Source organism: Coregonus clupeaformis, chromosome 40 (assembly GCF_020615455.1).
Source record: "Coregonus clupeaformis isolate EN_2021a chromosome 40, ASM2061545v1, whole genome shotgun sequence".
In the NCBI taxonomy this organism is placed as follows: domain Eukaryota; kingdom Metazoa; phylum Chordata; class Actinopteri; order Salmoniformes; family Salmonidae; genus Coregonus; species Coregonus clupeaformis.
In genome coordinates this window covers 31,953,153-32,097,331 of record NC_059231.1, presented here as the reverse complement: position 1 = coordinate 32,097,331, position 144,179 = coordinate 31,953,153, and the positions used below count along the sequence as shown (strand labels likewise).

The window sequence follows — 144,179 nt, the reverse complement described above, 5'->3', positions numbered from 1 at the left end:
TAACTGCAAATTAACTTGTCATATACTGTATATCTCCTATGTACTGAAACACACATTTTGAAAAGGATTGTGATGTAAATGTCGACATGTTTTTCTTTAACTGCAAATGAACTTAATTGTGTTATATACTGTATATCTATGTATTGAAATACAAATTTTGAAAAGGATTGCGATGTTGTAAATGCTCTTACCAAAATCAAAAGGATTGGAAGCAGTTGCTTGCAAACATATATTTAATAGTTCCATCAGTGCCATGACACATAAGCACATAACATGGTTAATAGTTGGATATTTTTACAATATATCACATTAGGTTCATTAATAGCTATGAAAAAGTTATTACCCTTAACAAAAACATACAGTATAACATTAGATCAATTAAATTACCAACAAAGTTAATTCATATTTACATTTTTTTGTACATACAATACAGTAATATACAAGTACTTCTATTTACAGCCCATCTAGCTTACTCAGGAAATATACAACTTCCAGTTGACAAAAACATCAGACTGGTTTGTCTCCTTTAATGTCAAGAGGTCCCTGATAGTTCGACATGAGGCAGCAGATGGCCCACAGCTGATTCACTGAACCCACTGTGGAAAGAGGAACAAGCCCATCCCAGATATGGTACTCCTTCACCCTCCGTATGGCCCTCTCGACTAAAATCCTCAGCCGGGCGATGGCCTGGGTCTTAAGAGTGTCCTCCCTGCTGAGCTGAGGAGATTTTTACGGGAAGATACGGGAATTTCTGTTTGTTGTTTGAACAAAATGGTACACTGCAATAGCATCTTCTCGAAGATTGTGCCATGCTTCGGTGTTGGATGGGATACTGTTGCGATACAGACACCGGGAGAAAAGAAACAGCTAAATTAACATTCAGCTTTGACCAGGAATCAATATTTATCTAGCTATCATGCACAACAGTATTTGAATAGGTGAGTTACTATACATTCATGAATAAACTAACTGCCTAACAAAGGGTTAGATAGCTAGCTAAGTAAACTTGTTACATTACAGCCAGGCAGCAATGTAACGCTACCTTTTAACGTTATCGGTATCTGGTACTAAGTTGTTGTTAGCTAACGTTAGCCCACTTTTAAGTAACTAAGGCAGTGAACAATTATGAATTAACAATAACGTTAGCAAGTTACAAACCATTGCATATACGTAAACATTATTACTCTTAACTTTACTAATTTAACTTAAACGTACCTCAGAAGAGAAGTCTCAGGTTACGGGCGAACGGAAGTGAAGTTAACCTGCTACGCGGAAAGGCGGAAGTTAGATGACGTCATCGTGAAAAGGGCCTATTGGCTACATGTAATGACAAAATGCACGTACACACACAGGTCTTGTCATATACTGTACTGTACTGTACTGTACTGTCAGAAGGTGGTGGGGTCCTAATTTACACATTCAGCTGGTGGTTCTCTCACATCTCCCTTGAAAACTGGGATGATTCTTGTTCTGGAGGCAGAGCAAAGTCAAAATTGTCTATATATATATATATATATATATAATGTGTTTGTGTGTGTGTGTGTATGTGTGTATATATATATATATATATATATATATATATATATATATATATATATATATATATATATATATATATAACTCAGCAAAAAAGTTACATCTCTTTTTCAGGACCCTGTCTTTCAAAGATAATTAGTTAAAATCCAAATAACTTCACAGATCTTCATTGTAAAGGGTTTAAACACTGTTTCCCATGCTTGTTCAATTAACCATAAACAATTAATGAGCATGCACCTGTGGAACGGTCGTTAAGACACTAACAGCTTACAGACAGTAGTCAATTAAGGTCACAGTTATGAACATTTAGGACACTAAAGAGGCCTTTCTACTGACTCTGAAAAACACCAAAAGAAAGATGCCCAGGGTCCCTGCTCATCTGCGTGAACGTGCCTTAGGCATGCTGCAAGGAGGCATGAAGACTGCAGATGTGGCCAGGGAAAATAAATTGCAATGACAGCGCTACAGGGAGACAGGATGACAGCTGATCGTCCTCGCAGTGGCAGACCACGTGTAACAACACCTGCACATCCGAACATCACACCTGCGGGACAGGTACAGGATGGCAACAACAACTGCCCGAGTTACACCAGGAACGCACAATCCCTCCATCAGTGCTCAGACTGTCCGCAATAGGCTGAGAGAGGCTGGACTGAGGGATTGTAGGCTTGTTGTAATGCAGGTCCTCACCATACATCACCGGCAACAACGTCGTCTATGGGCACAAACCCACGGTCGCTCGACCAGACAGGACTGGCAAATAGTGCTCTTCACTGACGAGTCGCGGTTTTGTCTCACCAGGGGTGATGGTCGGATTCGCGTTTATCGTCAAAGGAATGAGCGTTACACCGAGGCCTGTACTCTGGAGCAGGATCGATTTGGAGGTGGAGGGTCCGTCATGGTCTGGGGCGGTGTGTCACAGCATCATCGGACTGAGCTTGCTGTCATTGAAGGCAATCTCAACGCTGTGCGTTACAGGGTAGACATCATCCTCCCTCATGTGGTACCCTTCCTGCAGGCTCATCCTGACATGACCCTCCAGCATGACAATGCCACCAGCCATACTGCTCGTTATGTGTGTGATTTCCTGCAAGACAGGAATGTCAGTGTTCTGCCATGGCCAGCGAAGAGCCCGGATCTCAATCCCATTGAGCACGTCTGGGACCTGTTGGATCGGAGGGTGAGGGCTAGGGCCATTCCCCCCTGAAATATCCGGGAACTTGCAGGTGCCTTGGTGGAAGAGTGGGGTAACATCTCACAGCAAGAACTGGCAAATCTGGTGCAGTCCATGAAGAGGAGATGCACTGCAGTACTTAATGCAGCTGGTGGCCACACCAGATACTGACTGTTACTTTTGATTTTGACCCCCCCTTTGTTCAGGGACACATTATTCAATTTCTGTTAGTCACATATCTGTGGAACTTGTTCAGTTTATGTCTCAGTTGTTGAATCTTGTAATGTTCATACAAATATTTACACATGTTAAGTTTGCTGAAAATATACGCAGTTGACAGTGAGAGGACGTTTCTTTTTTTTTGCTGAGTATATATATTATACCGTTCAAAAGTTTGGGGTCACTTAGAAATGTCCTTGTTTTCGAAAGAAAAGCAATTTTTTTGTCCATTAAAATAACATCAAATTGATCAGAAATACAGTGTAGACATTGTTAATGTTGTAAATGGCTATTGTAGCTGGAAACTGCTGATTTTTAATGGAATATCTACATAGGCATACAGAGGCCCATTATCAGCAACCATCAGTCCTGTGTTCCAATGGCACGTTGTGTTTGCTAATCCAAGTTTATCATTTTAAAAGGCTAATTATGTTAGCACGGCTGAAAACTGTTGTGCTGATTAAAGAAGCAATAAAACTGGCCTTCTTGAGACTAGTTGAGTATCTGGAGCATCAGCAATTGTGGGTTCCATTACAGTCTCAAAATGGCCAGAAACAAATAACTTTCTTCTGAAACTAGACAGTCTATTCTTGTTCTGAGAAATTAAAGACTATTCCATGTGAGAAATTGCCAAGAAACTGAAGATCTCGTACAACGCTGTGTACGACTCCCTTCACAGAACAGTGCAAACTGGCTCTAACCAGAATAGAAAGAGGAGTGGGAGGCCCCGGTGCACAACGGATGAAACTGTGAATTTTGGCCCATTCCTCCTGACAGAGCTGGTGTAACTGAGTCAGGTTTGTAGGCCTCCTTGCTCGCACAGGCTTTTTCAGTTCTGCCCACACATTTTCTATAGGATTGAGGTCAGGGCTTTGTGATGGCCACTCCAATACCTTGACCTTTTTGTCCCTAAGCCATTTTGCCACAACTTTGGAAGTATGCTTGGGGTCATTGTCCATTTGGAAGACCCATTTGTGACCAAGCTTGAACTTCCTGACTGATGTCTTGAGATGTTGCTTCAATATATCCACATAATTTTACTTCCTCATGATGCCATCTATTTTGTGAAGTGCACCAGTCCCTCCTGCAGCAAAGCACTCCCACAGCATGATGCTGCCACCCCCGTGCTTCACGGTTGAGATGTTTTTTCCCAGCTTGCAAGCACCCCCTTTTTCCTCCAAACATAACGATGGTCATATGGCCAAACAGTTCTATTTTTGTTTCATCAGACCAGAGGACATTTCTCCAAAAAGTACGACCTTTGTCCCCATGTGCAGTTGCAAACCGTAGTCTGGCTTTTTTATGGCGGTTTTGGAGCAGTGGCTTCTTCCTTGCGGAGCGGCCTTTCATGTTATGTCGATATAGGACTCGTTTTACTGTGGATATAGATACTTTTGTACCTGTTTCCTCCAGCATCTTCACAAGGTCCTTTGCTGTTGTTCTGGGATTGATTTGCACTTTTTGCACCAAAGTAGGAGACAGAACGTGTCTCCTTCCTGAGCGGTATGATGGCTGCGTGGTCCCATGGTGTTTATACTTGCGTACTATTGTTTGTACTGATGAACGTGGTACCTTCAGGCTTTTGGAAATTGCTCCCAAGGATGAACCATACTTGTGGAGGTCTACAATTTCTTTTCTGAGGTCTTGGCTGATTTCTTTTGATTTTCCCATGATGTCAAGCAAAGAGGCACTGAGTTTGAAGGTAGGCCTTGAAATACATCCACAGGTACACCTCCAATTGACTCAAATGATGTCAATTAGCCTATCAGAAGCTTCTAAAGCCATGACATAATTTTCTGAAAATTTCCAAGCTCTTTAAAGGCACAGTCAACGTAGTGTATGTAAACTTCTGACCAACTGGAATTGTGATACAGTGAATTATAAGTGAAATAATCTGTCTGTAAACAATTGTTGGAAAAATTACTTGTGTCATGCACAAAGTAGATGTCCTAACCGACTTGCCAAAACTATAGTTTGTTAACAATACATTTGGGGAGTGGTTGAAAAACGAGTTTTAATGACTCCAACCTAAGTGTATGTAAACTTCCGACTTCAACTGTATGTATGTATGTATGTATGTATGTGTGTGTGTGTGTCTGTGTGTGTGTGTGTGTGTGTGTGTGTGTGTGTGTGTATATATATATATATATATATATATATATATATATATATATATATATATATATATATATGTGTACAAATTTATGAAAACCATTTAATATTAGGTATAAGGTTAGCAGTATTTTTAGGGTTAGGTTTAAAATCAGATTTTACGACTGTGGCTGTCACCTAGTGACTACCCTGTAGAGTTGTCCCAATAGATGCCAACCTGATAAAGTATTCTTTCATCTGTCATGCACATGTTCAAGTTTGTTGTTCTTATCCATTGAAGAGAGCCACAAATGGATCAGGTACCTACAGCCCTGTGATGTTCCTATACAGTGCATCATCCTCTAGAGAAAAGCATCCTGCAGTTTATAATATCTCAACAGATCCTTATTGATTTTACAGATAAGATGTTACTATCCTATATAATGGGATGATTAACTAAATCCAGCACAATCTTTCAAGTATTTAATCTTTCATTGACTGATTAACTAATAATGCTTTGAATACAGTGGGCTAATATAGTCCCATTACGTGACCAAACAATGTGATTTTGTGATAAAAGGATATTATGTAAACTACAATCTAATCTGTCAATTTAAATGAAACTTGAATAGAATATCTGCCCATTCCAAAGATTCGAAAGACATTTTTTCACTTACTAACTATTAAGTCCAAGTAGGTGTAAAATGTCCCACCTAGTCTCATTTGTACCATAAGATGTAATAGTTTTCTCTCTTTGTTTGGCAAAAGGGAAGTGGAGAGGACAATGTGATTTAAGATTTCCTGTTTTTTGTGGAGGTGGGGTGGGGGGGGTAGAATGATTACTTTTATACTATCCCAGATATTGCTTAAAGAGGTAGGGTTTCAAGATGTAGGCTTAAGGTTTTCTCCTTTTGTTTGTGAACAGGGAAGTGGTGAAGAAAATGGAACAATGAAGTACGTGCAGAATTACATTCGGGAAACTGTAGGTGCTTTAAGACATTGGTTACGAAATATCAGAGTTTAAAAATTAACACTGTATACACTGAGTACACCAAACATTAGGAACACCTTCCTAATATTGAGTTTCAATCCCTCCCCATGTTGGCTCCAATGCTTCCCACAGTTTTTTTGTCAAGTTGGCTGGATGTCCTTTGGGTGGTGAACCATTCTTAATACACATGGGAAACTGTTGAGCGTTAAAACCCCAGCAGTGTTGCAGTTCTTGGCACAAACCGGTGTGCCTGGCACCTAATACCATACCCCTTTCAAAGGCTTTAAAAATTTTTCTTGCCCATTCACACTCTGAATTGCACACACACGATCCATGTCTGAATTGTCTCATTGCTTAAAAATCCTTCTTTAACCTGTCTCCTCCCCTTCATCTACATTGATTAAAGTTGATTTATCAAGTGACATCAATAAGGGATCATAGCTTTCACCTGGATTCACCTGGTTAGGCTATGTCATGGAAAGAGCAGGTGTTCCTAATGTTTTGTACATTCAGTGTAGTACCGTAATGTCTATCTAAGCCAACTCATAGTAGTAAGTGTTTAGCACTGATATCTATTCAGAAATAGCCAATCTCTGTTTTACTTTGAGTGTCACCCCTTTTAACCTTCCGAGAGAGTTGTCAGGGAATATCGCCACGGCTGTGTACATCCCGCTCCAAACCGACACCAAAAATGCTCAAAGATCTTCATTGGACCCTGAACAATCTGCAGATGGATTTACTATTATATTACTATCAACACATTAACTGTCCAACTCGTGGAGATTTTACGCTGGACCGCTGATACATGCCTTTTCGACACGGGTATAAGGCCATCTCCCATCCTCCTTTCAGCAAATCTGACCATGACTCCATTTTGCTCCTTCCTGCTACAAACAAAGCCTCAAGAGGGAAGTTCCGATGGTCAGGTCTGTACAACGCTGGTCTGACCAATCAGAATCCATACTCCAAGACTGTTTTGATCACGTGGACTGGAATATGTTTCGGGTCTCCTCTGGGGATAACATCAATGAATACGTCGACTCAGTCACCAGATTCATAAAAAAATGCATAGATGATGTGGTACCGATAGTGTCTTTCAAAACTTATCCAAATCAAAAACCGTGGATTAATGGCAGCCTTGTCGGGAAACTGAAGGAGAGAGATGCTGCTCATAAACACAGCAAGGTGACCAGGGACAATTGTATGGTTAAACAGTACAAATACATCCTATGCAAATCGCTCAACATGGTGAGACACAATTATAGGGACAAAGTGAAGGAGCGATTCAGCGGGTCGGATACGAGGCGTATGTGGCAGGGGCTTCTAACAATCACGGATTACAAAAGGAAATCCAGTCACGTCTCGGATGTCTATGCCGCCATACCGGACGAGCTAAACACCTTTTTCTCACATTTCGTGCAAAACAACTCTGAGCTGCCGAGGAGAGCCCCTGACGACAACGAGGGCTACGAGCTTACGGTCTCCAGAGTCAATGTATGTAAGTCATTCAAACGTGTTAACCCTCGCAAAGCTGTCAGACGAAATATCTAGCCACGCCCTCGGAGCGTGTGCGGACCAGCTAGTTGTTGTGTTTTTTGACATCTCTCTCTAGCTCAGGCCGTTATCCCCACCTGCTTCAAGATGTCCACTGTCATCCCTGTGCCCAAGAAAGGGAAGGTAACTTAACTGAATGACTACCGATCTGTAGCACTCACTTTTGTCATCATGAAGTACTTCAAGAGGCTAATCAAAGGCTACATCAGCTCCTCCCTCCAAGACACACACAACCCTCTCCAATTTGCCTACCGCCCCGCTACCGGATGACACAATCGCCATTGCACTGCACACTGCCCTCACCCACCTGGACAAGATACATGCCTATGTGAGGATGCTGTTCATCGACTACAGCTTGGCCTTCAATACCATAGTGCCCTTTTAAGCTCACCACAAAGCTCACAGCCCTGGGACTGAACTCCTCCGTATAAAACTGTGTCCTGGACTTCCTGACGGGCCGCCCCCAGGTGGTGAAGCTAGGCAACATTACCTCCTCCACACTGATCCTCAACACATGGGCCCCATAAGGGTGCATGCTCAGGCCCCTCCTGTACTCCGTGTATACCCACGACTGCGTGGCCTCACACAGTTCCAACTCCATCATCAAGTTCGCTGACGACACGACAGTATTAGGCCTGATTACCAACAACGATGAGACGTACAGGGAGGAGGTAGGCCCTCTGACGGTGTGGTGCCAGGTAAACAACCTCTCCCTCAATGTCAGCAAAACAAAGGAGTTGATGGGGACTTCAGGAGGAACCAGGCTGGGCACGCCTCCATCCTCATCAACGAGGCCATCGTGGGGAAGATCAATAACTTCAAGTTCCTCGGCGTACACATCTCAGAAAAGCTGAAATGGTCAAACCACATGGACACCGTATTGAAGAAGGCAAGACAGCGACGCTTTAACCTCAGGAGGCTGAAGAAATTCGGCCTGTCCCAGAGGGCCCTCCTGTTTTACAGGAGCACCATCGAGAGCATACTGCCGGGCTGCATCACAGCCTGGTACGGCAACTCCCCTGTCGCTGACCGCAAGGCATTACAGATAGTGGTACGCTAAGCTGAACGCAACAATAGGATCACACTTCCTGCCCTCCAGGACACCTACAACACCAGGTGTTGCAGGAAGGCCAAGAAGATCATCAGGGACCTCAGCCATCCAAGCCACTGCCTGTGTTCCCCGCTTCCATCACACAGACGTGGGCAGTACAGGAGCGTCATGGCTAAAACTAACAGACTGGCCAATAGAGTCTACCCCCAGACCATCAAGCTGCTGAATAGCCATCACTAGTCAGCTACTTGCTCCCCTTGTCCCCGAACCTGCCCCCCCCCGGACTAGAAATTAGCTATAACTGGGCTAATAACTCACTATCTAGCAAAGAATATGAACACAGGTGTCTACATGCAGCTCTCGCTTTGATATCCAACCAAGCGAATCTACTCGCGACCGCTCATGCTATAAACAGTCCAGATCAAAGTGAATGGGTTCCTGAGAATGGGTTCCTGAGTTTACAAATAACACAAATTATACTTATTTTATTTATTTAATTTACAAAGTTATGCTCACCCAATCCCCCTGTGTGAAAAAGTAATTGCCCCCTTACACTCAGTAATTGGTTGTGCTACCTTTAGCTGCAATGACTCCAACCAAACGCTTCCTGTAGTTGTTGATCAGTCTCTCACATCGCTGTGGAGGAATTTTGGCCCATTCTTCCATGCAGAACTGCTTTAATTCAGCGACATTTATGCGTTTTCAAGCATGAACTGCTTGTTTCAAGTCCTGCCACAATATTTCAATTGGGATTAGGTCTGGACATTGACTAGGCCATTCCAAAACTTCCATTTATTTTGCCTTTTAGTCATTTCCATGTAGACTTGATTGTGTTTTGGATCATTGTCTTGCTGCATGACCCAGCTGCGCTTCAGCTTCAGCTCACAGACGGATGGCCTGACATTCTCCTGTATAATTATCTGATACAGAGCAGAATTCATGGTTCCTTCTATTAAGGCAAGTCATCCAGGTCCTGAGGCAGCAAAGCATTCCCAAACCATCACGCTGCCACCACTATGCTTGACCGTTGGTATGAGGTTTTTACTGTGGAATGCAGTGTTTGGTTTTCGCCAGACATAATGGGACCCATCTCGTCCAAAATGGCCACCAACCAGACTTCATGGGGCCAGATTAAGAGTGGTTTCACATGGCCAAAACTATATAAATAATAGGTATAAAGCCTAATTATGTCTTAATGCTTAAGGTAGTGTGGAAGACCAAATAAAATGAAACAGGTATGCTATTCATAGATTTTTTTGTTTTTTTTTATATGACCAAGCATGTTAAATAAATGTGCCAAAATGGGGATCTGAATGACCAATTTTTAAAAAGTTTTTTTTTCATATTTGGAACTTTCACATTAACACATCACAGTTCCTCCCCGTCAAAATATTTAATTAAATCTGTGGATTTGAATTATATAAAATACTTCTCAAAACAGTGCTTTGATATTTAGCAATATGGTAAGTATTTCTCCCATACTGTATATTTCATTCAAATCAACATGGATACCTACAGTGCCTTCAGAAAGTATTCATACCTCTTGACTTATTCCACATTTTGTTGTGTTACAGTCTGAATTCAAAATGGATTACATCGATTTTTCTCTCTCACCCATCTACACACAATAACCCATAATGACAAAGTGAAATGTTTTTAGAAATAAACAAATTAAACGAAATACAAAAATATCTCATTTACATAAGTATTCATACCCCTGAGTCAATACATGTTAAAATCACCTTTGGCAGCAATTACACCTGCAAGTGTTTCTGGGTAAGTCTCTAAGAGCTTTGCACACCTGGATTGTATGATATTTGCACATTCTTCTTCTTAAAATTCTTCAAGCTCTGTCAAATTGGTTCTTGATCATTGCTAGACAGCCATTTTCAAGTCTTGCCATAGATTTTCAAGCCAATTTAAAACTATAACTTGGCCACTCAGGAACATTCAATGCCGTCTTGGTAAGCAACTCCATTGTAGATTTGGCCTTGTGCAAAACTCCCCAGTATTTGCCGACGTCAAGCATACCCATACCATACAGGTGCAGCTCAATAAATTAGAATATTGTGGAAAAGTTAAGTCATTTCAATAATTCAATTGACAAAGTGAAACTCATATCGTGGATTAATTACACAAAAAGTGAAATAGTTCAAGGCTGTATTTGTTTTAATCTTGATGATTACGGCTTACAGCTCATGAAAACCCCAAATTTAGTATCTCAGAAAATTAGAATATTGTGAAAAAGTTCAATAATGTAGACTCACTCTAATCAGCTAACTCAAAACACTAACTCAAAACACCTGCAAAGGTTTCCTGAGCCTTTAAATGGTCTCTCAGTCCAGTTCAGTAGGCTTCACAATCATGGGGAAGACTGCTGACTTGACAGTTGTGCAGAAGACAGTCATCAACACCCTCCACAAGGAGGGAAAGCCTCAAAAGATCATTGCTAAAGAAGCTGGCTGTTCACAGAGTGCTGTATCCAAGAATTTTCATGGAAAGTCGAGTGGAAGGAAGAAGTGTGGTAGGAAAAGGTGCACAAGCAACAGGGATAACCGGAGCCTTGAGAGGATTATCAAGCAAAGGCCATTCAAAAATGTGGGGGAGCTTCACAAGGAGTGGACTGAGGCAGGAGTCAGTGCATCAAGAGCCACCACGCACAGACGTATCCAGGAAATGGGCTACAACTGTCGCATTCCTCGTGACAAGACACTCCTGAACCAGAGGCAACGTCAGAAGCATCTTACCTGGGCTAAGGAGAAAAATAACTGGTCTGTCGCTCAGTGGTCCGAAGTCCTCTTTTCAGATGAAAGTACATTTAGCATTTTATTTGGCAATCAAGGTCCAAGAGTCTGGAGGAAGAGTGGAGAGGCACAGAATCCAAGTTGCTTGAAGTCCTGTGTGAAGTTTCCACAGTCAGTGATGATTTGGGGAGCCATGTCATCTTCCAGGAGGACTTAGCACCTGCCCACAATGCCAAAGGTACCAATACCTGGTTCAATGACCATGGGATTACTATGCTTGATTGGCCAGCAAACTCGCCTGATCTGAACCCCATAGAGAATTTATGGGGTATTGTCAAGAGGAAGATGAGAGACACGAGGCCCAACAATGCAGACGAGCTGAAGGCCGCTATCGAAGCAACCTGGGCTTCCATAACACCTCAGCAGTGCCACAGGCTGATCGACTCCATGCCACGCCGCATAGATGCAGTGATTCATGCAAAAGGAGCCCCAACCAAGTACTGACTGCATGTACAAGAACATACTTTTCATGTCTGTATTAAATGTCATTTTTTCACTGGTCTTATGTCATATTCTAATTTTCTGAGATACTACATTTGGGGTTTTAATGAGCTGTAAGCCTTAATCATCAAGATTAAAACAAATACAGGCTTGAACTATTTCACTTTTTGTGTAATTAATCCACGATATATATGAGTTTCACTTTGTCAATTGAATTGTTGAAATTACTTAACTTTTCCACAATATTCTAATTTATTCAGCTGCACCTGTATATCCTGCATGGTTGGCCCTGTCCAAGGGTATCGTCAGATGGGGCCACGGTGTCTCCCCCCCCCCTCCAGTATCTATGCTGCAATAGTCTATGTGCCTGGGGGCTAGGGTCAGTCTGTTATATCTGGCGTTATTCTCCTGTCTTATCCGGTGTCCTGTGTGAATTTAAGTATACTCCCTCTAATTCTCTCTCTCTCCCTCTCTCCCTCCCATCCCGGAGGACCTGAGCCCTAGGACCATGCCTCAGGACTACCTGGCCTGATGACTCCTTGCTGTCCCCAGTCCACCTGGTCGTGTTGCTGCTCCAGTTTCCACTCTTCTGCCTGCGGCTATGGATCCCTGACCTGTTCACCGGACGTGCTACCTTGTCCCAGACCTGCTGTTTTTAACTCTCTCTCTCTACCGCACCTGCGATTTCAACCTCTAAATGCCCGGCTATGAAAAGCCAAGTGACATTTACTCCTGATGTACTGACCTGTTGCAACCTCTACAACCACTGATTATTATTTGACCCTGCTGGTCATCTATGAACGTTTGAACATCTTGGAGAAAAATCTGGCCTTAATGGCCATGTACTGTTATAATCTCCACCCGGCACAGTCAGAAGGAGACTGGCCACTCCTCAGAGCCTGGTTCCTCTCTAGGTTTCTGCCTTTCTAGGGAGTTTTTCCTAGCCACCGTGCTTCTACATCTGCATTGCTTGCTGTTTGTGGTTTTAGGCTGGGTTTCTGTATAGCACTTTGTGACATCTGCTGATGTAAAAAGGGCGTTATGAATACAATTTGATTGATGATGCAGCCACCACCATGCTTGAAAATAAGGAGGCAGTTACTCAGTGATGTGTTGTGTTGGATTTTCCCCAAACATAAGGCTTTGCATTTGGGCAAAAAGTGTATTCCTTTGCAGTTTTGTTGTTTCAATATTACTTTATTGCCTTGTTGCATACAATATAGATGTTTTGGAATGTTTTTATTCTGTATATTTGTATTCTTATTTTCACTCTGTCATTTAGTTCATTATTGTGGAGTCACTACAATGTGGTTGATCCATCCTCAGTTTTCTCCCATCACAGCCATTGAACTCTGTAGCTGTTTTAAAATCACCAATGGCCTCATGGTAACATCCCTGAGCATTTAATTCCTGTCTTGCAGTTCAGTTAATCAGAAAGATGACTGTATCTTTGTGTCTGGGTGGTTTAATACATAATCCACAACATAATTATTAACTTGACCATGCTTAAAGAGATATTACATTTCTAATTTGTTATTGTTACCAATCTACCATTCACTGCCCTTATTTATGAGGCTCCCTGGTCTTTGTAGTTGAATCTGTGCTTGAAATTAAATCATTGACAGAGACCTTTCAGATGTATGTACGGGGGACAGAGGAAGGGTTAGTCATTCAAAAATCATGTTTACCCCTATTATTTCACACAGAGCGAGTCCATGTAACTTATTATGTGATTTGTTAAGCCACATTTTATTCCTGAACTAATTTAGGCTTGCCTAAACAAAGGGGCTGAATATTTATGCAACAACTATATTTTAGTTATGAATTTTGTATTCATCTTTAAAAAATAAATCTTCTACTTTGACATTACAGAGTATTTTGTGTAGATTGTTGACAAAAAAGGCATTAATTCTTGAAGAATACAACTTTTAAATGCCTCGTGTTTAATTCAAATGTAGTATCCCATCAGAACCCCAAATATAAGCTTGTTTTACTCGATTGTTTTTAAGCAATGTAATTGTAAACAAACACTGTATAGCCTCAAAACATGGTTACAACTATCATTTTTATACAGTATGATGGATGGTCAGTCCTTGCATCCATAGCTCTATATGAATTTTACTGGTAACATTTCTCCAGCCCCATCCCTCAGCTGCTTACAGTGGAGGGGAGTCCGCTTTGTTATTGTTTGAACTGCATATTGCCCCTTTAATGTGACTGAGGGGTCAAAATATATATTTTTATATCTGTGATGTATGGTCATATTAAAAAAAAATGTCTATAAATAGCATAGCTGTTTCATTTTATTTGGTCTTCCACACCATCTCAAGCATTAAGACATCACATTTTGGTTTTTTCCCTAGCACTACACAGCTGATTCCAACTCATCATCAAGCTTTGATTATTTGAATCAGCTGTGTAGTGCTAGGCCAAAAAACTAAACATCCAACCGAGTTTGGGAAACACTGCCCTACAGTGTAATAGGGTAAATCTGCAATGAGACTAAAACTGGACATCTTTATTTAGACATATCCTGGCTTTTTGTAAAAGGTTTGTGGTCTCAGCATATTTTGTTAAAATGGGTTACCTCTCTCCCTGATGGATATAATATATAGTGCCTTCGGAAAGTATTCAGACCCCTTGACTTTTTCCACATTTTGTTACGTTACAATAAAAAAAAATCCTCAGCAATCTACACACAATAACCCATAATGACAAAAAGAAAAAAGGTTTTCAGAAATGTTTGCACATTTATTACAAATAAAAAACACAAATACATTATTCAGACCCTTTGCTATGTGACTCGAAATTGAGCTCAGGTGCATCCTTGATGTTTCTACAACTTGATTGGAGTCCACCTGTGGTAAATTCAATTGATTGGACACGATTTGGAAATGCCTGTCTATATAAGGTCCCACAGTTGACAGTGCATGTCAGTGCAAAAACAAAGCCATGAGGTCGAAGGAATTGTCCGTAGAGTTCTGAGACAGGATTGTGTCGAGGCACAGATCTGGGGAAGGGTACCAAAAAAATTCTGCAGCATTGAATGTCCCCAAGAACACAGTGGCCTCCATCATTCTTAAATGGAAGAAGTTTGGAACCACCAAGACTCTTCCTAGAGCTGGCCGCCCGACCAAACTGAGCAATAGGGGGACAAGGGCCTTGGTCAGGGAGGTGACCAAGAACCCGATGGTCACTCTGACAGAGCTCCAGAGTTCCTCTGTGGTGATGTGAGAACCTTCCAGAAGGACAACCATCTCTGCAGCACTCCACCAATCAGGCCTTTATGGTAGAGTGGCCAGACGGAAGCCACTCCTCTGTAAAAGGCGCATTAGAGCCCGCTTGGAGTTTGCCAAAAGGCACTTAAAGACTCTCAGACCATGATATGATATGATGATATATGATATGATATGCCATTTAGCAGACACTTTTATCCAAAGCGACTTTCAGTCATGTATGCATACATTTTTACGTATGGGTGATCCCGGGGATCGAACCCACTACCCTGGCGTTACAAGCGCCATGCTCTACCATTGAGCTACAGAGGACCACAACCATGACAAACAAGATTCTCTGGTCTGATGAAACCACGATTGAACTCTTTGGCCTGAATGCCAAGCGTCATGTCTGGAGGAAACCTGGCACCATCCATACGGTGAAGCATGTTGGTGGCAGCATCATGCTGTGGGGATGTTTTTCAGTTGCAGGGAGACTAGTCAGGATAGAGGGAAAGATGAACGGAGCAAAGTAAAGAGAGATCCTTGATGAAAACCTGCTCCAGAGCACTTAGGACCTCAGACTGGGGCGAAGGTTCACCTTCCAACAGGACAATGATCCTAAGCACACAGCCAAGACAATGCAGGAGTGGCTTCGGGACAAGTCTTTGAATGTCCTTGAGTGGCCCAGCCAGAGCCCGAACTTGAACTCGATCTAACATCTCTGGAGAGACCTGAAAATAGCTGTGCAGCGACACTCCCTATCCAACCTGACAGAGCTTGAGAGGATCTACAGAGAAGAATGCGGGTGTGCCAAGCTTATAGCGTCATACCCAAGAAGACTCAAGGCTGTAATCGCTGCCAAAGGTGTTTCAACAAAGTACTGAGTAAAGGTTCTGAATACTTATGTAAATGTGATATTTCAGTAGTTTTTTTTATAAATGTGCAAACATTTCTAAAAACCTGTTTTTGCTTTGTCATTATGGGGTATTGTGTGTAGATTGATGAGGGGAAAAAACAATTTAATCAATTTTAGAATAAGGCTGTAACGTAATAAAATCTGGAAAAGGTCAAGGGGTCTGAATACTTTCCGAATGCACTGTATACATATGGAACAGGTTTGTTAGCACATTTCTTAAAAGTGACACAGTATATAATATCATATATATCATTAAAAACCGTAGACTTCAGGGAACACGTATCTCTTTTTAGAGTGTAAAAGTTAACCTTGTATTTAATACACCACTTTGAAAGTGAGAATATCAACATTTTACAGCGATTCCCAAAAAAATTTCATCATTGTTGCAATGATAAAGGAAAAAACAAAGGACGTGGTGTTGGTTGTTGGTTGTTGATTGAATGTGTTCCCCAAATAAATATTTTAGACATGTTCGAGTCTCTGGCAAGGGTACTTATTATAAGAGTAACATGTGACTGACTTGGTTAAGACTTTGTTAGCCTGCTGAGCTAAAGCCGAGGCATTGGTCCTGCTTGGAGGAGGTCAAAGGGGGGTGAAGTGTAACACAGGTGGTTCGGTGACCACGCTCGCATGATGAGTAACTTGTCTGAGACCTGAAAAGTTACATTGTCTGGTGCACAGGAGACCCCATTAGTCAAACTAACACATCTTCAGGTCTCAGGCAAGGTTGCTCATCACATGCATGGATCACTAAGCCACCTCTGTTGCACTCTCATTAAATGGGGTGCACAGATCCTTCTGCTTCTCTTTGCAATAGAAAATGTTGTTGTGCAGTAGGACTGATTTCGAACCCAGTCAGTTATATTGGTGCCGTGATCTCTGAGTATAAGGTCAAAGGGGGGTGAAATGTAAATGAGGTGGTTTGATTAACCACGCTCTTTTGATGAGTAACCTTGCTGGAGACTTGAAGACTTAGTTTCCTGAACTCATCCCTATGGGCTTTGCTAAGTGAGCTAACACAGTCTTGTGACATGCAGGTGACCTGGTTCGAAATCAGTCAGTCACAAGAGCAAGAATTCTACCCACACAAGTTGCTGGCCCCAGGTGGTGGGGTTGGCGGAGACGAGGCAACGAAGAGTTGCCTCCAGGTCCTGCTTAGCTTGCTCCGACTTGCCGTTAGACTGAGGGTGAAACCCGGAGGACAAGCTGGCTGATGATCCAATGAGTGTGCAGAACGCCTTCCAGAACCGGGACTAGAACTGAGGACCACTGGAAATCCATGGATCCGGAAAACGTGCTGCACCATGAGCTGGGCCGTCTCCTTGGCAGACGGTAGCTTGGGGAGGGGAATGAAATGGGTGGCTTTGGAAAACCTGTCCACCACTGTGAGGATAGTGGTGTTGCCATCAGATGGAGGGACACCAGTGACGAAGTCCAGGGATATGTGTGACCAGGGACGGTGAGGGACAGGAAGAGGTTGAAGGAGGCCAACCGGAGCTTGCCGAGGAGTCTTGTTCTGATCACAGGAGGCGACGAACGCGGAGACGTCAGAGACCATGGTGGACCACCAAAAGTGCTGTCGCACAAAGGCCAGGGTGTGACGGGAGCCAGGGTGGCAGGCAAGCCTGGAGGAATGAGCCTATTCCAGGACCGGGGAGTGGGCCACGTCTGGGACAAACATCTGTTTAGCCGGGCCCCCTCACGGACCTGGTTCTCTATTCCCCAGATGAGTGTAGCCGCCAGACACGAGGTAGGAAGGATGGTCTCGGGGTTCGAGGGTGTAGCAGCAGGGCTATAGCGGTGTGAAAGCGCATCCGGCTTAACATTCTTGGACCCCGGGTGGTAGGAGATGGTAAAGTTGAACCGGGTGAACAGCAGGGCCCATCGAGCTTGTCTGAAGTTGAGACGCTTGGCGGTGCGGAGATATTCCAGGTTCTTGTGATCCGTCCACACAATGAATGGAAGTTCCGCCCCCTCTAACCAGTGCCTCCACTCCTCCAATGCCATCTTCACCGCGAGTAGTTCTCGATTCCCCACATCATAATTCCTCTCTGTGATGATGATGGGAGAAGAAGGCGCAGGGATGCAGCTTAAGGTCCAGGGCAGAACACTGGGACAGGACAGCCCCCAAGCTGACATCCGAAGCGTCTACCTCCACCATGAACTGACGGGACGGGTCCGGATGGATTAATATGGGCGCTGTGGTGAAGCGCTGCTTAAGGTCCAGGAACGCCTGGTCAGCAGCTGGGGACCACATGAACGGTGAGTGCTGAAATGGGGGAAGCCAGGGTGATGTAACCCCGGGTAAAACGGCGATAGAAATGGGAAAATCCTAAGAAGCGTTGCAGCTGCACACTGGATGTGGGTTGGGGCCAATCCACCACCACTCTCACCTTTCCGGAGGGCGCAGGGTTTTGTCCCTCTTCTCCACAAAGAAGAACCCTGCGCCGGCGGGGGAGACAGAAGGACAGATACACCTGCAGCCAGGGAATCCTCGATATATATGTCTCCATAGCCTTGATCTACAGACCCGACAGTGAATACAGCCGTCCCCGGGGTGGTGTAGTGCCTGGGAGAAGGTCGATCCCACAGTCATAGGGTCGATGCGGAGGAAGCTAAGTGGCCCGGGCCTTGCTGAAAAACTCCCGGAGGTCCTGGTACTCCGTGGGAACGGCGGAGGGTCAGAGGCTTCTTCCGAGCCCACAGGAAGACGTCCCGGGGCAGGCTGCGCCGACTTCAGGCAATGGGTGTGGCAGAACGGGATCCAGCCCATGATAGCACCAGCAGTCCAGTTGATAAGGGCATTGTGTCGCTGGAACCAAGAAAACCCCAAAACCACGGGAACATGAGGAGACTTAATGAGCGTGAACTGCATCGACTCACTGTGGTTTCCTGACACTTGCAGGTTGATAGGAGTAGTATTGTGGGTGACCCATCCAGCACTCTAACGTCCATGGCAATGGAGAGGGGCTGAGTGGGGATGCCCAGCTCTGACACCAGGGTAGCGTCCATGAAACTCTCATCGGTCCCAGAGTCAATGAGAACCCGGAGAGATTTCGACTGGTCGCCCCACAGCAGGATGGCATGGAGAGGGGTGCGAGGAAGGGGAGAAGGGAAATTCTCCGTATTGTCTTTTAATGGACAGGTAGACACGTAATGACCGGTAGTCCCGCAATACAGACAACTCTTGATGTTAAGTCTTCGTAAATGTTCAGCTGGAGACAGCCTAGCTCTGCCGAGTTGCATCGGCTCCGGAAGAGGCGAGTCGGCAGACCTCGGAGACTCTCGGAACGTAGATGCCGGGGACTTCTGGGATTCCTCGGAGGCGAGGTGGGATCCTTGGGCGAGCAAGTGGGACCGGAATCAGACCTCCTCTACCTCCTATGTTCCCGTAGCCGCCCATCAATCCGGATGGTCAAGGCGATGAGCGAGTCGAGATCCGTAGGCAGCTCCCAGACTGCGAGCTCATCTTTAACCTCCTCCTATAATCCATGAAGGAACGCGTCGAACAGGGCTTCCGGGTTCCAGGCACTCTCAGCCGCCAACGTGCAAAAATCCATTGCGTAAGCTGCCACACTACAGGAGTCTGACGTAGTTGGAGCAGCTTACGAGCCGCCTTTCTCCTGGACAACGGAGAATCAAACACTTTACGTACCTCCGCTACGAATTCCTCCAGACTGAGGCAAACGGTGGATTGTTGCTCCCACACCGCTGCAGCCCAGGCGAGAGCCCTCCCAGACATCAGCGTTATCAAGTACGCTATCCTCGAGCGATCCGAGGGAAATTAAGAGGGCTGCAGCTCAAAGATGAGAGAACGCCCGGCAGGATCCTGGATCTCCAGCATAGTGGTCCGGAGGAGGTAAGCAGGGTTCTCGGGAAGCCGGGGTAGATTGGGAAGAGGTGCCGCTGGTAGCTGGGTAACTGACAGTCTGGGGGGTTACTGTAGTGACGGGCTGCCTAACAGACAATCTGCGGAATTGCTCCAGCAATGTATGGAAGGCCCAGTCATGGTGTTCCGCCAAGGTCTGGAATCCTTCCATAAGACCTTGAAGTAACTCCTCGTGTCTTCCAATGGTGGCTCCTTGGGAAGAGACAGCGTTGCGGAGCTGATCCGAGTCTGCTGGGTCAGTCATGGTATAAATGCACAGGTATAACTCCACAGGGAATAATGGGGAAAATTAGCAACACCTGGAGGGGTGTGGAGACAAGCACAAGACAGGTGATACAGATCAGGGTGTGACAAATACGTATTCAACACCTTTGTTATTGCAAGCCTAAGTTCAGGAATAAAAATGTGCTCAACAAGTCACATCATAAGTTGCATGGACTTTGTAACATGATTTTGTAACGACTACCTCATCTCTGTACCCCACACATACAATTATCTGTAAGGTTCCTCAGTCGAGCAGTGCATTTCAAACACAGATTCAACCACAAAGAGCAGGGAGGTTTTCCAATGCCCCTTTGTGAAGTTATTAATTACACTTTAGATGGTGTATCAATACACCCTGTCACTACAAAGACACAGGCGTCCTTCCTAACTCAGTTGCCGGAGAGGAAGGAAACCGCTCAGGGATTTCACCATGAGGCCAATGGTGACTTTAAAACAGTTACAGAGTTTAATGGCTGTGATAGGAGAAAACTGAGGATGGATAATCAACATTGTAGTTACTCCACAATACTAACCTAATTGACAGAGTGAAAAGAAGGGAGCCTGTACAGAAAAAATGAGGCAAAGCAATGAACTTTTGGTCCTGAATACAAAGTGTTATGTTTGGGGCAAATCCATTACAACACATTACTGAGAGTCACTCTCCGTATTTATATTTAGTGGTGGCTGCATCATTTTATGTGTATGCTTGTAATTGTTAAGGACTGGGGAGTTTTTCAGGATAAAAAAGAAACGGAATGGAGCTAAGCACAGGCAAAATCTTAGAGGAAAACCTGGTTCAGTCTGCTTTCCACCAGACACTGGGAGAGGAATTCACCTATCAGCAGGACAATAACCTAAAACACAAAGCCAAATCTACACTGGAGTTGCTTACCAAGAAGACAGTGAATGTTCCTGAGCGGTCGAATTCGAGTTTTTACTTCAATCTACTTGACAATCTATGGCAAGACCTGAAAATGGTTGCTAGCAATGATCAACAACCAATTTGACAGAGCTTGAACTATTTTGAAAATAATAATGGGCAAATGTTGCACAACCCGGGTATGGAAAGCTCTTAGAGACTTACCCAGAAAGACTCACAGCTGTAATCGCTGCCAAAGGTGCTTCTGCAAAGTATTGACTCAGGAGTGTGAATACTTACGTAAAAAATATATTTCTGTATTTCATTTTGTTTTATTATTCAAAGATTTCAGATTTTTTGTTTTCACTTTGTCACTATGGGGAATTTTGTGTAGATGGGTGAGGGGGAAAAAAACGATTTAATAAATGTTGAATTCAGGCTGTAACATGACAAAATGTGGAATAAGTCAAGGGGTATGAATACTTTCTGAAGGCACTGTATGAAACTTCGATAAGCTTGAAATTATAGTTTGTAAACTTGATACACAGACAATTAATGCAATATCTACTATATTTAAACTGAATATATAAATATATAAATTGAATATTCAATTAAATTAAAATACTGTATCATTTTTAAACTGATTGCAATATTCATTCAATTATGTTTCAAATCATGAAATACAAGTTACATTGATGAATTCAATGATTCTATTTGTGTATTACACATTTTAAAATATTACATTCAAATTCAATACCCTAATACAAATTCAAAATTATGGAATTCAAATACAATTTCTGTTGCCACTGAAATCGCTCCATACGTTCAGCTGGAGGACACGACGTTGTGCAACGTTCAGATAGAAATACAGCTTGTAGAACAAACACCCCTCTCTGGCATGTAGAATAAGGAATTGTATCAGCTCTATTCATGACAGTTCCACAATGTTAGCCTGCTGAACATGGCCCTGATAAAGGATTGGGCGTCATTAGTAAAAAATTCCCCAGAGTTTTCCAAATAAAAGAAAATACACCTACTGTACGGCGATATGCAGGAAAGATTTTACTGGAAAGGGATTGCTATTAACTCTATAATGACTAGGTGGAATAATGGTTTAATCTTTGATTTATTTCCTGGTCTTATTCAAAGCAGGTGGGTCAGAGTAGGGTATATAAGACCAGATACAACGGCAGTTCAGTGAATTGTCCTGTGATTCTGCCACACTCTCTCTCTCTCTCTCTGTCGCTGTCTCTCATTCAGACTGGTGAGCAGGGAGCATGGTTCCTCCAGGGTGGATTTTGGTAGCTGTCTTGCATTCTCTTGTTTCAGGTACAGTAGGTGTTCTTTGAAACTTGACTGACTAGGTTTTTTAATGCATTTTATGCATTTTTATTCTGCATTTTTATTCGGATTAACTGATTGTCCCCACAGCAAATGTATATATGGTGAAATGTGTTATTACTGTACAGAATTGTACTCCATTTTGCATATGGATAGGCTGACATATTAATATTTTGTTATTTCTAGTTCTAGGCCCAGTTGGTTCTGTTTCAACCTCTGATACCCATCAAAGTAAGTCAAGTACCTTCCTCTAAATTACATATACATAGAGGGCCAGTTTCCCAGACACAGATTAAGCCTAGGCACGGACTAAAAAGCTCTTTCATTGGAGAATCTCCACTGACAATTATTTTTTGTCTTGGACCAGACTTAATCTGTGTCTGGTCCAGGCAACTCTGCCACTTTTCAACCTCATATTCATTATCTCCAGCACCAAACCAGTGTCTACATATGTGAAGACGGAAAGTTTCTATGATCTGTGGTTAAAAAGATAGTGTAAGAAGAAAGGTCCTAAAAATGCTTCAAAGGGTAGGATTACAAGTAAGAAAAACAGTGATTTTTAAAACCTGCTGTATTTTCTTGCTTCCTGCGTCATCGTGAATCTCATAGTGTTTGAAAATCACTGTTTTTAAAACTTTAGATTGCTCATATGTTTACATATATTTAAATATATGTACATAAATATATGGACATATTACAACATTTGTTTTTCTGCTGATATATTTCAATACATGGTGTGGAAATACATTTTGACAGCATGCTGTGGTAGCTAGTAAAATATATTCCAAAATATATTTCATAAATATACAGTACCAGTCAAAGGGACACACCTACTCATTCAAGGGTTTTTCTTTATCTTTACTCTTTTCTACATTGTAGAAAGAGTAAAAGACATCAAAACCGTGAAATAACACATATGGAATCATGTAGTAACCAAAAAAGTGTTAAACAAATATATTTGATATTTTAGATTCTTCAAAGTAGCCACCCTTTGCCTTGATGACAGCTTTGCACAATCTTGACATTCTCTCAACCAGCTTCACCTGGAATGCTTTTCCAAATCAAATCAAATGTTATTTGTCACATACAAGTGTTTAGCAGATGTTATAGCGGGGTGTAGCGAAATGCTTGTGCTTCTAGCTCCGACAGTGCAGTAATATCTAACAAGTAATATCTAACAATTTCAAAACATATACCCAATACACACAAAACTAGTAAGGAATGGAATTTAAGAATATATACATATATGAACAAGCAATGACAGAGCGGCATGGACTAAGATACAGTAGAATATTATAGAATAGAATACAGTATATACATATGAGATGAGTAGTGCAAGATATGTAAACATTATTAAAGTGACTAGTGTTCCATTTCTTAAAGTGGCCAGTGATTTCAATAGGCAGCAGCAGCCTCTAATGTGCTAGTGATGGCTATTTAACAGTCTGATGGCCTTGAGATAGAAGCTTTTTTTCGTTGTCTCTGTCCCAGCTTTGATGCACCTGTACTGACCTCGCCTTCTGGATGATAGTGGGGTGAACAGGCAGTGGCTCGGGTGGTTGATGTCCTTGATTATATTTTTGGCCTTCCTGTGACATCGGGTGCTGTAGGTGTCTTGGAGGGCGGGTAGTTTGCCCCCTGTAATGCGTTCGGCAGACCGCACCACCCTCTGGAGAGCCCTGCGGTTGTGGCCGGTGCAGTTGCTGTACCAGGCGGTGATACAGCCCGACAGGATGCTCTCAATTGTGCATCTGTAAAAGTTTGTGAGGGTTTTAGGTGCCAAGCCAAATTTCTTCAGCCTCCTGAGGTTGAAGAGGCTCTGTTGTGCCTTCTTCACCACACTGTCTGCGTGGGTGGACCATTTCAGTTTGTCGGTGATGTGTATGCCAAGGAACTTGAAGCTTTCCACCTTCTCCACTGCGGTTCCGTCGATGTGCATAGGGGGGTTCTCCCTCTGCTGTTTCCTGAAGTCCACGATCATCTCCTTTATTTTGTTGACGTTGAGTGAGAGGTTATTTTCCTGGCACCACACTCCCAAAGCCCTCACCTCCTCCCTGTAGGCGGTCTCGTCATTGTTGGAAATCAAGCCTACTACTGTTGTGTCATCAGCAAACTTGATGATTGAGTTGGAGGCGTGCTTGGCCACGCAGTCATGGGTGAACAGGGAGTACAGAAGGGGGCTGAGCACACACCCTTGTGGGGCCCCAGTGTTGAAGATTAGCGAAGTGGAGATGTTGTTTCCTACCTTCACCACCTGGGGGCGGCCCGTCAGGAAGTCCAGGACCCAGTTGCACAGGGCGGGGTTCAGACCCAGGGCCTCGAGCTTAATGATGAGCTTGGAGGGTACTATGGTGTTGAATGCTGAGCTAAGACTATGAACAGCATTCGTACATATGTATTCCTCTTGTCCAGATGGGATAGGGCAGTGTGCAGTGTGATGGCGATTGCATTGTCTGTGGATCTATTGGGGCGGTAAACAAATTGAAGTGGGTCTAGGGTGACAGGTAAGGTAGAGGTGATATGATATTTGACTAATCTCTCAAAGCACTTCATGATGACAGAGGTGAGTGCTACGGGGCGATAGTCATTTAGTTCAGTTACCTTTGCTTTCTTGGGTACAGGAACAATGGTGGCCATCTTGAAGCATGTGGGAACAGCAGACTGGGAAAGGGAGAGATTGAATATGTCCGTAAACACACCAGCCAGCTGGTCTGCGCATGCTCTGAGGACGCGGCTAGGGATGCCATCTGGCCCGGCAGCCTTGCGGGGGTTAACATGCTTAAATGTCTTTCTCATGTCGGCCATGGAGAAGGAGAGGCCACAGTCCTTGGTAGTGGGCCTCGTCGGTGGCACTGTGTTATCCTCAAAGTGGGTGAAGAAGGTGTTTAGCTTGTCTGGAAGCGAGACGTCGGTGTCGGCGACGTGGCTGGTTTTCCTTTTGTAGTCCGTGATTGTCTGTAGACCCTGCCACGTACGTCTTGTGTCTGAACCGTTGAATTGCGACTCCACTTTGTCTCTATACTGATGTTTTGCCAGTTTAATTGCCTTGCGGAGTGGGTAGCTACACTGTTTGTATCCTGCCATATTCCCAGTCACCTTGCCATGGTTAAATGCGGTGGTTCGCGCTTTGAGTTTTGTGCGAATGCTGCCATCTATCCACAGTTTCTGGTTAGGGTAGGTTTTAATAGTCACAGTGGGCACAACATCACCTATACACTTCCTGATAAACTCAGTCCCCGTTTCAGTGTATTCGTCTAAATTATTTTCGCAATCTACCTGGAACATATCCCAGTCCGCGTGATCTAAACAATCTTGAAGTGTGGATTCCGATTGGTCAGACCAGCGCTGAATAGTCCTTAGCATGGATACTTCCTGTTTGAGTTTCTGCCTGTAGGAAGGGAGGAGCAAAATGGAGTCATGGTCAGATTTGTTGAAAGGAGGGCGGGGGAGGGCTTTATAAACATCCCGGAAGTTCGAATAGCAATGGTCGAGGATTTTAGCAGCGCGAGTACAACAGTTGATATGTTGATAGAACTTCGGCAGCCTAGTCCTCAAATTTGCTTTGTTAAAATCCCCGGCTACAATAAATGCAGCCTCAGGGTATGTGGTTTCCAGTTTGCATAAAGTCCAGTGAAGTTCTTTGAGGGCCGTCATGGTATCGGCTTGAGGGGAGATATACACGGCCGTGACTATAACCGAAGATAATTCTCTTGGGAGATAATACCGTCTGCATTTGATTGTGATGTATTCTAGGTCGGGTGAACTACAATTACACTATGAGTTGTTAATCACACACCTCCACCCTTCTACTTCCCGGAGAGATATTTATTCCTGTCTGCGCGATGAACTGAGAACCCATCTGGCTGGACAGATTTCGGCAGAATATCCCAAGAGAGCCATGTTTCCGTGAAACAAAGTATGTTACAGGCCTTGATGTCTCTCTGGAAATAAATTATTGCCCGGAGCTCGTCGACTTTGTTAACCAGAGACTGAACATTAGCGAGTAGTAGACTTGGAAGCGGTGGGTGGTGTGCGCGCCTCCTAAGTCGAACCAGCAGGCCGCTCCGAGTGCCTCTCCTCCGCCGGCAATGTTTTGGGTCAGCCGCTGGAATCAGTTCAGTTGCCCTGGGAAGAGCAAATAAAGGATCTGCTTCGGGAAAGTCTTATCCCTGGTTGTAATGCTGGTGAGTTACCGCCGCTCTGATATCCAATAGTTTTCCCCGGCTGTATGTAATGATACAAAACACTTTCTGAGCTAATAATGTAAAATATTATATTCTGGAACGTTTCCTAAGAGCTAGTCGCGAGACCGCCATCTTCGTCGGCGCCAGGTACTGCCCGTCGGCGCCAGGTACTGCCAACAGTCTTGAAGGAGTTCCCACATATGCTGAGCACTTGTTGGCTGCTTTTCCTTCACTCTGCGGTCCAACTCATCCCAAACCATCTCAGCTGGGTTGAGGTCAGGTGATTGTTGAGGCCAGGACATCTGATGCAGCACTCCAACACTCTCCTTCTTGGTCAAATAGCCCTTTCACAGCCTGGAGGTGTGTTGGGTCATTGTCCTGTTGAAAAACAAATGATAGTCCCACTAAGCGCAAACCAGCTGGGATGGCGTATCGCTGCAGAATGCTGTGGTAGCCATGCTGGTTAAGTGTGCCTTGAATTCTAAATAAATCACAGACAGTGTCACCAGCAAAGCACCCCCACACCATCACACCTCCTCCTCCATGCTTCATGGTGGGAATCACACTTGCGGAGATCATCCGTTCACCTACTCTGCGTCTCACAAAGACATGGCGGTTGGAACCAGAAATCTCTAATTTGGACTCATCAGACCAAAGGACAGATTTTCACCAGTCTAATGTCCATTGTTTGTGTTTCTTGGCCCAAGCAAGTCTCTTCTTCTTATTGGTGTCCTTTAGTAGTGGTTTCTTTGCAACAATTCGGCCACGAAGGCCTGATTCACGCAGACAAGATTATTTAACAATAGCTTTGGAAATTAAATTATATCTAATGCATACATGACATTAACTCTACTGAACTCTACTCAACTTTAATGTTCAAGACAATTCTTACCTTGGTCAGTCACACTGCACGTTGGTGGCACGCTAAAGACAGCGCTAGATAGCCAGCTAGGTAGCTAGCTGTGTTAGCAAGCTCGACGAAAACTCTTGTTTGCAGTTGAAGAAATTATCTGCTTCCTCTATCACCCACCAGGTAATAACATATTTTAATTCAATGTTATGAATGTCCCACTAGACAGCACGTACCGAAGCCCAGCTGGGCACTGAGGTGGAGATGGCTCTGTGCGTAACGCCCGCTCAATGTCCGCGTCCACCGCCCACACCACCGGTGCCACAATGCAGGAGGCCGGGAGTTTGGGGGTGTTATCAATGGGCCTCTCCTCTGTGTCGTACAGCCGTGACAGTGCGTCTGCCTCCACGCTCTTAGCGCCTGGTATATAGGACATGTAGACCAACACACCGCGACCAAGCATGTCCCGAAACACCTCGTTCACAAAGGACTGGAAGACTGATGGAACATTCATCAACCCGTACGGCATCACCAGGTATTCACAATGCCCCGTGGTGGTGCTAAATGCTGTCTTCCATTCGTCCTCTTCCCGGACACGCACCAGGTTGTACGCACTCCTGAGATCTAATTTCGTGAAGAAGCGCGCCCCATGCATTGATTCGATCACAGAGGAAATGAGGGGTAGAGGATAACTATAGTGAATTGTAATTTTATTAAGTGCACGGTAATCAATGCAAGGGCGCAGACCCCCGTCTTTCTTCTTCACGAAAAAGAAACTTGAGGAATTGGGTGAAGTGGAGGGACGTATGAACCCCTGACGCAGGGACTCGGAGACGTATGTTTCCATAGCCTCCGTTTCAGCCTGCGACAGGGGGTATACATGACTCCTGGGCGGTACAGCGTCTAACCGTAGGTTTATCGCGCAATCCCCCGAGCGATGGGGTGGTAATTTGTTCGCCTGCGTTTTGGAAAAGGCGTGCGCCAAATCGAGGTATTCGGGGGGAATGCGGACGATGGAGACATTGTCTGGACTTTCCACCGTGGTCGAACCAACGGAAACAGCTAGACACCTACCCTGACACTTTTGCGACCACCCCGTGAGAGCACTCTGCGGCCATGAAAAGGTGGGGTCGTGTAGTGCTAGCCAGGGAAGGCCCAACACAACAGGGAAATCAAGGGACTCAATAATATGAAACGTCATTTGCTCATTATGGGTCTCCTGCATAATCATAGTGACTGGTGCTGTAACCTCCCTAACAAAACCTGACCCTAATGGTTGATTGTCAAGTGCTTTGACGGGCAATGGAATAGACAGGGGAACCAATGTAATACGTAGACTAAGAGCCATAAAGTTCCCAGCTGCACCTGAATCTACCAACGCCTTACACTGGGGAACTACCGTTTAATCAGGGAAGTTGATGTGGATGGTTAAATGCACAGCAGAGGGCTCTGAACAAGTGTGGGTTTGTGCTACCTGGGGTGACGCGAGAGTGCCCTGTCTGTCGCCTCCAGAACCAGAAGAACTCTGACGACATCGTCCAGCAGAATGTCCTCTTATGCCACAAGAGTGACACTGGATCTGTCGTTCTCCGTTCTCCCGGAACGCTGCACCACCCAGCTCCATCGGAACGTGAGCCGGGGTGAGGGGGGGTGAAATGGGCAGGCCCCTTCCAGGATGTCCTCTCGAAGCTAGCAGGTTGTCCAACCGGATGGCCATGTCCACCAGTTGGTCGAAGGTCAGAGTGGTATCCCGGCAGGCTAGCTCCCTTCGGACGTCCACACGCAGGCTGTATTGGAAATGGTCGATGAGGGACCGCTCGTTCCACCCGGACCCAGCCGGTAGGGTTCTAAACTCCAGGGCAAAGTCTTGCGCGGTCCTTGTCCTCTGCCTCAGATGGAACAGACACTCGCCCCCCTCTCTTTCTTTGGGGGGATGATCAAAGACTGCACGGAAGAGGCGAGCGAACTCTCCGTAGTTGTCCAACACTTCTCCTCCTTCACTCCAGACCGCGTTGGCCCACTCCAGGGCTTCCCAAAGAGGCAGGAGACGAGGGCGGACACCTTCTCCCGATCCGATGGAGCAGGGCTGATGGTGTTGAAGTAGAGGTCCAGCTGCAGGAGGAAACCCTGGCAGCGGGCGGCTGTCCCGTCGTATTCCCTCGGTAGAGACAGGTGAATACCCCTGGTTGCTGGTGTGTGGGTGGCTGGATCCGGTCGCTCAGCTGGTTCCGCAGGGTCGGATCCTCTCTTCTCCAGGCGCTGGACGGCCTGGAGAACCCCATCCATCACGTCGCCCAAGCTGGCTAACATGGTGGAATACTCCCGGATCTGCTCAATGACTCCAGACATATTCCCCGCTCCTGCTGACTCCATGCTGTTTGGGTAGGGCGGAGCCAGGCGCAGGAGGTGTGAATCATAGAATAGGGTTTATTAGCCAATACAGTAGTCCGCAGCAATGCGTAAACCAAATACAGTGCGACTTAAATACGTACTGGGAAAACAAAACACACGGGTGAATATCCCGGCGATAAAAGTAACATAATGCTCAACACGAGCTAGCGACACCTCCACATGGAACAATAACACACAAAGACATGGGGGAGCAGATGTACCAGGTGTGTGTGAAAAACAAGACAAAACAAATGGAATGATGAAAAGAGGAGCGGCAGTGGCTAGAAGGCCGGTGACGAAGAACGCCGAAGCCTGCCCGAACAAGGAGATGAGGCAGCTTCGGAGGGAGTCGTGACAATTATGGGGTATTGTGTGTAGATTGATGAGGGGAAAAAAACAATGTAATCAATTTTAGAATAAGGCTGTAACGTAACAAAATGTGGAAAAAGTCAAGGGTTCTAAATACTTTCCGAAGGCACTGTATGTACCTTTATTTTATTTATTTATATATTTGATAAATACATTTTGACAATATATTTAAATATATTTATATTTTATTGAAATATATTCCAATATATGATTAACTTTTTAACGTAATAAAAATTTATTTATTTTTGTAGAAATGCTACATTTTCACATATGTAGACACTGGTTTAGTGCTGGAGATAATGAATATGAGGTTGAAAAGTGGTGGAGTTTCCCTTTAAATTCCGTTTTTTTATGTGGATTTATTACTGCAGCAGACTTCTGACTCTTCTCTGTTTGTTTCCAGATGTGTGCAAGACCTTTGGCAGTGGAGTCGTCCAGACGTTCAACGGAACGGCATTCTACGTCCGCTCCACCTGTCCGTTCACCCTGACACGTTTTACTCACAACCGGGTGGACTGTGACATCACCGTGCATCGAGGTAAAAATGGCCTACTGGACTATATCGAGATCAACGTCAACAAGATCCAGACCCGGATCCTGTACAATGGAACCATCTTCGTCGAGCAGAGAATGTTTGTGCCTTTATTTACTCTATTCTATTTGATTATATTATAGTTTTGTTCAATTCTATTTAATTATTTACTCATCAAAAACAGAATACACATAAAGGGGTAGTTGCAGAGTTCCAGATATTTTTACTTTTCATATAAAATCATGCATAACACAGTTTAGGAGTGGGTCTTTGAGATCCAGATAAAGCCAACTGTAAAGCTTGATTTAAAAGTATGTTCAGTGGATATACTGTATGTATCCTGTATTGAATGTGATTTTTAATCCAATGCGCTTAATCGTGGTCTGTGAAACTGGCAGTTACACTATTACATCAAAGCAAGTGATTACATTGAATAGTGAAGTGTCTGTCCTTGCTTGTAACTGTAATTATTGGTAATTACATTTTAACTTACATAAGCTCCTAGCTCTAGCGGAAATAATGGATGGATGAATCTGGTTACCTTCAAATGCACCAAGATGATATTACTATAGTCTCTTGCGTAATGCAGTTACATACATCATTAATCTGAGATCTCTAGCATGACCAAGTTATTAATTATATATTACACCAAATATTAGCTAAAGAGTGTCCTTCCCTTTTCTTCACACCGAGAAAATATACAGTCTAAAATTATCATTAACCTTTTTGGCATTGTAACAATTTTCTTGTAATGCCATTTAAAATGCCAATCAGTTGTGCTATAAATCACTAACAATCATGATTAATCAATGATGGGGAAGATGATGATGATGACGATTGACTATGACGTGTTTGTGACAGGGTGTCCCTTCCCTACGATCACACCTATCAACACGTGTTCCAATATGGTATCTACACCAAGCTGAGGAGCACTGTTCTACCTCTGTCTGTCATCTGGAGCAGTGTGGGCGTGGGCATCGACTCTCTCTGGGTGAGTGATCCATAAACGGCTTCAAATACATTGTTGTTACCTATTATTTGATCTCTCATGACATCCTTAACAAAGTTGATTAGGTTCCGGGTGCCGAGATGACCTATTATTTCATACATGATTGATTGACTGGTCCCTGGTCTGTCCTCTAACAGGTGAAACTGGAGCAGGAGCTAGTCCGTGGAATGACTGGACTCTGTGGACGACCAGATATACCAGGTCGATTATCTTAGAAACATATTTTTTGTACTTCTAAATATATATATAAACACTGTATATCAATTTGATGCATTTGTATTGTACATATAGATTGTCTAATTAATCTTACTTTGAAATTGACCATCGACTTGATGCATCACTATTTGAGAGGTTCAAAATGCAGTATGGAGCCAAATACAGTGAACAACCTCTTGAATATCAATTGTCTGGACGCTATCTACACTTCTTGCTGTTAGCTGTGCGCTAACTACACTTCTTGCTGTAAACTGCGCTCTAACTACACTTCAGTGTACTAACTACTCTAGATTTTCCTGCAAAATTAGATGACCGTCAGCGATTGATTGCAGAGAGTGTTCTTTCAAAGGACGGGTGCCAGACCATGGACTCCCTCCGCACTGAGAGCATGGTACTTTTGCTTAATTATGGTCTACGTCCCAAATGACACCCTATTCCCTATTCAGTGCACTTCTGTTTGACCACTATTTGGGAATAGGGTGCTATTTGGGATGTGGACTGCCATTTCAATCTGGTGGTAAGGTACTAGTATCACTTCTTGGGATCTCTGGTATTGTGTGCTTGGCCTCAAGGTTATGGCTGGTGAATAACACTAGACTTCTGGTGAATTGTAATGAATGGATTTAAGACATAGAACCCTGCAACTTTATGGCAAGTCTTGATGTTAACAGTTCTATATAGAATATGCCATATTGCTGTAACGTAGGTTATATTGTTTTGAAGTCTGCAGTAGTGTTTTACAGTATGATGTACAGTATGATGTACTGTATGTATTATGTATTATTTAATAGGTCTGCCAGAAGTTCTTCTCCAACTACATTGAATGTATGAAGGCTGACACAGGCAAATACATAAATCTTTGTAAAGAGAATATTTACGGATATGAAAAAGAGCATTATGTAGGATGTGCGTTCTACAAAGAAATTGCCCATCAGTGTCAGACCAGCTACGCTTGGAGGACCTTGACACGCTGCCGTAAGTAGATCAGTTCAGAAAAAATCTAAGTTTATAAAAGCTGTTAGTTTATTAGATAGTTTATAAATATGTTATGAACAGTTATAACACATTCTATTGACTATTAATCTTGTTGAAGTAATTTTGTTCTAAACAAATTCTTAAAGACTTGTGTGTCTGTCTGTTGTAATACAGCTGAGTTCAGTTGCCTAGGAGACCTGCTCTTTGAGGAGCAGGGTGATGCGTTTGTTTCCACCTGTTCCAACCCAGCACCTAGAACCAGTGATCAGGACATCACCAGCACCTGTGTCTGCCCCCAAGGTAGGGCTTACACTGTCATCCGGAGAAACACTGTTTCAAGTGTAGGCTAAAGTGTAAAAGGTTTCTTTAAAATATTAATTGTAACTGATTCATTGAACAGACAATGTCTTAGCAACCAGATATGCACTGCTTTTAAGATTACCGTCACATATTATGCAACCTGCCGGGAGACAATTTTGAACATTATCTTTAGTGTTACAATCACATAAGGTTGATGAGGGTTTTAAATGGCTATGTTTCAGGTCAGGTACTGAACGATCGAGCGGAGGGCCATGACTGTGTAAGTGTGACAGCCTGCCCATGTGTGTATGCCGGGAGGAACTATGCACCCAGGGAAGAACGCAGAACGAAATGCCAGACCTGGTGAGAGAATCAGAACTCAGGAGTCTCAATGACAACATATTCCCTATGTAGTGCACTACTTTGGACCAGAGCACTATCAATCAATCAATCAATTTTATTTTATATAGCCCTTCTTACATCAGCTAATATCTCGAAGTGCTGTACAGAAACCCAGCCTAAAACCCCAAACAGCTAGTAATGCAGGTGTAGAAGCACGGTGGCTAGGAAAAACTCCCTAGAAAGGCCAAAACCTAGGAAGAAACCTAGAGAGGAACCAGGCTATGAGGGGTGGCCAGTCCTCTTCTGGCTGTGCCGGGTGGAGATTATAACAGAACCATGCCAAGATGTTCAAAAATGTTCATAAGTGACAAGCATGGTCAAATAATAATCAGGAATAAATCTCAGTTGGCTTTTCATAGCCGATCATTAAGAGTTGAAAACAGCAGGTCTGGGACAGGTAGGGGTTCCATAACCGCAGGCAGAACAGTTGAAACTGGAATAGCAGCAAGGCCAGGCGGACTGGGGACAGCAAGGAGTCACCACGGCCGGTAGTCCCGACGTATGGTCCTAGGGCTCAGGTCTCTCAGTTGGCTTTTCATAGCCGATCATTAAGAGTTGAAAACAGCAGGTCTGGGACAGGTAGGGGTTTCGTAACCGCAGGCAGAACAGTTGAAACTGGAATAGCAGCAAGGCCAGGCGGACTGGGGACAGCAAGGTGTCAGCATGCCCGGTAGTCCTGACGTATGGTCCTAGGGCTCAGGTTCTCAGAGAGAAAGAGAGAACGAGAGAATTAGAGAGAGCATACTTAAATTCACACAGGACACTGGATAAGACAGGAGAAGTACTCCAGGTATAACCAACTAACCCCAGCCCCCCGACACATAAACTACTGCAGCATAAATACTATGTGGTTCTAGTCAAAAGTATTGCACTAGACTATATGTTGAAAAGGATGTCATTTGTGAACTAGCCAGACTTCTCATTGAATTTGTCAACTTATTGATTTAGATTCAGAAATACCGTAACATGATACTCATGTATTTCTCTACAGTGTGTGTCACAATGGCAAGTGGACATGCTCTCAGAATAGCTGCCCTAGAAGGTGTGTGATTGAAGGGCAGTTTGTGACCACATTCGATGGAAAACAGTATGCCCTTCCCGGTAAATGCACATACATGGCTTCTAAGGTAAATCAATAGATTTTCATCTCACAGCACTATGGTAATTTTGAGTTATTCTCATACAGTACTTTCACCCAAAGTACTAACTTCTCTTATTCTTTATGATTGAAATAAAACAGGGTTTTAATTGGACGATATCCATTCAGTTTTCTGAAAAGACGTCCTCTATCCAAAAAGTGGTTCTTCAGATTTACCAGGTACTCTAAGTCTGCTTGTAACTTTAGCTTCCCCTTTACATTCAAAGTCTATGTTTATGATAATCAACAACATCTAAAACACTTTTTTGTTTATCAATTACAGAATACCTACACATTCTCTCACAAAAGTGTACAGTTTGAGAAAGAGGAAATCCGAGACCTACATCAGTCAGACAATGCCATGGTGTTCTGGCAGTCATCCATGTATGTCCAGGTACTGACATCCTTTGGCATGAAGATCCAAGTGCAGACGTCTCCAGACCTCCAGCTTTATATCAGTCTACCACAGAGTGAAGTTGGGATGCCAGAAGGTACTTTGCTTTCATCATTATAATGGTTTTGCATCATATATTATAATTATATATGATCATTATAATTATATGTTATCATTAGCATATCAGTGTTTAAGTCACATTGACTGAATCCTGTGAATATTAAAGAAACAAACAAATTATGTATAGGTTATTACTGTGTAATTACCATTTTGTCATGTATCTGGTTATTTCTGTACTGTAAAATAAAGTGGTAACGTTTTTTTGTCTACAAACTATCCTTTTGCAAGGACTTTGTGGAAACTACAATGCCGATACCACTGATGATTTCAACACAAGCAGTGGTATCGTAGAAAATGCAGCGGAACCGTTTGCCCTGTCCTGGAGTGTAGGGGACTGTCCTGTTAACATACCTAAAGTCTGCATCAACACCGACAACGGTAAAGTCCCTCTGACTTATCATGACTTAAAAAAGAGGTTCTCACATACATTCAGTTGGTTTTCTATGAAGGAAATGAATCAGTTTGTTTTAATAACTACATGAAAATAATACATATAGTGACAGAATTACTTTTACATAGCATTATTGTTCTTTTCTGTTGGATACATTACATAGTCTATATGACTTTAAGAATGAGGGGAATGTGAATGCGTCTTGCAATACGACATAGAAATGCAAAAATCCTAATTTTGTTTTTGTGTTTCTTAATCTAACATGTGGACGATTACCTCTCAGAAATATTTGCGGATGAGAACTGCCACCCCTTGAGAGACCCCAGCGGGATTTTCGCCAAGTGCCACGATCACGTGTCCACTGACAACTACCACAAGGCAAGGATTTACTAGTACCCACACTTCTTGTGAGAACTTTTTATACATTGATTAAGGTCAAACAAAAATATATATTTTAATTGGTATTTACCTTGTATTTAACTAGGAAATGATGATGTAACAATGTTTTGTAACAATTTGTCACTTGATGTTTGCAGGCTTGTATCCAAAGAACATGTAACTGTGGGACTGGGCTGCAGCAGTGTTTGTGTGTGGCCCTGGCAAACTATGCCAAAGCCTGTGCCAACCAGGGCATCACAGTGGGTGACTGGAGAAGGGCCACCAACTGCAGTGAGTAACACCCATAGAATCAGAATAATAGAATGGACATTAACCTTCTTATGACGGTATAAAAGGTCAGCCATTTTGGTAAGGGAGTTGGTAAGTCAGTGGTCAGCCATTGCTGTGATAAGATATTGTGTAAAACAATACATTTGAATATTTTTTACACTGTATGTTTGTTAGGTGGAATGATTCCAATAATTTTTCAAATTAACGGCCAACATTCCATACGAACAATGCGGTCAATCCATAGCCATACACTGGCTGAAATCAGTTTGTGATAGGACTTAGACAAGTAAATGCAAACAAGTACTGATATTGTATCATATAATAACACTCACAGCTTTCCAAGAAAACAAACATTGAGACATTTATGGTCTGTTTACATATATTTTAGAGGCTTTTTATATATGAAAATTGGTATAAAACCTGTGTAAACTGTATTTAGATGACAATATTTTATGTTGATAATAATTATATTACACAATTTCTGATTTATCACATTACTTTTATTTTCCTGCATAAGTAAAAGCAGGAAATGCATCAACTATGCCTCTACTGCCATTCATTCCAATTAGACTGGTTTGGATTTCTCCCTGACCACAATGACTGCCATTTTCATACCATTCTGGAACTTTGAGAGTTTATTACATAGGTAAGGGTGACTAGGGTGAGCAGGTTATTAGCGATTAGAGTCACCTTGTTAATGTTTATTAACATTAATGTCATTTTGGATTTCCAGCGGTATCGTGTGAGAACAATCAGAGGTTTGACTACGAAATGCAGGCGTGCAACAGCACCTGTCTCTCCCTATCTGGGCCAGACCCCAGGTGTTGGGTGGAGGATGCACCTGTGGAGGGCTGTGGCTGTCTGGAGGGCACTCATCTGAACGGGGGGCTCACCTGTACCCCGAAGGCCCAGTGTCCTTGTCACCATCAGGGAGGAGTCACACCACCAGGACCTGTTGTCATCGATGGACGACAGTGGTGAGTTCCTCTTACATGCTACTTTATGGAGGTGCCATTACAGATGACAATGTTACCATGAATAATTTTTCTGACTCTTGCACATGTCCAAAAAACAGAGGAGATCTAGTCCTATAACGGAACATGTTACTGTTTGTTGGTATTATTATTATTACATTTATTTGAACAGGGACAATGTACAACAAAACATAAGTCTCAGTATACTTGAGAAAAGATGCGTTGTACCAGATTGATCCAACAGCTAATTTCTGTCTGCAGTCCCCGGGCAGGGTAACATACTGTACAAACATGAAAAAACATTATATACGAAAAGACAACATAATAAAAAGCCAGAGGTCAGGTCATACAGATACGTTTCCACACAGAAGTCAAGACATTGCACATAATAATCAATCATCGGAAACATTGCTATTGGACTTATGAGTTGTAAAAACACATAGTAAAAAACAGCTGTTCTTTTAACTACTTTTTGTAGTCACACATTTTACGTTTTCTGGAGGTTGGTTCCAGTGTTGAACAGCTTTTACAGAAAATGCAGATTGGGCAAAAGCTGTTCTACACACTGGAACTCTACAGTTTCCATTCACTGCTCCCCTAGTATGTGACCCTATAGATAGTCACTTGACTACTTAGGGGTTGTGGAGCAAGTCCATGTAAACATTTAAAAAGCAGCTTTACAGTTGAACATTTACAAAAACAAATAAAAACGTAACAAATTGTGTTTCTTAAACATGTTAAACAATGGTGATGAGTATTCGGTTTCTGATCAAAAACTTTTAATGCACGCTTAAACAGAAATTGCAATGGTTTGATTGTCGTTTCTCCTGCTTGTGACGAACTTGTAATGTAATAGGACATGTAAGAAAATATCATCGCATGCATATAAACCTTAGCAGCATTAGTGTTAAGACAGTTCCTTATATGTTAAGGAAGTCAAGATTTTGCTAGCCTGAGTTAAAATACCTCACGATAAGCGGCATTTGAACATATAGGTTATGGGGCGGGCCGGCGAGGTAAGTAAATGATCTTGAAACAGGTCTTGGCAGTGGTGGTCAGCTAGTGAAGAGGTCCCTACGTAATCACGTCACGTAGCCTAGGCTAGTCGTCTCCCTACTGAATTTGGAACTGAGGGAAAGCCAAATAAAAAATGAATAAGAAAAGGCAATCAACTTTTATGAAGTTTGTAAAGTCCAACAATCCTGAAAAATATGTTGAATTGAACCCGAAATGAGCCAGAGAACTGTCAGTGCCGGATGAGAGGAGTGAGAAGCAAACTGCTCCTAATGGCGAATGCCTTAGCTAGCAGCGCTGCTTAACCCGCCAGTTCAGCATCACCACCAGCACCTCCACTAGATAGTAGGCCTACTAGCGAGTCAGACTCGGCGGGAGAGGCGGACGGGGGGGCAGCTCAGTTCAAGACCAAGCAAACGTATAACCCCTGGCTTGTCAAGCAAAATTCAAAGCTGGCTGTACAACATGCAAAAAGGTAGGGAGTTTGGGCCAGGAGAAGACTGGAAGGATGAAACTAGCAAAAGAGTGGGTGGAATGTACAGTAACATCCTCTGCGTCCGATGTAAAAAAGCAACAAAGAGCCCTCAAAAAAAGGTTTTTGAACATGCCAAAACCAAGGCCCATTTAGCACAAGCAAGCATTGTTGGCAAGGCTAAAGAGGACACCTTAACACAGGTTGTAGTTAACGCTCAAAATAAAAACATAGACACTACAGCCAGTCTTCCGAACAGCTTACAAGGAGACTAAACGTCACAGACCCGCTCACAGTTTTGAGCAAGAACTTGACTGTCAGGAGATAAATGGACTTGAGATGGGGAGAATTCTCCATTCCAATGTTGCTTGCTCCAACATACAGCAACATATTTCATCTGAAATGTACGAAAACTATTTGAAAGAATAGTACAGTGCTCTCCCAAAATCAGCCTAATGCTCGATGAGGCTACTGGTTTGAATAAACAGAGGGCCTTGATTGTATACATTTTTGTTGATCTTGTGGAACTGGAGGATTTACATGCTGGGGCAATTGTCCGTAATCTGTTATCTGCATTATAGGGTGTAAAATTTACTGAGGACTTTCTCTACAAAACCCTCATTGGAATTACGTGTGATGGTGCGTCTGTCATGCTGGGACGCAAGAGCGGAGTAGCAACAAGGCTCCAGGCCCTCTTCCCTAATATAACTGTTTGGCACTGCTCGGCACACAGGCTTGAGCTTGCAGTAGGTGTTGTGGTAAAAGATGATGGGAGCTATCAATCATTTAAAAATACTTATGTACAAGCTATATGCGCTTCATAGCGTATCTAACAAAAACAGAATGGAGCTGAGGGAGTGCACAGAGAGTTTAGACATTCAGCTGTGCAAAATCGGCAGGATCTTGGACACTAGATGGGTGGCATCCAGTTTTAGAATGGTAGAGTCTGTGTGGAAAAATTACCCGGCTCTTCACAAGCATTTCACCACAGCAGCTGAGGATGCCTCCCGCGACGGCGTGACCCATCAGAACTATAGTGGCCTTGCCATGCGCATATCCTCGCATGCGTTTGTTAACAATCTAGGACTTTTGTGTGATGCACATCAAGAACTATCTGAACTGTCACTCGAGCTCCAAAAGAGAGACTGCACAATTATTACTGCACACATGGCAGTCACCAGGGAAGCGAGGGTGTTCAGTGCAATGGCAGAGCAGCCAGGCCGACACACACAACTCAGCCAGAGAGGGATTCAGGAGAACTCTTTCCAAGGCGTCAAACTGAATGGTTGAAGACCCAGCGACAGAGTCCTTAATCAGAGGGAATTTTTCGAGAGCTTGGTGAGGAACATGGAGGCTAGAATGTTCTCTCAAGGAGGACGGGCAGTGGACAATACAGGATACAGCCAGTTCATAGAGGAGCTGAAAGTGCTTTATGTGCAAAACTGGCCTGGAGGACGCAGGAGCACTGTATGGAGAAACAGAGATAGAATCTCTCTGCCAGCGGTTTGGCATTGACAGTCCACATATGGTCATACGGGCCTACAGGCAGTACAGAGACACTAATGGTAATGATAAAGGAGAAATTCCAGACTTAAAGAGCTGCTGATGGCAGTCAGCACCATCCCCATCTCCAGTGCAGAACGCAAGCGGGGATCTTCTCAAATGAATCTGATTTGCACCTCAACCCGCGCCTCTCTGCATACCTCCACCATATCAGGGCTACTCTTTCTGAACCTTGTTGGCCCACGCCTGACCAAATTCTACTCAGTCCCCTATGTGAGGTCATGGATTGATAAAGGACACAGATGTGTCACAGACACCAGGAGCAAAACAAGAAATAGGGAGGAGAAGATGCACGAGGAAATGGCTATGTTGTAGGAGGTTTTGGAAAACTAAGGTAGGAACATCTTTTTCCTTTACAAACCTGTTCTGTACTGTGAAGTTAATCTGAATATGCGCTTCATATTATCAAATAGGCAGGAGGCCTATATATTATAATATGTGTTCTGCTGTAGGCTACATTGATTTATTTTATTTGAAGTATATTCTGATATCAAATCAAATTATTGTGATATGTTTGTTCTACTGTTACATTGATGTCTTGAAAAGTATATGCAATTTGAGTCTTGTAAGCCCCACAGCGTATGTGTGCATATGCATATGGCGGGTGTTCTACAGTGACACCAAAAAATGTTGCTGTACATTTATGTCTTGAACATTTGGCTATAAGAAATTCAGACTTGTAAGCCCCACAGCTATACTAGAGGAAGTGGACATAGTATATGTTTGAGACCAACAGGTGGCCGAGGCGTGACGGTGGCTGGAGAAGCGCCCATATCTCCCTTGATTCTTTCTATGATCTCTCTCCCCTCTGCTCCATAGACATGACCCTCTCTTCTCTTAGACTCTTGCTGCCACCCATTTTGATCACTTCCTATTGTTTTACTAAAGAGAGAGAGAGTAGAGTTTTCACGAGTGCAGCCATCACCATGAGTCTCGCATCTTTATATGGAAAGCATTTTTAGGACTATAATTTCCTCCTCATAATCCCAAAACCGCCATAAAAAAGCCAGACTACGGTTTGCAACTGCACATGGGGACAAAGATCGTACTTTTTAGAGAAATGTCCTCTGGTCTGATGAAACAAAAATAGAACTGTTTGGCCATAATGACCATCGTTATGTTTGGAGGAAAAACGGGTAGGCTTGCAAGCCAAAGAACACCATCCCAACCGTGAAGCACGGGGGTGGCAGCATCATGCTGTGGGGGAGCTTTGCTGCAAGAGGGACTGGTGCACTTCACAAAAGAGATAGAATCATGAAGAAGGAAAATGATGTGGATATATTGAAGCAACATCAAGACATCAGTCAGGATGTTAAAGCTTGGTCGCAAATGGGTCTTCCAAATGGACAATGACCCCAAGCATACTTCCAAAGTTGTGGCAAAATGGCTTAAGGACAACAAATTCAAGGTATTGGAGTGGCCATCACAAAGCCCTGACCTCAATCCCATAGAAAATGTGTGGGCAGAACTGAAAAAGCGTGTGCGAGCAAGGAGGCCTACAAACCTGACTCAGTTACACATGCTCTGTCAGGAGGAATGGGCCAAAATTCACCCAACTTATTGTGGGAAGCTTGTGGAAGGCTACCCGAAACATTTGACCCAAGTTAAACAATTTAAAGGCAATGCTACCAAATACTAATTGAGTGTATGTAAACTTCTGACCCACTGGGAATGTGATGAAAGAAATAAAAGCTGAAATAAATCATTCTCTCTACTATTATTCTGACATTTCACATTCTTAAAATAAAGTGGTGATCCAAACTGACCTAAGACAGGGAATTTTTACTAGGATTAAATGTCAGGAATTGTGAAAAACTAAGTTTAAATGTATTTGGCTAAGGTGTATGTAAACTTCCGACTTCAACTGTACCTGTCAGCAACTGGTGTGACTGAAATAGCCTAATCCACTAGTTTGAAGGAGTGTCCACATACTTTTGTATATATAGTGCATCTAACCCTACCACTCCAGTAACCCTGCACATTATCGCCCCCACAATATATAGGCATCGATTGAAGCTCTGTGTTAAATTAAAATCTCCCTACCATTATATCTAAGCCAATATGACACCAATCGCGATGGAAATTGGCAAATCAACTTGATTGGAGGTACACAACACACTCCCCACCTCTCGTCCTGAGCCGTCCGGCCATGAACAGGATTGTTAGCAATTGATTTTTAAGAGTATTTCTTGCGCCTACCTAGCTCAAATTCTGATGATGGATTAAAACTAGACTATACTGTCCATAAAGTGATTATTGGACTTACAAAATGCCGGAATGACAAAATGTGTAGGTGCAACAGTTTTTGTTAAATTTATAATTTATCGCTCTCATGTGCACATTTCCGCCCATTAAGAAACAACAATGTGCTTCCTTTTTGTAGCATTACTGACAATGCTAACATATTTTTTCAGCAGAATCTCAGAGTTCTAACACCAGGTTGGTTGCTCGGCAACAACACAGCTGCTTGCACCATGCTGCCAGTCATAAGAAGTGTATGCAAACAAACCTAGGCTTCTGTATATAGCTAGCTATATGGTGGTATTCAGGCTGAGGTTAATCAATAAATGCAAACAGATATTTTGATTGTACAAGCAAGCTAACGTTAGCTATGTAACATTAGCTACCTAGCCAAAGTCCAGCAGCTGGCCTACAGTGGGGAAAAAAAGTATTTAGTCAGCCACCAATTGTGCAAGTTCTCCCACTCAAAAAGATGAGAGAGGCCTGTATTTTTTATTATAGGTACACGTCAACTATGACAGACAAAATGAGAAAAAAATATCCAGAAAATCACATTGTAAGATTTTTAATGAATTTATTTGCAAATTATGGTGGAAAATAAGTATTTGGTCGATAACAAAAGTTTTTCAATACTTTGTTATATACCCTTTCTTGGCAATGACACAGGTCAAACGTTTTCTGTAAGTCTTCACAAGGTTTTCACACACTGTTGCTGGTATTTTGGCCCATTCCTCCATGCAGATCTCCTCTAGAGCAGTGATGTTTTGGGGCTGTCGCTGGGCAACACGGACTTTCAACTCCCTCCAAAGATTTTCTATGGGGTTGAGATCTGGAGAATGGCTAGGCCACTCCAGGACCTTGAAATGCTTCTTACGAAGCCACTCCTTCGTTGCCCGGGCGGTGTGTTTGGGACATTGTCATGCTGAAAGACCCAGCCACGTTTCATCTTCAATGCCCTTGCTGATGGAAGGAGGTTTTCACTCAAAATCTCACGATACATGGCCCCATTCATTCTTTCCTTTACACGGATCAGTCGTCCTGGTCCCTTTGCAGAAAAACAGCCCCAAAGCATGATGTTTCCACCCCCATGCTTCACAGTAGGTATGGTGTTCTTTAGATGCAACTCAGCATTCTTTGTCCTCCAAACACGACGAGTTGAGTTTTTACCAAAAAGTTCTATTTTGGTATCATCTGACCATATGACATTCTCCCAATCCTCTTCTGGATCATCCAAATGCACTCTAGCAAACTTCAGATGGGCCTGGACATGTACTGGCTTAAGCAGGGGGACACGTCTGGCACTGCAGGATTTGAGTCCCTGGCGGCATAGTGTGTTACTGATGGTAGGCTTTGTTACTTTGGTCCCAGCTTTCTGCAGGTCATTCACTAGGTCCCCCCGTGTGGTTCTGGGATTTTTGCTCACCGTTCTTGTGATCATTTTGACCCCACGGGGTGAGATCTTACGTGGAGCCCCAGATCGAGGGAGATTATCAGTGGTCTTGTATGTCTTCCATTTCCTAATAATTGCTCCCACAGTTGATTTCTTCAAACCAAGCTGCTTACCTATTGCAGATTCAGTCTTCCCAGCGTGGTGCAGGTCTACAATTTTGTTTCTGGTGTCCTTTGACAGCTCTTTGGTCTTGGCCATAGTGGAGTTTGGAGTGTGACTGTTTGAGGTTGTGGACAGGTGTCTTTTATACTGATAACAAGTTCAAACAGGTGCCATTAATACAGGTAACGAGTGGAGGACAGAGGAGCCTCTTAAAAAATAAGTTACAGGTCTGTGAGAGCCAGAAATCTTGCTTGTTTGTAGGTGACCAAATACGTATTTTCCACCATAATTTGCAAATAAATTCATTAAAAATCCTACAATGTGATTTTCTGGATTTCTTTTTCTCAATTTGTCTGTCATAGTTGACGTGTACCTATGATGAAAATTACAGGCCTCTCTCATCTTTTTAAGTGGGAGAACTTGCACAATTGGTGGCTGACTAAATACTTTTTTCCCCCACTGTATGTACCTGGTTAACACCATTCAGCTGAAAGCTAGCTAGCTAACAACCAGGGAAATAAAGGTAGCAAGCCAATGAATGTGGTTTTGATTAGCTAGCTAACATAACCTTATACCAGTCAGATGAGAGCTAACGTTGGCTAGGTTGCTAACCAACAAGCGAGGAACATTTGCTAGCTATATTTAGTAAAATAAGGTTTTTCACATAAAGCTGAAGTCATCATGTTTAAACTGCTGATCTAGACACTTGCGTGTAATCGGAGAAGAAACAAATATGCACAAATAAACTAGCGAACGTCCTTGGCTGCTATGATAGCCAATTCAACTTTAGCTAACTAAGTAACCTTAGCAAACGTAAAGTTGTAACGTGTATGACCAGTTCATGCACCCCAATAGGTCATACTTTCTTACTTTCTAGTTAGTTACGTTAAGTTTAAAACCACTAAACTTTGGGAAACATTTGCATTACACAGACCAAGCTACGGTAAGATCACACAAACCATAGCCGAGATAACAAATTGTTTTGTTAAGAAACAGTAAGATAGTTGTGAACCGCAACATGGTATATGGTTGAACACCAAACGCACATGTAAACAGAACCTCAGTTGTGCATGCTAGCTATAATCAATTTACCAGACTCGACTGACAGCATCGCTGTTTCAAAAGTGTAGAAAAAATTTCAGCTCCAGCATAAACTCTTTCTCCTGCTGTCTTGTCATTCTTATAATCAAAATGTGTGCTGACTGATCAACACAGTGTCAAGTTACTTTTCAGTGTGTTCACAGAAAAAAGTCTCCATGCAAAAGTAAAAAGTAGTCAGGGGGCTGCAGATGGTACACCAGGGTAAAACAACAAAAATCACTAAGAATCACTGCTTGTGTGACATTCCATGTGCCAGCCTGGTCTCATAGACTAGATGTAACATAGTAAATTAAAGCCGGGACACAGAAATCAGTATATGTTAATTTAGATATGGTTACATAAGACAGAAGGTTACTTAAAACCATTTCCTGCAGTCAAATGACCAAATCGCCCTCTAGTGGCCTCATGGGTGGAATGTTATTAATATTTTTAATAATTTCATCATTAATACACATTTCAAAACACCCACTGAAAATCCAGTGTTTCTATGTCAAACGGTTTAGTTATATTTCAGTCTTCTGTGATATATATGCTGTAAAGTGTAATATTGGGATGCAAACTCAAAATGTATTACATTTCAACTCTATATCTGTCATGCTACAGGTGTCCTCATTTTTAAAAACCATAACCTTGTGTGAGGTGTATACTTTTGTTTCAAAGTAGATTTGTTTAAGACTACCAAGAAACACTCTGATTTAGCCCACTGTAGTAAAAGGTTTTAAGGCAAAAACAAGGGTAGTTGGTCGGGGTGGAGGGATGGGTGTATAACGCGAATGTCTAGCAACCCAAAGGTTGAGTGTTCCAATATCATCATAGACAACTTTAGCATTTTAGCTAATTACCAACTTTGCTACTTTTCAACTACATAGCATGTTAGCTAACACTTCCACTAACACTAACCTTAACCTTTTAACATAACTTCTAACCCTAACCTTAACTCTAATGCCTAGCTAACGTTAGCCACCTAGCTAACATTAAAGTTAGCCATAACAAATTGGAATTCATAACATTGTGTAATGACCTTGGGTTTATAAGCGCGGATATCAACTCTGCCACGCGAGCATGCTTTTGGGGCACAGTCGATGGCGCGCTGGACTTCGGGCTAGAAAAGGTTGAGGGTTCGAGACCTGCTCCCTGCCTGTTTCATTACATTGGTGTCAGAAGTGATCGAACCTTGCATCCACGAACGTGCGTGTGCTTGGCCGTTGAGCGCGTTCCTGTAAGACGTTGAGTTGTAAGCTAGCGCGAGGACACGCACTTTGAAAGGAGGGAGTTGTGTAACAACCCTGGGTTTATAAGCGTGGATATCGACTCTGCCACGTGAGCATGCTTTTGGGGCACAGTCGATGGCGCGCTGGACTTCGGGTTAGAAGGTTAAAGGTTCGAGACCTGCTCCCTGCCTGTTTCATTACAATATCATACGTATTGGAAATTCCTAACATATTGCACGAATTGAAATTCATAACAGATCATAGGAATTGCAATTCGTAACATATCATACAAATTGTTGTTCGTAACATATCATGTGAAATGGATGATGGACATCCACAAATTAATATATACAATACGAAATGTAACATACTTTATCATACTAAATGGAGAAACTAGGATTTACATACAGAATAATACAAAATGCTATGAGATCAGGTTGCAGCAGCTTGCAGTCAAAAGAAAACAAAATGCTTACTAACTTGGTTAACTACTTGATTAAATGAGTTTGTTTTCAACAAATCAACTGTTTTAGACTATTATATTTTAACCCAGAGAAATAAACATGCAATCACTACTGAGTAAATGAACTAAATCATTTTGGAATGAACCCTTCCAGACATTAAAATAATCTGTTGAAGTCAACCTGTTCAGAACAGGATTCTGACAAACTGAGAATCATAGATCAATAAAAACGACCTTGTCTTGAATCCATCAATAGCCTAGGCCTAGGTGTGTGGAGACACATATTGACACAATATGACACAATATGAGGAGGAAATTGTAGTCCTAAAAATGCTTTCCAGTTTCACTGACTCACCCAATGATGCGCATCTCACTCACTGGTGATGGCAGATGCACTCGTGCCAAAAGCCTATCTCTCTCTCTCTTTTGTAAAACAATATTTGGAAGTTGATCAAATATTTTGGTGGCCAACAGCATAGAGTCTAAATAAATGATTAAGTGCAACGCTTGAGAGATGAGAGTTCAGGGTCATGTCTATCGGAGCAGAGGGGGAGAGAGACATTAGAAAGTGAATCTCATTCTAGTTATGTGAGATACTGGTGCGCTTCTCACACAGCCACCGTCACGCCTCGGCCACCCGTTGGTCTCAAACATATACTATGTCCACTTCCTCTAGTATAGCTGTGGGGCTTACAAGTCTGAATTTCTTATAGCCACATTTTCAAGACATCAATGCACAGCAACATTTTTAGGTGTCACTGCAGAACACCCGCCACATGCATATGCACACTGTCACACCCTGGCAATGGGACTCTAGTTGTTGAGCCAGGGTGTGTTTGTTCTATGTGGTGTGTTTCTATGTTGGGGGTTCTGGTTTGTTGTTTTCTATGTTTGACTTAGTGACTCCCAATCAGAGGCAACGAGTGTCAGCTGTTCGTTGGTTGTCTCTGATTGGGAGCCATATTTAAACTGTCTGTTTTTCATTCGGGTTTGTGGGATTTTGTTCCGTTAAGGTTTGTGTTATGTATAACTTCAGGACGTCACGCATCGTTGTTTATTGTTTTTGTGTCGTGTTCAGTAATAATAAAGTATGTACGCTTATTACGCTGCGCCTTGGTCCGCTTCCTGTAACGATCGTGACACACACATACTCAGCTGTGGGGCTTACAAGACTCGAATTGCATATACTTTTCAAGACATCAATGTAGCAGTAGAACAAACATATCACTATCATTTGATTTGATATCAGAATATACTTCAAATAAAATAAATCAATGTAGCCTACAGCAGAACACATATTATAATATATAGGCCTCCTGCCTATTTGATAATATGAAGTGCATATTCAGATTAACTTCACAGTACAGAACAGGTTTGTAAAGGAAAAAGATGTTCCTACCTTAGTTTTCCGAAACTCCTACAACACAGCTATTTCCTCGTGCATCTTCTCCTCCCTATTTTTTGTTTTGCTCCTGGTGTCTGTGACACATCTGTGTCCTTTATCAATCCATGACCTCACATAGGGGACTGGGTAGAATTTGGTCAGGGGTGGGCCAACAAGGTTCAGAAAAAGTAGCCCTGATATGGTGGAGGTATGCAGAGAGGCGCGGGTTGAGGTGCAAATCAGATTCATTTGAGAAAATCCCCGCTCGCATTCTGCACTGGAGATGGGGATGGTGCTGACTGCCATCAGCAGCTCTTTAAGTCTGGAATGTCTCCTTTATCATTACCATTAGTGTCCCTGTACTGCCTGCAGGCCCGTATGACCATATGTGGACTGTCAATGCCAAACTGCTGGCAGAGAGACTATTTCTGTTTCTCCATACAGTGCTCCTGTGTCCTCCGGCCAGTATTGCACGTAAAGCACTTTCAGCTCCTCTATGAACTGGCTGTATCCTGTATTGTCCACCGCCCGTCCTCCTTGAGAGAACATTCTAGCCTCCATGTTCCTCGCCAAGCTCTCGAAAAACTCCCTCTGATTAAGGACTCTGCCCTGGGTCTTCCACCATTCAGTTTGACGCCTTGGAAAGAGTTCTCCTGAATCCCTCTCTGGCTGAGTTGTGTGTGTCGGCCTGGCTGCTCTGCCATTGCACTGAACACCCTCGCTTCCCTGGTGACTGCCATGTGTGCAGTAATAATTGTGCAGTCTCTCTTTTGGAGCTCGAGTGACAGTTCAGATAGTTCTTGATGTGCATCACACAAAAGTCCTAGATTGTTAACAAACGCATGCGAGGATATGCGCATGGCAAGGCCACTATAGTTCTGATGGGTCACGCCGTCACAGGAGGCATCCTCAGCTGCTGTGGTGAAATGCTTGTGAAGAGCCGGGTAATTTTCCACACAGACTCTACCGTTCTAAAACTGGATGCCACCCATCTAGTGTCCAAGATCCTGCCGATTTTGCACAGCTGAATGTCTAAACTCTGTGCACTCCCTCAGCTCCATTCGGTTTTCGTTAGATACGCTATGAAGCGCATATAGCTTGTCCATAAGTATTTTTAAATGATTGATAGCTCCCATCTCTTTTACCACATCACCTACTGCGAGCTCAAGCCTGTGTGCCGAGCAGTGCCAAACAGTTATATTAGGGAAGAGGGCCTGGAGCCTTGTTGCTACTCCGCTCTTGCGTCCCAGCATGACAGACGCACCATCACACATAATTCCAATGAGTGTTTTGGAGAGAAAGTCTTCAGTAAACTTTACACCCTCTAATGCAGATAACAGATTACGGACAATTGCCCCAGCAGATAAATCCTCCAGTTCCACAAGATCAACAAACATTTTTGCTTGTAGGTCCATATCTGCCAGCTGAAGTCTGATGTATACAATCAAGGCACTCTGTTTATTCAAACCAGTAGCCTCATCGAGCATTAGGCTGATTTTGGGAGAACACTGTACTATTCTTTCAAATAGTTTTTGCTTCATTTCGGATGAAATATGTTGCTGTATGTTGGAGCAAGCAACATTGGAATGGAGAATTCTCCCCATGTCAAGTCCATTTAACTCCTGACAGTCCATTTCTTGCTCAAAACCGTGAGCGGGTCTGTGACGTTTAGTCTCCTTGTAAGCTGTTCGGAAGACTGGCTGTAGTGTCTATGTTTTTATTTTGAGCGTTAACTACAACCTGTGTTAAGGTGTCCTCTTTAGCCTTGCCAACAATGCTTGCTTGTGCTAAATGGGCCTTGGTTTGGGCATGTTCAAAAACCTTTTTTTGAGGGCCCTTTGTTGCTTTTTTTCATCGGAGGCAGAGGATGTCACTGTACATTCCACCCACTCTTTTACTACCTTTTTGCATGTTGTACAGCCCAGCTTTGAATTTTGCTTGACAAGCCAGTGGTTCTAAGTTTGCTTGGTCTTGAACTGAGCCTACGTCCAAATTGCACCTGCTCCTGATGGCGATGCCTTAGCTATCAGAGCTGCTTAGTATTTAGGCATATATGATGTGAAGTAGGCCTCGTGAAATCATTGTCAAAAGCGCAAGAGGTACTGTTTGTTGCATGTAGGTGTAGATTATTTGTGAGTTGATCATATAGAAATATCAAAGCAATCTTTCAACGCCAAAGCAATTGCCTGTCTATGGTGCAGGAACCACTGACTCGCTACCCTTTCTCTAAAATCAAAACATGCCAAGAGTGTGCAAAGCTGTCATCAAGGCAAAGGGTGGCTATTTGAAGAATCTCAAATATAAAATATAATTTGATTTGTTTAACACTTTTTTGGTTACTACATGATTCCATATGTGTTATTTCATAGTTATGATGTCTTAACTATTATTCTACAATGTCAAAAATAGTAAAAATAAAGAAAAACCCTTGAACGAGTATCTGTGTCCACAATTTTGACTGGTAGTGTATATATATATAGGCCTATTGTAAATGTGTATTATTTTTGCATCGCCATTTTATTGCAAAAAGAAATACAAGTACAAACATAACTTTAAGCTACATATAGTTTTGACAGAGGTAATGAACTGTCCATTGATCAGTACAGCAATTGATAAAACAGCACCATGTTTTAAACACAAGTGGTTCTGAGCATAATTCAATATTACACAGGTAAGCTAACAGTTACAGAAATCAGGATTTTTTTTTTCAGCTCATGAAACATGGGACCAACACTTTACATTTTATGTTTATATTTTTGTTCAGTGTAATAAAATAAAGCATGAAAAGTTGGGTAATGGGATAATGTCTTACTGTGGTGTGTGAAGAATCCAATACTTTACCATGTATGCGGTACAAATAACATTATTGTGGGAGCACCTCCTCTAAGAGTATGAATTAGGCTGTTTGAGAAGGTTTGAATCCCAAGCAACCTGCATACACATAATTTGAAGTACAATATAGCTACTGTAATAGGTCAAAGCTGTGTGCTGGAAAACCTTGGTAGAGCATGGGTGGAATAGGCTTTGTGGTGCTCATGTGAATTTCCTTTCTTTTTCAGCTTCAGACCAATGCCTATTCTCAGTTGTTTTTAATTGTAAATATGGTATTGGCACTGACCCTGGAACTGGACCTGTATCCAGTTCTTACTTACTTTCTCATGTTCTTCTTATTTCTATTTCTGATGTGTTTTTGTTATACTTTACTTTTTTATTTATTTTCTATGGTACTACTGCATTGTTGGGAAACAGTAAGCAAGAAAGGCATTTCACTGTACTAGTGCAAGTAACAATAACAATTTGAAACTTGATACATGTATCAGGAAGGCGTCTTTTCCAACACACCAACATCTTACATCCACCTTTTTATAATCTTTTGCAGCAAATGTGAGGATGGAGAATTGCAGTGCTCTGAGGATTGTGGTAAATATAATATATATATATATATATTTTGTGGCGCTTGACATGCCTTCAAAGATAATACTGTATGTTACTGTCTGTTTCAGTTTGCACCCAGGGGAAAGTTTGTGTGCATTGCTCACAATTGTCAATAGACACAGCTCGAGAAACATGTGCCAGTCTGAGCAAACCAACAGTAAGTTCACTGTTAATATTCCAAACAAAAACAAAAAAGTTAATATTTCATGCTAGCCCAAAAGTAGAAATTAAAACTGTTAATGTTTTAGTCTGCTGTACAGTATATGCACTATGCAGGGTAACTCAGCTATCCATTCGGTCAATGAGATACTCATATTCTTTGTTCCCAGAGTGCTGTTCAGAGTTGTACAAGTGGCTGTTACTGTCCAGGGGGCCAGTTGGAAGACCATAGGGGTGTGTGTGTCACTGTGGACAACTGCACCTGTGAATACAGCGGCAGAGTGTTCAAAGCAGGACAGAGTGTCAAGACCAACTGTAGAATATGGTGAGTGAGCCACAACTGTTGCCTTGCTACTTCTGAAGTGTGTATCAATTACAGATAACATGCATAAGTGAATGTATCACAAATACGATTTGGGGATTTGTCTATTTTGAAAGACAAACACACCAGGTAGTGTATTATATCTAACGAACATCAGGAAGTGTTTGTCTGAGTCTGAGCTGAAGCAAAGATAGTGTGTTATACTCACTGTCTGAAATGGAATCCAGAATTTGAATCCTAACCTCTACTTAAGTTGATTTTTCACTTAGTTTCCTATTAACATCAATACATGACTAAGCAAATAATTCTACTTAAGTGGAAGTTAGGAATCGCCCCCTAAAAGTTTGTCTCCATTCACCTCCCAGCACCTGCCGTCAAGCCCAGTGGAGCTGTGTAGATAAACCATGCCCTGGTACATGCCTGGTGTATGGGAACGGACACTATCAAACCTTTGACTCTAAATGGTACCGCTACGATGGGAACTGTCAGTACACATTAGTGGAGGTGAGTCACAGAAGGCCATCCGATATCACCTTTTCATTGGGTTATCAAGCATTGTTGTTTATTTTGTTTTGTTTTCTATTCTATACTGCTGGGAAATGAATGGTACTGCTTCTTTATAGAACCAATTCCGCTGTTTTCTTCCTTCTCTCATAGGATGGCTGTGGTAGTGGAGCTGGGTCGTTTTCTGTCAAGGTGGAGAGTGTCCCATGCTGTGACGAGGCTCTGACCTGTTCCCGGACCATCGTGTTAGACCTGATGGTAATACACACAGCTCACTTCTCTCCTCTGTCACGCCATGCTTTTGAAGTACATTATTACATAGAACTTCCCCTCAGTTTATTTGGTGTGTTTTATCAAGTAGGACTAAGCACCACTTGGTATCACCAGTTAGATACTAATTGTATTGAATAATGTAAATAAGTATCAGAAAGTTTGCATGTATTTTTTATTTTTTACTGAATACCTCTGTTATTTGGACTGTAATATGGAGAGTTATTAACTTCATTAATGATGTGTTTGTCTTTTCTCTCAGGGTAAAGTCACTCTGACTCTGAATGAAATGAAGGTGACGAGACGGCTCCAAGGGGGATGGGCTTCTCTGGAGGCGGAGCCTCTGTACTCCACCCACACTGTGGGGCTCTACATCATCATCTCAGTGCCTACTAGAGGACTAACCCTCATCTGGGACAAACACTCCAGACTCACTGTCATACTGGACGACCATTGGAGGGTGAGTTCTCTCTGTCTAGACGTTAAAGATGTAACCTGTAAGATTTCCCTATTGCTCATTGATCATTTCAACTGCTGAAATATCATTGCAACTACTGTGATGTCATTGCAACTTCTGAAATATAATTTCATAGCTACTAAGTACTGTTTAGTATTAAGCTATGGTTTAGTTAGCACAACTGTCTTGCCTAAGTAACTCATTAATTAATTTGTTTCAAGTTAATTACCTAATTAATCAGCTGTACTTTCACAGAATCGAGTGTGTGGACTTTGCGGAAACTTCGATTCCAACGAGATGAACGACCTGCAGATAAGTGGGTCATCGGTGGTGTCCAGCCCCCTCGCCTTCGGCAATAGCTGGAAGACGGCCACACCCCCTTGCTCTGACGTGACCAATGAGGTGTTTCCGTGCCAGCGCCACTCCTACTGCTCCGCCTGGGCCGAGAGACGCTGTATGATCCTCAGGGGAGACACCTTTAAGGACTGCCACTTGAAGGTACAGTTCGCTTAAAAGGACAGTTCACCCCAAACATTAAACACCTTTAATTAAGGACTGCTACAGAGGTACGCTTAAAAGTATAGCTTACCCCAAACATCACACACCTTCAAGGACTGCCACTTAAAGGTAGGCTTAAAGAGATAGTTCACCCCAAACATGTGGGTCCTTTGTAGCTCAGTTGGTAGATTATGGTGCTTGCAATGACAGGATAGTGGGTTTGATTCCCAGGACCACCCGTACAAGATTTTTAAAAGCATCTGCTAAATGGCATATATTATATTATTATGTAACACCTTTAAATAGACATTCAGTTAAAATGTTCTGCTTTGTTCTCCAGGTGGACCCAGAGCCCTACTACCAGGCCTGTGTGTTGGAGTCATGCTCCTGTGAGTTTGAGGGGAAGTTCTTGGGTTTCTGTACAGCCGTGGCAGCCTACGCTGAGGCCTGCAGTGACCAGGACGTGTGTGTCCGCTGGAGAACGCCAGACATGTGCCGTACGTAACAGATCACAACTGACGCAAATATTCTCCTCAGTATTTCATTTAAAAGTAATGCTAACACTTTACCATTACTTACATGTGTAATGCTTTATTGTTCTTTTTTAAGTATGTATGAGTCTGCCAAGGATAGTCTTTCAATAAGATGCTAATTACATGTACAGTTGAAGTCGGAAGTTTACATACATTTAAGTTGGAGTCATTAAAAGTAGTTTTTCAACCACTCCACAAATTCCTTATTAACAAACTATAGTTTTGGCAAGTCAGTTAGGACATCTACTTTGTGCATAACACAAGTCATTTTTTCAACAATTGTTTACAGACAGATTATTTCACTTATAATTCACTGTATCACAATTCCAGTGGGTCAGAAGTTTACATACACAAAGTTGACTGTGCCTTTAAACAGCTTGGAAAATGCCAGAAAATGATGTTATGGCTTTAGAAGCTTCTGATAGGCTAATTGACATCATTTGAGTCAATTGGAGGTGTACCTGTGGATGTATTTCAAGGCCTACCTTCAAACTCTGTGCCTCTTTGCTTGACATCATGGGAAAATCAAAAGAAATCTGCCAAGACCTCAGAAAAGAAATTGTAGACCAATTACTTCACAATTGAGTGTATGTAAACTTCTGACCCACTGGGAATGTGATGAAAGAAATAAATGCTGAAATAAATAATTCTCTCTACTATTATTCTGACATTTCACATTCTTAAAATAAAGTGGTGATCCTAACTGACCTAAAACAGGGAATTTTGACTAGGATTAAATGTCAGGAATTGTGAAAAACAGAGTTTAAGTGTATTTGGCTAAGGTGTATGTAAACTTCTGACATCAACTGTATGTGTTATTAAAACACAGTGTTTAAATGAACTATTCCTCTACCTACCGATACAGCGGTGTACTGCGACTACTACAATGAGAAGGGCCACTGTAGCTGGCACTATGATCCCTGTGGACAGATCAAGACCTGTGGCAAAAACAACCTCTTCACCGGCAAGCTGGAAGGTAACTGAACTGACTCAATTCATGGAAATGGATGATCCATCTAACATGGTCCCGGATTTGTTTGTGCTGTCAAACCGATCTGTCAACAGGCTATGATCCCAGAAGATGTTTATATCTGTCATGAGAGATTCATCTGCTCCTCACAGTGATGTTGATCTTAATGCTAACTTTGACATTTTCTCTGTGTGCAGGCTGCTACCCGAAATGCACAGCAGAGGCTCCATACTATGATGAGAACACAGGGAGATGCTCCACTTTGGACAACTGCACTTGTTATTCCAACGAGACTATGGTTAAGCCTGGTACAGTTATCAGGAAACCCACTGGGAACTGGTGAGTAGCTATTTACAGTATAGCAGTGCAAGTATACTCTATGTAGGCCTATTATGCGGAAATGAGAAAGACAAAATCGATTTAACATACAGGAGAATGGTAACTGTGATCTTTTACTGTGCTCTCTGTCTACAGCACTTGTGAACAGGGGCGTATTAACTGTGGTAAGTGGATATGTTATAACTGAGTTTACGTATTTGTAAATCAGTTAAGACTTTGATCACAATTGTGACTGACTTATATTAAAGTGTTATATTATCAGAAATGCAGTATTACCACATCCATTTATGTGATGTGCCTCTTTTAGGTCCTGAACCTCCATCAACTACACCTACAACATCAACTACACCTACAACTTCAACTACACCTACAACCAGACCTAAACCACCCACTGCTACACCTGAATATACAACCACACCTAAACAACCTACTTCTACATCTGAACCTACAACCACAACTACACAATCAAATACAATGAGAACTACACCTGAACCTACAACAACTATATTGACTACTACACCTGAATATACAACCACACCGAAACAACCTACTACTACACCTGAACCTACAACCACAACTACACAATCAACTACAATGAGAACTACACCTGAACCTACAACAACTATATTGACTACTACACCTGAATATACAACCACACCGAAACAACCTACTACTACACCTGAGCCTACAACCACAACTACACAATCAACTACAATGAGAACTACACCTGAACCTACAACAACTATATTGACTACTACACCTGAATATACATCCACACCTAAACAACCTACCACTACACCTGAACCTACAACCACAACTACACAATCAACTACAATGAGAACTACACCTGAACCTACAACAACTATATTGACTACTACACCTGAATATACAACCACACCTGAACAACCTACCTCTACACCTGAACCTACAACCACAACTACACAATCAACTACAATGACAACTACACCTGAACCTACAACAACTATATTGACTACTACACCTGAATATACAACCACACCTGAACAACCTACTTCTACACCTGAACCTACAACCACAACTACACAATCAACTACAATGAGAACTACACCTGAACCTACAACAACTATATTGACTACTACACCTGAATATACATCCACACCTAAACAACATAATACTACACCTGAATCTTCAACCACACCTACACAACCGACTACAACAAGAACTACACCTGTACTTACAGAAACTATATTGACTACTACACCTGAAATTACAACCACAATTGAATCTACAACCACACCTCAACAGCCCACTACAACACCTGAACCTACAACCACACCTAAACAACCCACCACAACAAGAACTACACCTGAACTTACAACCACATTTACACACAGTTTGGAATACACAACTGGATTCCCAACGATAGTTACAGGATCTAAAACTACTCTATCTAATCCATCTGAGTTAGTAGTGTGGAATACTACAGCTGGTCAAACCACTACTGCAGAAGCAACTACAGCATACACTGAAACTACAACTAAATTAACATCTACACAACCCACAACTACATTCTCATATTCTACAACCAAATATGTAGAACCAACATCTACAACCGAACCAACTACTTCACATACTGAAATGACAACGAAACCATCAACTTCACATACTGAAATGACAACCAAACCAACTACTTTTACTGAAATGACAACCAAACCAACTACTTTTACTGAAATGACAACCAAACCAACTACTTTTACTGAAATGACAACCAAACCAACTACTTTTACTGAAATGAAAACCAAACCAACTACTTCAGATACTGACGTTACAACTGAATCAACAACTGAAGGACCATCGACTGAAGCTACAACCCTGTACATAAGTCGAACAACAACTTCCTCTACACAATCTCCCACTACCTCTGAATCAACAACATCTACGGCTCCAACAACAATGTCAACAACAATGTCTACAGAGTCTACAACCACACCTCAACAACCCACTACAACACCTGAACCTACTACCACACCTAAACAATCCACTACATCAAGAACTACACCTGAACTTACAACAACTATATTAACTACTACAACACAACCCACAACTACATTCTCATATTCTATGACCAAATATGTAGAACCAACATCTACAACCGAACCAACTAAATTATATACTGAAATGACAACCAAACCAACTACTTCACATACTGAAATGACAACCAAACCAACTACTTCACATACTGAAATGACAACAAAACCAACTACTTCACATACTGAAATGACATCCAAACCAACTACTTCACATACTGAAATGACAACCAAACCAACTACTTCAGATACTGACGTTACAACTGAATCAACAACTGAAGGACCATCGACTGAAGCTACAACCCTGTACACAAGTCGACCAACAACTTCCTCTACACAATCTCCCACTATCTCTGAATCAACCACATCTATGGGTCCAACAACGATGTCAACAGAAATATATACAGAGTCTACAACACCTACAAGTAGGCCAACATATTTAAATATATTTTTGGCAATTTTGATTGTTGATATTGGTTGATATCTCTAAAATCTACCTGACCTTACAAATATAGTATAGAAATAGATGTAGAAGTTGTTCCACTATGTTTGAGTCAAATCTACACCTTGTTTCCAGTTTGTGAGTGTAGAGACCTGAAGAGGAACCAGATATGGGCATGTGGAGAGAAGTGGACAGAAGACTGCTTCAATAAGACGTGTAACGGTGGAAAGATAGAGATGACTTCGGTCAACTGTCCGTATCCAGTTCGCCCCACCATGTGCCCCAGGGGACAGATGGTCAGAGTCTCAGACGGATGCTGTGACTACTGGAAGTGTGATTGTGAGTCTGTCTGTCTGCCTGCCTGTCTGTTCCTTTGTGTGAAGTGCTAGAGTTTGTCTATCTTTTATCTTGTTTTTGAAGAGGGTTTTACTTCCTGCACAGTCTGATGCTCTTATTATGTAGTAGTTTCGTCTTCCTTATGGGAATGCACTTATTATAAGTCAGTTCCTCTCTTATTCCCCCTCTACCCTTATTCCCCCTCTACTCTTATTCCCCATCTTCTTTTATCCCCCCTGTTCTCTTATTCCCCCTGTCCCCCAGGTCGTTGTGACCTCTATGGAGACCCTCACTACATCTCCTTCCAGGGCGTGACCTTTGACTTCCTGGATAATTGTACTTACATCCTGGTCGAGGAGAAAACGCTGCGTCACCATCTGACTGTTGCCGTGGACAACTACTTCTGTATTCCCGAGTTGGACGGCGCCTGTGCCAAAGGCATCATCCTGCAGTACCAGAACAACACGGCCACTGTCAGCATCGTACCGGACGAGTACAGGGTGAAGGTACTGCCGTTCTTCATTTATTGATTGATTGATTGGTTTAAGCATTCATTCATCCATCCATCCATTCATTAAATTATTTGTTCATTCATTCCAGTAGTCACCACATTTGATTGATTGGCTCTTGAATATATATTGCCATGATAGTGATCTTTCTGAGATCTCACTCACTCAAACCATTCTGCTCCTCTCTCTCCTAGTCTACTCTGAACCAGAAGACCGTCGAGCCTCCCTATGAGGAGAATGGTATCAGGTTTGAGACGACAGGCTATATGGTGTCTGTATACATCCCTGAGATCCGCTCACATATCTCTCTCACACCATCCAACACTGTGACTGTCACCTTGGCCATGGAGCATTTCCTGCATAACACCCAAGGACAATGCGGTTTGTATTAGACAAGGAAGTGTGTGTGTGTGTGTGGGTGTGTGTGTCTGTATGTGTGTCAGTGTGTGTGCATGCCTGCCTGTGTACATGCATGTGTGCGTTTCCAAGCTTACGTCTACATTTTGGTTATTGGCAGGTGTGTGCGGTGGGAGCTCTTGTGTGCGTAGAAGTGGGGAGACTGAAGCTGACAGCTGCTGTGATAAGACCGCCTATGACTGGATCTATGAGGACCCTCTGAAGCCTGAGTGTAGCGCTGCTCCCAGGGACGTCCCTTGCCATCCTACTCCTCCAACCACAACCACCAGCTGTCCTGGCAGCCCCCTCTGTGACCTTCTCCATCACCCGTAGGATGATTCAATTCAGTTCAATTTGATTTGATTTGTTTCACATGACGATCTCCCAAATGGTCAGAAATCTGTGGCGTTTCATTCAATGTTGATGTGACAGCTATGATAAATCATTATATTGAGATAAAACAATGCAACATAAACACTGATTTTGTTTTGTGCCAAAAACAGTGTTGTAAAAGTATTGAGAAGGTGTATTTTCCTGTATGTTGATCAGTCTGTTGGTATGTGTCATTACAGAGTTTTTGCAGATTGCAGTTGGCGGGTGGATCTGAGCCAGCTTGAGAGGAACTGTAGGTTTGATTCGTGTGAGAGGAACGACATGGCTTGTTCTCCTCTGGAGCAGGCTGTTGAGGAGTGTAAGAAAGCAGGCATCTGTGTGAACTGGAGACAACTCACCAACGGGACCTGTGGTAATGTAACTTTTTTTTTTTACGTTTCTAAAACTTCCTGATATGTGTATTGGTGCTTGGAAAATCAACTGGGACATTGATAAAAAAATTAAGAAATGTAGTTGTATTTTTATTTTTTATTTTTTTAATCATTCATCCATCATGGTGTACTGGTGCTGGGGAAATTCATTAAGACACAAGGACAAGAAGAGAGAAATAACATTTATTCCCTAAATAACTTTGTTATTTATTTCAGCTGTTGGGTGCCCAACTGGGATGGTGTACAGAGAGTGCCAAGGCCAGTTGGATGACTACTGTCACGGAGGGTAAGTGAATCCATCTCCCGTTGTCCTAACACTATTTAACACAGTACATTTTACGTGTGTCTAAAAGTTTCAATTTTTTTTATTAAAAAGTTAGTCTTCTAATTGTTCCACGTTCTTTCTGCAGAGACCGTGTTCCAGGGAGAGTACTGCAGGAAGTTAAGGCTGGATGTTTCTGTCTCAGAGGACAGTTCAGAGCTGAAGAGCACAAGTACATTTGTGTGTCGGAGTGTCCCTGTGAGTGGAGTTTGGGATTCTCTCTTGAGCCTAGGGCCAAATCCTAACTTGAGAAATCCACTTGCATAGGTTGAAGTTTAACTTGTGAACATCTTAGATATGCTAAGACAGGGTTTCCCAAACTCTGTTCTTGGGACCCCAAGGGGTGCACATTTTGGTTTTTGCCTTATCACTACACATTTGATTCAAATAAAAAACTAATCATCAAGCTTTGATAGTGTTAGGGCTAAAAATAAAACATGCACCCCTTCGGGTCCCGAGGACCGAGTTTGTGAAATGCTGTTCTAAGAGTATCCCAAATCAGGATTTAATCTGAACACATTGACTGTCATGACCTCCAGGCATGCAATTTATACATACTATCAGGGTTGGGGTTAATTTCACTAATTAGATTATAATTCAATTCCCTCTCCCTGTATATTCCATTTAATTTAATTCAAATTCCAGGTCACTTTAAATTCAGTGATACTTTAATTCCTCTCAATTCCAATGTAAGGTAAATTACATTAATTAAATTCTTACAGTGAGGGAAAAAAGTATTTGATCCCCTGCTGATTTTGTACGTTTGCCAACTGACAAAGAAATTATCAGTCTATAATTGTAATGGTAGGTTTATTTTAACAGTGAGAGACAGAATAACAACAAAGAAATCCAGAAAAAAACACATGTCAAAAATATTATAAATTGATTTGCATTTTAATGAGGGAAATAAGTATTTGACCCCCTCTCAATCAGAAAGATTTCTGGCTCCCAGGTATCTTTTATACAGGTAACGAGCTGAGATTAGGAGCACACTCTTAAAGGGAGTGCTCCTAATCTCAGTTTGTTACCTGTATAAAAGACACCTGTCCACAGAAGTAATTAATCAATCAGATTCCAAACTCTCCACCATGGCCAAGACCAAAGAGCTCTCCAATGATGTCAGGGACAAGATTGTAGACCTACACAAGGCTGGAATGGGCTACAAGATCATTGGCAAGCAGCTTGGTGAGAAGGTGACAGTTGGTTCAATTATTCGCAAATGGAAGAAACACAAAATAACTGTCAATCTCCCTCGGCCTGAGGCTCCATGCAAGATCTCACCTCGTGGAGTTGCAATGATCATGAGAATGGTGAGGAATCAGCCCAGAACTACACGGGAGGATCTTGTCAATGATCTCAAGGCAGCTGGAACCATAGTCACCAAGAAAACAATTGGTAACACACTACGCCATGAAGGACTGAAATCCTGCAGCACACGCAAGGTCCCCCTGCTCAAGAAAGCACATATACAGGCCCGTCTGAAGTTTTCCAATGAACATCTGAATGATTCAGAGGAGAACTGGGTGAAAGTGTTGTGGTCAGATGAGACCAAAATGGAGCTCTTTGGCATCAACTCAACTCGCCGTGTTTGGAGGAGGAGGAATGCTGCCTATGACCCCAAGAACACCATCCCCACCGTCAAACATGGAGGTGGAAACATTATGCTTAGGGGGTGTTTTTCTGCTAAGGGGACAGGACAACTTTACCGCATCAAAGGGACGATGGACGGGGCCATGTACCGTCAAATCTTGGGTGAGAACCTCCTTCCCTCAGCCAGGGCATTGAAAATGGGTCGTGGATGGGTATTCCAGCATGACAATGACCCAAAACACACAGCCAAGGCAACAAAGGAGTGGCTCATGAAAAAGCACATTAAGGTCCTGGAGTGGCCTAGTCAGTCTCCAGACCTTAATCCCATAGAAAATCTGTGGAGGGAGCTGAAGGTTCGAGTTGCCAAACCTCAGCCTACGAAAATGACTTGGAGAAGATTTGCAAAGAGGAGTGGGACAAAATCCCTCCTGAGATTTGTGCAAACCTGGTGGCCAACTACAAGAAACGTCTGACCTCTGTGATTGCCAACAAGGGTTTTGCCACCAAGTACTAAGTCATGTTTTGTAGAGGGGTCAAATACTTATTTCCCTCATTAAAATGCAAATCAATTCATAACATTTTTGACATGCGTTTTTCTGGATTTTTTTGTTGTTATTGTGTCTCTCACTGTTCAAATAAACCTACCATTAAAATGATAGACTGATCATGTCTTTGTCAGTGGGCAAACGTACAAAATCACCAGGGGATCAAATACTTTTTTCCCTCACTGTAATTCAACATTATCCCCAACAATTCCACACATTTGAATTCAATTCCTTCAGGCTTTCAGACTGATCATGTCACTGTTTAGACAGCCTAGCTATACTGGAAATATAGAAATACAAGTTGAAATTATTTTAAAATAAATCCTGCAGTCATTTTGTCATACTTTGTGCATTCATTTCATTAACTGGGAAATATACAAATATTAAATTCCAATTCACTTCCAAACATTTTATGTTTTTCAATTCCAATTCCAATTCAAACAGTCCAAACAGTTTAATTCCAAATAATTTCAAATTCAAGAACTTGAAGATTGTTGACATTCGAATTGAATTCAACATAAATTCTCCATTTCATGAGTGAATTCAAGAATTGAATTGGAATTTCAAATTAGATTGGAATTGGCCCCAACCCTGCATACTATACTGATGTTTTATGCGGAATAAGTTCAACCTCTTCATCATGTCTTCCAGACTGTAAGGGTCCACTGGGAGAAAACAAGCAGGTGAGAAGACCATGTGCTTTCATGGCTCCATGATTAAAACACTGTTATTACAGAGCTGATATACTGGTACTTTTTAGTATTAGTATTAATGTTCTTATGTTTTACAGCTTGGGGAGACATGGCAGTCCAACTGTCAGGTGTGTAAGTGTAACCACCTGACCAAGACAGAGGAGTGCCAACCCGAACCCCCCTCCCCCTCTCCTCTCTGCAGTCAGAACTCCGTCCTGGTCTCTGACTGCTGTGGCAAAGAGACGTGTGGTAAGATAATGGATCTGATACTGAATAATAATGATACATGTCTTTTGTATAGTGTGTTTCTAAATACACTCACCTTCTTAGTGCTCACCTTACCTCACTTTACTTTGCAGTTGTGAAGACGTGTAACTATAACGGAAGGACCTACAAAGTAAGCATCCAGATGTTTAGAAATACCAACTTTATATAGCTACTGTACCAGGAAAATAAACACATTGACAGCATTTCCATCATGGCAGCTCTCCTTATCTGATGTCTATGTGCCTGTTTGGTTAGGTGGGAGACAGATGGACAGACCTTGCCCTGCCCTGTGAGTCATATAGTTGTACCAGAGAAGGCACTCAGACAGAGAGAAGGGTGTGTCCCCATCAGAACTGCTCAGAGGTACCTGCTGCTCTTTCTCTGTATCAATCAAATGTATCAAATGTATTTAAAAAGACATTTTTACATCAACAGCTGTCACAAAGTATGGAACTATATGACATCCAATTATTTTCAGTATAACTTGTTTTGTTTCTAGGAGGACAGAGTATGGGACGAACAACATTGCTGCTACACATGTAAGCTAACTCTTATCTCCAGTCTGTTGTACGTAAATTATCATATCTGGTCACGCTGACCACTGAGAGAGAAGAGAGAGGGAGCCGGACATCTAGTGGTTGAAATGAGGTGGTTCACTTATTCAATGTGGACGTTTCCACTGCAAGAAGAGACTAGAAAATCAACAACAATAGAACGTTTCCTATTCTTTGTGTATCTATTGCTTATAGCTCCAAGGGATGATTATTTACAATGTAACTCTGAACTGTATTAAAGGGTTAGTTCACTCAAGTTGTATTTTAGTATTTTGTTTATTAGTCCACTGTTAAAACAATTGTTAAAGTTTTCAACATAGAGCACTTTAGTTCAGAGCAAAAACTGTGATGATAATGAGGTTGATGCATTCTTTCCACTCACACACTGCCATTCTCTCTACCCCAGGTAACCAGACCTGTGCTCCAAGGGTTTCTAGTGTGAACATCACTGTAGACAACTGCACAGCAACACTACAACTGCCCATATGTCAAGGCCAGTGTGGGACAGAGACAAGGTGAGACTGGTCAAAGATTATTAATGCACTTATTGTATGTTGCTCTGGATAAGAGTGTGACATAACTACAATGTGAAGGTCTTATCTTCTCTGGTCTTTTTCTCCTCCCTCTCTCTAAACCTCAGATGGGTTGTTGCTGGCAGTATTCTCCAACTGGAACAGAAGTGTGAGTGTTGCAGAGTGAGGAGTTATGAGAGGAAGTCAGTGAATCTGACCTGTACACGGGGCTCCGTTATGCACCACCTGTATGCACATGTTACCAGCTGCGAGTGCCATGACTGCAGTATATTGCGGTAAACATTGCCTTGTGTTCTGAACGTATATGCACACAAACAAAACATTTAATATTGAACTGTTATTAAGATGGTGAAAATTTGCCAAATCCATGTTTTTTCTAGATTCTGCTACCTTGCTCCTTATAATAATGTCTTGGTCTGTGTGTTGAGGGTATACAGTATGGTACGTGCAGAACAATGTCTTACATTTTCATTAGTATAATAGGTTTTTCAGCTAGTGCACATTGGTCGAAAGGCCTTTTTCTATATTGCATATACGCTGTTCCAGTGCAGGAAGTGGAACATTGTATGTAGCATATTGTTGATTGTATGTATTCCATAGATTTCACATAGGAAATATTTTACTGATCAACCCAGCACTTTTTAATCTAAATGACTGCATCTCCAATTTTAATGTGATTTTCTTATTATATTGAAATGTTTATTTTAGTTATACAAGTACTGTATGTTTGCCAATCGTTTCAAGAACTGTAACCACATTGATTTTGCTGATTTATTTTAAATAAAGTACTGAAGCGTCTACATTGAATAACCATTTACTTAACACAATCAGTTGAATTTCATTGATTAATTAGCATTAATTGAATTAGCATAAGTATTGATTAAGATTAATCTGATAAATTAACATCAGTATTGATTAGCTGAATTCAACGAAAGTTGCTAATTCAGTGCTAATCCTATCAGAGATGTATAGATGCACTATTACCTACCAATCAGGATCTGTTTCTATGGCAGTTCTATGGCTGCCAGGCATTCTCAACCTTTCCTCTCCGGGGCCTACTGTGACACCTGTCAAATCTGGAGACCACCTGTAAGAATTATATAAATATTTTCTGAGATAACATTTTAAAGAGGAAACCCCACTGAAATTAAATGGAACATTGTCACAAACACTAATCCTTTTGTCTTCATATTAAACAAGAACAACATATTCACATTGAAACAACTAACAGTGCTCTTCCATAAAATGTTTTGTTCTTGTTGCTGATGTTTTTCTATTCATGTTGGCATGTTGTTCGTTTATTATGCTTTTCCATAGACCCGTCAGAACTCTGTAAGGCCCACTAGGTGTTCTAACTCCCCTGGTTGAGAACCATTGTTCCACAGCCTCCTGTCCCATCCGCAGTTATGGGAGAGCGACATTGTTTGAAACTCTATATCAAAGACCTGGAAGACTTTGAACTGGCATGGCTACACCCTGCTTTATAAAAACATTCCTGAGTTTCATGAGGGAGGAAAATGGACCTTAATCACTGCATGTCTGTAGAAGATTAATACTTTAATTCTACACATGACAGGCTTGTAAAATACACTGTTTTTAGTAGTAGGACTCAAGAAGAGGATTTACAGTGTATCATGGAGTCTCTCATATGATGTTCTCTCCATGAGGACAGCAGTTGTGTGTGTGTGTAAATGTGTGAGCGTGTTTATGTCTATGTGTTTTGCGTCTGTGCCATAGTATTCCGTGAACCTTGTGGACTCTCTGCTCTAGGATTCCTATGATTGGGTCCTACCTCTCTCATGGACACTCATGTTTTTTTAGGGGACGACCTGCATGTTGACATGATCAAATAGTTCACATAAGTGGTGTCCTGCGGGTTACTGATTACTGTAGAATGGATGTTATAGTTTCAGCCAATCAACATCCAGGATCCAAACTCCCTGTGTTATAATGCCTCTGAGATAAAGGTTTGCTCTTCGACCAAAGTCCTGTCAGTGAAATCCTCTGCCACTCTAACACATCTCTCCATCTCCTTGTGGGACCTCTGCTGCTGCACTGGTAAAAACAGGTATTTTCGTATTTTTTTTATCAATATATTGTATTTCACAACATTCATTGTGCTAGATAGTGTGTGTTGTGCACAGTATGTTGACTGATTTGATTGATAATTGGTATAATGACTAGAGCAACAGGAGGATAGAATTATTATGTAATGCTTAACCTGCATAGCTGCAATGATTTGCTGTACCTAAGAAAATTAGGTTCTCCAGAAGGTTTTGATAATCACAGTAGTCAACCCCAGATCTTGCCATCTGTCTGTAGGTCCGCTGGTTCATTCTACATTTACCTGTGTCAACTGCGGAGGTCATCATGAGTGTTGAAACTAAGGCACCCCGGGAGCCTTGCTGCTCCAAACTGAAGGTCAGTGTTTTAATTCCTAATATCATCACCCTGACTCTCTGTGATGGTAACTAGTTGGCACTCATTTAATCTTCAGGGTTTTCTGGGTAGTAAGGACGTATGCCTCCTAGTAGATGATGTAGAGAAACAGTCAAATTAGATGTACTGAGAAAGAAACATTTGGAACTTAATAGTGGTCCAAACCGAACTTGCAAGGAGAACTTAACTGCCCACAGAATAGTTTTTCGAGGTCTAGGGAGGGTGTGAGAAGGAGGCATCCGCACGAGCTCAGCCATCCACATAAAGAGATGTGCATGCAATTATTGAACAGGGAAAATGTTCTAACTTTGTGAAACTTTACAGCATGACGTCACAATCAGAACACGATCAGAACGATTGGGAACTATTTCAAGCTGGGAAGATTTTTACATAACAGCCTGGCTTTTATATTTGCTGCCGTTGACTATTGCAAATGGGATAAAGGTGATTGTGTAAACGTAGTTAATGGATAGCCTCTGACCCAGACCTTTACCGACAGCTCTTTAATTGTGTATTCTGTTTACAGCTCAGGTTCAGTCTTTTACAAAAAACACCAATGGCAGATTGACTAATAAAAGAGCAAACAAACTCTTAACTATATCTGAAATGAAGGGACTGAAGGGAGGGAGGCCAAATAGGGAAATAGGTTAGTAAGTAGGAGGGGTGGAGAGGAGGGGGCAGATACAAGAGTTACATGTTTTGCTGTGTCATCCAACAGCCAGACCTGTAAAATGACAAAGCAGTTTTTCAACCTAAACATTTGGTTGAAACACAGCGTTTGTATTTATTCAGCCATACATACTGTATACACACATACATTCACTTATAGATGCGTACACAAATGATTCCCTAGAACTGACTGTTATGATGGTCGATAACCTTTTACTTTGTCTGTTATGACTCCATAACTCAGGCGACATGAGCACATGGCTGGATGAAAACACCTATTCCAAATGGGTCAGAGTCTGGTTTTCTGTGTCTGGGTATCACTCGTTGATTTAGGATTGTCTTGAACTACAGTAGATGTTCTGTCTGATTAAATCAAATGAAATCAAACAGTCAACTGAATGTAGGACAGCTGAAGTGATGTCAAACAAACCAAACTCATGTTTTTCTGACCCTTCAAAGTTGTTTTGTGTGCTCTGGGTAGTTTTAGGATATCAGTTTACCCTTCCCAAACCCCAATAATCTGGGAAACACAAATCTGGCCTCAGATCAACATCTAGACTGTAGGGACATTGCCTTCATCTAACTCTGCTTTGTGTTTATTTTCACAGCTGTTCCTGGTTTCCCTGTCCTTTGTGTGCTTCGCCAAAGCCTTCGGGGGAAGCTACATGAAGAGCTCTATCACCCAGATAGAGAGACGCTTCGACATCCCCAGCTCTCTCATAGGATTCATCGATGGCAGCTTTGAGATGGGTAGACCTAAATCCTAATTTCCTAAATACCTAGTCCTAAGGCCGTATTTGCCCAGTCCCCGAAATCAATAGATGATGTTTATTGTTCTTTAAGAGGACATCAACCCCTCGCCCTTAGCCCGAGATACTTGTCCTGAACATCTGAAAGTGTGTAAGCAGTACAGATACAGTGGGGGAAAAAAGTATTTAGTCAGCCACCAATTGTGCAAGTTCTCCCACTTAAAAAGATGAGAGAGGCCTGTCATTTTCATCATAGGTACACGTCAACTATGACAGACAAAATGAGAATTTTTTTTCCAGAAAATCACATTGTAGGATTTTTTATGAATTAATTTGCAAATTATGGTGGAAAATAAGTATTTGGTCAATAACAAAAGTTTCTCAATACGTTGTTATATACCCTTTGTTGGCAATGACACAGGTCAAACGTTTTCTGTAAGTCTTCACAAGGTTTTCAACACACTGTTGATGGTATTTTGGCCCATTCCTCCATGCAGATCTCCTCTAGAGCAGTGATGTTTTGGGGCTGTCGCTGGGCAACACGGACTTTCAACTCCCTCCAAAGATTTTCTATGGGGTTGAGATCTGGAGACTGGCTAGGTCACTCCAGGACCTTGAAATGCTTCTTACGAAGCCACTCCTTCGTTGCCCGGGCGGTGTGTTTGGGATCATTGTCATGCTGAAAGACCCAGCCACGTTTCATCTTCAATGCCCTTGCTGATGGAAGGAGGTTTTCACTCAAAATCTCACGATACATGGCCCCATTCATTCTTTCCTTTACACGGATCAGTCGTCCTGGTCCCTTTGCAGAAAAACAGCCCCAAAGCATGATGTTTCCACCCCCATGCTTCACAGTAGGTATGGTGTTCTTTGGATGCAACTCAGCATTCTTTGTCCTCCAAACACGACGAGTTGAGTTTTTACCAAAAAGTTCTATTTTGGTTTCATCTGACCATATGACATTCTCCCAATCCTCTTCTGGATCATCCAAATGCACTCTAGCAAACTTCAGACGTGCCTGGACATGTACTGGCTTAAGCAGGGGGACACGTCTGGCACTGCAGGATTTGAGTCCCTGGCGGCGTAGTGTGTTACTGATGGTCGGCTTTGTTACTTGGGTCCCAGCTCTCTGCAGGTCATTCACTAGGTCCCCCCGTGTGGTTGTGGGATTTTTGCTCACCGTTCTTGTGATCATTTTGACCCCACGGGGTGAGATCTTGCGTGCAGCCCCATATCGAGGGAGATTATCAGTGGTCTTGTATGTCTTCCATTTCCTAATAATTGCTCCCACAGTTGATTTATTCAAACCAAGCTGCTTACCTATTGCAGATTCAGTCTTCCCAGCCTGGTGCAGGTCTACAATTTTGTTTCTGGTGTCCTTTGACAGCTCTTTGGTCTTGGCCATAGTGGAGTTTGGAGTGTGACTGTTTGAGGTTGTGGACAGGTGTCTTTTATACTGATAACAAGTTCAAACAGGTGCCATTAATACAGGTAACGAGTGGAGGACAGAGGAGCCTCTTAAAGAAGAAGTTACAGGTCTGTGAGAGCCAGAAATCTTGCTTGTTTGTAGGTGACCAAATACTTATTTTCCACCATAATTTGCAAATAAATTCATTAATAATCCTACAATGTGATTTTCTGGATTTTTTTTTCTAAATTTGTCTGTCATAGTTGACGTGTACCTATGATGAAAATTACAGGCCTCTCTCATCTTTTTAAGTGGGAGAACTTGTACAATTGGTGGCTGACTAAATACTTTTCTTCCCCACTGTATAGGGCTCCACCTATTTTGGGTCTTTTTATGTGTGGTCTTGCTGCACAACCAAAATTCCTCTGGGACAAATAAGGTTGAAAGTTAAAGCACTGTGATGGGCTAGGTGGAATTTTCTCACAATCCTTTCAGATATATAATCAAAGAAGTATAAGGGTTTATTTGATTCTGAACAATAAAAGCCCGTGCCCTGTGAGGTTTTGCCTTTTAACTTTATCTCCATAAACATTACTCATTGATTATACCATGGTTGTCTCTTCTCTCTCCTACCAGGTAACCTGCTGGTGATAGCATTTGTGAGTTACTTTGGGGCGAAGCTCCACAGGCCCAGACTGATAGGGATTGGCTGTCTCATCATGGCTGCTGGGGCCTTCCTCACCGCTCTGCCACACTTCTTCCAGGGAAAGTAAGTCTACCTCTTATTTGGTTTATTGACTATCTATAGACTGTGTATATATGTTAATAGTATATACACTACGTTCAAAAGTTTGGGGTCACTTAGAAATGTCCTTGCAACTCTGCCTAGAAGGTCAGCATCCCGGAGTCGCCTCTTCACTGTTGACGTTGAGACTGGTTTTTTGCGTGTACTATTTAATGAAGCTGCCAGTTGAGGACCTGTGAGGCGTCTGTTTCTCAAACTAGACACTCTAATGTATTTGTCCTCTTGCTCAGTTGTGCACCGGGGCCTCCCACTCCTCTTTCTATTCTGGTTAGTGACAGTTTGCGCTGTTCCGTGAAGGGAGTAGTACACAGCGTTGTACGAGATCTTCAGTTTCTTGGCAATTTCTCGAATGAAATAGCCTTCATTTCTCGGAACAAGAATAGACTGACGAGTTTCAGAAGAAAGTTATTTGTTTCTGGCCATTTTGAGCCTTTATCGAACCCACAATTGCTGATGCTCCAGATACTCAACTAGTCTCAAGAAGGCCAGTTTTATTGCTTCTTTAATCAGCACAACAGTTTTCAGCTGTGCTAACATAATTGAAAAAGGGTTTTCTAATGATCAATTAGCCTTTTACAATGATACATTTGGATTCGCAAAAACAACATGCCATTGGAACACAGGACTGATGGTTGCTGATAATGGGCCTCTGTACGCCTATGTAGATATTCCATAAAAAATCTGCCGTTTCCAGCTACAATAGCCATTTACAACATTAACAATGTCTACACTGTATTTCATATCAATTTGATGTTATTTTAATGGACAATAAAATTGCAAGGACATTTCTAAGTGACCCAAAACTTTTGAACGGTAGTGTACATGTAAGTAAACATAAGGCATGACGATAAAGAATTGAAAGAAAATCTTAACACTTCTGAAGAAGTCGTACAAAAAACAACAAAGAAATGCTTGGGTATAAAGAAGGGATATGTGGCTTCTCAGAACTTCTCACAACTACTGTCCCACTTTATAGAGGAAAGATACATTTAATTTCTTTCCCATGCAGGTACGTATATGAAACAACCCTGTCACATATACTTGAGGAAAACACTACAGAGAGCATTCTGCCTTGTCTGGCCAACACAAGTCATCTGGTCATAAATGATCAGGCTACAGCTGCGAGTAAAGCAGGTAACGAGTCAATCACCATCACTGCAGCATCAGTCTGGCTGCATCTGGGAACCTTGTTCAATAAATGATTCCTATGAATTCAAGTGTAGATAAAGTATTACCGGCAAACCAGATGAGGCTAGTAGGAGGACGGGCTCAATGGAATAAATGGAATGGAATCAATGGAACGGTATCAAACAATGGAAAGTACGTTTGACTCCGTTCCATTAATTCCATTCCAGAAAAGTTGATCCTATCCTATCCTAGTTGTATAAGCAATTATTTTCCCAAATCCTGGTCCTAAGAACCCAAAATGTTGTACTTTTTTGTTTTTGTCCTAGCCCTAACACATCTGATTTAAATCAAAGGATTGTTGAGTGGATTAGTTGAATCAAGTGCCTTATTAATAGGGCAAAAACAAAAATGGGTCCCCAGGACCAGGATTAAGAAATGGTGTTCTAAGCAGAAATTGTGTTCCCACAGCATGTGAGAAGGAGGCAGGCTCGTCCATGTGGATCTATGTATTCCTGGGTAACATGCTGCGTGGGATTGGAGAGACGCCTGTCATGCCTTTAGGAGTATCCTATCTGGACGACTACGCCCGAAAGGAGAACACTGCCATCTACCTTGGTTAGTAAAAAAAAAACTGTCAGCTGTACCATATCAACATTGGATAGTAAATACTGTATCTCTTCAACCTCTTCCATACCACATCGCTCCCGGTTGAAGTTTCCCCAAGGCGTAGGTCTAGGATTCCCCTCCTCAATTCTAAGCTTAACCATTAGTGAGGGAAATGCAAAACTGACCCAAGATCTGCAACTTGGCAACTTCACCCAACACCTACCACATAAAAATGTGAGCTGTTGTTACTTGATTTGTATCAAACTGTATTTTAGTCTGGCAAATCATGTAAACCTTGGTTAGAAACAACCTCTTCAGGCATTCCATATCAAAATCTGCTATCTGTAATGAATACTCGGACAGAGTGGTAAGATCCAATCGCAGAATAGCGATGCTTTATTAGAGTACAGACAAGGGAATAGCTTAATCGTGGTCGGGCGGGCTGTGGTCAAAACCGGGTCAGGCAGAGACAGGCAGAGGTACCAAGGGAGCGGGCTTAGTCGTAGTCGAGGGCACAGGCACAGGATCAGAGGACGGTAATCACTGGGATAGACAAGCAGAGGATTAAGCAATTCGGGGAGTCAAACAACGAGGCACAGGTCGGGTACACGGGTAATCAAAACATCTCTCTCTCTCTCTCTCTCTCTCTCTCTCTCTCTCTCTCTCTCTCTCTCTCTCTCTCTCTCTCTCTCTCTCTCTCTCTCTCTCTCTCTCTCTCTCTCTCTCTCTCTCTCTCTCTCTCTCTCTGAACAAAACGCTTAGCAAGTCACAAAGGAACAATACCTCGCGCCAACTGAGCTTCTGAGCACACCTTAAATCCTACACTAATTACTGACAGGTGTGCTCAGAACTCAGGTGAACCAGATCGAGTCTGATGACTCCCCCTCTCTGTAGATCGGGGAAGTGTCAGACTCTGTCTAGACCCAGCCAACCCCCGATCCCTTACACTATCCTACAAATATCAGTAGCTGATTTAGATGTATCAGCTATGGCAAACCATATGGCAAACGAATGTGGCCAAACAACTGAAGTGACTTCAGTTAAATCTATTGTATTTTCTTTTGCTTGCTGCTTGAACTGTATCTGACCAACTCTCTCTGTCTCCTCTGCCTCAGCGTGTTTACAGACTGTTGGCATCCTGGGGCCCGTATTTGGCTTCATGTTTGGCTCCTTCTGTGCCAAGATCTATGTGGACATTGGCTCTGTGGATTTAGGTAACCGACCCTTGAATTAACAAATCATACATTGTCTATTTTATGTAAGCTGTGTTGTATTTATATGTGCAAATCAATATTGTATTTATGGCGGAATATGTGTTACTAATATGTGTCTTCAACAAAAATATAAACGACACACGTACAATTTCTAAGATTTTACTGAGTTACAGTTCATATAAAGAAATCAGTCAATTGAAAGAAATTCATGAGGCCCTAATCTATGGATTTCACATTACTGGGCAGGGGTGAAGCCATGGGTTGGCCTGGGAGGGCATAAGCCCACCTACTTGGCAACCAGACCCACCCACTCAGAATGAGTTTTACAGACAGAAATAATCCTCAGCAAGTGGGTGTTGCTAAATCATGTGAGAGGATAGTTGTTTGTGTATGGTCTGTTTGCAGACGGGTTGGGTCATCTCGGTTTATTGGTTGGCACCTGCTGGGTGCTGAAGGTCATTTCTAAAACAAGAAACATTTAAATCTGTTTTCATTAAGAGAGGAATTAGCCTATCTACACTACATGACCAAAAGTATGTGGACAACTGGTCGTCGAACATCTCATTCCACAATCATAGGCATTAATATGGAGTTGGTCACCCCTTTGCTGCTATAACAGCCTCCACTCTTCTGGGAAGGCTTTCCACTAGATGTTGTAACATTGCTGCGTGGACTTTCTTCCATTCAGCCACAAGAGCATTAGTGAGGTCGGGCACTGATGTTGGGCGATTAGGCCTGGCTCGAGTCTGCGTTCCAATTCATCCCAAAGGTGTTCGTCGGGGTTGAGGTCAGGACTCTGTGCAGGCCACTCAAGTTCTTCCACACCGATCTTGACAAACCATTTCTGTATGGACCTCGCTTTGTGCACGGGGCATTGCCATGCTGAAACAGGAAAGGGCCTTCCCCAAACTGTTGCCACAAAGTTGGAAGTACAGAATCGTCTAGAATGTAATTGTGTGCTGTAGCGTTAAGATTTCCTTCACTGGAACTAAGGGGCCTAACCCAAACCATGAAAAACAGCCCCAGACCATTATTCCTCCTCCATCAAACTTCACAGTTGGCACTATGCATTCGGGCAGGTAGCGTTCTTCTGTCATCCGCCACACCCAGATTCGTCCGTTGGACTGCCAGATGGAGAAGCATGATTCATCACTCCAGAGAACGCGTTTCCACCGTTCCAGAGTCCAATGGCGGTGAGCTTTACACCACTCCAGCCGACGCTTGGCATTTCGCGTGGTGATCTTAGACTTGTGTGCGGCTGCTTGGCCATGGAAACCCATGAAGCTCCCGACGAACAGTTATTGTGCTGACGTTACTTCCAGAGGCAGTTTGGAACTCGGTAGTGAGTGTTGCAACCGAGGACAGACGATTTTTACACGCTTCGCGCTTCAGCACTCGCCGGTCCCGTTCTGTGAGCTTGTGCGGCCTACCACTTCGCGGATTAGACGTTTTTGCTCCTAGATGTTTCCACTTCATAATAACAGCACTTACAGTTGAACGTCTCAGCTCTAGCAGGGCAGAAATTTGATGATCTGCTTGTTGTAAAGGTGGCATCCTATGACGGTGTCACGTTGAAAGTCACTGAGCTCTTCAGTAAGGCCATTCTACTGCCAATGTTTGTCTATGGCGATTGCATGGCTATGTGCTCGATTTTATACACCTGTCAGCAACGGGTGTGGCTGTAATAGCCGAATTTGAAGGGGTGTCCACGTGCACTTTACAGTGCCTTCGGAAAGTATTCAGAACCCTTGACTTTTTCCACATTTTGTTATGTTACAACCTTATTCTAAAATGGATTAACTAGTTATTTTTCCTAATCAATCTACTCACAATACCCCATAATGACAAACCAAAAACAGGTTTCTAGAAATGTTTCCACATTAATTAAAAATAAAAAACTGATCACATTTACAGTACCAGTCAAAAGTTTGGACACACCTACTCATTCCAGGGTTTTTCTTTATTTTTATTATTTAACACATTGTAGAATAATAGTGAACTATGAAATAACACATATGGAATCATGTAGTAACCAACATTTTTTTAACAAATCAAAATATATTTTATATTTGAGATTGCTCAAAGTAGCCACCTTTTGCATGATGACAGCTTTGCACACTCTTGGCATTCTTACAACTAGCTTCATGAGGTAATCACCTGGAATGCATTTCAATTAACAGGTGTGCCTTGTTAAAAGTTCATTTGTGGAATTTCTTTCCTTCTAAATGCGTTTTAGCCAATCAGTTGTGTTGTGACAAGGTAGGGATGGTATAGAGAAGATAGCCCTGTTTGGTAAAAGACAATATTAGTCCATATTATGGAAAGAACAGCTCAAATATATATATATTATTATTATTATTTTTTTTATTTTTATTTTTTAAATACACACAAAAAAACAAAAGAAAAAAAAGAACAGCTCAAATAAGCAAAGAGAAACGACAGTCCATAATTACTTTAAGACATGAAGGTCAGTCAATACAGAACATTTCAAGAACTTTGAAAGTTTCTTCAAGTGCAGTCGCAAAAACCATCAAGCGCTATGATGAAACTGGCTCTCGTGAGGACCACCGCATGAAAGGAATACCCAGAGTTACCTCTGCTGCAGAGGATACATTCATTAGAGTTACCAGCCTCAGAAATTGCAGCCCAAATAAATGCTTCACAGAGTCCAAGTAACAGACACATCTCAACATCAACTGTTCAGAAGAGACTGCAGGAATCAGGCCTTCATGGTCGAATTGCTGCAAAGAAACCACTACTAAAGGACACCAATAATACGAAGAGACTTGCTTGGGCCAAGAAACATGAGCAATGGACATTAGACTGAAGGAAATCGGTCCTTTGGTCTGATGAGTCCAAATTTGAGATTTTTGGTTCCAACCGCTGTGTCTTTGTGAGACGCAGAGTAGGTGAACGGATGATCTCTGCATGTGTGGTTCCCACCGTGAAGCATGGAGGAGGAGGTGTGTGGGTGCTTTGCTGGTGACACTGTCAGTGATTTTATTTAGAATTCAAGGCACACTTAACCAGCATGGCTACCAGAGCGTTCTGCAGCGATACGCCATCCCATCTGGTTTGCGCTTAGTGGGACTATCATTTGTTTTTCACAGGACAATGACCCAAAACACACCTCCAGGCTGTGTAAGGGCTATTTGACAAAGGAGAGTGATGGAGTGCTGCATCAGATGACCTAGCCTCCACAATCACCCGACCTCAACCCAATTCAGATGGTTTGGGATGAGTTGGACCGCAGTGAAGGAAAAGCAGCCAACAAGTGCTCAGCATATGTAGGAATTCCTTCAAGACTGTTGGAAAAGCATTCCTCATGAAGCTGATTGGGCGAATGCCAAGAGTGTGCAAAGCTGTCATCAAGGCAAAGGGTGGCTACTTTTAAGAATCTAAAATATCAAATATATTTGGATTTGTTTAACACTTTTTTGGTTACTACATGATTCCATATGTGTTATTTCATAGTTTTGATGTCTTCACTATTATTCTACAATGTAGAAAATAGTAAAAATAAAGAAAAACCCTTGAATGACTAGGTGTGTCCAAACTTTTGACTGGTACTGTACATAAGTATTCAGACCCTTCACTCAGTACTTTGTTGAAGCACCTTTGGTAGTGATTACAGCCTCAAGTATTCTTGGGTATGACGCTACAAGATTGCCACACCTGTATTTGAGGAGTTTCTCCCATTCTTCTCTACAGATCCTCTCAAGATCTGTCAGGTTGGATGTGGAGCGTCTCTGCACAGCTATTTTCGGGTCTCTCAAGAGATGTTCGATCGGGTTAAAGTCTGGGCTCTGGCTGGGCCACTCATGGACATTCAGAGACTTATCCCGAAGCCACTCCTGCGTTGTCTTGGCTGTGTGCTTACGGTTGTTGTCCTGTTGGAAGGTGAACCTTTTCCCCCAGTCTTAGGTCCTCATCAAGGATCTCTCTGTACTTTGCTCCGTTCATCTTTCCCTCGATCCTGACTAGTCTCCCAGTCCCTTCCGCTGAAAAACATCCCCACGGCATGATGCTGCCACCACCATGCTTCACTGTAGGGATGGTGCCAGGTTTCCTCCAGACGTGACGCTTAGCATTCAGGCCAAAGAGTTCAATCTTGGTTTCATCAGCCCAGAGAATCTTGTTTCTTATGGTCTGAGAGTCCTTTAGGTGCCTTTTGGCAAATTCCAAGTGGGCTGTCATTTGCCTTATACTGAAGAGTGGCTTCTGTCTGGCCACTCTACCATAAAGGCCTGATTGGTGGAGTGCTGCAAAGATGATTGTCTTTCTGGAAGGTTCTCCCATCTCTGCAGAAGAACTCTGGAGCTCTGTCAGAGTGACCATCGGGTTCTTGGTCACCTCCTTGACCATGGCCTTTCTCCCCCGATTGCTCAGTTTGGCCATGCGGCCAGCTTTAGGTGGTTTTTTTGGTGGTTCCAAAAGTCTTCCATTTAAGAATGATTGAGGCCGCTGTGTTCTTCGGGACCTTCCATGCTGCAGACATTTTTTGGTACACTTCCCCAGATCTGTGCCTCGACACTATCCTGTCTCGGAGCTCTACGGACAATTCCTTCGACCTCACGGCTTGGTGTTTGCTCTGACATGCAGTGTCAACTGTGGGACCTTTATATAGACAGGTGTGTGCCTTTCCAAATCATGTCCAATCAATTGAATTTACCACAGGTGGAGTCCAATCAAGTTGTAAAAACATCTCAAGGATGATCAATTGAAACCGGATGCACCTGAACTCAATTTCGAGTCTCATAGCAAAGGGTCTGAATACTTATGTAAGGCAAAATGTGACCGACCGGCTCAAATCGGTGTTATGTATACAAATTTGAAATTGTGTTTTTTACATTGGATAAAAGTAGAGACTCAGAGCTACAAAATGGTATATCATACACTACAGTTGAGGAACAATGAGAAAGTAATTTTTCTTTGAAAGATGATAAACTTGTAAACTCACGTTTGAGAAAATGGCCTTTGAATCTTTTGGTACTACTACTGGAGAGCCCTTCTTTGTCAACACCCATTCAACATCGTTCACACCCTCTTAAGCTTTAGCCCCACCCATCTCTTTAAGGGTTGATCCGAGCATTCTGTACTAACAACAGAAGTCAAGCGCCCAAGCTAACTTGCTAGCTACTTCCAGACACAAATGACAGAACAGCTCACTGAACATTATTCGCCCTAGCAGAGCTGGTTAGGATGTTATGTTATCCAGAGCGTTGGTGACTGCAACTGTGCTGTCAGATTGTCAGTTCGTAAATTCAAAACGTGTCGCTCTCGGAGCGTTTAGAGCGCACACCGGACGCTCTGGCCGATGAGTAGGTTTGATCCGAACATTCTGACCTCACAATGGCATTCTGGCTAACATTGGCTAGCTTGCTAGCTACTTCCAGAAACATAATGAGAGAACACCCCACTCTGACCATTTTACTCAACCTAGCAGAGCTGGTTAGGCTGTTTTCATGTTATTTACATTTTACATTTTAGTCATTTAGCAGACGCTCTTATCCAGAGCGACTTACAGTTAGTGAGTGCATAATATATTTTTTTTATCCAGAGTGTTGTTGACTGTAACTGTGCTGTTGGCAACAATTTAATTACACTTTTGCTGACGTTTACTGACACCGGTCATATTCAACGGGTGTTGAGCATTCGTAAATTCATCAGTTATTCTGCGCTCTGGCACACTCAGACGAGAGTGCTCTGATATCGGAGTAATGGCCAGACTGAATTTACGAACACACCTGAAATGGTTACTTGCATAGTGGAGTCTTTTGTTAAGACATGTAGCTAGCTAGCTAGGTTAACAATTAACCATAATCACAACTCATGACGTTACTACCCTGCATGAATCTGCAGGTAGCTAACCAACCAGGTTCAATGTTAGCTAACATTAGCTATAGCTAGCTAAGCAAATGTCTCTGAGGTACGAATAATAAGGTCATACACGTAACGTTAGCTAGCGAGCCAGCCAGCTGACATTAGTTAGCTAGCTAGGTAAACAATGAACCATTGTCAGAACTCATGACATTACTACCCTGCATGAATCTGCAGGTAGCTAACCAACCAGGTTCAATGTTAGCTAGCTAACATTAGACTATAGCTAGCCAAGCAAATTGCTCTTTCTGTCAAAATTAGAAATCTGTCAGATACAAGGTTGCCCTTAGTTTGAAGATGTAATCCGGAGGTGTTTTCTCCATCTCCTTAGCTATCATACTCGAATTCCACTGATTTCAAAACTCGGTCCTCCAGAAAGTGGAGAGTAACACTTATGCAGTTTTAATACACAATAAAAAATAATTAAAGCCGCATTAGACCGGATTACCTAGACATACTGACCAGCTCAAATAGACAGAAGCGTGATATATGGCAGACCAATCCAAACACATCTCTTGGCATGTCCAGCCCACTCATTATCTCAGCCAATCATGGCTAGCGGGAGATTTGCTGTCTTTTTCTTTGGCTAAACCAACTAGGCTCGTAATTTAACAATTGTAATTGTATTTACAGATGCCATACAAGTTTGTTATTAAGGCACATGAAAGTTCACATGTTCGAGAAGGGATTTCTGCCAAAAAACTCATTTTGATGTAAAAACATTTTTTACATTCAAACGGCTCTCCTGCGAATTAGTGACCCGCGACATATGCCTTGTTTCCTGAAACGGGTCACAAATGTGGAAAAAGGGAAGGGGTCTGAATAGTTTCTGAATGCACTGTATATACAAAAGTATCTGGAACAGTATGAAACTTAATATTATGAAGGCGTTCTTAATGTTTTGTACACTCAGTGTGTGTATTGTATTGTCTTAAAGAATTACATTTTAATTAAAAAATATTTACTTAGGATCTCACTTGGTGAAGGCCACAGGATTGAAAATGAATAATAATAATAATAATAATATGCCATTTAGCAGACGCTTTTATCCAAAGCGACTTACAGTCATGCGTGCATACATTTTTGTGTATGGGTGGTCCCGGGGATCGAACCCACTACCTTGGCGTTACAAGCGCCATGCTCTACCAGCTGAGCTACAGAATGAATGTAACAACCATGTCTCTGTCACTAACAAATACAGTCATCGGTGATAACTCTACAATTAAATCAAAAGGCACACTGGGAAACATACAAATAAGGCTTTACACTAAGCAAATTTAACACTGAAATTGTGGACCCGTATAGACACTGGAACAGTGTTAAATGTAACACAGAGTTTATTCAACTGGAGAATTTGTTGTGTACAAACATTAGTAATGATGTTCCTTAGAGAGATAAGATTACCAGGGATTTCTGTAGAGCTGATTGAGCCATATAACTGATTCTACACATTTTTATCATTACTTGATAACATTGATATTATTGATTTTATTTGAGATTATAATGGAATATGCACTATAAATTCAGCAGCCCAGTTAGTTATTTTAAGGGAATGTCTGATCAATTGACCATGTTCACCCTCATATTCACCCACATCTTTATCTCTCTCCCACCCACAGAGAGCATCTCCATCAACCACAAGGACTCTCGCTGGGTGGGGGCCTGGTGGTTAGGCTTCCTGGTATCTGGCTTCCTGATGCTCCTGGCTGGGATTCCATTTTGGTTCCTCCCCAATACTCTGCCTAAACAGGGCAAGAGCCCCAGCAAAAAGAAACAGAAGGATGACATACAGGCCAAGAGCTCATCTGACACCCCAGAGGAGGAGCAGGAGCAGGGCAGTTTCCTACCAGAGGACAATACTGAGGAGGATGCACCAAAGCCTGTCACCATGGCTGCCATGGCTAAAGGTATTGTGGGATTGGTTCCATTTAGATTCCTAGCCCTTTCACCTAGCTTCAGAGAGGGTAGGATAGGTGTTGGAAATAGTAATGGCTCCACTTTGCCCAAAGTTGAGTTTCTGCTAACCAACCTTCATCTGTCCAATACGTTCAAATCTGTGATCACAGAGTTGTTAGGTGCTGGGGAAAGAGGCTAGTGACTAATGGAACTGGGGATGTAGAATTCTTGCAGTGTCCTCAATCATTGATGAACATTTCAGCCTTGACAGACCTGACCCAGAGTCTGGCCACTGACCCTTAACAGACCCCCAACCCCTGACCCCATTTCAGCACTAATATAGGACCAAGCGTTGCTCAAGACAGACACCTTAGTGCTGGTCACTTATACTTTGGCTACTACTTGCGACAGTACAGACTCTGACTGCAGCCAAATTATTACAAATACCACATTCCATTGGCCACATTTCATTTATATGGTGGATACCTTATCTATGAAATTATCCTAGAGTGGTCAATGTATTGTTAAAGCATGATACACCCAAAAAACATTAGATTTTCCTGCCAACTATTTTGACGCTATTGAATATTAGAATATGCCTTTCTGGATGCTTTCTGAATTGTATTATTTCTTGTTATTTCCAGATTTTGGGCCGTCCCTGAAAAGACTGTTCAGCAACAAAGTTTACCTGCTGATCATCCTGACATCTGTGGTGGCATTTAACGGCTTCATAGGGATGATCACCTTCAAACCCAAGTTCATGGAGCAGGTCTACGGGCAGTCTCCCTCCAGGGCAATCTTCTTGATTGGTAGGCTACAGTGCAGGAGGCACACACGTACACTTTCTCTCTCCTTCTCTCTCCTTCACTCAGAAGAAAGCCGAAGCAATGTTGTCATTGAAAGAACATGTGACTGAGGTATACATGACTACAAGTGTGTGTGTTTGTGTGTGTGCGCGTGTGCGGGTGGCAACTTTAAACTGAAAGAGCACTCTGAACTGTTATTAGATAGTACAGTAGCTAGCCTGATTACTCACCACCACGAGTATCTCGTTCATACTGTACATGACTGTCATGCAACACCTTTCCCACACAACTTATACTCTCAGCAGTAACATTAGTGTGTTTACAATACTCTGCTATGCATTAGTTGTACACATGCTAGACATTATAAATCATGCTGATACACATGTATCCATCAATGCTTCCTAACTGAATATATTCTACTACTTTCCTGACAGTCATTACAAATCTTTCAATTTAGCCTTTTGTGTTTAATGTTTGTAATGTATGTGGTTGTAAAATGTGATGCATGGCAAATGCACTACAAACTTGACTTGTCTGTCTCTGGCCAGGTTCGATGAACCTGCCTGCGGTGGCAATTGGGATCATCGTGGGAGGCTATGTGATGAAGCGGTTCAAGCTGAGTATTCTGGGAGCAGCCCGACTCTCCATCATCTCCTCCTTCCTCTCCTTCTGCCTCCTGCTCATCCAGTACTTCCTACAGTGTGACAACTCAGAGGTGGCTGGCCTCACCATGACCTATAAAGGGTAAGCACTGTAGTTCATAATATGCTAGTGCCATCAGAAAGTATTCACACCCCTTGACTTTTTCCACATTTTGTTGTGTTACAGCCTGAATTTAAAATGGATCAAATAGAGATTTTTTTGTCACTGGCCTACACACAATACCCTATATTGTCAAAGTGGAATTATGTTTTTCAAAATGTTTACAAAAAACGAAAAGCAGAAATGTCTTGAGTCAATAACTATTCTACCCCTTTTTTATGACAAGCCTAAATTTGTTCAGGAGTACAAATTTGCTTAACAAGTCAACAGAAGTTGCATGGACTCTGTGTGCAATAATAGTGTTTAAGATGATTTTTGAATGATTACCTCATCCGTGTACCCCACACATACAATTATCTGTAAGATCCCTCAGTCCAGCAGTGAATTTCAAACACAGATTCAATCACAAAGACCAGGGAGGTTTTTCCAATGCCTCGCAAAGAAGGGCACCTATTGGTAGATGGGTAAACATAAAAAAGCAGACATTGAATATCCCTTGGTGAAGTTATTAATTACACTTTGGATGGTGTATCAACACACCCAGTCACTACAAAGACCCAGGTGTTCTTCCTAACAGTTGCCGGAGAGGAAGGAAACCTCTCAGGGATTTCACCATGAGACAATTGTGACTTTAAAACAGTTACAGAATTTATGGCTGTGATAGGAGAAAACTGAGGATGGATCAACAACATCGTACCACCTCCATAATACTAACCTAATTGACAGAGTGAAAAGAAGGAAGCCTGTAGAGAATACAAATATTCAAAAACATGCATCCTGTTTGCAACAAGGCACTAAAGTAATACTGCAAAGAAATTGGCAAAGCAATTCACTCTTTGTCCTAAATATGAAGTGTTATGTTTGGGGCAAATCCAATAAAACACATCACTGAGTACCACTCTCCACATTTTCAAGCATAGTGGTGGCTGCATCATGTTATGGTTATGCTAGAAATTGTTAAGAGCTGGGGAGTTTTTCAGGATAAAAAAGAAACGGAATGGCGCTAAGCACAGGCAAAATCTTAGAGGAAAACCGGGTTCAGTCTGCTTTCCACCAGACACTGAGAGATGAATTCACCCTTCAGCAGGACAATAACCTAAAACATAAGGCCAAATCTACACTGGAGTTGCTTACCAAGAAGACAGTGAATGTTCTCGAGTGGCAAGACCCGGAAATGGTTGTCTAGCAATGATCAACAACCAATTTGAAAGAGCGTGAAAAGAATAATGGGCAAATGTTGCACAATCCAGGTGTGGAAAGCTCTTAGAGACTTACCCAGCAAGACTCACAGCTGTAATTGCTGCCAAAGAGGCATCTACAAAGTATTGACCTGGTGTGAATACTTATGTAAATTAGATATTTCATTTTCAATAAATTTGCAAGAATGTCTAAAAACATGTTTTCACTTTGTCATTATGGAGTATTGTGAGTAGAACAAATATATTTCATCCATTTTGAATTCAGGCTGTGTAACAACAAAATGTGGAATAAGTCAAGGGGTATGAATACTTTCTGAAAGCACTGTAAATACAGTAATGTTGGGTTAAGGGTTATAGTTAAGGTTAGTTCCTCTCCTTCTGCCGCCTGCTCATCCAATACTGCCTACAGTGTTGTTCTACCAAGGGTAAATACATGTACTCTAGTTCATATTGCATGAATAGAGTAAATGATTTAGTAGAAATATTGTAATAGCTAGAGACTTACTGTTTATACACTGATTCTAAGAGAAGGCCTAAAGCACAGTGTGAGTGTGCTTCATCAAATATTCTATTTTGATTGCTACAAAATTTGATTTTGCTTGACTATTGCTATTGTAATTGCTACTGAATTAGATAATATAAGATAACAAAATACAAACTTTGATCTTTGCCTTCATTGTCTTCATTATCTATGCACTGCCGTATCAACAATTAACACAATACATTTTCACGCTTTTGACTCATAGCTATATTGTTACCTTTGTCTCCCAGGGCTCCAGAGGTGTCTTACCAGCCGGAGAGCTTGCTGTCTCAGTGTAACATGGGCTGCTCCTGTTCCCTGAAACACTGGGACCCTGTGTGTGCCAGCAATGGCATGACCTACGCCACCCCCTGTCTAGCTGGCTGCCAGACCTCCACGGGCGTAGGCAAGGAGATGGTGAGACATCTCATGACTAAATGTCTAAATGTGTTCTTAGTTACTCTCAACTCCTCCTACCTTGTTCATTTACACATACAGTACATCTCACTTTTATGACACAATACTCTCTTTAGGAACACTATGTGTTTCCATAAGGATAACATATGAGTGTTGAACTCCAGTGAACACTTCTGAATGTGATATACTATACCACACAATCAGGTGTGTTAGTACTGGGCAGGAGCAAAAACCTGCACACCCTGTGGGTCGAACCCATAACCAACTTTGATTAATTTAAAGTCACTGTTTCTCCATCTTCTCCCTCTGTTCCACAGGAGTTCCATAACTGCACATGTATGGGGGAGCTGAAGGGGCAAATGTTGGCTCTTCCAACCAACATGTCAGCCATCTTGGGCCAGTGCCCCAGGAAGAGTGACTGTGACAGGATGTTTAAGTTCTACATGGCTGTCTCTGTCCTGGGGGCCTTCGTCTCTGCCTGTGGGGGCACATCTGGATATATCGTCCTGCTCAGGTAAAACAAGACAATAGGATGGATGGAACTGTCCAGTGGTGGAAACAGTACCCAATTGTCATACTTGAGTAAAAGTAAAGATACCTTAATAGAAAATGACTCAAGTAAAAGTGAAAGTCACCCAGTAAAATATTACTTGAGTAAAAGTCTAAAAATATTTGGTTTGAAATATACTTAAGAATCAAAAGTAAATGTAATTGGTAAAATATACTTAAGTATAAAAAGTAAAAGTATAAATCATTTCAAATTCCTTATATTAAGCAAACCAGACGGCACAATATATTTTTATTATTTTATTTACAGATTTTTTTTTCAAATGAAGCATTTGTGTTTAGTGCAGTGGTGTAAAGTACTAAAGCAAAAATACTTTAAAGTACTACTTAAGTAGTTTTTGTGGTATCTGTACTTTACTTTACTATTTATATTTGAGAAATGTTACTTTTACTTCACTACATTCCTGATGAAAATAATGTACTTTTTACTCCATACATTTTCCCTGACACCCAAAAGTACTCGTTAGCAGGACAGGAAAATGGTCCAATTTACACTTATTAAGAGAACATCCCTGGTCATCCCTAGTGCCTCTGATCTGGCAGACTCACTAAACACAAATGTTTCATTTGTAAATTAAGTCTGAGTGTTGGAGTGTGCCCCTGGCGATCCGTAAATAATAATTAAAAAAATAAAATGGTGCCTTCTGGTTTGCTTAATATAAGGAATTTGAAATGATTTATACATTTACTTTTACTTTTGATACTTAAGTATATTTTCGCAATTACATTTACTCCACTGGAATGCCCACCTGTGATTGGAATCACTTTTGTATTGATTTTGTTTGCAAGCTTTGTTTACCCTCAATGTGTTGCTTTTGTTTTGTTTCAGATCTATACACCCCGATTTAAAATCACTGGCTCTTGGCATGCAGACATTGATAGTCAGAACTCTGGGTAAGTAAGATGAGTTTGTGGAGGGTATGAACAATCTTAGAACCTTGTGGAACATTCTCAAAATGTTATATTTTCCTTCAATGTCTATGGTTAAGGAACTTGAGAAAGTAAAACACTTCAGTAACTTGTGTTTGCAGGTGGAATCCCTCCCCCTATATACTTCGGAGCGTTGATTGACAGGACATGTCTGAAGTGGGGTTTAAAGCGATGTGGGGGTCAAGGAGCATGCAGACTCTACGACTCACATGCATTCAGGTACAGTCAACTGAACTCAACTGATAAATGGATGGATGGATGAATGGATTGATGGACTTTGTTATAACCTCTGTCCCTTCTCTCCCCTGTAGAATAACGTTCCTGGGTCTGATCTATGGTCTATACGGCCTGGCCTACCTGCTGTGGGGGGTGCTGTACCGGCAGCTGTCCAATCGGCAGAAGAAGTTGGTACTGCGAAGCCAGGCCAAGGCTACAGCCCTCGAGGCCAACGGGAACAACAATCCCAATGGACATGCCATGGTCAGCATCTTTAAGAACAAAGATGATCTGGACAGGGACAGTGAGAGCACTATCTGAGATACCGAAGAGGTTTCCAAACCAATGGTTTCTGATCCTGTATTGTGCCATGCCCTTGATCCACCTGAAGTGTGTTGGGGTATTTGGTGACCCACTTTTTTTTGCCATAACTCGGTACAGTCTTAAGCCAAGACCAAGTACATTGGTAGGAATTGGTCGCTATTTGGGAAACTGATTTTGCTGCTAGACCTCTTCGACCAAAGCCCTGATAGATTTACCATCCTCTTAATGTTATTAATGCAGTATTCAAAATATATGATCCCAATGAAGTATTCCTCCATATGAGTTCATTAAAAGTAGTTTGCCAACCACAGACCGCCTCTATCGCCCCCTTTCCTATCTGAAGGACCCTTGTACATACTATAAACCAAAAAACTCTTACAACTGCTTTCGAAACTCGACTTCTGTCCAATTTCGATTGCTCTCTTGTTACATACAGTGCCTTGCAAAAGTATTCAGACCCTTTATATTTCTTCACATTTTATTGTGTTACAAAGTTGGATTAAAATTGATTTAGTTTAAATGTTTTGTCAACAATCAACACAAAATACTCTAATGTCAAAGTGGAAGATGTTTATATTTTAAAATATATAAATAAAGAAAATCATAACTAAATATAGTCGTTGCATAAGTATTCAACCCCTTTGTTTAGGCAAGCCTAAATTAGTTCAGGAGTAGAATGTGGCTTAATAAATCACATAATAAATTACATGGCCTCAGTCTGTGTGAAATAATAGGGGTTGACATTATTTTTTTTACTACTAACCCTTCCTCTGTCCCCTATACGTACAACATCTGTAAGGTCCCTCAGTCAAGTATTGCATTTTGAGCACAGATTCAACTACAAAGACCAGGGAGCTTTTCAAAAGCCTCATAAAGACGGTTAGTGATTGGTAGATGGGCAACAATAACAAATCAGAAATGGAATATCTCTTTAAACATGGTCAAGTTAATAATTATGCTGTGGATTATGTATTAAACCACCCAGACACATCAAAAATAGTCGTCCTTCTGAACTGAGCTGCTGGACAGGAATTAAACTGCTCAGGGATGTTACCATGAGGCCATTGGTGATTTTAAAACAGCCACAGAGTTCAATGGCTGTGATGGGAGAAAACTGAGGATGGATCAACAACATTGTTGTGACTCCACAATAATGAGTGAAAAGAATACAAATATACAGAATATGCATATTGTATGCAACAAGGCACTAAGGTAATGCTGAAAAAACAAACAAAGGAATTACATTTTTGGCCTAAATGCAAAGCCTTATGTTTGGGGCAAATCACTGAGTAACTGCCTCCTTATTTGTAAGCATTGTGGTGGCTGCATAATTGCATGGGTATGCTTGACATCGGCAAATACTGGGGAGTTTTTCAGGATATAAATAAATGGGATGGAGCTAAGCACAGGCAAAATCCTAGAAGAAAACATGCTTCAGTCTGCTTTAAACCAGAGACCGGGAGAGGAATTCACCTTTCAGCAGGACAATAACCACAACACAAGACCAAACAACACAAGGAGTTGCTTGCCAAGAAGACAGTGAATGTTCCTGAGTGTCCAAGTTACAGTTTTGATTTAAATCTGCTTGAAAAGCAATGGCAAGACTTGAAAATTGCTGCCTACCATTATGGATAGACCACATTAATTTCACATGTGATCACGTGATTTGATGTGAAGTTAATGTGATAACATGTGCCATGTGAAGCAACATGTGATAACACAAAACTACACATGTGACAACGTGAGAACGTGAGAACATGATCTCATGTGAAATAAATGTGACAACATGGGGATGCCACATTTCAACATGTGATACCATGACACTACACGTGACAACATTTGAGCACGTGAAAACCCAGGTGTCTCAAGAATATTTTATTTTTAAATGCATAATTTACATTAATTCAATTTAAACAGTCATGGTCCCCTGCAGGTTTTGTCTAGTTTGTTCCAGAGACGTCCCAACTGGACTTTTTTAGAACGTTATGTCATGATCCCCTGGAGGTTGTTGTCTAGTTGCAGTGAAAATATGCTAAATATACAACTACTTACACCTAAATTCAGGTGTTAATGGACAGTATGCTGCTGTATGCTTATTACTTGGACTCAACCTCGCTTGGGATTTGAACTCACAACCGCTTGGTTGCTAGCTACCTGAAGTTCCTGGTGCACCACCCGGTCTGTGGATATAATGTAGATTGGCACGAATACATTTCTGCACTTTGCCTAAAGTTGCAGTAAAAATAAAGTACATATACAGTGAGGGAAAAAAGTATTTGATCCCCTGCTGATTTTGTACGTTTGCCCACTGACAAAGAAATGATCAGTCTATCATTTTAATGGTAGGTTTATTTGAACAGTGAGAGACAGAATAACAACAACAAAAATGGAAAGGGCTACAAGACCATCGCCAAGCAGCTTGGTGAGAAGGTGACAACAGTTGGTGCGATTATTCGCAAATGGAAGAAACACAAAATAACTGTCAATCTCCCTCGGCCTGGGGCTCCATGCAAGATCTCACCTCGTGGAGTTGCAATGATCATGAGAACGGTGAGGAATCAGCCCAGAACTACACGGGAGGATCTTGTCAATGATATCAAGGCAGCTGGGACCATAGTCACCAAGAAAACAATTGGTAACACACTACGCCGTGAAGGACTGAAATCCTGCAGCGCCCGCAAGGTCCCCCTGCTCAAGAAAGCACATATACAGGCCCGTTGGAAGTTTGCCAATGAACATCTGAATGATTCAGAGGAGAACTGGGTGATGTGGTCAGATGAGACAAAAATGGAGCTCTTTGGCATCAACTCAACTCGCCGTGTTTGGAGGAGGAGGAATGCTGCTTATGACCCCAAGAACACCATCCCCACCGTCAAACATGGAGGTGGAAACATTATGCTTTGGGGGTATTTTTCTGCTAAGGGGACAGGACAACTTCACCGCATCAAAGGGACGCTGGACGGGGCCATGTACTGTCAAATCTTGGGTGAGAACCTCCTTCCCTCAGCAGGGCATTGAAAATGGGTCGTGGATGGGTATTCCAGCATGACAATGACCCAAAACACACGCCCAAGGCAACAAAGGAGTGGCTCAAGAAGAAGCACATTAAGGTCCTGGAGTGGCCTAGCCAGTCTCCAGACCTTAATCCCATAGAAAATCTGTAGAGGGAGCTGAAGGTTTGAGTTGCCAAACGTCAGCCTCGAAACCTTAATGACTAGGAGAAGATCTGCAAAGAGGAGTGGGACAAAATCCCTCCTGAGATGTGTGCAAACCTGGTGGCCAACTACAAGAAACGTCTGACCTCTGTGATTGCCAACAAGGGTTTTGCCAGCAAGTACTAAGTCATGTTTTGCAGAGGGGTCAAATACTTATTTCCCTCATTAAAATGCAAATCAATTTATAACATTTTTGACATGCGTTTTTCTGGATTTTTTATTGTTATTCTGTCTCTCACTGTTCAAATAAACCTACCATTAAAATGATAGACTGATCATGTCTTTGTCAGTGGGCAAACATACAAAATCAGCAGGGGATTAAATACTTTTTTCCCTCACTGTACACTACCAGTCAAAAGTCTGGACACACCTACTCATTCAAGGGTTTTTCTTTATTTTTATGATTTTTTACAATGTAGAATAATAGTGAAGACATCCAAACTATGAAATAACACATATGGAATCATGTATTAACCAAAAAAGTGTTAAACAAATCCAAATATATATTATATTTGAGATTCTTCAAATATTCACCCTTTGCCTTAATGACAGCTTGGCATTACCTCAACCATCTTCATGAGGTAGTCACCTGGAATGTATTTCAATTAACAGGTGTGCCTTCTTAAAAGTTAATTTAGGAATTGATTTCCTTCTTAATGCGTTTGAGCCAATCAGTTGTGTTGTGACAAGGTAGGGGGGTATACAGAAGATAGCCATATTTGCTAAAAGACCAAGTCCATATTATGGCAAGAACAGCTCAAATAAGCAAAGAGAAACAACAGTCCATCATTACTTTAAGACATGAAGGTCAGTCAATACGGACAATTTCAAGAACTTTGAACGTTTCTTCAAGTGCAGTCGCAAAAACCATCAAGCACTATGATGAAATTGGCTCTCATGAGGACCGCCACAGGAATGGAAGACCCAGAGTTACCTCTGCTGCAGAGGATACGCTCATTAGAGTTACCAGCCTCAGAAATTGCAAACCAAATAAATGCTTAACAGAGTTCAAGTCACAGACACAGCATCAACTGGTCAGAGGAGACTGTGTGAATCAGGCCTTCATGGTCGAATTGCTGCAAAGAAACCACAACTAAAGGACACCAATAAGAAGAAGAGACCTGTTTGGGCCAAGAAACACGAGCAATGGACATTAGACCGGTGGAAATTTGTCAAAATTTTGATTCCAAATTTGAGACTTTTGGTTCCAACAGCCGTGTCTTTGTGAGACGCGGTGTAGGTGAACGGATGATCTCTGCATGTGTAGTTCCCACCGTAAAGCATGGAGGAGGAGGTGTTATGGTGTGGGGGTGCTTTGCTGGTGACACTTTCTGTGATTTATTTAGAATTCAAGGCACACTTAACCAGCATGGCTACCACAGCATTCTGCAGCGATACGCCATCCCATCTGGTTTGGGCTTAGTGGGACTATCATTTGTTTTTCAACAGGACAATTACCCAACACACCTCCAGGCTGTGTAAGGGCTATTTGACCAAGAAGGAGAGTGATGGAGTGCTGCATCAGATGACCTGGCCTCGACAATCCCCCGACCTCAACCCAATTGAGATGGTTTGGGATGAGTCGGACGGCAGAGTGAAGGAAAAGCAGCTAACAAGTGCTCAGCATATGTGGGAACTCCTTCAAGACTGTTGGAAAAGCATTCCAGGTGAAGCTGGTTGAGAGAATGCCAAGAGTGTGAAAAGCTGTCATCAAGGTAGCTATTTGAAGAATCTCAAATATAAAATATATTTTGATTTGTTTAACACTTGTTGAGTCCGAATGGCATGCATTTGTACCTGAACAGCCCCCCGTGTGTTATGAACGCAGTGAGATCTCGACTCTCATGTTCCAGGGGAACCTGGAGGTATCCCTGCCTCAGGTCTAGTTTGCTGAATACCGTGGACCCATAGAAATTGGTTGTGAGCTCCTCAGCTGTTGGTAGCGGGTACTTGTCGGGGATAATCGCTTTGTTCACAGCCCTGAGGTCCATGCAGATCCGGATATCACCATTTGTCTTGGGCGCAACAACCAGATTTGAGACCCATGATGAGGCGTCAATGGGCTTGATGATGTCATCCTCCAGGAGGTTGTCAAGTCCCTTATCAGTGGGCTCTCAAAGGGTCAGCAGAACCCTCCGCAATGGCTGACTGTAGGCCGATGGATGAAACCGTTGAGGTGACCTAGCTCCTCAAACAGTTGTGAGTACTCCGTAGGCACAGTGTAGGCAAGTGCTGCACATGTGCACCAGTTGAATCTGACAACTTGAACCCTAGGGCATGAAGTAAGTCCAGTCCGAGAATGTTAGCACCATTTGTTGCAACGTAGAACTGGGTGGCTGGTGTAGTTTTGTTGTTGTAACAGACTGGCAGTGAGACAGTCCCAATGATTGAGATCGGCATGTGGTTGTAGCTGTAAAGGGATACTGCTGGTCTCTGCAGTGGCACATGTGAGAAGAATGACTCATAAGTGGCTTTGTTTCAAAAGTGACACTTTTGCTCCAGTGTCAATCACCAGTGGGGTTTTAACACCATCAATGTAGCAGTCACATTGATTGAATGCAACTGAGTCATCATGTATAGAGTTAATGGAGACTGGTGAACTTCGACCTGCATCTGCTGGATGTTGTCCTGCTGCTGCTGAACGAAAACAACGGGTAAAATGATTGCATTTTGTTGCTGTTCTTGCAGCGTTGCCCCTTTGCTGGACATGTAGCATGCCCACTGGAGCCACAATTAGAACAAAGTCGCCCCACAGTGGTTTCCTGAACATTTTGCACTGGTGCCTCAGCCAGTGTGTGAAGCCCCGCCCCCTGAGATGCGCTCTGTAGTTTATGTAGGTCAGCGAGAACAACTTCCATTTGTTTTCCAGTTGTAAGTGCTTTCTCCAGTGTCAGATCATTGGTCTCTAACAATAATTTCTCCCTCAGTGGAAAACATTATGTTTTTTCAATGAGCTGATCACGTAGAAATTCGTTTTCGAGTGGTTTGAATCTGCATGGTCCCACTAGCTCTCTCAAGGAGGAGACAAACTGTGCTACGGAGGTAAGCTAAACTCGGCCATCCTCGTCACCAAATGTTACAAATGCACGGAGGCTTGTTGTGCAACTGAACGTCTTTACTTCAGCTCAGCATGTTAACAACTCGTACAAACTCACTCGTCCCCTCATCACACATCCATACACGCACAACGTGCCTGATACATTCTTAAAGCAACAGCATTCAATACTCAACTGAGCTACGACACCATATTACTGAACAGTCAACACGGTGATTTCGGGCCCATTTCCGTTTGAGACTTGGCGGACTCGGCATCGACTCGGACTCAGGGGGCTTCCCAAGTCCGGCAGAATCATATTACTCTGGGTTCTGGCTAATGGTACTCGGGCCGAGTCCACTTCAGCATATCTGGCCCGATTAACTTTCTCAGAAGTAGGGCATTATGAGGTTTTTATTTGGCAGGTGTTGGAAGAATAAAAAAACGAATTAATGTAATAATTTCACCTCGCATTTGGTAGGTCATTTGCAAGCTACAATTCGTCCCATTAGGCTATTAGATGGAGAAGGGCCGTAGAGAATCTATGCTATAAATGAATTAGATTTTACTACAGATTTTTTTTTGGAACCCCACTCACACTAATTCCATTAATTTCTGTATTTCGGCCAATCCTGGCTTAATATAATGGCATTAGTGATTTTTAGGCATATGCTGGTGGCCACGTCAATTATAGGATGACTTGGGATATATGATCCACGACAGAAAGCACATCTCAGTGTCATAGTCTATAGCCTACTTTTCTATGGTAGGCCTATCTGCAAACGCCAATACATCCTGACAAAATACACCACATGAGTGGCCTAATGTAATTTTCTGAACCTTGTAAACTGTCGAGAATAAACCCATAACTGATCCAAATGGTTGTATAATCAGGGCTTTATTTCGGCATTAAACACTAAAGGACATTTGAGCGGTCATTCAAATTGGTCTTCATCAATGCAGTTTACAGCCTAGACAATAATTGTGAACTAACAATAATAAATACCTCATTGCACTGTATTGTTGTAGCCTAGGAGGTATAATCATTTTCTTTTCTAAAAACGTACCTACATCTTCCATTTGATAATCTGCTACCTAGGCTGAAGGAGTGATGCAGCCATGCATGTTGAATTATTGCAATAGCCTATTAAATCGATACAAATGTAGTCTATAGCCTATTAAAATTGCAAAATAAATAATCACCATGACAGTTAATGGAAAAAAAATCATGGCGCTCGAAACATCATGATTGTGGGCTCCATTCCGGGGGCCACGAACGGAAAATGAATGCATGCATAACTGTTGCTTTGAATAAAAGTGTGTGCTTAATGTCACATTTATTGTTTTTGCACACCTCATATTTGTGAGACATCGAACATTTTTCTGCATGGAACTTTTGACAGTAGCTATGGGCTGCCTGCACATTCTGAGATGACAGAAGAAAATAAAACAGCGTATCTAAACTGGGTAAATGATGAACTGTATCACCAACTGTGTAACGTTGTCATAGTGTTTCTTTGTCATAACCCAAGGTTGCTATTTTTTTCTGTTATTCAAAGGAGGAGAAACACTTTCACATCCAAGGCTACAGATGGAGAGACGGAAAAGTTTGTCATAAGGTGGCTGCAGCTTGCACCAGACAGAGACGGAGGCAGAAAGGAGAGGACCGAACACAGCAAAGAAAGGGTGAATAGACCCAGGGAGACATAGATACATTTACATACACACATACAGGTTAGGGATAAACACTGATGCTTTGTACATTATCTGGAAATAATGGACGACTTGGTACTGCCCGAGTTTATTAGTTCCAGATAATGTACAGAGCGGAGGCGTTTATCCCGCTTATACCATGGTTGCCAAAGAAAACAAGCACACATTTACTGGTAAAAATGACATGTTTTCATTGAGATTTTAATTTTTTACTGTTTCGTCCTTCCACTAAACCTGGTTATAAGGTTCTATCGGTTAGGTTGCTAGAAAAGCGGACTTGTTGTTAATTCTATTTGTTTGAGTGCTATGCAGGCTGGCAATGTTCTTATCGCTTGCTAGCTAGCCAACTATGGCTAACACAGTCGCGTCAACTCTGCAGATAGAATAACATCAAAGTATCTGCGTTTGTTTAAGCTGTTTTCTAGGGACATTTATTTGGATACATCCATGCTACTGTACATACGTAGTGCCTGTTGAGGGATGACACCCGCACAAAGTCAATTTCATCTATTTAAATACAAGTTTTAAAATGAGAAAATGTCATGTATTTTTATTATGTTTATGTTGTTCATTGTTCAGTTGATGGCTACAATATTACTACCTACATTTAATATAAATATTTTTTTAGTAGGGGGGGGGGGTATAATCAAGTGAATCTGGGCCTAAAATGGCAGCTTTGGCTCAGTTCAGGGCTAAATGACTCAGGCCTAGTCTGTACTGTCATTCATATCGGACTCGGGCAGGATCCGGCAGCCAGACCTGGGCCAGAATCAGGCCAGATGTGGGCGCTACGACACCATATTACACAATTGGGAATCAGCTTTAAATGGGATTTGAACTCATAACCTCTTGGTCGTCAGCAACCTGAAATACCATGCTATAGTGCAGCTACACCACCAGATTTGTGAGCATGAAAGATATACGACCACAGACTTATTGGCAAGAATGCATTTCTGCACTTTGCTAAAATCTGCCCAGAATCAAGTAAATTATTGTCCAATTATCGTAGCATATACAATAATTATTTGAACTTGGAGTGCATCAATGTTTCTTTAGTGCCACCAGGTTCATATTAATAGCTTGGAAAATATATTAACACACTCTCAAAAAATAAAGGTATGGTTAGGGTACACTACAGTGTTGTTACCTTGTACAGTGAGGGAAAAAAGTATTTGATCCCCTGCTGATTTTGTATGTTTGCCCACTGACAAAGAAATGATCAGTCTATAATTTTATATAGTATTTGACCCCCTCTCAATCAGAAAGATTTCTGGCTCCCAGGTGTCTTTTATACAGGTAACGAGCTGAGATTAGGAGCACACTCTTAAAGGGAGTGCTCCTAATCTCAGCTTGTTACCTGTATAAAAGACACCTGTCCACAGAAGCAATCAATCAATCATAATCCAAACTCTCCACCATGGCCAAGACATTTACATTTTTACATTTACGTCATTTAGCAGACGCTCTTATCCAGAGCGACTTACAAATTGGTGCATTCACCCTATAGCCAGTGGGATAACCACTTTACAATATATATATATATATATATATATATATATTAATTTTTTTAGGGGGGGGGGGGGTAGAAGGATTACTTTATCCTATCCCAGGTATTCCTTAAAGAGGTGGGGTTTCAAATGTCTCCAGAAGGTGGTGAGTGACTCCGCTGTCCTGGCGTCGTGAGGGAGCTTGTTCCACCATTGGGGTGCCAGAGCAGCGAACAGTTTTGACTGGGCTGAGCGGGAACTATGCTTCCGCAGAGGAAGGGGAGCCAGCAGGCCAGAGGTGGATGAACGCAATGCCCTCGTTTGGGTGTAGGGACTGATCAGAGCCTGAAGGTACAGAGGTGCCGATCCCCTCACAGCGCCATAGGCAAGCACCATGGTCTTGTAACAGATGCGAGCTTCAACTGGAAGCCAGTGGAGTGTGCGGAGGAGCGGGGTGACGTGAGAGAACTTGGGAAGGTCGAACACCAGACGGGCTGCGGCATTCTGGATGAGTTGTAGGGGTTTAATGGCACAGGCAGGGAGCCCAGCCAACAGCGAGTTGCAGTAATCCAGACGGGAGATGACAAGTGCCTGGATGAGGACCTGTGCCGCTTCCTGTGTAAGGCAGGGTCGTACTCTCCGAACGTTGTAGAGCATGAACCTGCAGGATCGGGTCACCACCTTGATGTTAGCGGAGAATGACAGGGTGTTGTCCAGGGTCACGCCAAGGCTCTTCGCACTCTGGGAGGAGGACACAACGGAGTTGTCAACCGTGATGGCGAGATCATGGAACGGGCAGTCCTTCCCCGGGAGGAAGAGCAGCTCCGTCTTGCCAAGGTTCAGCTTGAGGTGATGATCCGTCATCCATACTGATATGTCTGCCAGACATGCAGAGATGCGATTCGCCACCTGGTTATCAGAAGGGGGAAAGGAGAAGATTAGTTGTGTATCGTCAGCGTAGCAATGATAGGAGAGGCCATGTGAGGATATGACAGAGTCAAGTGACTTGGTGTATAGGGAGAATAGGAGAGGGCCTAGAACTGAGCCCTGGGGGACACCAGTGGTGAGAGCACGTGGTGCGGAGACAGCTTCTCGCCACGCCACTTGGTAGGAGCGACCGGTCAGGTAGGACGCAATCCAGGAGTGAGCCGCGCCGGAGATGCCCAGCTCGGAGAGGGTGGAGAGGAGGATCTGATGGTTCACAGTATCAAAGGCAGCAGACAGGTCTAGAAGGACAAGAGCAGAGGAGAGAGAGTTAGCTTTAGCAGTGCGGAGAGCCTCCGTGACACAGAGAAGAGCAGTCTCAGTTGAATGACCAGTCCTGAAACCTGACTGGTTTGAATCAAGAAGGTCATTCTGAAAGAGATAGCAAGAGAGTTGGCTAAAGACGGCACGCTCAATAGTTTTGGAAAGAAAAGAAAGAAGGGATACTGGTCTGTAGTTGTTGACATCAGTGGGATCGAGTGTTGGTTTTTTGAGAAGGGGTGCAACTCTCGCTCTCTTGAAGACGGAAGGGACATAGCCAGCGGTCAAGGATGAGTTGATCAGCGAGGTGAGGTAGGGGAGAAGGTCACCGGAGATGGTCTGGAGAAGAGAGGAGGGGATGGGGTCAAGCGGGCAGGTTGTTGGGCGGCCTGCAGTCACAAGTCGCAAGATTTTATCTGGAGAGAGAGGGGAGAAAGAAGTCAAAGCATAGGGTAGGGCAGTGTGAGCAGGACCAGCAGTGTCATTAGACTTAACAAACGAGGATCGGATGTCGTCAACCTTCTTTTCAAAGTGGTTGACGAAGTCATCCACAGAGAGAGAGGGGGGATTCAGCAGGGAGGAGAATGTGGCAAAGAGCTTCCTAGGGTTAGAGGCAGATGCTTGGAATTTAGAGTGGTAGAAAGTGGCCTTAGCAGCAGAAACAGATGAAGAAAATGTAGAGAGGAGGGAGTGAAAAGATGCCAGGTCGGCAGGGAGTTTAGTTTTCTTCCATTTCCGCTCCGCTGCCCGGAGCTCTGTTCTGTGAGCTCGCAATGAGTCATCAAGCCACGGAGCTGGAGGGGAGGACCAAGCCGGCCGGGAGGATAGGGGACACAGAGAGTCAAAGGATGCAGAAAGGGAGGAGAGGAGGGTTGAGGAGGCAGAATCAGGAGATTGGAGGGAGAAGGATTGAGCAGAGGGAAGAGATGATAGGATGGAAGAGGAGAGAGTAGTGGGAGAGAGAGAGCGAAGGTTGCGGCGACGCATTACCATCTGTGTAGGGGCAGAGTGAGTAGTGTTGAAGGAGAGCGAGAGAGAAAAGGATACAAAGTAGTGGTCGGAGACATGGAGGGGAGTTGCAGTGAGATTAGTAGAAGAGCAGCATCTAGTAAAGATGAGGTCAAGCGTATTGCCTGCCTTGTGAGTAGGGGGACGGTGAGAGGGTGAGGTCAAAAGAGGAGAGGAGTGGAAAGAAGGAGGCAGAGAGAAATGAGTCAAATGTAGACGTAGGGAGGTTGAAATCCCCCCAAAACTGTGAGGGGTGAGCCATCCTCAGGAAAGGAACTTATCAAGGCGTCAAGCTCATTGATGAACTCTCCAAGGGAACCTGGAGGGCGATAGATGACAAGGATATTAAGCTTAAATGGGCTAGTGACTGTGACAGCATGGAATTCAAATGAGGACATAGACAGATGGGTTAGGGGAAAAATTGAGAATGTCCACTTGGGAGAGATGAGGATTCCTGTGCCACCACCCCTCTGACCAGATGCTCTCGGGGTATGCGAGAACACATGGTCAGACGAGGAGAGTGCAGTAGGAGTAGCAGTGTTTTCAGTGGTAATCCATGTTTCCGTCAGCGCCAGGAAGTCGAGGGACTGGAGGGTAGCATAGGCTGGGATGAAGTCAGCCTTGTTGGCAGCAGAACGGCAGTTCCAGAGGCTGCCTGAGACCTGGAACTCCAGGTGTGGGGTGCGTGCAGGGACCACCAGGTTAGAGAGGCAGCAGCCACGCGGTGTGAGGCGTTTGTGTAGCCTGTGTGGAGAGGAGAGAACAGGGATAGGCAGAGGCATAGTTGACAGGCGGAGCAAATGGCTACAATAATGCAGAGGAGATCGGAATGAAATGAACTAAACATCTGGGAAAGGAGAGAGTAGGGCCTCCCTCACCAAAACTCCCAAATATAACTCTCCCAACTTCCACCTCAGAAACTATAATTGTTTCACTGAACCACCCGAATAAAACTCTCCCAACTTCCACTTTAGAAATTAGAATTGTTGTGAACTACAGCGGTTCAATGTTTCAAGGAATAGACTCGACTTACTTTATTCAGCTAGCTAACTATGACGCCATAGCTAACTAGCATGCTAGCATCCAATAACACACCGTTTAGCACCAATACTTGGTTACAACAAACTACCAATAGTGTGTTAACACACTAAACAGATAATTCGTGTCCGTGACTAGTTCCTTTCATAACGCAGCAATAATTAAACGTTGGCTAGCTAGCACAAATATATTGTATTTAGCTGCTACAGTACAGCTAGCTGGTCGTGTTGGCTAGCTAGCAATGGCTGCTGTGTTGACTTTGTTTGAAAAACGGCGGCGCTGCGAACAAATGTAGCTGGCTAAAAGGATATTGTATTCAGTTGCTACCGTTGCTAATAGCTACTCGCCAGCTAGTCCAGGAGGTGAGTTAGCTAGCTAGCTAGCTTCGTGCTACACCCGGCACCGCCGAATACAATGCTAACCTACAATAACTACCCACAACAGCCCACGATGCCTACCTACAATACCTAACTACAATCTAAATACATAGTTTAAGCCTTACTCGACAAAGCCCAAGCTATGTATAAAGCCAAACTTACCCGACGCCAGCTGTCTGGGTGGCAGACAAGAAGACATTGGTCTTCTGCAATCAGTAGCTGTAATTAAGTACAGTAGCTACTAACTACCTAACGTTAATGCCTCAGATAATGAGGTTAGAAAAACTGCTGAATGGTAGGTAGCTAGCTGGCTTAATTACAGGTACTCTTAAGCGTGAAATAACATTGGAAACAACTATCCACAGTTGCTAAAAGTTACCAGTAGCTACCCGCTAGCTAGCTAGCTAGCTTTATTGGTCCAGGTAGTGGGTTAGCTAGCCTCGTGCTTCGCCGGGCTCCGCCGAATACAATACTTACCTACAATAATTACCTACAATAACCTACAATAACTACCTAAATAAACTACCTACTACCTACAATACCTAACTGCAATACCTACCTACAATCTAAATACATGGTTTAAGCTTTACTCAACACCATATAAGAAGCCAAGCTTACCTCTCCCGACCACTCCTCGCACATGACAAAAGAGCTCTCCAAGGATGTCAGGGACAAGATTGTAGACCTACACAAGGCTGGAATGGGCTACAAGACCATCGCCAAGCAGCTTGGTGAGAAGGTGACAACAGTTGGTGCGATTATTTGCAAATGGTAGAAACACAAAATAACTGTCAATCTCCCTTGGCCTAGGGCTCCATGCAAGATCTCACCTCGTGGAGTTGCACTGTAGGTATAATGGAAATTTTTTCTACCCAATATGTTTTATATAAGGTACAATCATCACTGCACTTTGATAGGTGGGGGCAATGTACTGGTTGGGATAATTAGCATATTCGGGGGTGTGGTCAATATATGTGTATTTGACCACGCCCAACCATCAATGAAAGTTTAAGTGTTTGATGGTTATGCCATGCAAGTAGAACACCTCCTCTGTTCTGCAAACTTTGTATGAGAATGTGTCAGTAATGCGCTGCAATGTTAAGAGTTTATTGTGCATTTTCCAATAACTTAACAGCAGCTTGTTGCCAGCAACCTACAGGACACTTGCGGACACTTGCAATCGTGCAGTAACCTACTGTGCCTTCACTGACTCTTCTGTTGACCACATGGACCTCACTTGCTGATTGGCAGCATACTGTAACAGTGGCAGCCTATCAGAAGATTGCAGGCATGGTTTATTCGAGGTGTGGCTTTCAGCTAGCTCTTTTTGGTCTCCCATAAGTGGGAATGTCACCCCAGTTAATGTCATCTGTTCATCTCTAAACTTGTACACTTTCAGTTCTGTAGACTTATTAAAGGCTGACATAAATACATGTGAGCTCAAAGAATCATACTATATTTAATTTATAGCTAGACCTCATGGTCCTACCAGACCATCAGGTTGGTGAGTGTGATACATTTTTATAGTAAGTCAGGTGCATTTTACAATAACCCACTTAACTATACTGAACAAAAATATAAATGCAACATGTAAATCTTTGAAATTGTTGCATTTATATTTTTGTTCAGTGTAGTTGACAGTGAGTTATTTAGGTTTAAAACATTACCTTTCTGTAAACCAACTGCCATTAAGCTACTGAAAAATGCACAGTAACCGCTTAACATCACAGCTCTTGAGCGTCACAAGTTCATACAAAGACTGCAGAACTGACCATGTCAAAAGAGGTGCTCAATCTTGAACAGCATAACAATAAAACCACTTAAACTGGTACAACATTTCTACTGACGGTTGGCACAAATACAACATATTTTAAACCATGCTCCCAAATATGCTACATTTCAAAGTGCAGTAATGAGTGTACCTAATGCTGCATTCGTAGCCAAGTGGGAAGTGGGAAATGATCACATACGACTGGGAAAAATCTACTTGAACGGCCCTCCAACTGGTAATTACTGGTGAGAAATGCGTCTATCGTCCCTGAGCTCCAACTTCTCCCACATGTTGACCTCTGACATCACCTACTAAGGAAATAACCTCGATAACAGCATTTTAGTCTGTTAATTGTAACAACAAAACATTATTTATAATAAGCAATCTATTAATATGGTTTTTGAACTCTATAATCTCTGAATGTGATGTATTCTACACCTCGAGAAGACTGATAGAAATCCTCATTATTTTCTTTAATGGTTTTCAATTTGAGTGTCCTTATTTGTATATAGCCTACATTTTCTCGTTCTGAACTTCTAACTCGAGTAGAATGGGTGTGGCTTCGTGACAATGACCACCCACTCACTGATTTGACAGCTCTAACGCTATCACGTGTTTAAGCTTTATCTGATTGAATCTAGGCCTTAATGTCCATCTGCACTGCTATTTTACCTATCAATTATTCTGACTATTCTTACATCATTGATTTAATTTACTTATTTCAGCAATTTTAGGTTTTTCTATATAATTGTCTAATGTTTGTAGGGTATTTACATTTTAGTCATTTAGCAGACGCTCTTATCCAGAGCGACTTACAGTTAGTGAATGCATACATGTTTTTTTTTGTTTTTGTTTTTTTGTTCATACTGGTCCCCCGTGGGAAACGAACCCACATTCCTGCCGGCCAAACCCTCCCCTACATTGGACGATGCTGGATCAATTGTGCGCCGCCCACAGGTCTCCCGGTCGCGGCCAGCTGCGACAGAGCCTGGACTCGAACCAGGATCTCTAGTGGCACAGCTAGCACTGCGATGCAGTGCCTTAGACCACTGCGCCACTCGGGAGACTTATATATTGTTCTGTTTTAATGTTACATCTGAATCACTATGATAGATATAATTATTTTTCTTGAGTGTATTTGAGATTTACTTAGAAGTCCAAAGTGTAGGAGTATAGGTTAAATCAGTTACTGACACAGACATGGTGGGGTAGCAGGACGATTGGAACGTCGTGAACCAAGAGGTTGAGAGTTCAAATCCCAGTTAAGCACACGTTGAATAATAACTACTGTATAAATAAAAATACACAAAGTAGTCATGACTCGTGTGTCAAATATGTGTGTTGAAAACATTGTTAAAATCACTGTGTGTGTATCATATTCCTCATTTTTGTTTGCGTAAAATCTCATGTGAAAATGTTAATCCACATGTGAAAGGTTATGTTACATAGTTTCACATTATTTCACATGTGAAAATCCACATTTGAAACTTCACATGAAATATCATCACATGTGAAGTGCTCCAAAAACACATGAAATCATGTGGGTTTTCCGTAAGGGATAGGTATGATCCCCATCATCTTGACAGAGCTTGAAGAATTTTGAAAAGAATAATGGGCAAATATTGCACAATCTAGGTGTACAAAGCTCTTATTGACTTACCCAAGAAGACTCACAGCTGTAATCGATGCCAAATGCATTTCTAAAATGTATTGACTCAGGGAGCTATATTTTAGTTATTACATTTTTCTTCCATTTGGACATTACATAGTATTTTGTGTAGATTGTGGACAGTTAAATACATTTTAATCCCACTTTGTAACACAAAATGTTAAGAAATCCAAGGGATCTGAATACTTTTGCAAGGCACTGTATGTTCACATACTGTACACAGACTTACACAGGTCATATATGCTTTTATCAACTTTGTTTACCCTCAATTTTAGCTTTGTTCTAAATGTTGTAATCTATCCTTTGCAATTTAAGAATATTAGTTTGAGAACATATTAGTGGCGATGGAATGTTGTTGGTTGTACTATTTGTACCTTGTAAAGCCCTGTTTTTAAGCCGTCTTGTGAATGAATAGATATAATTATTGTCAACATTGAGAATACTGTATATACACATTACTGTGGTCAGTGATTAGGACACGTATATACCGCAATGGTGATATTTTGTTGTGACATTGTTAAACTTGCATATTCTTGTCATTTTCAATGATTTCCAATTATTCTGTTTGACTGTAGTACTGATATCATTTGTAAATTGGTCATTAAACAAGTGTATAAATCCTTGTAAATAATTTGTGTGGGGATTGTGCCCTCTTGATATTTAACTTTAATCTCAACCATTGATATGGCTTCAACAACTGGTGAAAATAAGCAGTAACAAATATCACCAGTAGGCTCCACTGTCTACAGAAAGTATAACATCTGCTTTGCACTGATATTCAACTGCTGAACAGTACTGTGAAAGGAAAGGAATTAAGGTTTATTAGACATTGAGTCTGCACATGCATTGTAGTACAAACAATGTAAAATCCACTTAAGTGTTAAACCTGTATGTTCAATATCTATCTTAACCTGCAGTACCTTCCTAACATCACCCACTGGCACTTCAATTACCTACAGTATGGAACTTTGACACACACATTTGTCTCTGCCATGCCATTTGACAAAAGCATGAGACAATAGACAGGTCTCTACACAAAGGGCACTTTCCCTTGGTTGGTGCCCAGGAATGTGGCAGGTTCTTAACTGTTAATCCCTAAAACTCCTGTTGGGGCAAAGCTGCTTGCAGAGCGACCTGTCTGCCTCCACCACATGCATGCTGGGTAAATATGCTAATAACACATTCCCCTGACTCAGACCCAGCTGGGTCCACCCAGTGGGACACATTTGGCCGATCTGGTTTTGTAACCAGCAATGTCGTTAAATGTTAGCCATCCCATTTGCCTTCTTATAGTCTTCTGACAGAATAAATGCTTAACAAGTGCAGCTGAGGGTTTTGTGGTGTACAAAACCTGCAAACTGCACTTACAGGTGCCCCCAAGGGCAATTAGGGGTGCTTGATGTTTGGCATCCAGAAAGTTTGGTTTTGAGGAATGCAGGCTGTGTGAAAAAGGGAGATGCTGTGCAACTAAATTGATTTGTCCCTAGTAGGAATATCTCTCCTCTCTCTCTCTCGCTCTCTCTTTCTTTCCACTCTCTCTACACTCTCTACACTCTCTACTCTCTCTCCACTTGTTTCTATCCCCTCCTGGGTAGGCGTGTGTGTGGAATAGAAATGTGCCAGGCCTTTTGTTAGGCCAGTCGTCAGTACCTCCACTGCCACCAGCTCACAGAATAGGGGCTCAGGGGGCAGAGAGAAGGAGGGGAAAGGTCTGCCTCCAGAGACAAGGAGGGAGGAGGGAGACTCAGCTGTTTGTCTGGGATACACAGGAGGTGAGAGGAGCCCCAACTCAGGTCAGGTACTTTAACATGTATCCAGTCAGGTTCTGTGTGTGTGTGTGTGTGTGTGTGTGTGTGTGTGTGTGTGTGTGTGTGTGTGTGTGTGTGTGTGTGTGTGTGTGTGTGTGTGTGTGTGTGTGTGTGTGTGTGCGTGCGTGCGTGTGTGTACACGCATGGGTGTGTATCTGTGTGTTTTGGCGGTACTTTGAGTTAATTCTGACTCTGCTATTATAAGACTTCAGGTTGGAGTGCTGCGAATTGGGAGGGGATAAAGAATTAGCCAGGCTAAATCTGGGGGGGATTATCAGAAAACAGAAAAAGTGCTTGTGCCTTTGTCCAGCTATGCTCCCTGCTTCCACCATCTAACTCATGTACATATTTGCATTGTGTTGGCCTGTGTTTCCTATTGTTTCTAGTGTTCAAATGAAGCCAGAATCATCTTCGTCATCTCAGAACATGGATTTGATTTCCAGTACCTGACAGTAACTGTGCCGAGGTGTTTGTGAATAGCCACTTTTGGATTCTCGTACTCCACAGGTGAGAGTTGTGAAGTAACTATTTTCTTACTCATATTAATAGGCTACCATGCTCAGTTTTGGGCTAATCACAGTCCTTTAGGCTTTCAATGTGTGTGTAAAGAATCAATAGTGTTTAGTTGGGTCTACTCTTCGTTATAAAACTATTTGTTGAATGGTTTAAAATCCGTCAAAAGCTGCTTTCAATTCATGGTGCCTCTGAATATGTCTTGACTGACACAGAGCTTGTTTTGCCAAGGAAAGTGAAAAGGACTGAGGAAAAGTAAAATGGAAAATAAATGGAAAGGAACATGGAAGAACCTAAAATAATGATTTCATTTATTTCTGAACAGACAGCATTAATTCTATAACTTTGGCAAAAAAAAATCTATAATTCATCATGGGTGCTGCAGCTCCTCCAGAACCCTTTGTCTTTTCAAGATCATATAACATCAAACATAACATCAAAAAGCATCTTATATTCCTGCCCTTACGATTTCACATGTTACATTTTATGTGAAATCATGTGAAAACATGTTTTGGAACACTTCATGTGATCACGTTTTCTCATGTGTAATTTAATGTAATCACATGTTGCTTTACATGTTAGCACATTAACTTCACATAAGATCACATGTGATCACATGAAAACATGTGAAATTCATGTGGTTTTTTGCATAAGGGTGAGCCAGCTGAGAGGCAGTGTGCTGTCCTGCATCTGACTGGATAGGATGGGTGATCCAGCGGAGGACAGAGGGAAGCTGACCAGCCAACAGGAACTGTGTGTCCCTGACAAGCAGGCCACCAAACGCTCCTGCTGTTCCACACTCAAGGTGCTTAATAATACTTAAAAAATGCACATGCATGCACTCTGTCTGCACACACACCCACGCAGGCACACACACACAGACACGTGCGAACATATGCACTCACGTCGGTCCCACACATACACATTGGCACGGACATAAGCATGCACGCACACACATACACATTGGTATGCACATACCCATGCACGCATGCAGACACACACACACACACACACAGACAAACAACCATTGGCAAGCACATACACATGCACACACACACACTAATGTTCTCTCCCTTGTGTTTGTCAGCTGTTCATCGTGGCCCTGTCGTTCGCCTACTTCTCCAAGGCTCTGTCAGGGACCTACATGAAGAGTGCCATCACCCAGATAGAGAGACGCTTTGACCTGTCCAGCTCTCTCATCGGACTCATAGACGGAAGCTTTGAGATGGGTATCAACCATAACATTGAGTTGCTTGAGAATTCATGTAGTAAAAACCAGATATACACTACAGACTACAGTGTGGTCCAATTATTTTGTGGTTCAATCAGAGTCTGCTCTCAATACTGTCCAGTTTTGTAGTTGTTCTGGAAGTTTGTCCATAACTCTACTGTCAAACCCCTAACATTGTTCGATGTGCTGCTATGTTGTGGTAGTCTGGAATCCAAACTGTAGTGTTGTGGTTTCTTGCAGGTAACCTGCTGTTCCTGGCTGTGGTCAGCCATTTTGGGGCAAAGCTGCACCGGCCCAGACTCATCGCTATGGGCTGTTTCCTCATGGCTGTAGGATCCTTCCTCACAGGCCTGCCACACTTCTTCATGGGACGGTAAAACAACTGAAATACTGGTTAAACTTATACTTGTAGAGATACTCCTATGCGGATGATAGTTTCACATTAGAAATAAAGAAATGTATCCATTTGTTGATTAATCACGGTTAACTTAGAACTAAAGCCTTGCGTAATCGGTCAGCTGCCTGATTATGTTATGGGGCCATATATGTTAAGAAATGGGATTAAGAGATGCTATAACGAGGAGCTCCACCTTATCTCTTTACAAGTTATGGACAAGTCTATGGGCCGAATATCCCCTACCCTTCTGAAATTTGAAAGATGCTAACACACAAAATAACCAGTGACAAAACAAACAAAAACACCGGAACTACTGCTGCTCGTTAGGCCACACGTCCCATTCCTTCCTGACAGATTCTACATAACCAGTTACAGTGGGGAGAACAAGTATTTGATACACTGCCGATTTTGTAGGTTTTCCTACTTACAAAGCATGTAGAGGTATGTAATTTTTATCATAGGTACACTTCAACTGTGAGAGACGGAATCTAAAACAAAAATCCAGAAAATCACATTGTATGATTTTTAAGTAATTAATTTGCATTTTATTGCATGACATAAGTATTTGATACATCAGAAAAGCAGAACTTAATATTTGGTACAGAAACCTTTGTTTGCAATTACAGAGATCATACATTTCCTGTAGGTCTTGACCAGGTTTGCACACACTGCAGCAGGGATTTTGGCCCACTCCTCCATACAGACCTTCTCCAGATCCTTCAGGTTTCGGGGCTGTCGCTGGGCAATTCGGACTTTCAGCTACCTCCAAAGATTTTCTATTGGGTTCAGGTCTGGAAACTGGCTAGGCCACTCCAGGACCTTGAGATGCTTCTTATGGAGCCACTCCTTAGTTGCCCTGGCTGTGTGTTTCGGGTCGTTGTCATGCTGGAAGACCCAGCCACGACCCATCTTCAATGCTCTTACTGAGGGAAGGAGGTTGTTGGCCAAGATCTCGCGATACATGGCCCCATCCATCCTCCCCTCAATACGGTGCAGTCGTCCTGTCCCCTTTGCAGAAAAGCAGCCCCAAAGAATGATGTTTCCACCTCCATGCTTCACGGTTGGGATGGTGTTCTTGGGGTTGTACTCATCCTTCTTCTTCTTCCAAACACGGCGAGTGGAGTTTAGACCAAAAAGCTATAATTTTGTCTCATCAGACCACATGACCTTCTCCCATTCCTCCTCTGGATCATCCAGATGGTCATTGGCAAACTTCAGACGGGCTTGGACATGCGCTGGCTTGAGCAGGGGGACCTTGCGTGTGCTGCAGGATTTTTATCCATGACGGCGTAGTGTGTTACTAATGGTTTTCTTTGAGACTGTGGTCCCAGCTCTCTTCAGGTCATTGACCAGGTCCTGCTGTGTAGTTCTGGGCTGATCCCTCACCTTCCTCATGATCATTGATGCCCCACGAGGTGAGATCTTGTATGGAGCCCCAGACCGAGGTTGATTGACCGTCATCTTGAACTTCTTCCATTTTCTAATAATTGCGCCAACAGTTGTTGCCTTCTCACCAAGCTGCTTGCCTATTGTCCTGTAGCCCATCCCAGCCTTGTGCAGGTCTACAATTTTATCCCTGATGTCCTTACACAGCTCTCTGGTCTTGGCCATTGTGGAGAGGTTGGAGTCTGTTTGATTGAGTGTGTGGACAGGTGTCTTTTATACAGGTAACGAGTTCAAACAGGTGCAGTTAATACAGGTAATGAGTGGAGAACAGGAGGGCTTCTTAAAGAAAAACTAACAGGTCTGTGAGAGCCGGAATTCTTACTGGTTGGTAGGTGATCAAATACTTATGTCATGCAATAAAATGCAAATGAATTACTTAAAAATCATACAATATGATTTTCTGGATTTTTGTTTTAGATTCCGTCTCTCACAGTTGAAGTGTACCTATGATAAATATTACAGACCTCTACATGCTTTGTAAGTAGGAAAACCTGCAAAATCGGCAGTGTATCAAATACTTGTTCTCCCCACTGTATGTTTATGTAGGTCTCTCCACGAGAGATTAGATGTTAATCAATGTCTCATCTCAAATAATCATATCTTTGTTACACTTAAACTTGAATCCTTATTCATCATAAGGCCTACAGAACAGAACATGTCATGACAACTAACTGGTCTGTCTTTACTTCAGCTACACATTTGACACAGTCATCCAAGGCTCAATGAATGACAGTGTCAGTATAACTCCATGTCTGGACCTTCTAAAGCAGACAGACATCCCAGAGATCCAGATGGAGCCATCTTCTGACTTCAACACAGGTACCACTCACAGCTGAGAAACATCTTCACCTGTCTCTAACACCTATAATTGTACTTCCCTGCAGTAGTCTCACTTGGCCTGACTTGTCGAAGGCTGAGCTAGCATGAGACTTTACTTACAAGACTATTTCTGCAGGAACTACAGATGCCAATTGGCTTTATAGGTAACCGTGGTGCAACATGCAAGTTGTACAATATATGCATGGTCCCTGATAAAGGAGGGAGGCTGTGTACCTGTGTGTCTCTGTATGATTCCCTCTGTAGACTGTGTGCGGGACTCCAGCTCCCACATGTGGATCTATGTGTTCCTGGGGAACGCTCTGAGGGGGATAGGAGAGTCACCCGTCACCCCACTAGGTATCTCCTACATCGACGACTTCGCTAAAGCTGAAAACTCTGCTTTTTACATTGGTGAGTTAATTCTACTCGCAGCAGAGAGGAGGCCACTGTGTGTGTGTGTGTGTGTGTGTGTGTGTGTGTGTGTGTGTTTGTTAACTGTACAATGAGTGTGTGTCATGTATTGTAAATATTCCCTGGATTTCCAGAAATCCTGGTTGGATGATTCCGGATTGCCTACTCCAACTGGGATTTCGGGAAAACCAGGGAATTTATTGAAAGTTCCAGGAATTTTGCAACCATAGTCATGACATATGTAACTGAGGAGACAGGGCTGTAGGCCTAACTGTGTGTTTTATGATAACAGCATGTCTACAGACCATCACACTGCTAGGTCCCATGTTTGGTTTCCTGCTGGGGTCGTTGTGTGCCAGACTCTATGTAGACATTGGATATGTCGATCTGGGTAAGAGCATCACATGCTGTACACATTATTGTGTTAGGGTCCTTTCTACTAAGCAATGTACAGTACCAGTCAAAAGTTTGGACATCTACTCATTCAAGGGTTTTTCTTTATTTTTACAATTTTCTGCATTGTAGAATAATAGTGAAGATATCAAAACTATGAAATAACACACATGGAATCATGTAGTAACCAAGAAAGTGTTAAACAAATCAAAATATAATCTACTCTGCGTCTCACAAAGACACGGCGGTTGGAACCAAAAATCTCAAATTTGGACTCATCAGGCCAAAGGACAGATTTCCACCGGTCTAATGTCCATTGCTCGTGTTTCTTGGCCCAAGCAATTCTCTTCTTCTTATTGGTGTCCTTTAGTGGTGGTTTCTTTGCAGCAATTCGACCATGAAGGCCTGATTCACGCAGTCTCCTCTGAACAGTTGATGTTGAGATGTGTCTGTTACTTGAACTGTGAAGCATTTATTTGGCCTGCAATCTGAGGTGCAGTTAATTGCCAATTTCTGATGCTGGTAACTCTAATGAACTTATCCTCTGCAGCAGAGGTAACTCTGGGTCTTCCTTTCCTGTGGCGGTCCTCATGAGAGCCAGTTTCATCCTAGCGCTTGATGGTTTTTGCGACTGCACTTGAAGAAACTTTCAAAGTTCTTGAAATGTTCCAGATTGACTGACCTTCATGTCTTAAAGTTATGATGGATTGTCGTTTCTCTTTGCTTATTTGAGCTGTTCTTGCCATAATATGGACTTGGTCTTTTACCAAATAGGGCTATCTTCTGTATACCACCCCTACCTTGTCACAACACAACTGATTGTGAAGGAAAGAAATTCCACCAATGCACTTTTAACAAGGCACACCTGTTAATTGAAATCATTCCAGGTGACTACCTCATTAAGCTGGTTGAGAGAATGCCAAGAGTGTGCAAAGCTGCCATCAAGTCAAAGGGTGGCTACTTTGAAGAGTCTCAAATATAAAATATATTTTGATTTGTTTAACACTTTTTTGGTTACGACATGATTCCTTATGTGTTATTTCATAGTTTTGATATCTTCACTATTATTCTACAATGTAGAAAATAGTAAAAAATTAAGAAAAACCCTGGAATGAGTAGGTGTGTCCAAACTTTTACTAGTCCTGCATATTAATATTGGATCCAAATGAATTCAAAACCACTCAAAAATAGCCAAATGATTCTCCTTTATATTGTTACTATTATCAGTATAGTATGTGTATCAATGCTTATTACAGAGATGTCGCTCACCTATTCCAGAGACTGTGACCATCACTCCCAAGGATGCCCGGTGGGTGGGGGCCTGGTGGCTGGGTTTCCTGGTCTCCTCTGTCATTATGCTCCTGTCAGGCATCCCCTTCTGGTTCCTGCCCCGCTCGCTGCCCAAGCAGGGAGAGGAGAGCAAGCTGCTCCCCAGCACCACTACTCAGGATGGGGCAGGGAACAGCGACGCCACCCCACATCAGACCATGACGCTTGCTGTGATTGCAAAAGGTGGTCAGACTTTCATTGGCGCTTTTCAGATAATTTATGACTAATCTAGAGCCCAAAGTTTGTCTTAGTCACTCAGGTCATGTGGACAAGAAAAATGCCTGGCCCTATATATGATGTATAGAAAATAGAATCCTGTGCCTATCTTTTATGATGGACATTTATATTCCTATACAGGAACAATACATTATATACAGGGCCCTCTAACTGCAGATAAAAAAGACTTGAATCATTCACATAACCCAAACCAGAAAAAGTAACCGTGTTGTATGATATTCTCTTATATCTTCAGGTTTCATACCGTCACTGAAGAAGCTACTGAGCACACCAGCGTACTTTCTGCTTCTGTGTGGCAGCATCCTGAAGTTCAACTCCTTCATTGGCCTGCTCACATTCAAAGCCAAGTACATGGAACAGCAGTTTGGCCAATCAGCAGCCAGAGCCAACTTCCTCATTGGTTAGACACTGTAGCTACATGTTTCTCAATCAGCGACCTTCTTTATAAACCAACTATGGCCCCTCCGTCACGTTTCTTTCTGCTCCTTTTTTGTTGTAAAATCAAACTCTGTTGGTTGGAGTGGGCCTGAGATTTGGGTTTGGGTCAGAAACAGAGTGACAAGGGCTGTGTTTAGACAGGCAGCCCGATTATGATATTTTTCCACTAATTGGTCTGTTGACCAATCACATCAGATCTTTTCACATCAGCTCTTTTTCAGAGCTGATCTGATTGGTCAAAAGACCAATTACTGAAAAAAATATCTGAATTGGGCTGCCTGTCTAAACGAAGCCATGGAAACCTGGACATACTCCAACTGAAATGTTCCCTCTTGTCTGCATTGATGTTAAATGGCATTAAATACCATTTGGTTTGTTCTTTCCTGTCCCCTGTAGGTTTGTTGAACCTGAGTAGACAGGAAACTCAAGCACACTGATGATCTATAAATGTGTGAGTATAACTTTTCCAGGTGTGTTGAACCTGCCTGCTGTTGCTGTGGGGATATTCCTGGGCGGTCTACTGATGAAGAGGTATAAGCTTGGCGTTGTGTCTGGAGCTCAGCTGTCTTTCGTCACCTCCTTCATGGCCTACCTCCTCCTCCTTCTGCAGTTTGGCACTAAGTGTGACAACGTTCAGGTAGCTGGGCTGACCGTGTCCTACAACGGGTAAATATGACATCTGATTGGTTGGTTGATTCATTAATTCAATCATTTATATATTTTTTAATAAACGTTTTGATCAGTGGAATATGTGGGAGAGTGAGACCAAAACACACATGTGCTTGTGCCGGGGCTCCCTCTTGTGGGAATACACAGTATGGTTGTTACTGATCCAGGACCCCTGGCTGTTTTGTCACTGTGCCTATGTCTAGGATAGTTCAGCAACTATTATTTAAACATCATTATGATTGCCAGCCATTGTCTCTGTCCCCCAGGACCCCTGGTGTGGTCTCTGATGGCAGCCTGTTGTTGTCAGAGTGTAACAGAGACTGCTCCTGTTTGGCTGGGGAGTGGGACCCTGTGTGTTCAGACAACGGCATCACCTACACCTCCCCCTGCCTCGCAGGCTGCTCCAGCTCTACAGGATACGGCAAGAACACGGTACAAATACTATTCATTTACTGAGTGTACAAAACATTAAGAACACCTTCGGAATATTGAGTCGCACCCCCTTTTGCCCTCAGAACAGCCTCAATTCATCGGGCATGGACTCTACAAGATGTCGAAAGCATTCCACAGGGATGCTGGCCCATCTTGACTCCAATGCTTCCCACGGTTGGGTCAAGTTGGCTGGATGTCCTTTGGGAGGTGGACCATTGTTGATACACAGGAAACTGTTGAGCGTGAAAAACCCAGCAGCATTGCAGTTCTTGACACAAATTGGTGCACCTGGCACCATACCCCGTTCAAAGGCACTTAAATATTTGGTTTCTCCCATTCACAATCCATGTCTCAATTGTCTCAAGGCTTGAAAATATTTGTTTTACCCGTCTCTTTTTTAACCTGGATTGAACAAGTGACATCAATAATGGATCATAGCTTTCACCTGGATTCACCTGCTCAGTCTGTCATGGAAAGAGCAGGTGTTCTTAATGTTTTGTACACTCAGTGTAACTCAATGGCACTGAAAAAAGTTATTTTCAACCATTGCCTGGGGCCTTATCTCCCACCTGGGACGAAGTAAGTAATTGCTGATTGGCAATAAAGTTATTTTAATGTATGGAAAAATATGGTATGCAAGTCCCATGTAGAGAAGGTTCTGTCTGGTAGTTGTTCAATATGACTTCAACATCAATGTCACTGGTGTAGCGAGGCGTAGGCAGGAGGCAGTCGCAGGTTTAGAACTACTGAATTTATTTAAGCACCATAGATCAAAGCGGGACGAAACCCAAACGCTGTTGTGCTCAAAATCTCTCATCATACACAAAAGGTGCAGGGCGAACCCAAAGTGCAAAATATAAAGTACTCAGGAAATAGTAGGCGAGATTCCTCTCAGGAAAACAAGTAACATTGACAAAGACAAATGGCAGAGGGAGTATATATACACAGTGATAGAGTGGGGATTGGAACCAGGTGTGTGTAATGATGACGAGACAAGTCTGGTGTTGATGAGTGAAGGGCGTTTGCCAGCAGTAGGTTCGGCAGCAGCTAGAAGGCCGGCGACACCGAACGCCTGAGTTGGACAGGAGGGGGAGCCAAAGAGAAGGCTGGTGTGACAATCGACACAAACACAGGATATGGGGTAAACATGGTATCCCATCATTACATACTAGACCCTACTGCACCTACCCTGAGACAAGGCTATAGTCTCCTATGGCTTCTAATAGTAGATAGTCATGTCAGAGCAAATACTTCACCAGATCAGAGCAGAGAAAGTCTCTCAGTATACAGCACAGGAGGTTGGTGGCACCTTAATTGGGGAGGACGGGCTTGTGGTAATGACTGGAGCGGAATTAGTGGAATGGTATCAAATACATCAAACACGTTTTTAACATGTGTTTGATGCCATTCCATTCACTCCGTTCACGCTATTATTATGAGCCTCCTGTGGTCTACAGCCATGTTTTGTCTATTGTTTGAACTACAAGGTGTAAATAATTCACCTCTTAAGGATCGGACCCTTTTTTTCAATTTTCGCCTAAAATTACATACCCAAATCTAACTGCCTGTAGCTCATGACCTGAAGCAAGGATATGCATATTCTTGATACCATTTGAAAGGAAACACCTTGAAGTTTGTGGAAATGTGAACTTAATGTAGGAGAATATCACACATTAGATCTGGTAAAAGATAATACAAACAAAAAAACATTATTTTTCTATTTATTGTTTTGTTCCATCATCTTTGAAATGTAAGAGAAAGGCCACAATATAATATTGCAGTTTAGGTGCAATTTAGATTTTGGCCACTAGATGGGAGCAGTGTGTGTGCAAAGCTTCAGATTGATCCAGTGAAGGACTATTTTGTATCAAGTCTGCCCAAATGTGCCGAATTGGTCAATTGATACATTTTCAAGTACATAACTATAGAGAACATACAAAAATGATATGGTAATATAAAATGTAAGTTTACACACTCCCAGGAATGTCATACATGATGGCCGGGCGGGGTGGGTGGGGAGCCAGAGACAGCAGGGGTTGAAACTGTAGAACCCAGTTCCCACATTTGAATATAAAAATGTATTTTATCAAACAAAACTATGCTACATTTTATCTCTGGGACCCTTAGGATGACAAATCAGAGCAAGATTACTGAATGTAAGTACATTATTTACCTTCAGAGGTGAATGTATCAAAACAGTTGCCGTGATTACGTATTTTGTTGTTGTGCACTCTCCTCAAACAATAGCATGGTATTTTTTAACTGTAATAGCTACTGTAAATTGGACAGTGCAGTTAGATTAACAAGAATATAAGCTTTCTGCCCATATAAGACATGTCTATGTCCTGGAAAGTTTGCTGTCACTTACAACAGTCATGCTAATCACATTAGCGCACATTAGCTCAACCGTCCGTAATACGGGACACCGATCCAGTAGAGGTTAACAGTTTGTGCTCTTCTCTCCACTGAACTATACTGACACTGTGAAATAGCAGAAAAGTCTGTGATATGTGCACTCTCAAAGTTACAAAATAGTGAAAAAAAACAACCATAAAGAGAGATCATAGACCATAACAGAGAAACTATAGCTGCTGTATTTGTTGTTGTTCTACCAGGTATTCCACAACTGCAGCTGTGTGTTGTCCTCCCCTGCACCGGGGGGCAGTATGTCAGTAACATTAGGCCAGTGTCCTCGCAGAAGAGAGTGCAGCCACAGCTTCACTTCTTACATGGCTGTGTCCGTACTCAGCTCCTTTATCAACTCCCTTGGGACCACACCTGGATACATGGTCATCATACGGTCAGTCGCCATGTCCAATACTTGTGTGACCAACCGGGGTTGGAACCTGGGTCACCTGCTGCCATAAGACTGTGTTGGACTGTGTATGTGATGTGTGATGTGTGTTTGTAGGTGCATCAAGCCCGAGCTAAAATCCCTGGCGTTAGGTATACAAACTTTGGTGATGAGAACCCTAGGTAAACGTCTCAATTTTCTCTGTTGTACCTAAAGACGCCTTGATATCATAGAGGTCCTTAATACAGAGTACTGAACTCTGATCTCTCTGTAGGGGGTATTCCAGCACCATTGTACTTCGGGGCTTTGATTGACACAACATGTTTGAGGTGGGGGATCAAGAAATGCGGGGGCAGAGGTGCCTGTCGATTGTATGACTCTGATATGTACAGGTAAGTTCATAGTGTGTGTGTGTGGGCATGCGCCAATGTGTGCGTGCGTTCATGTGTCTATGCATACTCTGAGGTGTGTTTGAATATGAATGAGCAGCAGTGTTGTGATGTGTGCTATCCTGTCCTTGCAGGGTGATCTTCCTGGGCCTCATCACATGTCTTAGTGGCTCCTCCTACTTTTTCATCATTGCAGTCATTGTTCTGCTGAGGATACAGTTTAGGAGGGAGGGGGACACCACCACGGGACAGCCCCCACAGTCATCGCTAGAGATCGAACTTCAGACTCCCCCCAAAACCACTGAACCCCTCAACACACCGAAAGAGATTAAGGTGCACACCCCCAAAGAGGGAGAAAGAGAGGGAGAGGCGGAAGAGGATAACTCCCTCCAAACACACAAAGACACAGAGGAGGAGGAACTATCCAACACCCTGGGAGAGAGAATGAGTGACCTCAGTCGAACTCACAGCCAGAAAGATGGGTTAGATACAGGAGAGGAAGAGGTTACCCCAGATGCCATCACCCCTGCTCCTGTGAGCAAGGAATGAGAGGGGAAGCCTTCTGATCAGGCCAACGGGCAGGCTGAGCAAGAGGTCATAGTGATAGTGATTCACACCCAGAGAGAGACAGACAACCCATACAACCTCTTGGCTGAGATTAACCACACAGAGGTAGAGGCAGAGGGCCTTCAGGGCTAGCCAGTCAGCCTGACTGCTCTGATCCTCAAGTCAATTGTATTTAAATTCATATTCATTAAAGATTTTTATTCAAAACTTGAATAGTGCAATTTATTTCAAATTATAATTTTTCAGTGTCTGCAACCCTCAAGAACCAGGGTGAGTCTGGGTCACCCTTTCACTGGGCAAACACAACTTGCATATCGTCAGGAGGGATTTTGTCTTTGCAGATCTTCTCCTAGTCATTAAGGTTTCGAGGCTGACATTTGGCAACTCGAACCTTCAGCTCCCTCCACAGATTTTCTATGGGATTAAGGTCTGGAGACTGGCTAGGCCACTCCAGGACCTTAATGTGCTTCTTCTTGAGCCACTCCTTTGTTGCCTTGGCCGTGTGTTTTGGGTCATTGTCATGCTGGAATACCCACCCACGACCCATTTTCAATGCCCTGGCTGAGGGAAGGAGGTTCTCACCCAAGATTTGACGGTACATGGCCCCGTCCATCGTCCCTATGATGCGGTGAAGTTGTCCTGTCCCCTTAGCAGAAAAACACCCCCAAAGCATAATGTTTCCACCTCCATGTTTGACGGTGGGGATGGTGTTCTTGGGGTCATAGGCAGCATTCCTCCTCCTCCAAACACGGCGAGTTGAGTTGATGCCAAAGAGCTCGATTTTGGTCTCATCTGACCACAACACTTTCACCCAGTTCTCCTCTGAATCATTCAGATGTTCATTGGCAAACTACAGACGGGCCTGTATATGTTTCTTTCGTGAGCAGGGGGACCTTGCAGGCGCTGCAGGATTTCAGTCCTTCACGGCGTAGTGTGTTACCAATTGTTTTCTTGGTGACTATGGTCCCAGCTGCCTTGAGATCATTGACAAGATCCTCCCGTGTAGTTCTGGGCTGATTCCTCGCCGTTCTCATCATCATTGCAACTCCACGAGGTGAGATCTTGCATGGAGCTCAAGGCCGAGGGAGATTGACAGTTATTTTGTGTTTCTTCCATTTGCGAATAATCGCACCAACTGTTGTCACCTTCTCACCAAGCAGCTTGGCGATGGTCTTGTAGCCCATTCCAGCCTTGTGTAGGTCTATAATCTTGTCCCTGACATCCTTGGAGAGCTCTTTGGTCTTGGCCATGGTGGAGAGTTTGGAATCTGATTGATTGATTGCTTCTGTGGACAGGTGTCTTTTACACAGGTAACAAACTGAGATTAGGAGCACTCCCTTTAAGAGTGTGCTCCTAATCTCAGCTCGTTACCTGTCTAAAAGACACCTGGTAGCCAGAAATCTTTCTGATTGAGAGGGGGTCAAATACTTATTTCCCTCATTAAAATGCAAATCAATTTATAACATTTTTGACATGCGTTTTTCTGGATTTTGTTGTTGTTATTCTGTCTCTCACTGTTAAAATAAACCTACCATTAAAATTATAGACTGATCATTTCTTTGTCAGTAGGCAAACGTACAAAATCAGCAGGGGATCAAATACTTTTTTCCCTCACTGTACTAGAGTCTGTCAATATGTTTTGGGAAGTGGCTCTGCATTTCTTACATACACCATATTTATGTAAGGATTATGATGACCTTCTAAAAGTACAAAGCTGTTTATATGTGTTCCCTTGTCTCCACTGTCACCACATCCCTCGATGCGTGCAAACAGAGCATCTATATCAGGGATGGGCAACTCCAGTCCTCGGGACCTGATTGGTGTTACCCTTTTTCCCCAGCCCTAGCTAACACATTTGACTCCAATAATCAAGTACTCATTGGCTTCAGTTTACAAAGAAATAGTTTAATCAGCTGTGTTTGCTAGGGATGAGGAAAAAGTGTGACACCACTCCGGCCCCCAAGGACTGGAATTGTCCATCCCTGATCTAATGGTAGGACCAGTAACAAACCTGAATGAATGTGTCTGTTTTGAATATTCACGGAGACAAAATGATGTGGTTGATAGCAGAGACTTCACGCCCAAAGGGGGCACATGGTCACTTGCCCCCTCAGATTTGTGATGTTTAAATTTGTCTTGATATTTTTTCTCTGTAATACTACTAACCATGAAGTTGGCTTTAGCTAGCCCAGATAAGATCCCAATCTCCCAACCTAATAACTACACTGAACAAAAATATGAACGCAACATGTAAAGTGTTGGTCCCATGTTTCATGAGCTGAAATAAAAAATCCCAGAAATGTTCCATTCGCAAAAAAAGCTTATTTCTCTCAAATTGTGTGCACAAATTTGTTTACATCACTGTAAGCGAGCATTTCTCCTTTGCCAAGATAATCCATCCACCTGACAAATGTGGCATATCAAGAAGCTGATTAAACAGCATGATAATTACACAGGTGCACCTTGTGCTGAGGACAATAAAAGGCCACTCTAAAATGTGCAGTTTTGTCACACAACACAATGCCACAGATGTTTCAAGTTTTGAGGCAGCGTGTAATTGGCTTACTGACTGCAGGATACGTTTATGATACGTTTATGTTAATTTCTCAACCCTAAGCCAAGGCGGCTTTAGAGAATTTGGCAGTACTTCTAACTGGCCTCACGACTTCAGACCACTTGTAAAGCAGCATATGGGCGAGCTGTTGGCTGATGTCAACGTTGTGAATGCCCCATGGTGGCAGTGGGGTTATGGTATGGGCAGGCATAAGCTATGGACAATGAACACAATTGCATTTTATCGATGACAATTTGAATGCACAGAGATACCGTGGGATAGTGTACGTGCACAAAGTGAGTTTGTAACATGTATATCATTCTTGCTTGTTGTTCTTTATAGTTACTACCATTGCCTATTGTAAGTTGCCTCTCTGTGTTTACTGTGTTGTGTAATACTCTGCAGGTAGCATTATGCCATTAATACAGCCCTTCCGTTGTTAATAGCGTTGTTGCTCTACTTGTGCTATCAGTTATTGTGCATATTCATTACCCCTGTTATCTGTCCATTACAGGACCACTATCATTCTACTACCTTTCCATGTCCATTTCATCCGTATGTGTCAATAAAGTATCGTTGAATGTAACTCTGAGGTTGCCTTATTCCCCTCTTACCGGGGGAGGTGAAAGCGCAACCTGGTCTCAGAACATTTCGTATTATTCTGTATGTACAAAGCTGTGATCAAGGCAAAGGAGAATCTCAAATCTCAAATATATTTTGATATGTGTTACACGTTTTTGGTTACTACATGATGCCATATGTGTTATTTAATAGTTTTGATGTCTTCACTATTATTCTACAATGTAGAAAATACACAAGACACAGAGGAGGAGAAACTATCCAACACCCTGGGAGAGAGAACGAGTGACCTCAATCGAACTCACAGCCAGAAAGATGGGTTAGATACAGGAGAGTAGGAGGTTACCCCGGATGCCATCACCCCTGCTCCTGTGAGCAAGAAATGAGAGGGGAGGCTGAGCAAGAGGTCATAGTGATAGTGATTCACACCCAGAGAGAGACAGACAACCCATACAACCTCTTGGCTGAGATGAACAACACAGAGGTAGAGGCAGAGGGCCTTCAGGGCTAGCCAGTCAGCCTTCCTGCTCTGATCCTCAAGTCAATTGTAGTTGAACTCATTCCGTCAGTAGAGGATGCCTGGTTGTTCTTTAAAAGTGCTTTCCTCTCCATCTTAAATAAGCATGCCCCATTCAAAAAATTCTGAACTAAGAACAGATATAGCCCCTGGTTCACCCAAGACTTGACTGCCCTTGACCAGCACAAAAACATCCTGTGGCGTACTGGATTAGCATCGAACAGCCCCAGCGATATGCAACTTTTCAGGGAAGTCAGGAACAAATATACACAATCTGTTAGGAAAGCAAAGGCTAGCTTTTTCAAGCAGAAATTTGCATGCTGTAGCACTAACTCCAAAAAGTTTTGGGACACTGTAAAGTCCATGGAGAATAAGAGCACCTCCTCCCAGCTACCCACTGCACTGAAGCTAGGAAACACTGTCACCACCGATAAATCTACGATAATCGAGAATTTCAATAAGCATTTTGCTACGGCTGGCAATGCTTTCCACCTGGCTACCCCTACCCCGGCCACCAGCTCTGCACCCTCCGCTGCAAATTGCCATACAACACTCCTTCCGTAGCCTCCAACTTCTCTTAAACGTTATTGAAACTAAATGCATGCTCTTCAATCGAACGCTGCTTGCACCCGCCCGCCCAACTAGAATCACTACTCTCGGCAGGTCTGACTTAGAATATGTGGACAACTACAAATACCTAGGTGTCTGGTTAGACCGTAAATTCTCCTTCTAGACTCACATTAAGCATCTCCAATCCAAAGTTAAATCTAGAAGCGGCTTCTAATTTCACAACAAAGCCTCCTTCACTCATGCTGCCAAACATGCCCTCGTAAAACTGACTATCCTACCGATCCTTGACTTCGGCGATGTAATTGACAAAATAGCCTCCAAAACTCTACTCAGCAAATGTAGTCTATCACAGTGCCATCCATTTTGTCAACAAAGCCCAATATACTACCCACCATTGTGACCTGTACGCTTTCGTTGGTTGGCCCTCACTACATATTTGTCGCCAATCCCACTGGCTCCAGGTCATCTATCCCCGCCTTATCTGAAGTCATTGGTCACCATAGCAACACCCACCCGTGGTATGCGCTCCAGCAGGTATATCACACCTCTTTGGCCACCATTCCTTACAGTTCTCTGCTGCTAATGACTGGAACGAACTGCAAAAATCTCTGAAGCTGGAGACTCTTATCTCCCTCTCCGATCACTGCACCTGTACACAGCCCATCTGTAATTAGCCCACCCAACTACCTCATCCCCATATTGTTATTTATTTTGCTCATTTGCACCCCAGTATCTCTATTTGTACATCATCTTCTGCACATCTATCACTCCAGTGTTAATACTAAATGTACTGCCTTACCTCAAAAACGTATTACATTTGCAAACACTGTATATAGATTTTCTATTGTGTTATTGACTGTATGTTTTGTTTATCTCATGTGTAACTCTGTGTTGTTGTTGTTTTTATCACACTACTTTGCTTTATCTTGGCCAGGTCGCAGTTGTAAATGAGAACTTGTTCTCAACTGGCCTACCTGGTTATATAAAGGTGAAATAAAAAAATAAAATAACATGTTTAATTCATTAATGATATTTAGTCAAGACTTGAAAAGTGCCATTTATTTCAAATGATAATTATTCAGTGTCTGCAACCCTCAAGAACCAGGGTGAGTCTGGCTCCCCCTTTTACTGGGCAAACACAACTTGCATATCGTCATGGACTAGGCCAAAATGTTAATCTTTTAACATTGCTTGAATAAAACAATGCATTTTTAATAGTGAGAAAGAGTTGCGCTTTTCCTTTTATATTATGATTAAGGTTTTTGGTTGCACCTCGACTAAACGTTGGTTGAGCGCCCTCCACTTTGTTGTCAAATAAAACAATTTAATAAGTAAATTATTAAAAGCATTACAATTGGGATTGGGAGGTTTCCCACTTATTTACACAACCTATTCCACAAAGTTTAGAGAAATGTTCTGAAATGAATTAAGAAGTAAACAGAAGAAAATCAGAATTGAAGGCAACTATAATGCAAATAATTTAATTTTAATGGTTCAATCCTGTTTCTGGTCTAATTAATAATTAATATTGTTCCTCCTCTTCCTTGTGGAAAGCGCTGCAGCACACTGCCCTCCAAAGCCTGCAAAAAAAATGCCGGACTGCCCCTTTCCTCGCCCTGCATGGAACATCCAGGGTCAAGTCCTTGGTGACGTGTGGGGTGACGTCCAGGGTGACCACAGCAACATCCTCTGGAAAGGGACAAAAGCGGGACAGAATGTAAATAAATGCAATCCGTAGGTTCTAAACACTGGCCAGTTGAATGGGATCGTTTATTTCAGCTCATGAACCATGGGACCAACACTTTACATGTTATCATGACAAATGGCACCTGTCAGAGTGCTTTCTATAAGTCTTACTCACCTGCTTGGATGTCAAATGGCAGAGTGGCGGAGACGGCCACCATGAGAGGCTTTTCTTCAGGTGTGACGTCCACAACCTCCAAGAGTGAAGAAGCCGGATATGCATCTGTGTTAGGGGTGAAGTCCAAAACCTCCAGTTGAGAACAAGCCGGGTCTGCCTCTGTGTTAGGGGTGATGTCCACAACCTTCAGGTTTGTAGAAGCTGGGTCTGCCTCTGTGTAAGGGGTGATGTCCACAACTTCCAAGTGGGAAGAGACGGGTTCTGCCTCTGTGTTAGGTGTGACGAACACAATCTCCAAGTGGGAAGAGACGGGTTCTGCAACTTTTTTAGGGGTGATTTCCACAACCTCCAGGTGAGAAGAAGCCGGGTCTACCTCTATATTAGGGGTGATGTCCACAACCTCCAGCTGGGAATAAGCCGGGTCTGCCTCTGTGTTAAAGGTGATGTTCACAACAACTAGGTGGAAAGATGCCGGGTCTGCCTCTGTGTTAGGGGTGATGTCCACAAGCTCCAGGTGGGAAGAAGCAGGATCTGCCTCTGTGTTTGGGGTGATGTCCACAACCTCTAGGTGTGAAGAAGCCGGGTCTGCCTCTGTGTTAGGGGTGGTTTCCACAACCTCCTGATAGGAAGAAGCCGGGTCTAACTCTGTGTTAGTGGTGATGACCACAACTTTCAGGTGGGTAGAAGCTGTCTCAGCCTCTGTGTTAGGGGTGATGTCCACAAGGTCCAAGTGGAAAGAAACCGGGTATGTCTCTGTGTTAGGGGTGATGTCCATAACCTTCAGGTGTGAAGAAGCCAGGTCTGCCTCTGTGTTAGGGATGATGTCCACAACCACTAGGTGGGAAGATGCCGGGTCTTCCTCTCTGCTACGGGTGATGTCAACAACCTCTAGGTGGGGAGAAGCTGGGTCAAACTCTGTGTTAGGGGTGTTTCCCTCACCTCCAGGTGGGCAGAAGCCGGGTCTTTCTCTGTGTTAGGGATGATTTCCATAACCTCCAGGTGGGAAGAAGATGGGTCTGCCTCTGTGTTAGGGGTGATGTCCACAACCTCCAGGTGGGAAGTTGCTGGGTCTGCCTCTGAGTTATGGGTGATGTCAACAACCTTACGGTGGGAAGAAGCAGGGTCTGAATCTGTGGTATGGTCGATGTCCACAACCACTGAGTGGGAAGAAGCCAGGTCTGCCTCTGTGTTAGGGATGATGTCCACAACCTCCAGGTGGGAAGAAGCTGGCTCTGCCTCTGTGTTAGGGGTGATGTCCACAACCTTCAGGTGGGAAGAAGCCGTGTCTGCCTCTTTGTTAGGGGTGATGTCCATATCCTCCAGGTGGGAAGAAGCCAGGTGTGCCTCTTTGTTAGGGGGGATGTCCACAACCTCCAGGTGAGAAGAAGCCGGGTCTGCCTCTGTGTTAGGGGTGATGTCCTCAACCTCCAGGTGGTAAGATACCGGGTCTGCCTCTGTGCTACGGCTTTTGTAAACAACCTCCAGGTGGGAAGAAGCCAGGTCTGCCTCTGTGTTAGGGGTGATGTCCGCAAACTCTAGGTGGAAAGAAGCCGGGTCTGCCTCTGTGTTAGGGGTGATGTCCACAACCTCCAGGTGAGAAGAAGCCGGGTGTGCCTCTGTTTTAGGGGTGATGTCCACAACCACTAGGTGGGAAGAAGCCGGGTGTGCCTCTGTGTTAGGTGTGATGTTCACAACCACTAGATGGGAAGATGCCGGGTCTGACTCTGTGTTAAGGGTGATGTCCACAACCATCAGGTGGGAAGAATCCGGGTGTGCCTCTGTTTTAGGGGTGATGTCCACAACCACTAGGTGGGAAGAAGCCAGGTGTGCCTCTGTGTTAGGTGTGATGTCCACAACCACAAGATGGGAAGATGCCGGGTCTGACTCTGTGGTAAGGGTGATGTCCACAACCATCAGGTGGGAAGAATCCGGGTGTGCCTCTGTGTTAGTGGTGATGTCCACAATCTCTAGGTGGGGAGATGCTGGGTCAAACTCTGTGTTAGGGGTGATTCCCTCAACCTCCAGGTGCGCAGAAGCTGGGTCTTTCTCTGTGTCAGGGGTGATGTCCACAACCTCCGGGTGGGAAGAAGCTGGGTCTGCCTCTGTGTTATGGGGGATTTCCACAACCTCCAGGTGGGAAGAAGCCTGGTCTGCATCTGTGTTAGGGGTGACAATTAAAATCCTGATTGGCTATACTACTACAAGGCACCAGGATGTCATGACAAAAGGCATCTGTCAGAGTGCTCTCTATGAGTGCTACTCACCTGCTTGGATGTCAGCTGGTAGTGTGGCTGAGACGGCCACCACTAGGACAGGGGGAACTGGCAGGTTGTCTGCTGTAGGCTGGAAGTAGCTCTTCACCTCGTCCGCCACAAAGGCACAGACAGAGCTCATAAAAAAAGGGGTCTTGATGTCATCCAGGGAGAAGGACTGACTGATTCTCCTGAGGATCGACCTCACAGAGTCAAAAGCAGCAGCCCGGGAGAAAGGGGTGTGAGGAGAAGAGGCCTTCAACATGCTGGAGAGCTTCTCTCCTACGGCCACCACCATACTCACAGCCATCCCGCTTAGGAGGATGGGGTGATCTGAATGGCCTTCCTCTGGCTGAAGCCACAGGGCCAGGAGGATCCTGGGCACCAGCTCCACCACCACCTGGGATGGGCTGAGCAGGTTGCTACAGGGCTTATTGGACAGCTTGTCCAGAATGCTCCTCACAGCTCTCTCCACGATGCTGTGGACCTTAGGGTCGCTGAAATCAACAAAAAGCAGCAGAGAAAGCTAAACGATGTGCAATGTTCACACAGAAAACAGTGCCCTAGTTTTTTCTGCATAGCTCCAGATGTGTAGATGAATGGAGCAAGCCGTGTGTGGGGCAGTACATGGAACTCACATGTCAGCGCCAGCTGGAGATTTGGGGTGCATAGAGCGGCGGAGCTTGCAGACAGCCTCATGCTCCATGTCAATCATTTTTAGGCAGGTGTTTACTTCCCAGGTCTGCCGTAGGAAACAGGAAGTCCCATTAGTGTAATTTCACAACAGATATATTCGGCTGTACTAACTAGTTGTTGAAAGGCTAGAAAAGAGCTCACTGACTGATAGTCTAAGTCTCTAACTCTCATTCTCTTACCAGCCGAGCGAGTTCGTTCCCCTCCTCCAGGGTTTCCTTCCACACCCTTCAAATAAAACACAAAGCATTTCAACTTTCCTGGCTTCCTATTTTTCTGTTGTTTATTTTACCCACACCTCCTGGAGTGCTGCTGGTGACAGAGAATGGCAGTGAAGGTGAGAGCTGACGTGGTACTCACCTCTCCCTAAGGGATTTTTTGCCCTGAGACACCAGCCAGTCACTTATGTGCTCCATGGTGACATGGGGCGAGACCTGGCCTCGACTCTGGAGCAGCAGATAGTGGACCATGAGCTTCTTCTGCAAGATGAGGTAAGGTGTAAGACCGTGCCACTAAAGACTATATAATGTGCTTTCAGAAGAGCCTCTTGCAACATTTCACAACTGCTCATGTCTCACAATTTGCAAGTGATATTAAAAACTCTTATGACCATCTTCTCTAAACTGTCTTGAAATAAAACTCTTGTTTTGGGATTAAATCTATCTCTTTTTTTCTGTGGTTACTGTTTTTGTGGGATGAATCTTACCTGTTTATTGTAATATACTTCCTCCCAGCAGGCCTGCAGAGTCTGAAAATAAAGGCTGCTTCTACAGAATTCCTTTGAAGATAATTAAAATAATTATGCTTTATTAGGTACATTATGCACAGGCATTTACAGTAGGCCAAAATGAATATCTCCTAAGATTACCTTAGTGGGACCATAAGTGAACTCAGGAATGCTCCCAACCCTATCCATGGTCAGAGGGGGACAAAATGCAGCGCTATAGATATACGGGATGCTCTAGATGTGACGATCCCGGCTGTCTGAGTCGGGTCCTGTCTGGTGACTAGTGTTCCTGCTCGTAATCTCCAGTTTCCCGAGGGTTCGGGAACGCTCCGGGGAGCGCTCTGGGGTTCCGCACCTGCATCCCATCAGCAATCTGCACACCTGGTCCTGATCATCACCCTTCTTAGGCTCTGGCCCAACATCCAGTTCCTGCCGGATCGTTAGCCATGAACAGTATGTTTGTCAGCGTATCAGTCTCTGAGCCAGTAGTGTTAGTTTTGTTGTTTTGCACCTTTTTGACTTGCTGTGTACTGACCTCCGTTTTGTTCTGTCTGCAGTCTCTCACCCGGAACCTTCACCCAACCTCTGCCTGATGGTCGGCGGCTGCCGAGCCAGTACCGGACCAACCACTGCACCCTCAACAACCCATCCACGCCACCCGCTCTGTTCCCTGGATTATTCAGCCTCACTCGGAATCTATTAATAAACACTCACCTTTGTCTCAACGTACCTTGTCCTGGTCTGCTTCTGGGTTCTGGCTTAGTTAACCGTGACACTAGAGATAACAGGAATGACTTAAAGTCGCGAATGATCAATGCCTGTGTAGTCGTCCAATATGCTGCGCTGAGAATTGAGTTGTAGGTGATATTTGGTTATGTTTGGCGCAATATACATGTTTACATTCTATTGCCATGGAGAAATTGAGTTTCTAGAACCTGTTTTCTTCTATGTCTTTATTTCGTGAAAGATTAAGCTCTTTATTTTGTCATAATGTGTATATGAGGACGTTGGACCCCTTCCGATTCATGACGCGGTTTTCCAGGTGCATGTTGCATTGACCTACTAATCCAACCTTGGCTTACAAGTTAAATTAAATTAGTATATATGCCTATACAAATCTATTGACCACATCCATTTAAATCAATGATTGTCAATTGAAAATGTGGTTGTTGTGTTATCCTTTTGTGCATGTCAGGGGTTCTCTTAAGCACGTTATTCCAATATTTCCTAGCTCTGAATTGATGCAGGTTACACTTTTGCAAAACTAATCAGTTAAAAATAAGAGCATGAATGACAATAAAGGTATGACTTGAATTATATGTGTAGTAGTGAGATGTTGTTCCTCTAGATTATGCACCAAATTGCACACAAGGACAGTTCAAGTAGGCCAGGTCAAGAGGGGATGTTAATAAGTTAATAATAATAATAATTCTATGCGGTTTCTTTATTTAATTACAGCTGTATACCTAATGTTATTTTTTGGTGTACAAACATTTTATGTATCTATATTGTAAATACACCTAATTGTAAAAGTTGTGTATATTTTTGTTTGGTCCATCGCAGGTTATCTGTATTTATGTACCCTCGTATTGTTCTCTTTTGCCTGACCTTCAACTAGCAAGGTATGTTGTCCTTGGCGCCGTAATTTGTCAATATAAAACTGTGGTAAAGTTACACAAAGTGCTGTTACGCAACTATAGGTTTTGTTACGGGAGTATTTGGGGCAGTGTTTGAGTGAGTTTCTATGTGCTCACGCAGGTGCCCGAGAGCTGTGGCTGCACCAAGGGCTAACCTATTGTGTGTTGTTTCGTGGTGTGCAGGTATGTCTTTTATTTTGTCAGAATTATGTTGTATATCATTTTACTTGTATTGTATAGTGTGTTGTGTGGGGTTCTATTTTCTCATAATTGGATCAGTTGTTAGGCGCTGAATGTGTGCATGCAGCACCTGTTCTCTTTTGCCTGACCTTCAACTAGCAAGGTGCCCGAGAGCTGTGGCTGCACCAAGAGCTAACATATTGTGTGTTGTCTCTTCGTGTGCAGGTCGAATAAAAATTATCCAACCATCAGAATTCCAGTTGTGGCAGTGTCCTAATTAAAAGTACACAACGCAGAACGAACCACGCTACAAACTGGTGCCATGACCTGCCGACTGGTCAGCTCAAGCCGACCGCCGGAACTGTGCATGTGGATGAGGTGCACGACCTGCGCATGTGAATTTGTTGATGGTTTACTGTAAGTGAATATATACTGTAAACAGTGAAAGTGAATGTAGCATATTCATTAGATACAGGTATTCGTGCTTGTTTGTATATTTTGGATTAATTTGTTTATTGCCATTTTTTGCGGGGGTATTTGAATGCACTAAATTACATTGTATTTTAGTGCTCTGTTGAGCCATGGAATATTCTCAAGTCCATAAAATGTGTTATGCTGGGGATTTTAGTGTGGGTAGAGGGAGGGGTGTCCTTCCATTTACACCAATTGTACAGTCAGCTCTTGGGTGTAGAGCGTTTGCTAGTCCTGTTCAGAGATAGGAGAATCTATCAGAGCGAGTTTACTGCAGCCTGGGGTTTCAAGTCTTTCTCCTGCCCGTCCCCCTCACCAACCCCAGCAGTTTCCCCTGCCTGAGCAGTGTGGGTCAACCTTTATTGATGCGTCCAAGCTGAATGTGGTTGTGAAGTCAGCTCCACCTCTTTTTAGGGGTGATGGCTCAGATAAGTACTCTGTCCTAGAGTGGGAGGAGTTAATGGGAGTCTACTTAGAGAAGAGGGGTTATACTGGGTCTGGGAATGTTGGGGAGGTGATGTCTAGGCTCATGGGGAGGGCACGGGATGTGACCAAAGTCTGGATGCGTAACAACCTTGTTGTCACAGATGTTAAGGCGGTGTTCAGTGTTTTCAAGCAACACTTTGGGGATACTGTCTGCTCAGGTATGCCATTAGCTGATATCTATTCAATCAAACCATACGCTAATAAGGGTCCAATAGATTTCTGGATTAGGCTTAACAAAGCTGCAGAGGCAGCCGAACAGTACCTTGTGAGTGAGGGCAGGACCTTACCCAATCAGTGCTCAGAGTTGGCAGTCATGTTTGTACGCAACTGTCCTGATAAAGAGTTGGCCCAAGTGTTCAAGAGCAAACCCATTCGTGACTGGACAGCCAGTGAGGTACAGGATCGGTTGGATGAACTGTTAAGGGAACGTAAAGCATGTAGAACACAACTTTCACAGCAGGTGGCTGCCATTTTTGACTGCCCTCAGGAGGGAGTGGGTCCTGTGAAAAGACCTAATGTGTCATCTTTTTCTCAATGTGGCCGTGAACCAGACCAGGCACCATCTGTATCTGAGGGTTGGACATTAAAGAAAGTTTTGACTTTGTTAGAGAAGGCTCTGGTCAGCAATACTCAGCAATACTCAGCCTGTGAGTGGCGCAGTGGTCTAAGGCACTGCATCGCAGTGCTAGCTGTGCCACTAGAGATCCTGGTTTGAATCCAGGCTCTGTCGTAGCTGGCCGCGACCGGGAGACCCATGGGGCGGCGCACAATTGGCCCAGCGTCGTCTAGGGTAGGGGAGGGAATGGCCGGCAGGGGATGTAGCTCAGTTCGTAGAGCATGGCGTTTGCAACACCAGGTTTGTGGGTTCGATTTCCATGGGTGGTTTGAAAAAAATAAAATAAAAAGTAATGTATGCACTCTGTAACTGTAAGTTGCTCTGGATAAGAGCGTCTGCTAAATGACTTAAAAATGTTAAATGTAGAGGGCCCCGTAAACAGTTCCACAAACATCAGCGTGAGTGCGCTGTCTGTGGAAGCACTAATCACTGGACCAAAGCTCACTGTCAGATGCACCAGCTGTGCTTCAAGTGCTTCTCTCCAGGCCACATGAGCTTTGACTGTAGTGAGGCTGGGCAGCGACAGAACCCTGGATGTGGACAGACTGGCAGGTCTCAGGAAAACTAGAAAGCCTCCATTCTGAGGAGGGCAATGTGGGGCATTCTTATTTTTCCTCCACTGATGATGATATCCAATCTGTTTATTCTTACTTTTGTGAGTCAGTACCCAAGAACAACACAGTCATTTTTCAGAACACAATGAGAATTACTCAGAATGACAGTTTGTTTTACACCACCGTGCTAGTACAGGATAAAGTTGAGCTGAAGGGGATGTTAGATAGTGGGTCCATGGCTAATTACTCTGCGCGCAGATATTGTACCTCGGTTGAGGGAGGCAGAAGTGGTAGAGGGGAACTTTCTAGCTCCTTCAGACATCATCCTGGTGGGTTGTGGTGGGAAGCAAACTAGCCCAGTGGGCATGTGTGACTTAAAAATTCAGCTTTATGGCTTCAGTTATGTAGTCCCAGTGCTAATTGTTGATGGGCAGGTTAATGAACTCATTGTGGGCAATAATGTGTTGAAGTCTCTGATTAGACAGTTCAAATCAAATGACAGCTACTGGCGGGTGGCGGGTACACCAGGTTCCTCTAGCCAGTGTGATGTCAAATCTGGAGAGATGGAGAGGAGACTCCATCCCAGATAAAGTGGGCACCATTAAGTTGAAGAGAGCACTAACGCTCCAACGCATGAGTGAGCATCTGGTGTGGGGCCGCCTACCCCCAAAGACAAAACTCTCTGTGGGCAGTACTGTTTTTGTCGAGCCCAGCACGTCTCGTTTTGTGAATCGACACATACTAGTGGGGAGAGTAGTTACGCCTCTGTGGGGGGATGAATGGCTCCCTGTGAAGATTGTGAATCCAACAACATCGCCAGTTACCCTGAGACAAAATGCTAAAGTGGCGGATGTGTACCCTTGCATTGCATTGGAGTATTTTAATGATGTCAAGCAGCAAGCAGCTCATCAGAATGTGGCAAATGCTCAATGTGACAGATCACATGGCAGTCTGACAGCTAAGAGTTCATTTGGTGGCAGTGTAGATAATGGCAACAGTACACTGAGGAATCTTGGACTTCAAGGCCTGTCTGTTGAGGAGTGTCCAGTTTCACAGTTCTGGAAAGATAAACTTGTCAACTTAATTGGGAAGTATGACACAGTGTTCTCTAGACATAGCCTAGATTGTGGCGAGGCAAAGGAGTTCTGCCTTCGCATACGGCTGACTGATGACCGCCCATTTCGATGACCTTATCGTAGGCTGTCTCCAGCTCATTACCAAAAACTCAGGGAAACACTGGATGATATGGAGGAAAAGGAAATCGTCAGAAAATCCAGCAGCGAGTATGCCTCACCATTGGTGCTGGTATGGAAAAAGAATGGGGACTTGCGCCTATGTACTGACTTCAGGTGGTTAAATGCCCGCACAGTAAAGGATGCTCATCCCCTGCCTCATCAGTCTGATGTACTGGCCGCGCTGGGAGGTAATGCCTTCTTCGCGCTGGGAGGTACTGCCTTTTCCTCCCCTTTAGGTCTGCACGAGTACAATCGGTTACCTCAGGGCCTCTGCAACAGCCCGGCTACTTTTATGAGAATGATGCTGACCATCTTTGGTGAGCAAAACGTTCTAAGTCTCCTTTCTTACTTGGATGATCTGATGGTTTTTGCTAAGATGTAGGAAGAGAGTCTGCAGAGACTTGAGATGGTTTTTCAGCGGTTGCAGGAGCACAACCTTAAACTGTCTCCGTCTAAGTGCAAGTTTCTGAGGAGGTCTGTAAAGTTTTTGGGCCACATCATTTCTCAGGAGGGTGTAGCCACTGACCCTGCTAAAGTTCAAACCATTTTGAATGTGACTGAGAGTGAGATAATGGAAGCTGATGGTGTCACACCGTCTCCTAGCAAAATCGGTTCTTTCCTTGGCATGGTAGTATACTATCAGCACTACATTGAGAATTGTTCCATGGTTGCTAGGCCATTGTTTCAGCTAACTACAGGTCAGAAGAAGCCTAGGAGAGGCAAGGGTAGGAAGAGGCCTGGTCCCCCTCGCAGGCTCACTGCTGCAGACTGGACTGCCGAATGTCGACTCGCTTTTGAAGCTTTGAAATCAGCACTAGTTGACCAGGCACTGCTGGTTCATCCAGATTTTTCTCAGCCATTTCTACTTATCGTGGATGCATCTACTAGTGGTTTGGGAGCTGTACTATCACAAGTGCAAGATGGGAAGGACATAGCCAGGCCGATAGCTTTTGCTAGTAAATCTCTTAATCATGCACAATCCAAGTATCCTGCTCACCGGCTGGAATTTCTAGCCATGAAAAGGGCCATTCATGATCAATTCAGCCATTGGCTGCGAGGGCATAAGTTTACTGTGTGGACCGAAAACAATCCACTCAAATATATTCTTACAAAGCCAAGACGATGCATGCGAGCAGAGATGGGTTGCAAAGCTGGCACCCTTTGAGTGGGGCGCAGTGGTCTAAGGCACTGCATCGCAGTGCTAGCTGTGCCACTAGAGATTCTGGTTCGAATGCAGGCTCTGTCGTAGCCGGACAAACCGGGAGACCCATGGGGCACCGCACAATTCGTCCAGGGTATGGGAGGGAATGGCCGGCAGGGATGTTGCTCAGTTGGTAGAGCATGGCGTTTGCAATGCCAGGGTTGTGGGTTCGATTCCCACGGGGGGCCAGTATGAAAAATAAAAATTATGTATGCACTCACTAACTGTAAGTCGCTCTGGATAGGAGCATCTGCTAAATGACTAAAAATGTAAAATAAAAATGATATCCAGTACATACAGTGGGGAGAACAAGTATTTGATACACTGCCGATTTTGCAGGTTTTCCTACTTACAAAGTATGTAGAGGTCTGTAATTTTTATCATACGTACACTTCAACTGTGAGAGACGGAATGTAAAACAAAAATCCAGAGAATCACATTGTATGATTTTTAAGTAATTAATTTGCATTTTATTGCATGACATAAGTATTTGATACATCAGAAAAGCAGAACTTATCATTTGGTACAGAAACCTTTGTTTGCAATTACAGAGATCATACGTTTCCTGTAAGTCTTGACCAGGTTTGCACACACTGCAGCAGGGATTTTGGCCCGCTCCTCCATACAGACCTTCTCCAGATCCTTCAGGTTTTGGGGCTGTCGCTGGGCAATACGGACTTTCAGCTCCCTCCAAAGATTTTCTATTGGGTTCAGGTCTGGAGACTGGCTAGGCCACACCAGGACCTTGAGGTGCTTCTTACGGAGCGACTCCTTAGTTGCCCTGGCTGTGTGTTTCGGGTCGTTGTCATGCTGGAAGACCCAGCCACGACCCATCTTCAATGCTCTTACTGAGGGAAGGAGGTTGTTGGCCAAGATCTCGCAATACATGGCCCCATCCATCCTCCCCTCAATACGGTGCAGTCGTCCTGTCTCATTTGCAGAAAAGCATCCCCAAAGAATGATGTTTCCACCTCCATGCTTCACGGTTGGGATGGTGTCCTTGGGGTTGTACTCATCCTTCTTCTTCCTCCAAACACGGCGAGTGGAGTTTAGACCAAAAAGCTCTATTTTTGTCTCATCAGACCACATGACCTTCTCCCATTCCTCCTCTGGATCATCCAGAAGGTCATTGGAAAACTTCAGACGGGCCTGGACATGCGCTGGCTTGAGCAGGGGGACCATGCGTGCGCTGCAGGATTTTAATCCATGACGGCGTAGTGTGTTACTAATGGTTTTCTTTGAGACTGTGGTCCCAGCTCTCTTCAGGTCATTGACCAGGTCCGGCCGTGTAGTTCTGGGCTGATCCCTCACCTTCTTCATGATCATTGATGCCCCACGAGGTGAGATCTTGCATGGAGCCCCAGACCGAAGGTGATTGACCGTCATCTTGAACTTCTTCCATTTTCTAATAACAGTTGTTGCCTTCTCACCAAGCTGCTTGCCTATTGTCCTGTAGCCCATCCCAGCCTTGTGCAGGTCTACAATTTTATCCCTGATGTCCTTACAAAGCTGTCTGGTCTTGGCCATTGTGGAGAGGTTGGAGTCTGTTTGATTGAGTGTGTGGACAGGTGTCTTTTATACAGGTAACGAGTTCAAACAGGTGCAGTTAATACAGGTAATGAGTGGAGAACAGGAGGGCTTCTTAAAGAAAAACTAACAGGTCTGTGAGAGCCGGAATTCTTACTGGTTGGTAGGTGATCAAATACTTATGTCATGCAATAAAATGCAAATTAATTACTTAAAAATCATACAATATGATTTTCTGGATTTTTGTTTTAGATTCCGTCTCTCACAGTTGAAGTGTACCTATGATAAAAATTACAGACCTCTACATGCTTTGTAAGTAGGAAAACCTGCAAAATCGGCAGTGTATCAAATACTTGTTCTCCCCACTGTATGTTTACGTAGGTCTCTCCACGAGAGATTAGATGTTGATCAATGTCTCATCTCAAATAATCATATCTTTGTTACACTTAAACTTGAATCCTTATTCATCATAAGGCCTACAGAACAGAACATGTCATGACAACTAACTGGTCTGTCTTTACTTCAGCTACACATTTGACACAGTCATCCAAGGCTCAATGAATGACAGTGTCAGTATAACTCCATGTCTGGACCTTCTAAAGCAGACAGACATCCCAGAGATCCAGATGGAGCCATCTTCTGACTTCAACACAGGTACCACTCACAGCTGAGAAACATCTTCACCTGTCTCTAACACCTATAATTGTACTTCCCTGCAGTAGTCTCACTTGGCCAGTAGTCTCACTTGGCCTCATTTTCTGGATTCTTGTTTAGATTCCGTCTCTCACAGTTGAAGTGTACTTATGATAAAAATTACAGACCTCTATATGCTTTGTAAGTAGGAAAACCTGCAAAATCGTCAATGTATCAAATACTTGTTCTCCCCACTGTACCAGGTCCCAAGAATGTTGTTGCTGATGCTTTGAGCAGAGAGCCATTTGTCCGCTCCGCAGTTCTGCACCGACTGACAAGAATTCCATATGATGTCCTGCTGGAGGAAGCCAGAGGTCTGCGAGTGGATGATGTTCAAGACATGTTCCACCTCTCCTGTGAACAGCCCGTGGCTGGCTGTGGAACGTCTATGGCTCCTGAGAATGAGTTGAGTAGAGCTGGAGACGATGTCAGTGGGTTGGTTTCCTGTGAAGAGGTGTCTGCTGTCCTCCATGCTCACCGCCGATGGGATGATGGTGCCACCGTGAGGGCCGTTTCACATGTGCAGCACCTTGAGAGGTTGACGTCCATGGGTCAGAGCCCTTTATCTGTCTTTACACACAAGGAGCTGTATGATAACCAGTCACTGGATCCTGTCATCAGCAGAGTCATGTTCTTTGTAGATAGAGGCCGGCGGCCATCTAGGAGAGAGCGAGCCCTTGAAGCTAAGGAAACGGTTTATACTCTAAGACAGTGGGGAAAACTCACCATGCGGTTAGGGATTCTGTATCGTGTCTCAAAACACCCAGTGAGTAAGAAGAAAATATTCCAGTATAATAATAATAATAATAATAATAATAATAATAATAATATGCCATTTAGCAGACGCTTTTATCCAAAGCGACTTACAGTCATGCGTGCATAATTTTTTTTAGCTCTGCCAGCTAGGTCCAAGGCTAAATGGCCTCAGATGTTGAACACATTGACATTCTCCTATAACTGCACTGTTCACGAGACTACTGGGTTTCCGCCCTTCTTCTTGATGTTTGGACGCACCCCTAGGTTGCCAGTAGATGTTATGTTTGAAAGTGTGCTGTTGGATGGGGACACGGTAGATGTGGATAAGTATGTCCAGTCTTTGGGTGAGGATCTGAGAGAAGCCATGACATTGGCTCAGCAGCATGCAAGTAAGCAACAAAAGAGACAAGCCGAGGTCTACAACAGACGGTCGAAGGGTCATTCGGTAGAGAAGGGAGACAGAGTTCTACTTGCTAACAAGGGAGAGAGGGGCAAGAAGAAACTGGCTGATCGCTGGGACAGTGCGGTGTACATAGTTGTTGCGAAGAACAGCTCACTGAACACATATCGTATACAGCACCCTACCACTGGACGCATCAAAACTGTGCATAGGAACCTGATTATGCCAGTCAACTTTCTGCCTTTGCCTTCTTGGGAGGAACCTGAGAGTCACGGATCTCTATCGAGTGGTGACATGATCTCTGAGATGTCTGCAGCGTCCAGCAAAATGGATGGGAGTGACGCAAGGACTGTCCACTGGGTAGCAAGCCTTCCTGAGTCTTCTGGGAGGATACTCCAAGAGGATGGTGAAGTCCCAGCTGATGGAATTGAAGTGGAACAACTTTATGAAGTCCCCTTGAGTGAGGTGTGCTCAAAAGAAGTGGATCAGAGAGAGATCCCCAAAGCCTACAAGAATTCTGATAGTGAAACTCCACTCAGCTGGGATGGTGCTGTGCCTGATGTTGTTAACTTGTTTGAAGATGCTTTGTCAGTGTGGTCTGTGACAATCTACCAGGATTCTGATCAGTCGTCTGACACTACTAGCGTTGAGTCGGAAATTGAAAGTGTGCTGGCTCCGGATATGCCGATCTGTAGTACTCCCCAACCTGAGGTTAGACCTTTGAGCACGGTTGGTGCTGTCCGTGACATTCCTGCTAGGTTTTTGGGTGAGGGTGTTCGGACTAGACTAGGTAGATTTATTAAGCCAGTGAATAGGCTAATCCAAACTATGTCTACACAGGAAATGAAACAATTATTGGTTTCTCAGTGACGGTAGGATATTGCCTACCTTTTCTTTTTTGTGTGTATGTGGTAATCTAAGTGGGTCTTAGAGTGATTTGTGGGTTTGTCTAATATTTTTGACAATTCATGTAACTTTGTGTGTAGTTCATCAGCATAAAATGTATTTGGCATTTTTTGTATAGGGTTGAATAAGGGATTAGCTACCTCTTATATTTCCTAATCCTTCACGGGATAGCTTTCCAGCTGATCGACCATTTGTGGGTCTAGAATTAAGGGACTACACTGGGTTACTCTTGTCTTTCTTTGCTTTGTTACCTTCGAGGTAATGTGTTTTGTTTTGTGTTTATAATCTAGTGTAAAACAGTGGGGGTGAATGTAGTAGTGTGATGTTGTTCCCCTAGATTATGCACCAAGTTGCACACAAGGACAGTTCAAGTAGGCCAGGTCAAGAGGGGATGTTAATAAGTTAATAATAATAATAATGATAATAATAATGCAATGTGGTTTCTTTATTTAATTACAGCTGCATAGCTAATGTTATTTTTTGGGGTGTACAAACATTTTTATGTATCTATATTGTAAATACACCTAATTGTAAAAGTTGTGTATATTTTGGTTTGGTCCATCGCGGGTTATCTGTATTTATGTACCCTCTTATTGTTCTCTTTTGCCTGACCTTCAACTAGCAAGGTATGTTGTCCTTGGCGCCGTAATTTGTCAATATAAAACTGTGGTAAAGTTACACAAAGTGCTGTTACGCAACTATAGGTTTTGTTACAATGTGGACAATATAAAGATTTATGTTAACAACTTTCACCGAGCTCGCTAATTAGGGTACCTATTGTAACTCGGGGAGTATTTGGGGCAGTGTTTGAGTGAGTTTCTATAGTGCTCACGCAGGTGCCCGAGGCTGTGGCTGCACCAAGGGCTAACATATTGTGTGTTGTCTCTTCGTGTGCAGGTATGTCTTTTATTTTGTCAGAATTATGTTGTATATCATTTTACTTGTATTGTATAGTGTGTTGTTAGGCACTGAATGTGTGCATGCAGCACCTGTTCTCTTTTGCCTGACCTTCAACTAGCAAGGTGCCCGAGAGCTGTGGCTGCACCAAGGGCTAACATATTTTTTTGGTCTCTTCGTGTGCAGGTCGAATAAAAATTATCCAACCATCAGAATTCCAGTTGTGGCAGTGTCCTAATTAAAAGTACACAATGCAGAACGAACCACGCTACATATGCATAATGATGTAGTAAACAACATCGCTCTGCGTGGGAACTTTTGGTGGGGGGGAAGTAGCCTTTATAAGTCTCCATGGTGGGTAAAGACCATCACTTCGTTGTCTTGTTGGGAATAGTAATAATTTGTGACAGTACGCATTGTATTAGTCTAACAGTTGGTTTTCATTTTGTTTCTCACATTAAACAGACATTTGAGAAGGATTTGAGAAGCGAATTGCTTGCAGTTGTACCTATGACGCACAGACACACTAAAGCTGTACAGTGTAGTTAGAAAAGTCAGTTTACATTATTCGTTTCCCATTAGATGGGATTTTTCCAATGCCAACTTCACCTGAGACAGCTGCTATCCAGTGTCATGTGTTGCTGAATTACAGATCTCGCTATCCCAATGTCGCTGCTGTCCTTGGTGCTGAAATATCCATTTTACATTTACATTTTAGTCATTTAGCAGACGCTCTTATCCAGAGCGACTTACAGGAGCAATTAGGGTTAAGTGCCTTGCTCAAGGGCACATCGACAGATTTTTCACCTAGTCGGCTCGGGGATTAGAACCAGCGACCTCTCGGTTACTGGCACAACGCTCTTAACCACTAAGCCACCTGCCGCCCCAATCTCGGCTATTTGCATACATAGGACCATCCACACTTGACACCATACACACAAGTTAATGCTAATATCACACACACTTTTGAACATTGACAACCTGCAACAAGAAACTGAAACAGCACTTAATTTCAAGTTTGTTTGTTTCTGAATAAAGATGCGAAGAATGAAATCAATGTGTGAAAGGAGATTTGACAATGTATAGGCATTCCCTATAGCTGTATTTGAATGGAGCATGATCAGATTGCTTTGTTTCAGCCAGAATGGAAATTTGGTCTGAGAAACTATGCCCATTATAGCATGACTATTTCAGACAGAATTCACTTAATATTGTCTGTAAAAATATAAATAAGGCCATGTTTATATGACCCCCTTTCAAACATTCACTTATTTATGACTTTCTTGCAGATATACAGTCCATTCAGAAAGTATTCATACCCCTTAACTTATTCCACATGTTGTTTTCTTACAGCCTGAATTCAAAATGGATTAAATTATAATATTTTCTCTCACGCAGCTACACACAATACCCCATGATGACAAAGTGAAAACACGCTTTTGAAATTTTTGCAAATGTATTGGAAATGAAATACAGAAATATCTCATTTACATAAGTATTCACACCCCTGAGTCGATTAAAGCTGTGTCTTACTGGGTAAGTCTCCAAGAGCTTTGCACAACTGGATTGTAAAATATATGCAATATACATTATATAGACAGCCATTTTTATTTTTTTTTGCCATAAGTTTTCAAGCCGAATTAAGTCAAAACTGTAACTAAGCCACTCAGGAACATTCAATGTCATCTTGGTAAGCAACTCCAGTGAATATTAGGCCTTGTGTTTTAGGTTATTGTCCTGCTGAAGAGGGAATTTGTCTCCCAGTGTCTGTTGGAAAGCAGACTGAACCAGGTTTTCCTCTAGGATTCTGACTGTACTTAGCTCTAATCCGTTTATTTTTATCCTAAAAAAGTCTCTAGTCCTTGCCAATGACATGCATACCCATAACATGATGCAGCCACCACCATGCTTGGAAATATGAAGAGTGGTACTCAGTGATGTGTTGTGTTGGATTTGCCCCAAACATTACGCTTTGTATTCAGGACATAAAGTTCATTTCTTTGCCACATTATTTGCAGTTTTACTTTAGTGCCTTATTGCAAACAAACTGCATGTTTTGGAATATGTTTATTCTGTACAGGTTTCCTTCTTTTACATTTACATTTTAGTCATTTAGCAGACGCTCTTATCCAGAGCGACTTACAGTTAGTGAGTGCATACTCTGTCAATTAGGTTAGTATTGTGGAGTAACTACAATGTTGATGATTCATCCTCAGTTTTCTCCTATCAAAGCAGCTGTTTTAAAGTCACCATTGGCCTCATGGTGAAATCCCTGATAGTTTTCCTTCCTCTCCGCCAGCTGAGTTAGGAAGGACGCCTGTATTTTTGTAGTGACTGGGTGTATTGATACACCATCCAAAGCGTAATTAATACCTTCACCATGCTCAAAGGAATATTCAATGTCTGCTTTATTTGTACCCATCTACCAAAAGGTGCCCTTCTTTGCGAGGCATTGGAAAACCTCCCTGGTTTTTGTGGTTGAATCTATGTTTCAAATTCACTGCTCGACTGAGGGACCTCATAGATAATTGTATGTGTGGGGTACAGAGATTATGTAGTCGTTTGAAAATCACTATTATTGCACACATAGTGAGTCCATCTAACTGATTATGTGACTTTTTAAGCACATTTTTACTCCTGAGCTTATTTAGGCTTGCCATAACAAAGGGGTTGAAAACTAATTGATTAGATTACTAGATACTAGACTCTGTCAATATGTTTTTGGAAGTGGCTCTGCATTTCTTGCATTCCCTTGTCTCCACGGTCACCACATCCCTCGATGTGTGCAAACAGAGCATCTATATCAGGGATGGGCTACTCCAGTCCTCGGGACCTGATTGGTGTTACACTTTTTCCCCAGCCCCAGCTAACACATTTGACTCTAATAATCAAGTACTCATGGGCTTCAGTTTAGAATGCAATAAGTTTAATCAGCTGTGTTTGCTAGGGATGGGGAAAAAGTGTGACACCACTCCGACCCCCAAGGACTGGAATTGTCCATCCCTAATCTATATGGTAGGACCAGTACCAGATTAATATGGAGGCGAAAGAAACGCACACCTATTTAGGCGAGGTGCTGGCTATCGGAGTAGAACACTTGAAAAAGTAAAGGAGAGCCGCACACGCTAGGAGCTCAGAAGCAATAATTTAATAACCTAATAACCAACGTCAGGATACCCTGATGAAGACAGCTTGTCTGTCGAAACGTTGGTTAATAGGTTATTAAATTATTGTATCTGAGCTCCTAGCGTGTGCGGAAAAAGTGTGACACCACTCCGGCCCCCAAGGACTGGAATTGTCCATTCCTGATCTATATGGTAGGAGCAGTACCAGACCTGAATGAATGTGTCTGTTTTGAATATTCACGTAGACAGAATGATGTGGTTGATAGCAGAGACGTCATGCCCAAAGGGGGCACAGGGTCACTTGCCCCCTCAGATTTGTGATGTTTAAATTTGTCTTGTTATTTTTTCTCTGTCATACTACTAACCATGAAGTTGGCTTTAGCTAGCCCAGATAGGATCCCATTCTCCCAACCTAATAACTACACTGAACAAAAATATTAACGCAATATGTAAAGTGTTGGTCCCATGTTTCATTGTGTGCACAATTTGTAAGCGAGCATTTCTCCTTTGCCAAGATAATGTGACACTCTGGCTCCATGGACTTTGATTATTGAGCCAGGGTTGTTCATTTTCTTTTGGGTGTATTTCTATGTTGGTTTCTAGTTGTTCATTTCTATGTTTGGTGATTAGTCATATGACTCCCAATCGGAGGTAACGAGTGTCAGCTGTCGGCTCGTTATCTCTGATTGGGAGCCATATTTAAACTGTTGTGGTTTCACTGTGTGTTTGTGGGTTTTTGTTCCATGTTTCTGTCAGTGTTACAGAGGACTTCACTATCGTCATTTGTTGTTTTTTCGTGGTTGCTTTATTAAATAAAGTCATCATGTTCACTCCACGCGCTGCGTATTGGTTCGCTTCTTCAGACGATCGTGACAGAAAAACCCACCATAGAAGGACCAAGCAGCGTGTCCAGGAGCAAGACAGCTGGACATGGGAGGAAGCGCCTGGTAAGGAGATCGAGAGGCTGGCGATGGCCCAGGTGGGCAAATCGTGGTCCTGGGAGGACATGCTCGGGGGCAAGGGACCTTGGGGGAAGATCAAGGCCCTGGCGAGAGAGGAGCAACGGCGTCAGCAGGGCCATCATCGTTGGAAGGACGAGAGGCAACCCCAAAAAGTTTTTGGGGGGCACATGGCTTGGGCGGCTGGGCAGCAGGAGGCGGCCACAGGGAGACGTGGAGAGAAGGCTATCGGATTACGGGAGCCATTGGCGAGTAGAGGAAGGGAAGTTGTTGCGGCACGGCGTGAGAGACTGATGTGTGTTACCAGTCCGGTCCGGCCCGTTCCTGATCCCCCAGTTAAAGCCAGTGGTGTGTGTTCCCAGTACGGACCGGCCTGTTCCTACTCCACGCATCAAGCCCACGGTGTGCGTCGCCAGCCCAGCCCGGCCTGTTCCTGCTCCACGCACAGAACCTACGGTGTGCGTCGCCAGCCCAGCCCGGCCTGTTCCTGCTCCACGCACCAAGGATACGGTGTGCGTCGACAGCCCTGCCCGGCCTGTTCCTGCTCCACGCACCAAGGATACGGTGTGCGTCGACAGCCCTGCCCGGCCTGTTCCTGCTCCACGCACCAAGCCCACGGTGTGCGTCGCCAGCCCAGTCCGGCCTGTTCCTGCTCCACGCACAGAACCTACGGTGTGCGTCGCCAGCCCAGCCCGGCCTGTTCCTGCTCCACGCACAGAACCTACGGTGTGCGTCGCCAGCCCAGCCCGGCCTGTTCCTGCTCCACGCACCAAGGATACGGTGTGCGTCGACAGCCCTGCCCGGCCTGTTCCTGCTCCACGCACCAAGGATAAGGTGTGCGTCGACAGCCCTGCCCGGCCTGTTCCTGCTCCACGCACCAAGCCCACGGTGTGCGTCGCCAGCCCAGCCCGGCCTGTTCCTGCTCCACGCACAGAACCTACGGTGTGCGTCGCCAGCCCAGCCCGGCCTGTTCCTGCTCCACGCACAGAACCTACGGTGTGCGTCGCCAGCCCAGCCCGGCCTGTTCCTGCTCCACGCACAGAGGATACGGT

General features: G+C 43.0%; 3 protein-coding genes across 4 annotated transcripts; all 3 read left to right on the top strand.

The window, feature by feature from the left end:
• The first annotated feature begins 29,837 nt into the window (after nt 1–29,837).
• Nucleotides 29,838–65,413, top strand: LOC121554938 (mucin-19-like). Its single transcript, XM_041868642.2, has 41 exons — nt 29,838–29,841; nt 30,546–30,774; nt 31,536–31,665; nt 31,821–31,884; nt 32,208–32,290; nt 32,691–32,874; nt 33,049–33,174; nt 33,417–33,537; nt 34,568–34,703; nt 34,817–34,894; nt 34,998–35,205; nt 35,457–35,606; nt 35,903–35,997; nt 36,156–36,288; nt 37,022–37,265; nt 51,643–51,683; nt 51,767–51,855; nt 52,028–52,182; nt 52,545–52,683; nt 52,837–52,941; nt 53,216–53,413; nt 53,666–53,908; nt 54,249–54,405; nt 55,307–55,417; nt 55,609–55,750; nt 55,886–55,914; nt 56,970–58,241; nt 58,394–58,597; nt 58,859–59,100; nt 59,298–59,484; nt 59,621–59,828; nt 60,072–60,244; nt 60,480–60,549; nt 60,692–60,783; nt 63,372–63,403; nt 63,511–63,661; nt 63,772–63,809; nt 63,935–64,042; nt 64,179–64,218; nt 64,640–64,748; nt 64,874–65,413. Exons 1-41 carry the CDS (start codon nt 29,838–29,840, stop codon nt 65,043–65,045), a joined length of 6,492 nt encoding a protein of 2,163 aa, XP_041724576.2. The 3' UTR covers nt 65,046–65,413.
• Nucleotides 65,414–66,728: 1,315 nt separating this feature from the next.
• On the top strand, nt 66,729–87,611 carry LOC121554833 (solute carrier organic anion transporter family member 1C1). Of its 2 annotated transcripts, none has more exons than XM_041868517.1 (15): nt 66,729–66,834; nt 67,089–67,187; nt 68,483–68,624; nt 70,668–70,800; nt 71,846–71,970; nt 72,433–72,579; nt 73,686–73,784; nt 81,284–81,571; nt 82,205–82,369; nt 82,915–83,110; nt 85,099–85,264; nt 85,582–85,778; nt 86,661–86,725; nt 86,863–86,980; nt 87,073–87,611. In XM_041868517.1, the coding sequence occupies exons 2-15, from the start codon at nt 67,137–67,139 to the stop codon at nt 87,296–87,298; spliced, it is 2,118 nt and encodes a 705-aa protein (XP_041724451.1). In that variant the 5' UTR covers nt 66,729–66,834; nt 67,089–67,136; the 3' UTR covers nt 87,299–87,611. The 2 variants fall into 2 exon arrangements, with proteins under 2 accessions (XP_041724451.1, XP_041724452.1); XM_041868518.2 differs by having other exon boundaries at nt 66,749–66,824.
• Nucleotides 87,612–105,810: 18,199 nt separating this feature from the next.
• Nucleotides 105,811–125,815, top strand: LOC121554937 (solute carrier organic anion transporter family member 1C1). Its single transcript, XM_045212142.1, has 16 exons — nt 105,811–106,173; nt 106,834–106,984; nt 107,267–107,408; nt 107,651–107,783; nt 109,945–110,072; nt 110,337–110,483; nt 110,776–110,874; nt 112,155–112,388; nt 112,678–112,842; nt 113,351–113,546; nt 113,816–113,981; nt 116,597–116,781; nt 116,893–116,957; nt 117,050–117,167; nt 117,299–117,585; nt 125,784–125,815. Exons 2-16 carry the CDS (start codon nt 106,883–106,885, stop codon nt 125,813–125,815), a joined length of 2,199 nt encoding a protein of 732 aa, XP_045068077.1. The 5' UTR covers nt 105,811–106,173; nt 106,834–106,882.
• Nucleotides 125,816–144,179: the final 18,364 nt, after the last annotated feature.

What these genes read in the sequence shown, in the direction of transcription:
- LOC121554833 (XM_041868517.1), top strand. Translation starts at nt 67,137, where the DNA reads ATGAGTGTTGAAACTAAGGCACCCCGGGAGCCTTGCTGCTCCAAACTG. An exon ending in TACAGCTGCGAGTAAAGCAG is followed by an intron (nt 71,971 to 72,432) that starts GTAACGAGTCAA and finishes GTGTTCCCACAG; the next exon opens with CATGTGAGAAGGAGGCAGGC. An exon ending in CTCACCATGACCTATAAAGG is followed by an intron (nt 83,111 to 85,098) that starts GTAAGCACTGTA and finishes TTTGTCTCCCAG; the next exon opens with GGCTCCAGAGGTGTCTTACC.
- LOC121554937 (XM_045212142.1), top strand. Translation starts at nt 106,883, where the DNA reads ATGGGTGATCCAGCGGAGGACAGAGGGAAGCTGACCAGCCAACAGGAA. An exon ending in CCTGCTGTTCCACACTCAAG is followed by an intron (nt 106,985 to 107,266) that starts GTGCTTAATAAT and finishes TGTGTTTGTCAG; the next exon opens with CTGTTCATCGTGGCCCTGTC. An exon ending in CATTGGATATGTCGATCTGG is followed by an intron (nt 110,875 to 112,154) that starts GTAAGAGCATCA and finishes CACCTATTCCAG; the next exon opens with AGACTGTGACCATCACTCCC.
- LOC121554938 (XM_041868642.2), top strand. An exon ending in TGGACGACCAGATATACCAG is followed by an intron (nt 31,885 to 32,207) that starts GTCGATTATCTT and finishes CTGCAAAATTAG; the next exon opens with ATGACCGTCAGCGATTGATT. An exon ending in ACTCACCAACGGGACCTGTG is followed by an intron (nt 60,245 to 60,479) that starts GTAATGTAACTT and finishes TATTTATTTCAG; the next exon opens with CTGTTGGGTGCCCAACTGGG.